Genomic DNA, 144,179 nt, shown 5'->3' with positions numbered 1-144,179 from the left:
GGCATTAATTAAGTCTCTGTGTAACTCTTTTTGTACGAAATTCCCTCCCAGTCTCATCCGGAGACAGCAAGAATAGAATACAAATGCCACGACAATAATGAAGAAGTTAAGGGTCTTGTCCATATAACATAAATTCGTCTCTAATTCAGGAAAAAATCTAAAGAGGTGTCATCATACTAAAAGTGTTCTTTGCCATATTCATGTAACACCAGATCGTTATGCATGAGAGATTTCAGCCAAACCCTTCAATAACGAAATGAAATTATTGGGAATTATTGCTGGGAGTAATTTTAGCTTCGTCATATCATTTACTTCACTATTCACTCTGTTTTAGCCTCTGGTGTGTTCGATAGCTGTAAGAGATCATATAGGAGGCTCCGTCAAGTATACTTGATAAACAGAGAAGATGGAGTTTAGACAGGTATATATTTTCATTTGTTTATTTATTTATTTATTTTTACCCATGGCGCTTTCAGAGTTCCTCCTCTGAGCGGGGTCTTGAATATAATATGAGGCGCTCCGTGGAGAAATTCTCAAGGAGCGTCATGAGTCCAGAATTCCACATTCTGTTCTCTGTTTTTTCAGTTTCGATTTTGGCGCCATCGGAGTTACCCCACAGAGCTCCTCAATTAAAAAAGCATAAACAAAGCAACTCAAGCTCAAGGAAGTTTATGAATACGGCTTCAGTGTTGAGGAAGCTGTGGGTAAGAAAGGGGGGAGGAAGGAAGAAGATTTAGACGGGAGGGAAGTAGAGGGGGAAGGAAAGAAGGGTGAGACAGGAGGGAGGGGGAGGGGAAAGGGTGAGACAGGAGGGAGGGGTAGGGGGAAGGAAAGAAGGGTGATGGAAAGCAGGGTGGGAGGGGAGGGAAGGGAAGGGGGTATTAGAGCCGGGAGGGATACCACTGGCTCTGGAAACGATAAGGGAGCTTTCAGGGGCAGAAAAATATGCAGACGATCTGGGAAATTCTTAGAGGCTCCAACTAAGAGGAAAACCTTGGAAGCTATGTGGCATCAGTTGGATGGAAGATGCAGAATAATTAACTGACAAGGAAGAAAAGGGAGTATAAAGAGCTTTAGAATGGAAAGATTACTGATCACACATACACACACACACACACACACACACACACACACACACACACACACGACTTGAGGGTAGCAGAAAAAAAGGAAATACTGAAGAAGTGAGAGAGAATATGCGTGACCGGATGGACACAAAATCTGGAAGAGCTGGAAGGAGTCGGGATGCTGGAAGTGAGTTTTGGAGAAAGATTGAAAGTTGAAAGGAAACGAATTAAATGAGAGAGAGAGAGAGAGAGAGAGAGAGAGAGAGAGAGAGAGAGAGAGAGAGAGAGAGAGAGAGACTAGCTGGAACAGTGATGTGAGAGACGATGGCTGAGACATGGGAGTGGATAATAAAAAAAAATAAAACAATATATTATACCGGCATATATAAAACTGAGAGGAACGTGGCTGACAGTGCTAATAGATGGAGGGGTGGATAAGAAAAGGGTGTTGTAAGGAGCTGACTATAAGAAGCTGCCTCAGAGAAGATGCATTGAAGAAAGTGCCTCTGAGAAGACGCACTGAAGATGATACTGGAATAAGATGCCGGTAAAAAGATGCCTGGAAGCCTGCAAGACGATGCCTGGAAGACAATGTCTGTAAGAAGATGCGTGGAAAAAAAGCCTGTCAGCGTGTAGTGTAATGCGTATATATGGCGTTCCTTGCCTGGATGACAGACAGCCTGGGTCGACACCCTCACTAACTGCGACCAGAGCCAATTTGTACCCTTCTCTTTCTTCTCCCGTTTCAAGACTCTTTCCTAACATCTCTCCACTTCTCTTGGCTGCCACTCAAACTCTCCATTCTCCTTATTCTTAGCTTGTTCTCTTTCTCCTCTCGATATAATAATGTCCTTACATTTCTCCTTCCATTATTGCTAACTCTGCAGCCCCTTTTTTCTTGCTATTCTTAGTTTCGTCTCTTCCTCCTCTCATCTGTAACTTTGTTCCTACATCCCTTCCTCTCTTTTGGTAATTTCTTTACCGTTCCCCTATTCGTATTCTCGGCTCTCCTTATCACTGACTGCTCTTTCTCTTACTTGTTTCTCCTTTGTGTTCCCATCCTTGTTGGACTCACCTTGTTCCCATTCTCTAGTTCTTCTCGCCTCTTACTTTGTCCTTATGTCTCTCCTTTTTCGCCGCAGTGCAGTATTTCCTTAGTTTTCTGGTATTTTCTGAAACTCTTCCCGATTTCTTCTTTATTCCCCATTCCTTCCTGTACTACACTGTCCCCTTCCCTTCCCTTTACCACCTCTTACTTTTTCCGTCCATCTTCCCCCCTGATCTTCGCCATTTCTGTACCTTTCGTCTTTCTTGGTGATGGGGAGGGACGCCTTCGCGCAGTGGCACAGATATAATATGACGGCTCTGTTGTCCTTTTATACAAACGTTCCTCAGCTCCCTCCCTGTCCCTCCAAAGAGGAATGATGGGCTCTAGAAAAATTCCACTTTCATCCTGCACAGCCTGCAGTCCATCGGGTTCACCTTTATATGAACCTGAGGCCACAGCCACTACTACCCCTCCCTAGATAGATAGATAGATAGATAGACAGATAGATAGATAGATAGATAAAGATAGAGATGGATAGATACAGATAGGTAGATATATAGATAAACAGAGATATATACACGCATACGAGCATATATATATATATATATATATATATATATATATATATATATATATATATATATTGCCAGACGCCTCAATCCCATTCGGGGTGGCCACAAACAAATCGCCTCCACGTCGCCCTGTCCCCCGCCATTTCACTGCCCCGCTCCCAACTCACACCCCTCTCTCTCATATACCTCTCCACCCCATCCCTCCATCTCATCCTCGGCCTCCCCCTCCTTCTTCCCCTCTCCATCTTACTCACATACACTTTCTTCGTCAGTCTTTCATCCTCGATCCTCTCCACATGGTCAAACCACCTCAGTGTATTCCTCCTAAAGCTTCCTAGCACATCAATATCCACACTACAACGCTCCTTTATATCCTCATTTGTCAGTCCATCTCTCCATGTGACTCCACAGGCTCCTCTTAAATAACTCATTTCCACTGCTCTCACTCTTGACTTGTGTCCTTCCAGCAATGTCCGAGCTTCACTTCCATACGTTAGAGTTGGTATCACAATACTGTCATGTAGTAACTTTTTCACTTCCATGCTCACTTCCCTGCTTCTTATCACTGCTTTCAAGGAACCAGCATCCTTTCTTCCCTGCGGCACCCTTTCAAGCACTTCACCCTCCAAACCTCCATCATTACTCATCACACTACCCAAGTACTTAAACGTACTCACATTTTCCAATTCCTCACCATCCAACCTCGCTGTACATTCGCTGACTTCACCTCTCTCAAAGACCATCACTTTACTCTTCCCTACATTCACTTTTAGATTCCGTTTCTTACACACTCTCCCAAACTCATCCACCAAGCCTTGCAGCTCTCCTTCGTCTTCACTCAACAACACAGTGTTATCTGCAAACAACAGTACAGGGAGTTTCCAAACACTATCCTCTCTCACCAAGGCCACTCCAACATCCACTAACCTATCTTGTACCTCTTTTATTACCCCATCCATGTACAGATTGAACAACCATGGAGACATGGCACATCCCTGTTTCAACCCAACCTTCAAAGAGAAAAATTCACTTAGTTCACCATCCACACGCACTGCAGCCTTAGCGCCATCATACATACTCTTCACAGCATTCAACAACTTCCCATCTACTCCATATATTCTTAATACTTTCCACAATCCTTGTCTATCCACCCTGTCATATGCTTTCTCCAAATCCATGAAAGCCGCATACAACTTCTTTCCCTTCTCTAGAAACTTTTCCACTAAAGATCTAAGAATGAATATCTGATCTACACAACCTCTTCCCTTCCTAAATCCTCCCTGTTCTTCTCCAACTAATTCCTTTGATCTTTCTCTAACTCTGTCAAAACGTATCCTACCAAACACTTTTCCTATTATACTAAGAAGACAGATGCCCCTATGATTACCACACACTTCTTTTTCCCCTTTTCCTTTGTACAAGGGAATAATTATACCTGACTTCCAATCCTCCGGGACTCTACCTTCCTCCCAGGTCCATCTGCATTTCCACATCCATTCTACTACTATCTCTCCCCCATACTTCAGCATTTCACCACACACTCCATCAATCCCTGGGGCTTTCCCCAATTTACCTTTCTTCATTGCTTCCACAACTTCTATCCTACTGATTTCTTCCTGTCTTCTCACCTCCCTCCTCCTCCCAGCCATTCCCCAGCCACTTATACTCGCATTACTTCCATCCTCTATGTTCAACAATTTCTTAAAGTGTTCTCTCCATCTGCTTACTTTTTCTCCCTTCTCCACTAGTAATCTACCATTATTATCTTTCACTCCCCTGCTAACTTCACTTCCACCCTGTCTTACTCTCTTCACCTCTTTCCAGAACATTTTCTTACAGTCCCTCCACTTTACAGTCAAGTTCCTTCCAAATTCCTCATCCAGTCTCTTCTTACTCTCTCTTACTAATCTTTTCACCTCTCTTTTTCTTTCTACATATAACTCTCTCTTCCACCTCTCAACTTCTTCCACGCCCCTATTTCTCATCCATTCATTGTATATATATATATATATATATATATATATATATGTGTGTGTGTGTGTGTGTGTGTGTGTGTGTGTGTGTGTGTGTGTGTGTGTGTGTGTTTATCAGTTCATCCATCTTTCTGATTATAAATCCATCTGTGTATGTATGTATGTACGTATGTATGTATGTATGTATGTATGTATGTAAGTATCTGCCTGTCTGTCTGTCTATCTGTTATGTGTTTGTCTGATTTCCTCTTCTTTCTTTTCCCCCTCACCACTGTCGCAGTCTCTCCCTAAAACTCATTTCCCCTCAACTTCCTTCCCCTCCCCGCCACTCTCCCTCAGGGAATACCTTCTCCCTTCTTCCACCGCTATTTTTTTTCACCTACACTTTCCCTCCCACGTCTCCTTCCCTTCATAGCCCTACCATTTTATACCGTCACCCCAAAATATATCCACACACAGGGGTCACCAACCTGTGCCTCTCGGGGTGGCTTTGTTGTAATCCTTGATATTATTGCAGTACAGGAAGTGAGTAGTACCATAAAGCATTGTATATAACACTGATATTCTCTATAAGTATTTCACTAATTTGATATATACCCATTTTAATTTTCCGTTTTGTCTTGGATGTCATAATAGCAGGCAATTGCACTAATGCACCCACCCATCAAGGTGTGGTCCTGCTAATACATTTAATCACCTAATATGACCAACAAATGCAGAAAGGTTGGTGATCCTTATGAGTTTCAACGTGATGCAATAGGACACAACGAACGAAAAAATCAAAACATTGCTCTTTGAGGCTAGTAAGATTATGGTGTTTTGAGCTGTAATGTATACGTGATAACGAGTGCATATAATATTGCAGTATTAGTTACCCTTTCGGTGTAGACAACTTTACCATTAAATTTCATTTGACAGCAGACGATTTTATTCAGGCGATTGAGAGATAATGTATACGAGGATGACAACGTTAATGCTGGAGCCATTAAGTGTCTCATGGTTGACATATTCCAAGAGTTTTATTCCAGCAAACACCAGACGATTTTCTTGACCTGAGAATGGGTTATAGGAGCCGAGAGAATTATCTAAGGCATCTCTCAGCCACACATACCAACCATTCCGAGAGGACCAAAGATTTAGAGCTAAGGATCGCATTACAGAGACTTTGGTGGATTTCCTAACGCGTTTTTTCATAACGATTTATTCTGCACGTCACACCTCAATATCCTTTTCTTTACTGAGGCAAACTGTCGATATTAAAATAATGTAAATCTATCTATCTATCTATATACCTAGGCTGCTTCCCCCAAGGAAAGGAAGGTAGCCGAGACAGGACGACACACACCCCATTTACTCATCCATTCAAACACATTCATTCGCATCTTAGCCCCAAAGAGGAGAACGGACAGATCCTCACCGCACCACACTGCACAAGGGTCAACTGCGCAATGCAATCAGTGACATCCGCAGCAGGGCCCGACAGCAGAACTGGTTTACCCCTGCCACATCATAACAGACTCATCCCCTTACCCGCACCTGACCTGAAATAGCTGATCAGACCAAATGCGGGAGAATATCCCCTCAGGGCTGCGTCATCACTTATTCATTCACAATTTCTCTCCACCCATTTCTGTCACGCACAGCCACTCTTCCTTGCTCAACAGACATCCCTCTCGCATCCAGCGCTCTCTTCACACTGTCCATCCATCCTATTCGTGATCTTCCTCTCAGCCTTACACTCTCACATCAGATCTAGTTATTTTTTTCACCAATCGCTCATTATCCATTCTCTCCATATCCCCAAACCATCGCAACACCCTCTGCTCAACTCTACCAGCCATCTCCCGAACAACTCCAGTTCTCCTTCGCACTTCGTCATTCCGCACTCGATCCATACGCGTCACTCCACACATACTCCTCAGACACCTCATCTCCATTACATTCAAACTTTTCCTCTCTGCTACACCCATATTCCATGTTTCAGCCCCATACAATGCAGTCGGTACCACAACACCCTCATACAGCCCTCTCTTTACATCCATTCTAAGCGAACGACATCTAAACACTTTTTTCATTCCTCCCAGCACCATTCCTACTTCATTTATTCTAAACTTCACTTCTGCATCTATTCTTCCATCCACAGCAACATGTGACCCTAGATATTTAAAACACTCTACCTCCTCAGGCAACTCGCCATTCAAAACTATATTCATCCCCCTACCATCTACCAACCTTGTACACTTCATCACTTTACTCTTATTCTCATTTACTTTCAATTTCCTCCTTTCACACACCCTTCCAAACTCCTCTACCAACTGTCTCAATCTCTCCTCTGAATCAGCCACCAGTGCAGTAACATCTGCAAACAGCAGCTGCTTCAGATTCCACTCTCCACCATCAACATTCACCAGACTCAGACCTCCACCTAAAATTCTTGCATTCACCTCCCTTACAACACCATCCAAGTAAATATTAAACAACCAAGGCGACATCACACATCCCTGTCGCAGCCCCACTCTCACAGGAAACCAATCACTCACAGCATTTCCCACTCTTACACACGCTCTACTATTTACATAAAAACTTTTCACCCCTTTTAATAACCTACCATCAATTCCATACAATCTTAAAACAGTCCACAAAGCCTCCCTATCAATTCTATCATACGCTTTCTCTAAATCCATAAATGCCCAAAACACATCCTTGCCTTTTGCTAAATACTTTTCACACACTTGTCTCACCGCAAACACCAGATCCACGCATCCCCTCCCTCTCCTAAAGCCACACTGCTCACCAATCACTCCCTCTGTACCCTCTCTAACTCTCATAATTAACACTCTACCATTCACCTTACCTACATCACTCAACAGACTTATACCCCTAAAGCTAGTACATTCATACTTATCACCCTTGCCTTTATACAACGGGACCACACAAGCACTTGCCCAGTCAACTGGCACCATACCTTTCACAAAGCACACATTCAACAATCTTACTAACCAGTCAACAATAGTCACTCCACCACCCTTCAGGCATTCCACAGCACACCCATCCATACCTGCAGCTTTCCCTGTTTTCATCTCCTTTACTGTCTTCTGCACTTCCTCCTTCGTGATCAAAGAATCATTCAACTCTCCCAACACATTTATTCCTTGCACCCTTCCATCCGCCACAAGCTCAGCCACCCTTTCCTCCTCTACATTTAACAATCTTTCAAAATACTCTGCCCATCTCTTCCTTACTGCATCCATCTCAATTAACATCCTTCCATCCTCTGCTTTTACTCGTTCTTCCTTCCCAGACTCTCCCTTTCACACCCTTTTCACCTCCTTCCAAAACATTTTCTTATTCTGTTGAAAATTCTCTGTCAGCCGCCTACCCCCACCTCTCATCTGCTGCCACTTTAGCATCACGCACAGCCCTTCTCGCCTTATTCTTCTTTTCCTTATACCTCTCATATGACATCTCATCCTTCCTCTGCAGCCACACTTCATATGGATGTCTCTTCTCAGCCACAGCCATACTTACTTCATCGCACCACCATTCACTTCCTTTTCTTACACCACCACCCACACGTCTCACACCACACACCTCTTCTGCATGCCCCACCACAGCACTCTTAAATAACTGCCATTCCTCTTCCACACTGCCATTTTTCCGATCTTTCACTGTGTTCCACTCATTTTTCAATTTCTCCTGATACTCTATCTTTTTCTCTCTTTTATCCAACTCACTCACTTTCAAAACCTCCCTGCCACACCTAACTCTCCTAGCTCTCACTCATCTCTTACCTACTCTTAACTTTCCCTCCACCAGGTAGTGGTCAGACATACCTCCACCCTCCCCTCTCAGAACTCTCACATCCAACAATCTTCCTATTACATTCCTAGACACAACCACATAGTCCATCAAAACTCTATCAACAAAATAAGTACAGGCGTGATATACAAAGTTCATGGCCAAGGAAGTCCTGTCTCAAAACCCCAGCGCCACCTGCAATACGGCCGTCATTCCATCGTTTCTCGTTGATCTCATACATACCGTATTTTGCCATCTGTACCAGACATAGTGTACTTTTTTATATTATCTGTTTTCACCACCATCATATTGTTAGATTTGTCATTGTGTGTGCGGATGATGTAGTGGTCTTGTATCCTATTATAGTTGATGGATAACCCATCACTGGCTCAACAAAGCCTCATACTCGTATTTACCCCCACCCATATCTTCACTCCTTCCTTTGTCCCCCCCTCCCCCCATTCTTCTTTCCTCACCTCTTCATTCATCTTTCCTCCCTGTCCCTATTGTTCTTTCTAACCCTTCCCATCCTTCTCCTCTCCCATACCCCATTCTTCTTTTTCCCTGTCACCTTCGTATTTTCCTTCTCTTTTCGTCCTTATTGTCTCTCTCCCCCTTCCCCTTACTTTTTTTTCCACTCAGTCCTTCCTTCTTTACTCCTCTTACACCTTCTTTCCTTCCTCTCAGATTCCTTCATATTCCCGTTTAGATTTTAGTAACTTATAATTTAAATAATTTCTTCCAGCCCACTGCCATTTATTTTCCATTAGCCAGTCTCCTCGCTCGGCCTAACCTCCGACCCGTCTTACATACTAAATAATCTCCCTTTTCATCCCGGCGACCTGTCCTCTATAGACCTTGGCACAAATATTAAAGCTACGGTGGGAAATTATTGTGTTTGTGGCCCTCTGGTGGCGGCCGGGATATGGTGGCGCTGTTGTCTTGGCTTTTTGTGAAATCTTCGAGGATTTTCTTTTTTTTTCCTTTTTTTAAATATGACAGCCAACCCAGCGGTGGTCAGGGGAAGGTGTTGTCCTAGAAGCCATGATGTTGTGAGTGGCGGCCCCCTCATGGTGGCGAAGGACGCTTTGTTCTTTAGGGGTTTGGAATATTATGAAGCAAGGAGGGCACTCAGAGTATAACACCGGCGCCCAACCATCCTTCTAAGGCTGAACCTTTAACCCTACCTTGTGACCTTGGCTTTTGACGGATTGATTGCAAAATTGAATTATTTCATCCTTGTCTCAGACCCTCAACCTTTGCACCACAATTCTTCCAAATTTGACCACAAGTGTAAGTTGACCATGCCCTGTGACCTTGACGTTTGATAATAGAATCATTTCGTCCTTGACTGACGCTAATATCTTCCACCAAGGCTGGTTCATCGGATCAATTGTATTAGAGTTAAAGGATCTGACTGTGAACTCGCCCTGTGACGGTTACCTTTGACCGTTTCTTCTTCATATTGAATCCCTCCATCACCTTCTTGCCGTCAACCCTGTCACAAAATTTAGTCCAAACTGGACAAATCTGTTTATTTTGCATTTTACTTTCTTCCACCAAAATATAATAACTTGTTCCTCTGATAGTCAGTGATTATCCCAAATTTTGCATAGTCCTTCCTATAGTTTTTTCCCCATAATCTTGGTAACAGACAAAAGGCCAGACACACAGAAGGACAGACAGACAGTCAAATCAAACCAGGCACATAAACTCCTCGCACCACGCATGCTGGCGTGTTCAGGTTGGGTTTGTGTGCTGTGGCCTCTGGCTGTGGCGGTGTGGTGGTGGTGCGAGGGGATGTGGTCGCCGCTGCCTGTCTCGTAAAATTTAAGAAAATATGGCAGTTCATTTTTGTGTCATTGCCCCGGTGGGGGTGGAGATCTGGCGGTGGTGTCTCACAGAGCTGTCATGGCCTCAAAGGCTGCAGGAAATTATGAAAGAAAATTTAGTACGACAAAATGAAGCTTCAGTGATCAGTATTACATATATATAACCTGTAGTGACATATCTCTACTGTATTTTATCTTTATATATCATACTTTCAACACAGGCAAGGAAGCTCGTTCCCCAGGTCAGTATATTGCCTTTACATCACTCCTTGTACAGTACACTTGTATAGGACCGTCTACACTTAGATGTGTTAGGAATGTATCCTTTATAACTCTTGTCATAAATTTTAGTAAATCTTAATGAAAACTGTCACAGCCCTTTTACTGCGATGATAAATGTTCTAATCCATGCAAACTACTGCCATTGTTTATCATTATTATTATCTGTATGAAGAAATTTTCAAAATATTTATGTGTTAGTAGCCTTTGATAACACCTTCACGAAGATAATTTTTTTTTTATTTTTTATACCCTGGATGATTATAGTGTACTCTGGGAAACTTGTCGTATTAAAGGGGTTACTGCCGTCCACACCAGATCACATATATTTTATTCTGGGCATCAGTACATCGTTACCGTATTCAGAATTACGAAATACACAGTCAAAATTTGAACTCATGATCATATGGCCTTAAGTGCATTCTAGTATCTGTTAGACCACCACCTCCCCCTTTACCTACAATATCACCAAAAAGTTCTCGAATGCTATTAACACTGTGAAGTCTGGCTATCCTGCTGCGTGCTGGCTATTTTTAGCCCTGTGGGTCACCCCAGTGCCTGCTATTTTCCGATTTTTTTTTTTTTTTTTGCTAAAATGATAGTTTTTGATGTGGAAACAACGAGTTTCTCCATTAAAATGCTCACCGAGGCTCGGAAATGAGTTTTATTGAGTCCTGCATACTCGTGTATAGGTAAAGCTGTTCTCTCACATTCACCACGTATGTGAGAGAAAGTCGTTTTCTATGTAAGGTATACTCAGGTATTTATGCTGGAAAGGTATAGCAATGTTCAGTACACTTTTCTGATTACTTATTACTTCACCATCAATCACAATTTGTGTGAATGCACTGTGAGTGCATTATCTTACACTTACTTGAAGATAGGTACAACCTGACATCATTACGTACAGTCCTGACACTTACAAGAAGGTATTTACAACTTGACTTCACTATATAGTCCTTACACTTACAAGAAAAAATTTACAACTTACACATACATGAAAATATTTACAAAATGCCTTCACTATGTACAGCACCGGGTGAGGCACACAGGCAGAGTGAGGCAGAGTGAGCGTGAGCGGGGAAGCATGTGAGTGTATGGCCTTGACAGCCTGAGGGATGGTAGAGGAACAGTTACCTTACATGCCTGCCAATTTTTACCCACGAATCTTGAAATATGCGGTCACAGTGGAGTTTTTTATTTTAAGCGGTTTTAAAATGGCACTGGCACTGGCTGCAGAATTATGTCAGACCGTTTTAAAACGGCACTGGCACGCAGTGGTTTAAACGAACAGATACTCAGAAAACAGCTCTGTCGATTGTCTCATAACACACTGTTCTTTGTTTTCAGCAGTAGGCTAATTATTGGCACTTTAGACGAGTGTGATGAAATACGGTTGGGTCAGTCGCAGTCAGGCACAGTAACCATTGTGAGATGACAAGCCCCGTTCTGCTCAGTCTCTCATCCATCATATCGAGGTCTTCCAGATGTGAGACATTTTACTCAGGCGGGTAGGTGATAGTTTTCTTGTGTATGTAATTCTCATTGTCTGTTAGAATGATGATGATGATGATGACAGTGGACTTTGTAAATCAACTACCCAGTTATTTTTCATATCCTTTTCAGTATATTAGCAGTTTCGCACAGAGGGAGTGAAGTGATAAATAAAACAGAGAATGAGAGAGACAGGAAGTGGCAGGTGTACTGAGGGAGGAGGCTGTGAGGTGAGGACGTTGAAGGCTGGGAATACCAAGCACAGCATCTCCCAGAGGAGCTTAACATTATTTGCTGCATCTCCTGCCTGAATGTAGGACACACACACACACACACACACACACACACACACACACACACACACACACACACACACACACACACACACACACACACACACACACACACACACACACACACACACACACACACAGTTTGTTTTAGAAATGGGAAATCATGTGTTACTAATCTGTTAATTTACTATGATAGAGTTACAGAAACATTACAGAAAAGAGAAGAACGGGTGGACAGTATCTATTTAGATTTGAAGAATGCATTTGACAGAGTACCCCACCAAAGACTTTCATGGAAACTGTACCATCATGGAGGTATCCAAGGTAACCTGTACTGTTGGATGCAGGATTTTCTCAGAAACAGGGAAATAAGAACATTATTAAGGGGAAATTACACATCATGGAGTGACTAGCGGAGTTCCACAAGGCTCAGTGCTGGCACCAAATATGTTTTTAGTATATATAAATGACATAGACACTAACACTGGAAGTGGAAGCTATTTAAATATATTTGCCAATGATGCAAAAATACAAAGGAAAATTACTAACACAAATTCTTGCAAAGAGCTGCAAGAAGAATTAAATAAACTTCATGAATGGAATTTAACCCATACAATCCCGCTGTCGGCACGGTGCCAACAGTACAAAACGTCTCGATTAATCCCAGCGACGTGATTGTGCCGACAGCAAAATTCGAGCGCTGTAGCATGTCTCAAACTGTTTCAGTCTAGCTTATTTTCTTGTTAAGGAGTAGCTTAATGTATTGGTAACACTGTGTCCAAGGAGTTGTAGTACTGAGTTTGGTTCTGTGTGGGTGGGTAACATCAGTGTGCCACTGCCCGTCGTAGCATCAGAATGTCGCGAAAATCACGCCATTTTTCCGCCTCATTGGGCTGGAGGAGGCCGTTGAAATTGTCACATGGACCCTTCTGTCCCTTCATTTTGTGATTCTTCAGAAGAGAAAGACCTGGATGCCTATTCTGGGGAGGAATATGAGCCAGTGGACGACACAGAAAGGGGAATCCCCCATTCTCCTCCCCTCCCCCCATTCTCTCTCATTCTGCCCAGCTGGGTGGGAAAACGTTGCTCACAGCTTGGGAAACTGGGCTAAAAACACGACGGGTGGCCATCCTGCTCTTATTTCTCCTATAAAGAGTTTTTTTTGGCTTTTCCTTGACTTATATGTCCTTTTGGATTGTTTTATGCAATAAAATTTTTGTCCTTTTTTGGTCCAGGATTAGGTGGGTATAAAATTGCAATGATGCATGGGATGGCACGGGTTAACCCACTGCATGCCAGTGCCATTTTGAAATGGTCTGATATAATTCCACGGCCAGTGCCAGTGCCATTTTAAAACGGTTTAAAATTTAAAAAAGTTACTGTGACCGCATTTTTCAAAATTCATGGGTAAAAATTGGCAGGCATGTATGGAAACTGTTCCTCTACCATCCCCCAGGTTGTCAAGGCCATACACTCACTCGCTCCCTCCCTCACACTCGCTCTTCCTCACTCTGCGCGTGTGTGTCACCCAGTGCTGTACATAGTGAAGGCATTTTGTAAATATTTTCATGTAAGTGTAAGTTGTAAATATTTTCTTGTACGTGTAAGGATTTTATAGTGAAGTCAAGTTGTAAATACCTTCTTGTAAATGCCAGGACTGTACTTAATGAAGTCAGGTTGTACCTATCTTCAAGTAAGTGTAAGATAATGCATTCACAGTGAAAAAGACACACAAATTGTGATTAATGCTGGAATAATAAGTAATCAGAAAAATTTACTGAACATTGCTGTACCTTTCCAGCATAAATACCTGAGTATACCTTACACAGAAAACGGCTTTCTCTCATGTACGTGGTGAGCGTGAGAGAGCTGCTTTACCTGTACTCGAGTATGCAGGACTCAATAAATCCCATTTCTGAGCCTCGATGAGCATTTTAATGGCAAAATTCGTTGTTTCCACATCAAAGTCTATCATTTTAGCAAAAAAAAACTAAAAAGTCGAAAAATGGCCGGAAATGGGGCGACCCATAACGCTAAAAATAGCCAGCATGAGGCGGGTTAATGTGGACAAGTGTCATGTAATTAAGTCTGGTAAAAGTGAGAAAAGACCAGATTGGGATTATAAGTTAGGAATATCAACCCTACACATATCAGAAAGGGAGAAGGACATAGGAGTGATTATCAGTAACAGACTATTTTTAGGTGACCACATCAGTGAGAAGGTACATAACATGTACACAATGTTTGCTAATATAAGAATAGCATTCACATAAATATATGAAGACATGCTGAGAAAGATGATAACATCATTCATCAGACCAACCATGGAGTATGCATCAGTAGTCTGGAATCATTATCTCAAAAAACACATAGATAAGATTGAAAAAGTACAAAGGGAAGCTACGAGATGGGTACCAAGCTTAAGGGATCTAAGCCATGAAGAAAGACTAGAAAAACTGAATCTACCAGCACTACAGGAGAGAAGCAAAGAGGAGACATGATTACGCTATATAAATGCATCTCAGGGAAAGAGAAAATAGACATAAATGAAAAATAACCTATCGGGAATCATCAACAAGAGAAAGCTGCAAAACACTACATAAAAAGAGGGGCAATAAAGACGTAAGGAAATTCAGTTTCCCAAATAGAGCAACTGATCAGTGGAAAGCACTACCGAATGAAATAGTGTGTGCTAAAACTATTCACAAATTTAAGGATATGTGTGATAAAAATGGTTTAATACACGGGCCAGTGCGAGCTTGACTCATTCTCGTAAAGATACAATTTGATAAGAACAATTTAGGTAGGTAAGAACACACACACACACACACACACACACACACACACACACACACACACACCTCAGTAATATTCTCTCTCTCTCTCTCTCTCTCAGTTGTTTCCATTTTTTTTTTCTTTCAACTCATTTTTTCCCTCTCACCTTTCAAATCTTCCACGTCTCTTTTTGCCTTTACGACTTTCTCATACTCCTCTCTTTCCTCTGCAGTCTTTCAATTTCTTTGCCCTTACTCAGCTTCTTCTCTTCTCTTTCTCTCAATTTAGTCTCACCCAATTTTTCACATCTTACTTTTCCTCGATTTCTCTTTCTTTCCTTTTCCTATTGTTGCTGTTTTCTATCTTTCATCGGAAATTTCTCCATCGTATTTTCTCTCCTTCCAAATCTTCAGTTTTTTTTTTTTTCTTTTTTTTTTTTTTGTCAGTACCTTTACGTTTTATTGCCTTTCTTCTTCGTCATTTGCTTTACATCTGTTACGTTTCATACTCCTCTTTCCTTTTTCCATTATTGTTTTTCCTCATTACCCTAGTTCTTCACTCCATTTTATCTTTCGTGATACGCATACTTTCCATTTCTTTCTCTCCTTTGTCTTCCTCCTTTACTGTTGTGCTCTTTTCCATTACATCCTTTCCTTTCGTTTCTTCTTCCTCTTTCTCCTCACTTCCCAGCTCTTCCTCTTCTACTTTTTTTTTTTTTCCCCTATCCTCCGTCCTGCACACTCTCTCCCACCCAGAATAGGTACACCGGTAGCTGAATGTGCTATAAGCAAGGCTAACCAAGATTAAGCTGAGAGAGAGGTAGTGCAAGCTGACTAGGGCAGGACAGGCCGAGGAGGGAGGTTATGGTAGTGTCCGCAGGCACTATGTGTAAATGCCAAAATTCAAGGGGTTATTCTGGGGCTAATTTTGAGTAAGGTATACTGTATCATGATGGGTCCAATTCTCAACCGTTACGGAGCCACAGTTACTGGTGACCTCATGGGTGAATTATGAGGGAGACCATTTTCACCCATAAGGTAATCCATAATACTGTACCTCTGTAACGGTTGAAGACTGGACTCTCGTTGATATAGCATTTTTTAAAACACGAAATTAGCATAAGAGTAACTTCCTGTATTTTGGCAGACATCCTGGCACACGGTGGAGAGAAAGAGAGAGAGAGAGAGGGGGGGAGGGAGGGGGAGCACCAGCATGAACATATATATGACGGCAAAATAAGATCTTTATTGACTAATGTTTTGGAATAACCCCATTCGAGCTTCAGAGCCATATCTAAAAAGATGCATAGTAATTATTCCGTCAAGAGCGTGGCTAGTTCACCAAGGACTGCTATTCCAGTGTAAGACAAGTGCATGATTATCAGATTTTGTTCATCATCCATCCTCATTTTTTGTAACCCTTCTTCTCTGGCACGTCCTCCCTGACATGAATGAAGCTGTCTTGTATTATCCGGAGTGAATCTACCCCTGGATCAGGGAATTATGAGGATTTTGTGATGTGAAAAGCATTTATCATGCGTCAGTATTAGCCATATGGGAAATTAGGTCTCAAAGGCCAAATGACCCCTATATACAGTACTGTCAACAGTGCACAATGGTCAGCTGTAGTCACGTGAGGTGAGGTGAGGTGAAGCGAGGTGAAGATAAGAGGAGGGGAAGATAAAGTAGGGATTAGTCTAGTATGCGAAACGCACACTCGCCAGAAATGCCCATAACTCCCTCTCTGCCATTGAAAGGATAGTGGATTGCCACGAAAGGACAACTTCAGCCTGCAGTCCATCGAGTTCAAATTCCAGGTGAATCTGGGGCTACAACTACTGTTATCACTTTAGCACGTTCGCTTGTACCATAGATATATGGGTCGTATTCGACGGGCCATTTCACAATGCCTTCCTTATCCTTAACAAGTTTATCAGCACATTGCACCTCAGTATTCTATTGCAAGTTCCAGATGTAGAGCACAGTTGTATGTAAAAATTAGAATATTATAACATACAAGAGAACGCTAGTGTTATATGCAAAGTAAATCTCGAAAAAAGGGGTGATCTCATGTCTCCCATATCATCCAAAATGTTATTGGTGTTGTGGTCCTGGATTCACCTAAAATGCGAACCCAGTTGACTGCAGGGTGACGTTGTGGTTCTGCAGTCCACCATCCTCTTTCTGGGGGATAGAGAAGTAGGAAGGAACATTTCTTGCTCTCTCTTCCTTTCCTATCCTCTCATAATTTTTCCTCCTCCCCCTCCCCTTCCCACCCGTCCCCGTCACTTCCTCTCTTCCCTTCCTCTCCACTTCTCTCTTCTCCGTTACTTTTCTCTTTCCTCCTCTTTCATAATTTCCCCTCCCCCACTCTATCTCATCCCCCATCTACATCAGTTCCCTTTCTTCTTCCTGTCACTTGTCAGTAAGATTACCAACGTTAGCGTATAGGAGGGCAAGAGACATGACTGAAACCTACAAGATACCACGTGGAGTGTTTGACCTTGAAGTGTACCAGGATATTTTTGTGTTACGAGAGGACCAGTCTTCAAGAGGCCATTATAAGATGATTTTAAGGAAAGAACCAGATTAGACAAAGGGAAATATTAATTTTGCAATTGAATTGTTTTATGTGGTGGATTCAGTTATGCATCTGGAGAGAAATTTAAAAGCTAATTGGAGTGCTCAGGACTAAATTTATTATTGTAAAGCTAAAATACAAGTTAATAAAATTAACTCGACCGCCACCACATATGAAGCTAATGTAATGAAGTTGGACCCACAGGCCTCGTCCAGAAGGTAATCTGTAAGAAAGAATTTTCAAGGATTTGGGGAAACGTTAGTGTGTACCCCAAATCCCGTTCGTGTTGTAGCTTGGTAGTAATACTGTATTTTAGCAGATACAGTATAATTTCAATACTTTTTGACACAGGTAAATTATGCCATCGTGTAATATTTCTCTTGTGTGACCAACTAAGTAACTATTCCACTTTGGAGAGAAAAAAAAAATCAGAACTTCTTACAGGACCCTTACCTAAGACGACATTATGTCGTGATGGGAAGAAGGGTGGCGAAAATGGTAAGTGTGTTGTTAGATGTTTTGCTTAATGTGGAGGGTTATGCTGGCATGAGGGTTGTGTGGCGATGAAGAAAGGAGGAATGAGAGAGAAAGGAGAAGAGAGGTGGGTTGGGATGAAGGTGATGCCAGTGTGGAAGGCGGTGAGGCTAAATTTTCTCTTACTATATTTTTACTATTTTTGTAGTTGTATGTTTTCAGTTTACTAATTTAGTACTATGCAGTGTACCAAAGACCCCTTCACTGCTAATTGGAATGTTTGTCTTTGTTCAGTATTTAAATACTATGGTTTGCTGAACTTAAGTAACATTCATAACATTCAGTAACACTATTATTCCACTTGCATTTCTAACTACATATATATCAAATATTAATAAAGAAATCTCAATTGAACCTTTTTAACACAACCAAATACAAATAGTAATTACAATACAGTAATTAAAAGCATTTTTAGCAAACTGCAAATTTAACATTGCCAAACCATCCATCCATCCATCATCCAATCCTACATTGCCCCATGAGGAGCATAGGAGCCCGGGGCTAAGCAGTTGGTCCCGACATTTAAGATGAGAGTGACCAGCCTCACTCATCCCTGAGTGGCATTACATGAGCAATCAACCCCAACCACCCCTTGGATATAAACCCTCACCGGCTCAATCCAATTGGAGCGCAATAATTGCTCACTAAGCCACCAGGCGCCAAAATTTGGTTATACGGTTATCAACCATTTACTACGCTGGGTGGTAGCCATATAACCAAATTTTGGCGCCTGGTGGTTTAGTGAGTAATTACTGCACTCCAATCGGATTGAGCCGGTGAGGGTTTATATCCAAAGGGGTGGTTGGGGTTGATTGCTCATGTAATGCCACTCTGGGATGAGTGAGGCTGGTCACTCTCATCTTAAATGTCGGGACCAACTGCTTAGCCCCGGGCTCCTACGCTCCTCATGGGGCAATGTAGGATTGGATGATGGATGGATGGTTTGGCAATGTTAAATTTGCAGTTTGCCAAAAATGCTTTTGATTACTGAATTGTAATTACTATCTGTAGGCTATTTGGTTGTGTTAAAAAGGTTCAATTGAGATTTCTTTATCAATATTTGATATATATGTAGTTAGAAATGCAAGTGGAATAATAGTGTTACTGCTCGGTCACGCAAAAATGGCCACCACTGCCACCAAATGTCATAAAAGGACTTTGTAATTACTTGTAGTGGAGTTATATATATTAGACTTGTGGACGAGCGGTTGTAATACCTGAGTAGCTTTGTAAGTAGATAATCTTTCCCATTTGTCATTCAATGACAAGGAGAGGTAAAGAATAGTATGGGACTATTTTTATTTGTCTTGAAAATATTAACAAGTCTCTCACACAGAGCAAAGTATAAAGTAGAGTCCTGCTAGCTATCTCCCTGTCTCGCTCTCTCTCTCTCTCTTCCTCCATGTTGTTAAGCCCTTCTTCCTACGACCTGCCTGTTCTATGGCTAGCCTCCATCTGAGCTCTCTTTCCTAAATTCTGGTGAAACAGGAGTCGTATCACGTGTGTTCCCTGTGGTTGGAAAGTTCTAGAAGCCTGTGTGTGAGTACGTGTGTATGTGTGTGTATGGTCACTAGGCGCTGTCGTGTGTCTATAAAGCATTCCTTGAGTTAAGAGTGTGTAAGCATGTTTAGCATTGCTCGATTCTTGCAGACACAGTACCTTCTCATCATCCGACTTCCTGCTTCTATCTGTCTCTCTATCTATCTATTTATCTATCTATCTATTATGATTTGTAATTATAATATGGAGTCCTAACATTACTGAATGTTATGAATGTTACTTAAGTTCAGCAGTTAAATATTATGGTAAATTTTGTAATTTGCTCATATTAATATATTCAAAATGTTAGTTTTGTTTTTGCATATCTTGAAGGGATTCAGTTAGTATTTTATGATTAATCTCTGAAATCTCCATGGTTGGATCTGCTTGTGTATGTGATAGTAAATTCACAAGTTAGAAGTGCATGTACTGTATAGTGGTGGTTTGAACTATGCTGAATTTCGGTCAATATTCGGAAAACTACATTTCTCGATCCAGGAAATCTAACACAACTGCTTTGTAGACCACGATATTCTGATTCTATTCCACTGTACATTTGTTTTCGGAAATGTATAATTAACGTAAAAATCTTATATAATATTACCTTGGATCTCCTCTTAGTTTCAAACTTTCTCGTTGGTCTTTCTCCCTGTCACGGGAGCCCCCGGACATGACGTCATGCCACTACAGAGAATGCTCGGACGTAACGGCAAATGTAATTAAAATCAGCCAAAATGGGGGCCAATCAAATCATTGATAGTGTTAGATGTTCAAACTTCAAACATCACTTACTTTATCAGTTCCACGATGGCTTCCTCTTGTATGGGCGTGCTGTGACTGAATAGGAGGCCATCACTCGTTTTTTAAAGAATAATCAAGAAAGCGTGAATTTCCTGCACAGTCACGGTGTTCTGCCTTCCCCCCCGAAGTGTAAGAAGTGTGGAAGTGACCAACATTATAAACAGGACCTTCATCGGTGGTACTGTAATAACTTTAACCCGCCCCGTCCCAGCCACTTTTCGACCACTGGTACCCCCCAATCCCGAGCATTTTTCGACCCTTTTTTTTTTTGCTTAAACTTTCGCTTTTGGTCAGAAACAATGGCCGGTGGCAAAGAAAGTGGTCCCCGGGGTCCCTAATTAGCTTAACCAGGTATGCCTTGGTCCCACCTGGCCCCGTGTTCTCCCTAGGTGGTGTGAGCCTCAAACGTTTTCTATGGTATTATAAGTTTGGGAAACCAATGAAAGTAAGTAGAAATGAATTTATTACAAACATAAAAACATGTGATAAAAGAGTATATTGGATTTTATACAAAAATAGAGCAGAAATAAGCATTGTACCATCGTGCGAAACGAGCAAAATCGGCCAACTTGGTCACGATGAATCGCTAACATTCTAAAATCATGATACATATAATTTTTTTTACTTACATAATACTTCTACAATAACATTATACCATTTTACATTTTATTGAACTGTTTTTACGTATTCACAGGCCTTTTGATAACATTTAGCATAATGTTAGCGCTTATTTACGTAATGAGTGAACTCGCTGTGACTGTTGTTTCAACTCGTATTGTGCTTTTTCTACTTACATAATACTTTTCTAATATTATTATACACTTTTCAACTTTATAGAACTGTTTTGAGATTATTTCAGGCCTTACGTAAATATATAGCGTAATAATAGCGCATAATAACACACACGGTGAAGTCGCTATGACAACTAATTCAACTTACAACCTATTTTTGTACTTATATAATAATTCTACACTAACATTGCACATGTAAACACTTGATATAATTGATATCACATCATTTCTGAACGTACGATGGAACTTAGCGTCATATTTGCGCGTACTTACACAGGGAGTGTTATCGCGATATCATTTGTTCCATCTTACACTAGTAATCAACTTATAAAATACCTTACTACTAACATTACATCTTCCACTGTATATAATTCCTATCACATACTTACTGACCAGAATGTGGGTGTAATCGTGACATCAATTATGACAACTTACAGTAATGTTCAACTTATACATTTTATTCATGCTAACATTACACCCGTTTCCACTTTTAGTTCCTTGCTATCACATATTTACTGACCAGACTTACACAGTGGGTGTAGTTTTGATAACAATTCTTTCCACTTACACTAATTCTCATCTTATATATTACTTTTCTGAAAAAATAACACCCGTTTCAACTTTATATTTGACTTAGCACCTACTGACTGGCCTTACCATTATCATGAGTGTCATTTCGCCTTCCCACACAGTTTCAGTAGTGTAGGAAATTATGATATTCCTTGAAACAAGGCTGAAGGCACAACGCAACATTGCACTCGACACACTCGTATCTAGTGTCTTTTCTCTGCGTGGATGGTCTGACTGTCGAGTGCCTACATACATGGCAGCGACGCTGGGGTTTACGACGGTTTGGTTCGGAAGGGATTGCGCTGGGGTAGTGGCGGCCTGCAAGACGTAGGGGAGTCTGAGCAGCACGGGGGGCGCGGGGGCGGCGTGGGGGTCTGTCCTGGGCATGCTGGGCGATTATTTCACGTGCAAGCTCCCTCACAAACCCCTCAAAGGTGTCGGATACTCCGGTGGTCATTGCGTGCAGGTAGTGGGCGTTCAGGACCGTGATGTCGAGCAAGTGGAAAAAGAGTTTCTTGTACCACTTCATCGTGGTCCTGGCACAGTCAACACTTGAAATCATCGAGTCTGACTGATCAACTTGCCTCATGTTCAGATTATAGGCAAGTACAGACTCTGGTTTCCATACGTTGCGCCTCCTCTCGCTACGGTGATCCACGGAGTCTGTGCGGTGCATCAGGGGGTTGTGAACAGTTGATAGGAGGCAAACTTCCCTGTTGTGGTTCCACAGGGTTGCAAGGATGTTATTGGCCTGGAAGAAAACCACCTCATTCTTGTCAAGTTTCCTCCCTATCTTGACCATATGGCGACGGTTTCTCTTGACTGTACCACAGACTCCGGTGTCGTGTTGGTGGAGGAACCTAGCGAGAAGAGGGCTAGTGTACCAGTTGTCCAGGTACAACACATGACCACGATGAAGGTACTCTTCTATCATTGTCTTCACCACGGCCCCAGAGAGTCCTATACTCTGATCTATTATATCTGTCTGTGCGCCCGTGTACAAGACTATGTCTTGCACATAACCAGTCTTACAGTCACACATAACAAAGATCTTGAACCCGAAACGGTGTCTCTTGCTGGGTATGTACTGCCTAAAGGAAATATTGCCTCTCCACAACACAAGACTCTCGTCTATGACGAGGTCTCTGTAGGGATAAAATGAGGAGCGGAACATTTTCCGTAAATGATCAAATACCAGCCTAATTCTCCTCATTTTATCGGTGTTATTTGCATTGGCTGGATCATCTGCATCAAAAAAGTGGAGGCGGCCGAGAATAAACTGAAATCTGTTATGTCCCATCACCTTTCCAAAGAAAGGTGTGAGGATGATTGGGTCCGTTGTCCAGTATGCAGGAATTTGATTTTTCCTCACCACACCCATCAAGATTACCAGGGCAAAAAATAGGAACATCTCTGAAATAGTCACGGGATAGTCATACTGTTCTGCATGCTTGCTTGTGGTTCCTAAGCGTTCACTTTCAAGGTGCTGGGATTGTGAAAAAATATTTGTCTGTTCTACTATGCGCCCAACAAACGCCTCACCAAAGAACAAGTTGAAAAAATCTAACCGTGACGACCCAGCATTTACACCTGGAGCCGTGCAACCTGACCGCCACTCCTCAGTGAAAGGGTGAATGATGGGAGTAAAATTACTCCCATCCTCCCAGTTCCACGTGACACCACCGTCTCCAGCCACGTCACCATCGTCCCCTTCGTCAGGGTGGGGAGGTGAGGGTGGTGGGGGAGGTTGGGGAGGTGGAGAGCGGCGCCTCTCATCACTCGCACTTCTCTTCCCTCTCCCTTTTCCTTTACCCTTTCCCTTCCCTTTCTTTCCTTTCCCCACATCCTGGGGCTGTGGGGAGGAAGTTTGTGAATATTCAGGGGCGAAAGAAGTGCTGGGGAGTGACTCAACCTCCTCTCCCCTAGGCCTACGAGCACCACGTGCTCGTGCTGCCTCCCTCACACCACTTGCCCCTTCACCCCGCACTAACCCCACACCACTCTCACTTTCACCCCGCGCTGCCGCCACAACACTTTCCCTTTCTCCCAGCAATCCCACCACACCACTTGCCACTTCCCCAGACAAAGTACTTTGACCATACCTTAGGTGTCGTCTCTCCCCACCTTCTGATCCACGTGGTGAAATTTTCTCCTTTCCCAACCACACGGCGATATCACGTCCTAGGCCTCCGTCATCCTCATCGTCCTCATCCTCATCCTGATCAGAATCATGATGGAGAGATAGCTGTGCACGTGGTTGGGGTGCAGGCTGGCCTTCCATTGCCTTACGGTATGTCACATACCGCGTTTTTCGGGGCGAAGGGACCTCCTCATCACTGCTACTTATTTCTTCCTCTGGCTGGACGTAATCGCGATCCACCACATCATCATCGAGTGGAGAATCACTGTCTCCAGTGAAGGCTTCCAGGACAGATGCGATTTCCTCATCTGAGAGACCTTTCCGCGCCATGTCTTACCTGGGTCACTGCTGGCAGGTGAGTGACCGAGACAAGGGTGAGCGTGGGTCACGCGGGGTCTAGGACGCTGCCCGCCTGGCAGCAGGTAGGGGAGGCTTGGGTACCAAGGCGAAACGAAAATCTCGGGCGAATTTTGAAAATTGTGGAAATTATGAACCTTGCAATTGCAGGACGTTGAAGTACGTCCCCGGGATTAGCTGTGACAAAACGTGAGGACGTGGAAGTACGTCCCCGGGACGGCGCGGGTTAAGAGTTACGCAAATTCAAAGAAGTGGAGGGCATGTGGGTTTAATGTATCAGATTATTCGGGAACTTTTCTTGAAACCTGCCATTTTCACCCCTGGAAAGTGCTACCGTTCATAAATCACTGGCTTCTAAAAGTTTGGAACCATGATTCGAGAAGGGTGAGAGCCTCCTCCACGGCTTCCTCCTACAGGTTGCCAAACTTTACCCTCCCTTTGACTCCCCAAGGATTGAGGCAAACCCTTCCACCTCATCCTCCTTCAACGACATTTAAGGTAAGGTTAGGTTAGGTTAGGTTTGGTTAATGTTAGGTTAGGTTAATAATATGGAGGGTCTGGGGGCAAGGCCCCCCCATTTAGGGTACACGGTTCAACCCATATCCTCGATTTTGAAACCAAGAATATTTTTTCTGGTCAATTTTAGTGTGATTTGAATGAATTTGACCTACGTTTTTGTCGGAAATCACTCGTTTTGGAGGTAGGCTTAGGTAGGTCTATATCCAAAACGAATGATTTCCGACAAAAAATGAAGGTCAGATTCATTCAGATCACACTAAAATTGACCAGGAAATATATATTTTTATTTCAAAATGGTATAATGTAATTTTCTGAAAATGACCCACAATTTGGATGGGCCATATTTTCTACTTGCTAGATGTTATTATCTCACTTGGGTTACGTTTGATTCATTCATTCATTCACTAATCATCCAATCCTACATTGCCCCATGAGGAGCATAGGAACCCGGGGCTAGGCAAGTTGGTCCTGACGTTTAAGATGAGAGTGACCAGCCTCACTCATCCCTGAGTGGTATTACGTGAGCAATAAACCCCAACCACCCGTTGGATATAAACCCTCACTGGCTCAGTACAATTGGAGCGCCGTAAATGCTCACTGAACCACCAGGTTCTAAAATTTGGTTGTATGATTACCACCCAGCACAGTAATTGGTTTCCTGGTGTACAAGGAAACCATATGGCTTGTCAGCCAAAGGGGAAGAGGAAAGAATGAAGGAATGAGAGACGGATGAGGGAGTGTAAAGTCACCCGTAGGCAGAAGGACGAGGAAAGAAAGAAGAGGATGGAAGGAAATAAGGATGGAGGAGCGGAAAGGGCAGACAACCGAGAGCAGCACTACATCGAGTGAGTGGATGGTGAACGGTTACGTTTGATATGATGTGAAAACATATATATATATATATATATATATATATATATATATATATATATATATATATATATATATATATATTGATTGATTGATTGATTGATTGATATATATATAAATGGAATGTCACAGGCTATTCAAAATATCTAGTGGAACCTCTGGGGTGCTTTCTATGCTGAGAAGGATAACCCTACCCAAACAGTTACCAATATATGGTGAAAAAGAAACCCGCATTGGGGTTATCATATAAAGTTATAATCTTGGAGCTTTGGGGAGTAATTATACATATTAAGCCATTTACCTTCTTCAAACCACGATGGCAGAGCAATTGTTCTTTGCGGAAAACACGATCAGCAGCCATTTTGAGAGCCAGCAAGGAATGGCGTTACCAATATCTCTAAGCTGCCTCTCAAAAGCCGCTAGATTTTAATATAATACACATTCAGCAAATCGGAAGAAAATGATAAAATCTCTACAATATCGATATATAATAATATATAACAATATCTAGCATATAAAATATAAATTCCTTGCCTCAAAATAGCAAAATTTTGCTGAATGGAGATATTGAAAACCGCTATTGTCGTTAAATACAACTACAGTATATCCAAGACTACGACCATTAACAATCATTACCAGCAGTGTTCCGAAATAAAAATTCTCCCACCCTGCTATAGTCTATTTAATTGACCTGTGCACCTGAGATGTATGGGGCAAGTAGGGTGTTTGTTTCGTGGCTGCTGATAGGCCGCTGATGATGTCATTGAAGTAAATGCATTCATGTATTGCTGTGCAACGTGGGGACCACTTAGCTCTATATTGTTTGGAGAGGCTTTCTCATGGGTAGCACCGCGTAATTTGTGTCTGCCGCCAGGGCGGCGCTGGTGTAGCGCCAACCATGTTACACGCCTGATACCCACATTTTTTTGTATTGACCTGCTCAATGGGTTTTTGAAAGCAGCCGATGATTCCACTGTGCAGTTTACCGATGCAAAAAAGGGCACAGGAATTCATGGAAGAGAGATTGCATTAATTTCACAAATAAGAAATATATCTTGTTGCTAATTTTATAATATTACTCCCCGCAGGGGAGGGATGGGAACATTCTTCCCCGGTATCCCTGCATGAATGAGGTGAATAAAAGGGGCTCATTTATCTCCAGTCTTTCTCGCCATGTCTTCTTCTCTCCTGTTCACACTCTTGTAGATATTTCCATGTTTCTTCTGGCCTTTATCAATCTGAACATTCGGTTTCATTGCACGGATAGTCTAAGGACTTCCCACACCATTTCAACACCATTACTTCGACATAAAACAGCTTCAACATCACTATCATTTCAATGTTAACACCACACCATCTTTTCCCTTTCTGCCATTGCCTTTCTCTGCCTTAGTGCCATAAAGGGTAAGTTATGCACTGTAGCAACCTATGGGGTTGTTTCATACCCATTCGCTAAATGTACCTCATAATTTGTTGAACTAGGCAGGGGAAAAAAATAATCCATAAGTGTTTTTGTATTATAAGGTACGTGTGCGGGTGTTTCAATATGGCGGCCAGAGTCACACGCTCGCGGCGGAGATAGCCTCTCCATACCAAGGCCTAAAGAATACAATATTCTTTAGGCCTTGCTCCATACTATAGGGTTCAGTGGTGCGGACGTAGGTATGCGCTGTGGGTGGACATTATAGTGCAACATGCGGACGTAGGTGTACACCATGGGTGGATGCAGTGCAACATGCGGACGTGGATGTATGCCGTGTGTGAATATTTTGCTTCAAACATCACTCATCGTTTTATAAAACTTTATAGTCAAGTATAATTTTCTTTGATAACAGTAAACTTTTAAAGCTAATTTTGACCTCTTTAGCTCCGGAAATTATTCCATATCTAATCTGGCTGCTTGTATTGACGGCAGTTTGAAAATATAAATATAGATGTGTTAAACCAAGGTGAGGTGTAGATTTAAATAATAGGCGAAGTGTTATGAAAGTGGCATAGAGGTATAACATTGTCTTGCTGTCACTGAACTACATGAAATAAGCTGCACGAGGACAAAGAATTGGGCAAGTTGGAGTACAAGGAGTATACCTCTGCCGCATCCTGATCCTGGCATTCTTTCTCTTGCTGACATTATGGTCTTAAACAACGAAAAATTTGGTTATATTCAGGACTTGATTCAGGAATATTTCAGAGACGTTGCCCATATTACTTTCCATGGTAAAGGGGGATGGTCATCCCCTGTCTTTCAGCCAACGAAGCAACACTTGTCAAATTCAGATGATTTATATGGACATTTTTCTTTGGGGTGGGTGGGGAATAAGCATGACCGTCAATAAATGATGAAGTCAATGTATTAAGGTACTATATAGCCTATTAATCATCAGTGTGATAAAACAAGGGTGTTGCCCGGGCAGCATGGCAACACCCTAGGATCCACCTATGATAGTGTACTCCTTCTGGCTTTACTCGCATTGGTCCAGGTCATATTTAAGAGGTCGAGAATCCTCAGTAAACACACATGGGAGTCAAAGTGAATTAGGGTGGAGCGTTTGTTTCAGAGTTGAAGAATTTGTTAAATGATGGACAGTGTGGCTACATCATTTAATGAATTTGGAGCCTTGCATTTCAGAGGCATCTGCCAATGAAAAATTCATAATAGGGATGTTCTTGGACATCCATAAAACCTGTGACATGACGTGGTGACACCGTGTACAGTGTTAATGAAGCCCTAGGCTTGTGGTTTAAGAGGTAATCTGCCTATATTTATTTCTAGTTTTTTGGGAGACAGAACGTTCTGTCAAATTGCCCCGTAACGTACTATCGGATGTTTTCACCCTAGAAGAGGGATGCCTATTTAGCCCTTCCTTATTTAGTGTTATGAATAATGATATTCTGCCATTAGCTATCATCCAGAGGAATTTTAAAAATTCATTTTATGCTGATGATTGTACAGTTTGGCACTCTTCCCGTAATGCATAATTTTCGGCTGGGTGGATTCAAGCAGTCCTGGATTCCATCCACCACTGGGTCTTGCAGTGGGAATCTAAGTTGGGGTAAAGTCATTTTATAATGACAGAAATATATAAATGAGTAGGAGGACAGCTTATCTGTTTTCTTCTTGTATAAAAAGTGTATGGGGGGTGGAGGGGGAGGTACTATCGCATTATCCCCAGACACTGGACGCCCATGGGGGGTGTTAGCTGGAGATGTGAGAGGAAGGACCTGGTGTGGTGACGTCGTAAGCTTCTCCCACGACCCACACGCACCACCACGCCAGCCTGGCACTGAGGCAGTTCATGTCAGGCTGCCGCACGGAGAGGTCGTTCAATAGCGCCTCCGCACCTACCTTGACCCACTCTGCTTACATAACACCAGCACATGATTAGCTGTCGGACTCAGTCACAGTCTAACACATACCCTGATAAGGAGGCAAGAAATATTCTCATTCATATCAGTACCTACACGTTCACACACATATATAGGCTACACAAACACATAGACAACTCTTCACACTCAGAAGTTCATATACAGTAATGATTCATTTCCATACGTACATAAGCACAGTCCCGCAAAAAAACTGTGGCAACCCTCGGGTCTGATAGTAATGGGAATGAAAGAGAGAGAGAGTTACTGTTCACTACACGAAACTGTAGGAGTTTGGCAACCTAAGGACCATCAATCCTTACTTACTGAATGCGATAGTGATGAGTCATTTACTGCCCCACGGAGTACTGAGGACTACACCATACACTTCAGTTCAAAGAGTCTCTTTTATGATGAATAAAATCGCTTGGGGTTTGCAAAAAATATTACGTGAAGGTTAACATGCAACAATTTATAGCTCAGTCCGTCATCATCTCTCCGTATAGCTCAGGTTTCTTTCTCTCAGGACCTGTCATTAAAGATCACACCCTTCCCTTGTTCCCAGAGACTGCCCGTGCACAACAGACTACATAATTTCTTTAAATCTGGTCGGTACAGGGACCTCAAACCCGTGTGTGGAATACTGCTGCCATAAGTGTGGGGCTTACCACATACAGCTCTTCTGAACTGGATGGGGACAAAGGTTTTTCGTTTTATGTTCCCCTTAATCTACTGATTCCCTTCATCGTTTTTCCTCTCTTCAGCAGTGTCACATATCGTTTCCTCATCTCAGTAACATTTGTTCTGCCGGACTTCCTTCTTGTATCCCTTTCTGAGTATGCCAGATGCACAGAATCCATATGGCAACACTTTAATTCACCCATTTTATCTCCAGTTCTCTAATGCAAGAGTAGACTGATTCATTAATTCTTTCATGTATGCAAGTGGGCAGCCCTGGCACTGTCTACCTCGATATGTATTTCCCTCTGTCCATTACATTCAGCCTTTTAAGTTCAATGTGTCGGGGCATTTTTATATTACCGAAGTTTTATTTTGGTTCTCATAGTCATTTTTTTCTCTCTCTTGGGAAGAGCAACTTTTTGCCAGGTTTTCAACCTCTGACTTTATATATATATATATATATATATATATATATATATATATATATATATATATATATATATATATATATATATTGCTTGTAAATTATTTTTCTTACTTTGTTCAAAGCTTAACTAAGAAAATATATGGGATTACTTCACATCACAATATATGAAATGTTACCAAACCATGCAACCGATACCTCAAAAACCTTGAGCTTATCCCCCTTTCCCTCCCCTCCCCATCCAGGGTAGTACACGTGTGTGAACGGACGCGGGAGTGACTGGTTCACCCGTTGATATGGAGACGTCTCTAATCTTGCTGCTTCCACACGATTTTATTGACTTTACGATAGACTTTTCGAACTGGAGGGAGTAAACAGAGCCTTTATCAACCTCATCATTATAAAAGATCTTTCCCAAGTCGAATGAAATCGTACGACAGCAGCAGGACTAAATTAATAATTGTCACCGGATTAAAGAGTTAACCAATACATGACGAACAGCCGTCAGGAAATATGCTGTGACACTGACTTTACAGCAAACCTGAACCACAGTATCTAACATCTGCCCGAGATGCCGAAGGGGAGTCACATACTGTAGGTGACTCCATCTACCGCCAGTAGGTAGACCGGGTGATATACTGGCTGGGCGTTACCACTAGTTAAAGCCGAAAAATGCACGAGCTTCTCGCATAATTGTACTTGAGCCATACATGATAAAACCTTATAAAATATATAACTATATAACTGCTATCAAATCAAGGACAGTTCCATATGTGGTGAAGCGTTTGTGTCATATTATTAGCACTCGAGTTGGTACAGCGTCACCCTGCGAGAGGTGAAGTGATTCTAAGCAACTAAAATGCCTAAGTAATTAACAGTAGGTGTGGGAAGTTCAGCCTCGAAGGGCGACCAGAGCAAGTCGTTAGGCAATGTACCACAATTTGGTTCATCGAACCTGTTTCCCTTCCGTTTAAACTCACTTTACATCCTGTAACAAAAACCAATTAACCGCTTAACCGCGGGGCGTCACTTTCGTGATGCTCGGCCACAATGGATCATACCGCGGGGCGTCACTTTTGTGATTCTGTGTTATTTTGAATTATCTCGGGCTCTCAAGTGGTGGCTTGTATCATCTATTAGTACTGCCAATGTCCAACACTAGTCAGCACTCCAAATCTCATCTGTACTCCCATCCATTGTTGACATTTTAGCGATTTTACCCCCTTCGTGACTCCCCTCCCTACCTGCCCTCCATTACCCTCTCCTCTCACCTCCCACGCAGCGCTGCGCTACGGAAATTTCCCCCTGATTTTTCCACAGATTTCATCCATTGAAATAAGCCCTATGCCCTATATTTATACCAAATAATATATACCAAAAAAAAAAACAGGTAAGTGATAGTGTTATACTCCAGAAATTGGCTAATTATCACCTGACAAAACCTCACATGCATTCATTCGCTACATTACCACAGTAATTTCCCCTTTGATTTATGCCTTGTAATCGATGTCTGTAATAAAAATATATATCAGAAAGGAAGGGAGAATCCTAATTGACATTTACATTCACCTGGAACTACCTATTTCTTTATTTATTGCCGAGATTTTCTACCTATAAAAAATTAGCCTGTAAGTTAGCAGCAGTCAGCCTAAAGTGTCATTGTCAACCCTTCCCTTCTCAGATAAGCTGCGGCATTTAGTTCCTTGTCCTCCGCTGTAGAGAAAACATGTCGCACTCGCGCCCCGCCATTCCTGCCTCTTCTGCGCCCATTGCAAAGGGCCCCGTGACCTCTACTCCAAAGAAAAGTGGTGAGGCAAGCAGGAAAGGCCTCAGTGACTCTGCAGTGGCACGAGAACTTGCAGAATTGTCCATGATAATGATGGACAGTGACTATGACGATTCGGGTGAATCGTGTGATGAGCCGGGTGAGGTTATCGCGCCAGAAACAGCGACAACGAGTGCTTCAATAAGTGAATCAGTGTCTAGCTCCAAGGGAAAGGAGCCTTTAGTGCAGGAAGGACAAGAATTTGGGAAGGGAGTGAAAAGGCAGCGTGTTAGCCCCAGAACAATGCCCCCACGTGACGCAGCCCGCCATGAGTCAAGAGTGCATTCACCTCCCCATTCCCCAAGCCCCGCTTTACTCATCTCGTCATCATCGTCGGCTGAGTTATCTCCGGAGTCTTCGTCGTCGGAGTCACCACCAGCATCAACAGTGAAGGCAGGCCGTAGAGGTAGAGGTAGATCTAAGAGAGTGAAAAGTAGTGTAGCTAGTAGGGTAAGGGCTGCTAGTGCTGTACGGCAACCTAGGGTCAGTGAGAGTGACCTTGACAGAGATAAGCCTCCCTCACAGCCAACCTCCACCACCACCACCACCACCCGCCCTACACCGCCACGACAGGGAATCCTGGATGCCTTCGCGTGGACGGAAGGGTCAGATTTTGTCCCCGAAAATCTTGTTTTCGATGAGAGCTCCTCAGGAGTTCAGCCTGCCTTCACTATGGACGAAAATGCTGAGTGTGTCGACTACCTTTTGGCCTTCCTAGATGACGAAGTCATGCAGCACATATGTGATGAGACCAACAGGTATGAATCACAACGTGCTGCTAGTGGTACAGGTGCAGCCAAGATGCAACAGTGGTCCATGCTGGGAGTGCAGGAGCTGTATGTGTTCTTCGCCCTCATGCTTCTCATGCCACACTCCAAGAAGCATGAGTTGGAAGAATACTGGTCCATGGACCCCTTACTACCCTCACCCACCTTCAATAAGTACATGGCCAGAGATCGCTTCCGGAACATCATGGGAAACCTGCACTTTGCCGACAACGATGTACCTTCCCAAACCGACCCACTCTGGAAGATCCGGGAGATTCTGAGCAGAATGAAGGATAAGTTCATGTCATTCTTCCACCCATTTCAGAAGGTTGTCATTGATGAATCCTTGGTTTTGTTCAGAGGACGTCTTCGGTTTGTTCAGTACATTCCAAGCAAATGCCATCGCTTTGGAATTAAGTTCTTTGTACTGTGTGACTGTAAGACGGGGTACATCCTTGACTTCGTCATATATTCAGCCAGCACTGTCGATCTCGATAAAACACACCCCCTTGGCTTCTCAGGCTGTGAAGTGAAAGTGCTCCTAGAAAAGTATTTTGGTGGGAATCATGTGCTGTATACAGACAACTATTATACAGCACTGAAACTTGCCAAATACCTTTCTGAGCACGGCATTGGCTCCTGCGGCACTGTGAAAAGTAATCGTGCCAACTTCCCCAAATTCCCAGAGGCAGGAACCTCGCAGCGAGGAGACGTGCACCTACGCAAGTGTGAGAAGATGCTGGCAATACGGTGGCATGACAAGAGAGTCGTGCACATGCTCACCACCGTACATAAGGGGGAGATGAGAGACAGTGGGAAGGTCGACTATAGGACAGGCGAACCTGTGATGAAACCTGATGCTGTGTTGGACTATAATATCAACATGCGGCTGGTGGACAAGTCCGACATGATGATTGGTGAGATCGACTGCCTCAGGAAGAATACTAGGTGGTACAGGAAAGTTTTTCTGCATCTCATAGATATGACGATGCTGAACGCCTTCATCCTGTACAAGATGAAGGTAAAGCCACCCAAGTCCTTCTCCCTGAGGTTGTTCGCCAGGCCTTGTGTCCAGCAGCTGCTGGAAAGATATGGTAGGGTGCAAGCAGCAACTCCAAGGCGCCATCCAGTAACACTTCCCGACCGACTTGAGCAGAGGACGTATATGGATCGGCACAGACTTGAGCTAATGCCTACCACAGGGAAAAGGAAGGCTGCAATTCGCAGGTGTCAGGTATGTGCGCATACCACATGCCGCACACCTGAGCATAAACGCACCTCTTGGCAGTGCGCTGAGTGCCAGGTTCCCCTCTGTGTTACCTGCTTCTTCGATTACCACAGCCAGAAGCAGTTCTAACAGTGCAAGTGTGGAAGCAAAATTATTTGGAAATAATGTGTAAATAATGTGTAAATAGCAGGTGAAAGCAATGGATGTTCAGTTCATATGATTGAACAGTGTATTATAGTTTTATCTTACTGAAAGTGACAGTGAATAACATAGTGTAAGTAAAATAGCAGGGTAAATATTGAAAATAGAATAGAAAATGTAAATAGTAATGTAAGTAATTAGTAATATAAGAATATGAGTACAAATAATTTATGTTATAACAGTGAGAGTGAATCCGTGGCTCTCTACGAATTTTACTGACTGAAAAATTGAATGACTTCAGTGACAATAAACTAATACGACTGAAGGAAACTTATGGAGAAAGACTCCAGATATATATAAGTGTGATATAGTAATAGAAATATAAAGTGTGAGGGGTTTTATGAATAATAAATGACAGAGTGCCTAGAGCGAACTAGCGCAAGTGCGACGATCAGACGCGCTCGTAATTTCCATTGCTTTCACAGTGTTTTTTTTTTTTAGTATGGATCCCAAACTACTTGAAAATTGTAGAATAGTGTTTATAGTGTTTGTATCTGGCTGTGGTAATCATATTACGGGTTGTCAGGAAGTGTAAAGTGGAGACTTCGTTACCCTACTTCAGAGGTCTCCACAAGTCCTACGGTAACAGACGAAGGCTCAACAATCATTCCAGGGGAAAGCTGAAGGTATGTGCCATAAGCATATTTAATTTTATTATTCTAGGACTAATAACTGATTTTTGGCAAATATTTTTTGAAAGTCTGTCGGAGCCCAAATAACCCCGCGGGACACACAAGTCATTGGTAAACAAGCCCGCGGTGTAGGGGTTAAACACCTTACTGAAACACTCGAATTATCCAGTCATGACCCTAATTAACTTTCTGTAAGCTCCTTAATTACCCTTTTATAAGCTTTTTAATGTCCTTGGTGTAAACCCTTTAATTCTCCTGCTACATGCCAGCTGTCCAGTGCTGATATACACCCCTCTACACAACACTCTGTCCCAGAGTTATTAAGTCAGCGCTAAGCACAATATCTTGCTGGTAGTCTTCGCCCTCGCCAGGAAGTTTTCTTTTAGACATGATGAATAAATGTTCACTGATGGTGTCTCATGCTTCTTCTTCTTCTTTTTTTTTTTAATACAGAGAAGAAAGACTCAACGGATGGAGGCCTCCAAAAAATAGTAGTTCTTTCCATCATCCGACAGATTTTTTTTTTTTTTTTCCTGAGGGGAGGGGCAAATGCTTCCTCAGTACTAAGTAGATAAGAAGCGGGATTCTCCCCTTTCTAGCTCCGTCCACTATTTGATATACGTTTAAATCACTTAAGGTTTGGTTAGGTTAGGACTGGTTAGGTTAGTTTAAGGTATGTTAACTTCGAACTGGTTAGGTTAGGTTTGTAACTTTAGGATAGAACATTTTAACCCGCCCCGTCCCGACCACTTTTCGACCACTGGTACCCCCCAATCCCGACCATTTTTCGACCTTTTTTTTTTTTGCTTAAACTTTCGCTTTTGGTCAGAAACAATGGTCGGTGGCAAAGAAATTGGTCCCCGGGGTCCCTAATTAGCTTAACCAGGTATGCCTTGGTCCCACCTGGCCCCGTGTTCTCCCTAGGCGGTCTGAGCCTCAAACGTTTTCTATGGTATTATAAGTCTGGGAAACCAATGAAAGTAAGTAGAAATGAATTTATTACAAACATAAAAACATGTGATAAAAGAGTATAATGGATTTTATACAAAAATAGAGCAGAAATAAGCATTGTACCACCGTGCGAAACGAGCAAAATCGGCCAACTTGGTCACGATGAATCGCTAACATTCTAAAATCATGATACATATAATTTTTTTTACTTACATAATACTTCTACAATAACATTATACCATTTTACATTTTACTGAACTGTTTTTACGTATTCACAGGCCTTTTGATAACATTTAGCGTAATGTTAGCGCTTATTTACGTAGTGAGTGAACTCGCTGTGACTGTTGTTTCAACTCGTATTGTGCTTTTTCTACTTACATAATACTTTTCTAATATTATTATACACTTTTCAACTTTATAGAACTGTTTTGAGATTATTTCAGGCCTTACGTAAATATATAGCGTAATAATAGCGCATAATAACACACACGGTGAAGTCGCTATGACAACTATTTTAACTTACAACCTATTTTTGTACTTATATAATAATTCTCCACTAACATTGCACATGTAAACACTTGATATAATTGATATCACATCATTTCTGAACTTACGATGGAACTGAGCATCATATTTGCGTGTACTTACACAGGGAGTGTTATCGCGATATCATTTGTTTCATCTTACACTAGTAATCAACTTATAAAATACCTTACTACTAACATTACAACATCTTCCACTGTATATAATTCCTATCACATACTTACTGACCAGAATGTGGGTGTACTCATGACATCAATTATGACAACTTACAGTAATGTTCAACTTATACGTTTTATTCATGCTAACATTACACCCGTTTCCACTTTATTTCCTTGCTATCACATATTTACTGACCAGATTTACACAGTGGGTGTAGTTTTGATAACAATTCTTTCCACTTACACTAACCACGTCACCATCGTCCCCTTCGTCAGGGTGGGGAGGTGAGGGTGGTGGGGGAGGTTGGAGAGGTGGAGAGCGGCGCCTCTCATCACTCGCACTTCTCTCCCCTCTCCCTTTTCCTTTACCCTTTCCCTTCCCTTTCTTTCCTTTCCCCACATCCTGGGGCTGTGGGGAGGAAGTTTGTGAATATTCAGGGGCAAAAGAAGTGCTGGGGAGTGACTCAACCTCCTCTCCCCTAGGCCTACGAGCACCACGTGCTCGTGCTGCCTCCCTCACACCACTTGCCCCTTCACCCCGCACTACCCCCACACCACTCTCACTTTCACCCCGCGCTGCCACCACAACACTTTCCCTTTCTCCCAGCAATCCCACCACACCACTTGCCACTTCCCCAGACAAAGTACTTTCACCATACCTTATGTGTCGTCTCGCCCCACCTTCTGATCCTCGTGGTGATATTTTCTCTTTTCCCAACCACGCGGCGATATCACGTCCTAGGCCTCCGTCATCCTCATCGTCCTCATCCTCGTCCTTATCAGATTCAGGATGGAGAGATAGCTTTGCACGTGGTTGGGGAGCAGGCTGGCCTTCCCTTGCCTTACGGTATGTCACATACCGCGTTTTTTGGGGCGAAGGGACCTCCTCATCACTGCTACTTATTTCTTCCTCTGGCTGGACGTAATCGCGATCCACCACATCATCATCGAGTGGAGAATCACTGTCTCCAGTGAAGGCTTCCAGGACGGATGCGATTTCCTCGTCTGAGAGACCTTTCCGCGCCATGTCTTACCTGGGTCACTGCTAGCAGGTGAGTGACCGAGACAAGGGCGAGCGCGGGTCACGCGGGGTCTAGGACGCTGCCCGCCTGGCGGCAGGTAGGGGAGGCTTGGGTACCCGGGCGAAACGAAAATCTCGGGCGAATTTTGAAAATTGTGGAAATTATGAACCTTGCAATTGCAGGACGTTGAAGTACGTCCCCGGGATTAGCTGTGACAAAACGTGAGGACGTGGAAGTACGTCCCCGGGACGCCGCGGGTTAACATATGTTGCGGTAATGGAAGGATCTAGTAGCTGAAAAAATCCCCCCTTCCTCTTTTACTAAGTACAGAACGAAGCATTTGCAACAAAAGGTTTTCATGAAGACCTCTAATTTAGTCACATTACGTTATGAATACATTAAGAAATATTGTACCTAAATATGAACCGAAATTCTATATACCAAAGAGTTATCTGGTTTCAAAATCTGTGTCATTCGAGTTGCCTGAATATACCAGGTTAAAAGTCTGGGGGTCATTGACTGAGGGAAATACAAGAAGAGAGTTCATGTGCTATTTGTTGCATACATAAAGAAATGAGAGTATTGGTTGACTATTTCATTTTTGCTGGACAGAAATGGTGGGAGAGTGTTTTGCCAGACAGGTGCTGCACGCCCACCTTAATGGAAGGATTGAAGCAGATTTCCTGAAGATCAGTGACCATTCAAAAAGCGATACTGGGAGAGAGAGAGAGAGAGAGAGAGAGAGAGAGAGGTTGAAGGGAATCAGTAAGAGGGAGTTGATAGCACGAAAAGCCTTTATTTTCACACTATTTAAAGACTGAGCGGTGAGTCTTCCCACACACAAGTACCATCTCACAGGAGCTAATAATACCCTGTACAAAGTCAACACTTGCTGCCACCGAAAGGTTCAGTCAAGGGCAGATGATCTTTGGTGAAGGGGTTAGTGAAAGTTGTACCTAACCTCATCAGTTCGCTCCTAAAGGTAACTAAAATCTCCCAGAAATGGCATAAGAAAAAAAGGGAATGTGAAAGAGAAAAAGATGACTGTGTTGTGCTAATAAATGGCCTATAAATGATAGCCACACACACACACACACACACACACACACACATCTATCTATCTATCTATCTATCTATCTATATATAGATGGATGGATAGATAGATAGATAGATAGATAGATGGTTAGATATATAGATAGAGATAGACAGATAGATAGATAGACACAGACAGATAGATAGATAGATAGATGGTTAGATATATAGATAGACAGAGATAGACAGATAGATAGATAGACACAGACAGATAGATAGATAGATAGATAGACAGAGAGCCAGATAGATAGATAGACAGATTAGTAGACAGCTAGATAGACAGATTGAGAGATATGGATAGATATAGACAGATAAATTGGCGGATACAGTAGACAGATGGATAGATATATAAATAGATAGATACAAATTACATACATTCATACATCTAGATAGATAGATAGATAGATAGACAGACAGATAGACAGGTACTCGTAGATAAACAGATAGATGGATACAGGTATACTGTAGACAGATATACCTACAGAAAATCAGTCCAGCCACCTGAAAAACGTTGGCTTGTGTCATTTGAGAAGAGGACAAAACATTTGCTGAAGACAGTGGTATCGGCAAGGCCTTTGTGGCGGCTGCAGGAATCCCTGTTATAAATGTTCCTTGACGAAAATACTGAAAAATATTAAGATTTTATGGAGAACAATGTTGCTGTTGTACACTTGGTCCAGTACATTATAACATACAAGTGTACGAGTACGTTATTTTATCTTTTCTTTTGCTATCGCTTGGTACTTTTTCCATATGTGAAAAAAGTTACCGTCATTAACCCTCTGACCTCTGGAAGATTCTCACTAGTGTGTAAAACTGGTTTCTTACTACTTTGTAAAATTGGCTTCTTACTACTGTGTAAAATTACTTCTTACAGTACTACAATGTAAAATTACTTCTTACTACTGTGTAAAATTGGCTTCTTACTGCTGAGTAAAAGTACTCCTTACAGTACTACAATGTAAAATTACTTCTTACTATTGTGTAAAACTGGCGTCTTACTACTGAGTAAAACTGGCTTCTTACTACTGTGTAAAACTGGCTTCTTACTACTGTGTAAAACTGGCTTCTTACTACTGTGTAAAACTGGCTTCTTACTGCCGTGTAAAACTGGCTTTCATCTAGTGTGTCGAGCTAACTTCTTAACAGTATGTAAAATCTATTGACATTATCCACAATATAAAAGATAAGTCCACCCCGAGGTTTAACCTCTTCAATCCGGTGAGTTATTTTTCCATTTTATTCTTGCTTCAGTATTTACACACGATTTTCCCCACCTTCATCTGGTAGTGAAGGAGTACATAAAGAGTGTATCTGACCCATCCAGTTCTATATCTAAATAAAATGCCTAAAGCATATATATATATATATATATATATATATATATATATATATATATATATATATATATATAAATATATATATATATATATATATATATATATATATATATATCTATATATATATATCTATATCTATATATATAAATATATCTATATACATATATATATATATATATATATATATATATATATATATATCGTCGTCGTCGTCATCCAGTTCCTGCTGTCATACATGGGGTTTACACGCATCAGATATTATAAATAGAAAACACAAAAGTGTGAAGAGTGTCCTCAGAACGGCAAGGCAAAATGGGACATTTTCATTTATTCATTATTTATTTCCTCGAAGCTCTGGACTATAGAAACACATCTTCCCTCCCACAAATCCATACATTCACACACACACACACACACACACACACACACACACACACACACACACACACACACGCTTAAATAGACTATTTAGATTAAAGAATAGTATGATGAAACTGGAATTACATGCCTCTTTGATGATGCATAAACACTTAACTTTTTCGATTATACCCAGTCGCCTTACTCCCCTTCATTTTAACTCATTTATCCCTTCACACAACCCATTCGTCCGCCCATCAAACAGGTCAAAAAGTCCTGCCTTTGTCTCGTATTATGTATAGTTGTCTAGTCAGTACATCTTTTGCAGCCTCCGTAATCAGTTACCCACTCAAGCACGTCTCGTTTAATAGCTGATGAGTTATCCTGATTATTCATATTTGGTTGAATTCAAAGGATTACTGTATGTAAACAGTTGGTGCGAGGCTGAAAAGGGTTTCTGTGAGACCAATGACGCTCGTGGGAAGAGAAGTGTGGTATCTTTGTGAAACTGGGTCAATATTTATCAAAGAGATCAACCAGTTGGCAGGTTAAACATGTCTGTCAAACATTATTACTATTAGCAGTGTCATTTACGTTTTTATATTTTTTCACGTTAGTATTCACTCTGTCTTGAAATGGGAAGCGTATGGCATGTGTATGAACAAAGACAGGAGTACAAGCAGGCAGTGCAAAAATTAAGCTCAAGATAGTTTGTAGATATGAACCCTGCGTTGAAAAGAAATGCTATTATCACTTCCCACCTTGAATTACATAATATAAAGGGCAATCTCTCCTGACATATATGAAATCAGTCCCCCCCCCTCTCTCTCTCTCTCTCTCTCTCTCTCTCGTGATTTATTTTGCATACTACAATTAGCATTGCCTTATCTTACATCTTTCAATTTCTAAATACTTTGCATCTGTACCCTGCAGTAGAGTACAGAGGTGCAATGTGCTGATGAAAACGAAAGGAAAAATCACCAGTCATTGTGAATACAACTCATTTATCTATGGTATATGCGAACGCTGTAGTAGTAGCCTAATGGTAGTTGTAGCTCCAGGTTCATCTGAAACTTGAACTTGGTGGACTGCAGGCTGGAGTTATCCGTGTTGGCACTTTGGTGTTTTAAATTTGTTTTGGGACTATCGGCCGCGAGAGTACACTGGCGAGGCTTTGCTTGTGCCCAGCCGCTACTGCCACCCTGGCTGGAGGGAAGTCGATCCCTGAGTTTCACATCTGTAACCCGGTGTTAAAATGGTGGTTCAAAACTTTACAGGTGTTAAGGTGCTGGTTCAAAACTTTACAGGTGTTAAGGTGCTGGTTCAAAGCTTTACAGGTGTTAAGGTGGTGATTCAAAGCTTTACAGGTGTTAAGGTGGTGGTTCAAAACTTTACAGGTGTTAAGGTGGTAGTTCAAAGCTTTACAGGTGTTAAGGTGGTGGTTTAAAGTTTTACAGGTGTTAAGGTGGTAATTCAAAGCTTTACAGGTGTTAAGGTGATGGTTTAAAGCTTTACAGGTGTTCAGGTGGTGATTCAAAGCTTTACATGTGTTAAGGTGGTGATTCAAAGCTTTACAGGTGTTAAGGTTGTGGTTCAATGCTTTACAGGTGTTATGGTGGTGGTTCAAAGCTTTATAGGTGTTAAGGTGGTGATTCAAAGCTTTACAGGTGTTAAGGTTGTGGTTCAATGTTTTACAGGTGTTATGGTGGTGGTTCAAAGCTTTACAGGTGTTAAGGTGATGGTTCAAAGCTTTACAGGTGTTAAGGTAATGGTTTAAAGCTCTACAGGTGTTAAGGTGGTGGTTCAAAGCTCTACAGGTGTTAAGATAAGATGGTAGTAAAAGCTTTACAGGTGTTAAGGTGGTGATTCAAAGCTTTACAGGTGTTAAGGCAGTGGTTCAAAGCTTTACAGGTGTTAAGGTAAGATGGTGGTAAAAGCTTTATACAGGTATTCCAGGTGTTGAGGTAAGACGGTGGTAAATGCTTTACAGGTGTTAAGGTGATAGTTTAAAACTTTACATGTGTTAAGGTGGTGGTTAAAGCTTTACAGGTGTTAAGGTGGTGGTTCAAAGCTTTACGTAACTACCAGTGCAATTCCCGATGACACTAGTCCTCAACCAATCTAAAAGAAAAAAAAAATCTATCAACAATTTTTTTGTTTGATGAGCCACCCTGACCACTCTTCCAGCTGGGGACGGGGTGGAAGGTGAGCACACTCTATGGCTCACAAGTGTACATCACGTCACTGCCGATAGGAAATCCACCTTGCTGCCACAGTCTCACTCTCTAACATTGCTCAGCTGGTTTCCCTTACTTATTTTCATCTTGTCAGTAATGCAGTTCTTGTATCGATGTTTCTACTTCTCTTACTTTTGTAGTTAGTTAATACGGCCCTCAAAGGATGGCGCAGGTTATCTGCAATCACGGAGGGAAAGTAAACAATTAGGATGTGATTTTAACAATTTATGTACCGGTACCATAGAACAATCACACACAACCGATGAATAATACTCAATCCCAACTAAAACGCACACATTTACTGTTTCATTTCGAGTGGAAATGTTTACACAGGTATTGTCATTTCATGAGCTTAAAATGTATGTACAAGTACAGTATACAATGAATATATGAACAACAAGCATCAAGTGTAGACAGCACACCAGAAAAACGCACTGGGAAAGTTGCATGAATCCCTGGCTGACATCACTCAACTCTGGTAAGACCCCTGTGCATTCACTGCTATTCCTTATAGCAGTGACTCAGCAGCAAATAACACAGAACTGTACAGTGATACGTGGTTCCGTACAATGGTTCACCTCCTGAACTGAGCTGTTATTTCACTCTTCCGAGAAGCATTAAATAAAGTCTTCAATGAGTGGCCACACTGAGAGATCAAGAAAGAGTGCAAACCCACACTTACCCTATAGAGAAAACCAAAGAACTGTAAGCGTCTTCCACTGAGCGTTTCGTTTATAAAACATGATGCACTCTTTATTTTCTCACCTTTGTAACACACACAAGTCCACACTCACAGTGAAGTACAGTAGGCTGTATGAATAATGTGCAGCACAGTGTGCTTAATAAACTTTAGCTAGATGAGTGAGCTCCCAGGGCCCCTCCTCTGTGTAGCACCATTAAGTTGCCCTTGGCCTCTGCTGAAACAATGGTCTCCCCCACTTTCAGCAGAGACTGGAAACTCGTGTGTCCTGACCATGGTCGTCACTGGGTTGGAACACCAGCTACATTTACCCTCCAGTTATGCACTATAAGTGAGGAATTAACACACCTGATGTTCACTCACTTCTCCCTTTTTCTTCTGGACACCTTTAACCCTTTGAATCCGGTGACGTCTTTTTAGATACATTCTTGCTGCATCCTGACGATCTTATTCAGTCTGGGTGAGCTGCCTGATTGCAAAGGGGTGTATCTGAGACCACCAGTTACAAGTCTCTCCGAGGTCGATTAAAATCTTCAGGCAGCAAAATGAATAGCGTAAAATGAAAATGGCGTCATGGGACTGAAAGTGTTAGTACGGTACTTTGTATTAAAAATTGAATTAAATAAAAACATTACATATGCAAGAATTCCCTGAATCTCACTTAGGGATATCTGCTAAACAGCGGGGGGGGGGGGGGACGCTTGCCCATCTCCACTTTTCAGCTGATAATGGCGACCATGGTAAGGACTGTTTTGTAAACCACACACACACACACACACACACACACACACACACACACACACACACACACACACACACACACACACACACGCAGTCAGGCTCCTAAGGCCTATATCAGCAGAATATGATGGCCTGATGTTAGATGGAACAGAATAATTGAGTTGTCCCGACCATGTGAGGACTTAAGGACCCAGTAATAACACTCTAAAGTTGCTGTGACCCACGCTAAACTGATTAAAATCGTTTGTCATCAGCAGGAATAAATAATGAAGTTGTGCCTGGGAACTTCTTAAGAATATGACCCATGATAATCGTATATACAGTTATGGACATAGAGACTGATACACTTCACTAAGAACCACACAGCGCACAATGACTTGCCAGACCTGATGATGTGATCTTTGGAGCTCATCATCCTTTTCAAAATATTATACAAAGTGTCATAACTGTTCGACAAAAGAAGCTGGAGTTCTACAACTGTCCTCCAACGTACAAACTGAGTCAGTATTTCTCTTACCCACCGTCACGAATACTGAAACCGTTCTCAGCCCACCAGAATATTCAGGTTAAGTTTAGGGAGGTCATTAGGTTTAGAAGGTCTTGTGTAAAAAAAAAAAAAATAAAAATCTACCGCATTCTGACAGCGTGTGCCAGACCCTTTCTGCCCAAGGACGTCTTTGGTTTACGCAACTGAGGAGACCTCCCTCGTAGTGAAGAGGTTCACGAAATCTATATTTAGTTCGTACATTATATGCAATACTTACAGCTGGAGGGGTCTCTTAAAAGAATAGAGAAACAATCTAGAAATAGCAAGAAAAAAAAAGGGGGGGGGGTGCGATACCGGATCCGAAGAACTAACAATGCTTTTCAGTCAGATATTGACCTTACCACCAAGAGAACATCATATTTATATTATTCTTGCTGTCACTGGACCGTTATTTCAGCTTTGAAAGATTTCCTAACAGTAATGAGGTTACCGAAAGCTTTATATAACCTCTAGAGTTCGAATACTCTTTCCTGAACTGAATGAAATCGATTGATATTCCATGGCAAGAACAAGAGGTTACGAGTAAATGCGATTCTGAAACTATATATCACTGCTTCAGCTGTCTTCATGTCATACAATACAGTATTGTATGTTTACACTGATGCTATTGATGTGTATATATTATGCAAAATTTAGTGCTCCTAGTCCTTAACAAACTTCCCGATTCAAGAACATATGGCGACCTACTGTTTGTTTTGTAGTAAACTGACTTGCAGTTGCTTGCAGTTTTGGGTCGCATTATAATTATTGGTTAGTTTTGACATCCAGTGTCACTGCATTGTGATGGTACAGTCTTTTCACACAGCATCCCATTTTCATTGAGTAATATTGTACTTTAGCCTACTGCCAAGGAATCAATTCTCTACACGAAAACGTTAGCTTAGTTACCGCCTGCTGAGATAATTGTCCAGTATTACCATCGACATGTAAACAGTCTTGCTGTGTGTGTGTGTGTGTGTGTGTGTGTGTGTGTGTGTGTGTGTGTGTGTGTGTGTGTGTGTGTGTGTGTGTGTGTGTACATAGATATATACGGTACATAATGGCGATAGTCACAATAACCATAGCTAAAGCAGAGGTGCTAGAAAAGCCTCCTAAGCCCACGAGATGTCCCTTGAAAACAGACGCCACCTTAACCCTGTCAGTACAACGACATTCTTCTTCAGTCTACACTTGCTACCTTCATTTTATTGAAGACCTTTCATACTGAAGGTGTTAGTGAATTCTACGTCTAACCTCTCTAGTATGAAAAATATTTTCAGTGCTTAATGAAGTTATATAGCAGGTTACTATATATATATATATATATATATATATATATATATATATATATATATATATATATATATATATATACACAAGACCTGAACATTTGCCTTTCCCTATATCCTGGACTTTATACCTGCATTATCCTTGTCTGATTCTCAATCCTTCAACCAAGTTTAGTCCAGATCTGATTAAAACTGTTCGATTTGTCTTTGTCATGTTACCATGAACGTTGACCTATTTTTATCAAAATCCACTATCGTCATCCTTATTTGACCTTCAAGCTTTCCACATAGTCTGGTTTGATTAGATTTAAAACGAACTTATAGGGTCGATCCTACGTCAGTGACCTTAGACTGATTGCCAACTACATCGAACAACTTCATCCTTGCCTTACCCTCAACACTTCCACCAGGTTTTGTATAAATTGGATCAAAATTACGTTGATCATGCCGTGTAAACTTGATCTCCGACCATCTGGTCTCAAAAGCAACAAGTCAACCCCTACCGTATGAAAACCGTCAATACTTCCACCAACTTTCGTGCAGTTTGAATTATTTTGCTCTCTCTCTCTCTCTCTCTCTCTCTCTCTCTCTCTCTCTCTCTCTCTCTCTCTCTCTCTCTCTCTCTCTCTCTCTCTCTCTCTCTCTCTCTCTCTCTCTCTCTCTCTCTCTCTCTCTCACACACACACACACACACACAAACACGATACCTCTACTACACTTCCGTGGATGTGGGTGTAATGGCGTCCTCGGTTAAAAGGGTTAAGTACACACACCTAATTCTCCATGACAATGGTCCGTATGTTTACTAATAAATCATGCTACTATTTGTGTTACTGTTACTATCCCTCAGTGCCGTTGTTGTTACCCTTGGAGATGTAATGTGTTGTGTTACCTTTAGTGTAACGATTATGTTAATTTTTGAACTGCCTTAATGTTGTTATTGTTCTCCCTTTACGGATGCAAGTTCGTGATACCTTTAACTTTACGGTTACAGTTCCTTTAGAGTTGCAAAATCATGTCACCTGTAGTGCTACAGGCTAATTACGTTCCCTCTTGCTACTTTTAGAGCTACTGTTTTGTTCCCCTAGAACTGCAATAATCAGTGCTTCATTAGTGCTGTAGTTAGTTGACAGCAGTGGTTCTCTGCAGGTTTCTGTTCACTACCCTTTTATTGAATACGGTACTGCAAGTCATCGCTACTCGCACATTTTCCTAGTTTCAAATTATGTCATCCGATGGGCGGTAAATACAACAGTTGTCTTACGATAAACCGATGACAGCTGTTCAAAAAATAATATTAAAGTAGCACGCTAAACATCTATGTCCTATTTTTATTATTTATTGTATGAGTACGACATATGTACGAAATTTACCATCAGAATGCACTGACGATTACATTTGCCATCACTAATGAATACAGTCATACATCAATAACCACGTACCGTCAAAGAAACTATTCCTGTAACACACCCCGCGTCTTACATTCTGCATCTCATAACAAAGAATTTTCGTAAGATACAAGGCGTCAGTGACAGACATGGTGCAGTACAAACTTTGTGAACCACCAGGTAGGCTCACTGTTTGCTAACAGATGATGTGTGTGTGTGTGTGTGTGATAAAATCCACACCAATATGAACATACTCTTTAAAATTTATACGGAATATATACTGAATGACCCACAAACAGAAAAACCAGCTTCTTTTTCCAACTGTAAGGCAGATGGTGAATAATTGTCAGTTATTAGGTATAACGAGATAGCGAGGACAGGCAAGAAAGACAATTGTCATTTTTTGTTTCAATTGTCCAGAGAGCGAGCTAGACTTGACAGTCGTACTGTATATACTGGTATATATATATATATATATATATATATATATATATATGCTCGTGGGCTCTTCGGGCCCCTAGCACTTGCTCCTGCGGAGGGCTTTCTCGATGCTATAATAAATTTTAGTTATAGTTAGGGGTTAAGAATTCTACGGAGATCCTGTGCCGGGCGCCTGGAGCGTAGTTTTTTGGTCAAAATGTGATCGCTCAGTAAATATAGTAAAAGTTTTTCAATCGTGATGGGACCAAGTTTTTTCAAACCAGCAAATATTTTGCGATTTCCGTGTCAATTTTGGTGCGATTTGAATGTGTAATTTCGGCTGCCCAAAATACACACACACACACACACACACACACACACACACACATAGCTAGTGCTATACTGTAGTATATTATATATATATATATATATATATATATATATATATATATATAAAAGAGAGGAGAGAGAGAGAGAGAGAGAGAGAGAGAGAGAGAGAGAGAGAGAGGATCAAACGCATTGCCAATCCGCTGCTGAGATAGACATGACTAAAACCATTACCGACCAGCTGCTGAGACGTTAAATACTATCACGTAACTGTGCACAATGGTCCAGTGCAGAACTAGACTTTCTGAATGGGAGAATTGTAGCTAGAAATAAGTTCCCCATGCTGACTAAGTACGAATAGGAAAGGGTTGTCTATGGGAAGCCTAATGCATGTAAAAGTCGAAGGGTTGCATTTGAATACTGTGTGTTTCATACTCTGCAGTATATACTGTATGTCACTGGGAGAAACGACAGGGTGCAAACATATGTCAACACATGAAAGAACATGCCACCGCCACCCATTGTATGTGTCTGCCAAGACCTGGATTTCAAGCCCCATATGTGCGACACACATTGATCGCGAGACGAACACGTTACCAATGTGCTCGTCGCTCCATAACTGGCAAATTGCTAGTGAATTTATTTGCTTCGTGTCGCTTTCTGAGACCGAACTTTAGCAATGACCCTACGTGCCATCGATAGGCACTGACCTTCGTTGAACTCATTCACCATTTTTTGATGACCAACATCAACAAAGTATGATGGAGTGCCTGTCCTTGGTTAGAGTCGGAGAGATTACCAGGTTCAGAAAATATCAGCACTGGTATTTGCTGATGATACTGTTTTGTGAAGTGAAAATGAGTGGGAGATGCAAAGCTTTGTGAATAATTTTGGTAGAGTGTGTAAGAAACGAAATATGAAAGTGAATATGGCAAAGTGAAAGTTATGGTCACTGAAAGGAATGAATTCATAGGGTACATCGTATGGCAGAATGATCAGGATATGGAGAATGTAAATCTCCTCAAATATGTAGGAAGTGTATTGAGGAAGGAGGAGGCGGGGGAGTTTAGACGATGTAGGGCAAGAAGGGGTATAACCGTTAAGTAAGGTTGTAGGAGCACCTTGGGCAGTGATAAGGAATACGGAAGTGATCATGTTGGCAAAGAAGTCGTTGCACAACAGTACTGTTAGCCCCACTCTAACCTAGGACGCTAAAAATCGCTGTCGTGTTCCTGTGGATGTGCTACAAAGTGCTGCAGATACCCAGAGTTGATTTGGCCATGTGGAATGGAATGGAGAAAGACTTTTTAGGAACGTGTATGCGAGATAAGATGGAGGCGGAGTGAGAGAGGGGAAGACCAGGGATGATGTGGAGGGACAGAATGGAGATGTATGTGAAACATAGCATGTGAACCGGAGGGTTTGGAAGCTTAATGACGGAGGACGAGACGAGGCATTTTGCCTGATGCAACCCGATTAATGTGTCCGATTCTAGACATATAATACAATGTATCTACAACACCTGCTGGTAAACACCTAATTCCAGAGTTCATCCTGCGTGGTCTGGGCATAAACGCCTCCACACCTGTCCATTAAAACTTACTTCCAGCCTCCCGTGAGTTTAAATCGACCAGCCTACCTGATGTACACTCCACTTCTTACATTCACAACTGAAAAACTACGATAAAGAAAAAGTGCCTGCATTTTCTTCGCCACCTTTAATTATACGCTAACAGATCAGGACACAGAGGATGAATTAATCCCGAGTGCGGAGTTCTAGCTGACTAAGACTAGAATATGATGCTAGCCACAAGTGCGTGCTATGAAAAAGGATGTTGAGCTGCCGCACTGTCATTTTTTGCCACTGAGCTACGCCAAATAAGCTGCAAAATCTGAAAATCTGGGCCAGGTTAAAGTGGAAGAACTGTAAGCATCACAAATATTTGTTAGTAATGTGTACAGGTAATACAGAGAAATGTAGGCCTATGACGTCAGGCACTTGATACATAAATAACATAAGGCCTAAATTACATCATCAAATCGACAAAAATACATAAATAACCTGCAAAGAACCTATTTCCATGCACTTCAGTAACACACCATATTAAAACACACCTCCTCACGCCTTACCTTCACCACCGCACCAACACACTCGTCTGTCTACGTTGTATCAACTTGGCCCAGTACATTCCAACCTCAGCCTCTTTACTGACGCACACAAACGTAAACTGACGCCAAGCAACGATAGCAATGGCAAATAATAAAACAGGAAGACGATACAACACAAGCGGACACAGTAACCACTTAGGCAGTACCACGTGCACTGAGCATCGAGGTTCTCCACACCAGAGCATGTCGAGTTGACACATCGCAATTTTTTGGCTTTTGAATAATCATTATTATTTAATCATTATTCCTCTGTTCAAAGGAAAAGGGGAAAGAGAAGTATGTGGTAATCATTGAGGCATTAGTCTCCTTAGTGAATTAGGAAAAGTATATGGTAGGATACTTATTGACAGAGTTAGGGAAATAACAGGAACTAGTTCAGCGTTTCTTATCCTGGGGTGCTAGCACCCCCAGGGGTGCTGAAATCAATTTTAGGGGGTGCTGGAAAATGTTGCATCATTTTTTTTTCCTTATTGGTTTTGCTGTGTATTGGCATCCTTGATTTTTTTTTGGGGGGGAAAGTATAAAACAAACTTTTAGGCAGTAGCTTACTGCACTTTACTTTCACCCTGCAGTAATGTAGCAACTGTAGTCCCAGTAAATAGATGCAAAGGGGTGCTGGCTGGACTAAGACCTTATTACCGGGGGTGCTGAAGCCGGAATAGGTTAAGAAACACTGAAATACAGTAGTTGGAGAAGATCATGGAGGTTTTAGGAAGGGAAGAGGTTGTGTAGATCAGATATTCATGTTTAGATCTTTAGTGGAAACGTTTCTGGAGAAGGAAAGAAGTTGTATGCGGCCTTCATGGATTTGGAGATGGCATATGACAGGGTGGATAGACAAGGATTGTGGAAAGTATTAAGAATATGTGGAGTAGATAATGAAGTTGTTGAATGCCGTGAAGAGTATGTATGAGGGTGCTAAGGCTGCATCAGTGAGTGTGGAAAGAAAACTGAGTGAATTTTTCTACATGAAGGTTGGACTGAAACAGGGACGTGTCATGTCTCCATGGTTGTTCAGTCTGTATATGGATGGGGTTATAAAGGAAACACAAGGTAGGACAGTGGATGTTGGAGCGGCCCTAGTGAGAGAGGGCACTGTTTGGAAACTCCCTCTACTGTACTGTTGTCTGCAGATGGCACTGTGTTGTTAAGTGAAGACGAAGGGGAGCTGCAAGGCTTGGTAGGTGAGTCTGGGAGAGTGTGTACGAAAAGGAATCTAAAGATGACTGTAGAGAAAAGTAAAGTTGTGGTCTTCGAGAGAAGTAAAGTCAGTGAATGTACAGTGAGGCTGGATGAGGAGGAAATGGAAAATGTGAGTGCATTTAAGTACTTACGTAGTGTGATGAGTAAGGATGGAAGTTTAAAGCGTGAAGTGCGTCAAAGGGTACAACAAGGAAGAAATGTTGCTAGTTCCTTGAAAACAGTGATAAGAAACAGGGAATGAGTATGGTTGTGAAAATGTTACTATGTGACAGTACTGTGATACCAATTCTAACGTATGAAAGTGAAGCTTGGACCTTGTTGGAAGGACAGAAGTCAAGAGTGAGAGCAGTGGAAATGAGTTATTAGAGAGGAGCATGTGGAGTCACATGGAGAGACACACGGACAAATGAGGAAGTGAAGGAGCGGTGTGGTGTGGATGTGGATGTGATAGGAAGCGTTAGGAGAAACACAGTGAGATTGTTTGGCCATGTGGAGTGGCTGGAGAGTGAGAGACTGGCAAGGAGAATGTGTGTGAGTGAGGTGGAGGAGGGGAGAGGAAGGAGAAGGCCGAGGATGAGATAGTAGGATGAGTGGAGAGGTATATGAGAGAGGGGCATGTGAGCTGGGAGCAGGGCAGTGAAATAGCGGGGGACAGGGTGACATGGAGGCGATTTGTTTTTGGCCACCCCTAACGGAATTCAGGCGTCTGGCAATAGATAGACAGAGAGAAAATCATGTCGCCCATATTGGGAATTCTCTTTCCCATTTCAAATTACATATAATACTACTGGAAATATTAATTTCGCAATATCACAAAAATCACTTAGGATAAATTACGATAAATAAAAAATAAAGACTACAACTGACGACTGACTAGCTGGAGTTTGTGGAGGCTGACTGGCGCAACAACAGAATCCTTCAGAGATGTGACCGATCGCAACCTTGGCGTTAGACATACAACGTACCTAAAATAAACGTTCTCCTGTGCAAGATCAGTAAATTTATGGCAAGTGATGGTAAAATGAGTTGGAAGTTATGGAAGGTGAACGATTAATGCTGATGTGAGCCACTTAGCTTGTAGGACTACATAATAGATAAATAGATAGATAGAAGCAGGGAGTCAGATGATGAGAAGGTGTTGTGTCTGCGAGAATTGAGCAGTGCTAAACATACTTACACACTCTTAACACTGAGGAAAGCTGACGACAGCGGCCAGTAAGGAGATGATGCAGTTAGCTGTCAGCAGTCCTCTCGTGAACAAAGATCTGGTAACCATGCACACACATATACACACATACTCACACACAGGCTCCTTAAGCTTTCCATCCACGAGGAACACACGTGACACACCTCTGCTACACCAGATTTTAGGAAAGAGAGAGTAGAAGGAGACAAGCGACCCTAGAGACAGGTCACGGAAGAAGGGCTTAGCGATTTGAGAGAGAGAGACAGATAGCGAGACAGGGAGGTAGCTACCCGGGACTTATATTCGTTACCTCTCCTGCCTCTACAAGCAAATACAAAGTCGCTGCTTTATGATACAAAGTCTTTATGACATTTGGTAGCAGCGAACGTATATGAACCTCGTCTACGAATCAACATTAAATTCCTACAAAATATCAAGATTGATAACAACCAAAAACATCAGCTCCTGACAGTATTCTCTCCATCCAGCCCCCTCCGTCTCCCAGATCATTACGCTGATGCAGAGGTCAAGAGATCACTCGACGCCTTGCAAGTAGCTTAACGACAAACCAGCAAATCTGCGGACATCGTCTCCGAATTAAAAGCAAATTTCTACAAAAGCAACCGAGACTACAAGATTAGCTTCAGTTCTACATTGAATCCTACAAAATACAGCCTACAGTGCAAATAGTCTACAAGTCTACGACGAATCAGCGAACTACAGCCATCTACAATCAACTACAATTAACAACTCTACGTCGTCTGTATAATCTTCTACACGCACCTACAAGTAGCGGCAGTCTTCATCCCACAACGAGTAAATCACTAGAGAAAAGGACCGAGAAAACATCGACATAGAAAAACGGAACAAACAAACGAAGAGTGAGACACGACTCATAACTCATCTTACTCACTCATCTACACTCAAGTTACTCATCGCTACTCATTCACTCACCACAGCTACCAGTGTGGGAAGCCGACGTCACCATGTGCTGAGACGACAGCACGCCAATCAACCCGCGAAGGACAACGCTATCACCACGTGCAGCACCACTCACACCATTTCCCACCACGGTAAAAATTAGTGAGTTACATAGTTACTTCATTTATACAATACACAGTGATAGACAATAAGCTTCTGCACAAACATATAAAACGTACTGTATAGTTACAGCTTAAATACACATACTTACTTCAGTTATCTGCATAACTCAAACACTAAATAATCACCAACAATAAATATTCTACACTGTCTATATTCATTCATTTATTATAACATTTATTTACTACCAACGAGTGTTACCATTTATACCTACATAAAATACGTGTTTCATATATACAACTATACATTAGTACATCTACAAGCGATAAAGAAAATATACCATCACAGTTACTCAGTGAGCGATTAAAAGAACTGTATTAAACATTTATTAATTAAAGCTACCTAGTGGAAACAGATAAATTAACTTACGAAAAAAAAAAAAATGGCCAACACAAATGCCGTTAGCAAGAGTGAACATCTTCAACACAGTCGTGAAGACAATGATTTCCACACAGTGCTGACACACATATTACCCACGATAGGTACAGGTGAACAACAAGTCAGTGTGTATAGTTAATACTGTATATAGTGTATATATATATTTTTTATATAAAATAACAAAATATGGGACTATATAATATCATTTTATAATATCTGTGCAATATAAACTAAACTTTGAAAAAGTATCCCAAGGAAATTAGCCAGTAATTATGTAACCATGAACAACATGGAAAAAGCGTACACAAGCAAAGAGAAACAAACTATAGAAAATCAATACATACAAAAAAAAAAAAAAAGAAAAGAAAAGTAAGAAAGAAAAAAGAGAAACAGAGTAAGATCACATAACAAACAAATGAAAATAAGTGTAAATGTTACTATATATGCCAAAATACCACATAAACTACAAACAAAAAAGCAAATTGTGTCTCCACAAACAAGTGGCATGACACATCATCACTATCATCGACCGCAGCATATGTTAGGACTGCAGTTATTACAATTATGTTACACTAACTACAATTATGTACCTACAAACGATATGTAACAATTATGTAACGACAAACGATTGCATTATGTTACACTAACTACAATTATGTACCTACAAACGATATGTAACAATTATGTAACGACAAACGATTGCATTATGTTACACTAACTACAATTATGTACCTACAAACGATATGTAACAATTATGTAACGACAAACGATTGCATTATGTTACACTTTGCCAATTATGTAACAGTTGCATTAACAAGATGTAACTTTTATGTAACTTTAACTACAATTATGTACCTACAAACGATATGTAACAATTATGTAACGACGAAACAGTTGCATTAACAAGATGTAACTTTTATGTAACTTTAACTACAATTATAAGGCCAAGACACTTATGTAAGAGTTGCATTAACAAAATGTAACTACAATTATAAGGCCAACACAATTATGCATTAACACAATATTTTGTAACAATTCATAAAATGTTACAATTATGTAGTACCACAATGTTAGTACAATATTATAAGTCATACAATTATAGCACAATTCAGTATTACCAGTATCATCATACAAGTTAGGTGAAATATTAGACATTACTAAAGTGATAACTCAAATATGTAATGTATAACCTAGCAGTATTACCATTGCACAATTATATGCGTACGTCTGTTGTACATGCACGTCATACAAAGTGTTATACAACAACCATTGCATTTATTCAAATATGTATACAACTTATTTAAAATGTAATATTACTGAATAATCACTATTTACTATGAATAATATATGTATACAATATTCATACAATTATGTTACTTTACAATATTATGTATTTCACTTAATTAGCTTATAAGTTCATTATAATGTGTATGTAGTATGTATTAATATGTTATAACTATTAAATGTCGATGGTACGCCATTTTCGCGCGGCCGAGCAAATGTAGGACTACATAATAGATAAATAGATAGATAGAAGCAGGGAGTCAGATGATGAGAAGGTGTTGTGTCTGCGAGAATCGAGCAGTGCTAAATAGATAGATAGAAGCAGGGAGTCAGATGATGAGAAGGTGTTGTGTCTGCGAGAATCGAGCAGTGCTAAACATGCTTACACACTCTTAACACTGAGGAAAGCTGACGACAGCGGCCAGTAAGGAGATGATGCAGTTAGCTGTCAACAGTCCTCTCGTGAACAAAGATCTGGTAACCATGCACACACATATACACACATACTCACACACAGGCTCCTTAAGCTTTCCATCCACAAGGAACACACGTGACACACCCCTGCTACACCAGATTTTAGGAAAGAGAGAGTAGAAGGAGACAAGCGACCCTAGAGAGAGGTCGAGACGGAGATTAGCCTTAGAACAGAGAGAGAGAGACAGATAGCGAGACAGGGAGGTAGCTACCCGGGACTTATATTCGTTCCGTGTGAGAGACTTGTTAATATTTCCAAGACAAATAAAAATAGTCCCATACTATTCTTTACCTCTCCTGTCACTACATGACATTTGGTGGGGAAGCTACTACAAGATATAAAAGCCGCTCGACCACAAGTCTAAAATATACTTCTCTACAAGTAACTACAAAGTCTTTATGACAAGCTCTCAGTTCACTGTATTCACTCAGATGCCAACATGTAGCAAAAATACCCCCGCTAATACCAATACACCAGTCCTGTATGAGACCGCCCTAGCATGTATTCAATATGGACGGTGGGTGCTAGCGCCGAAGTGGTGACATGTGGAGGTGTAGGAGGACTACTGGGCCTTGGGATAGGCTACTGCCCCCGAGATATAGGCCTTGAAGCCTTTGCCTAGAGTCGGACACATAAAAAAAAAAAAAAAAAAAAAAACATCATTAATATGCGTTCCTGTCTGAACAGTTAAGTCAAAACGGCTTACCTATAGGGAGTATTTGGTTATGTTGTGAACCAATTTACTAACAATGGAGTATGATGAATTAGAAAAGCTCCAAGAATTGGCTGGTTGATGTCGGTGTGCGTTGGCCAACTGGGTTTTCATTCTCCGGTACCATTGTCACACCCTCCATCATCACCACACCAGCATCATAAGCACAGTATGCCATCACCACCACTGTTGCAGGTAGCGAATCATCTCATAACACCACAGCACCAAGAAGACACTATCATCTCCAAACTACCATCAAGCCACTGCACCACCACCGTCACCCCATTATACCAACAAACGGTGATGGCTCGTACCGTCTTTCGTCGGTGCTTGGGGAGGAGCCTGTTGTATAGGAGGGGGAACCCTCAACACTGCGGAGGCAGCTGGACTGCTTCATAAGATTTAGTATTTGGTGTTGTTTTGTTTTTAGTGCTTAATGCTTCTTTTTCGGGTGTCTTTTGTAATTAAGCGAATTTGGGTGTGTTGTGGTGTTGATATTTTTCCTTCATTTAGAATTCTTGTTTTTTAATTTGTCTTTTGCCTTGATATCCGGCGGTATATGACCCTAGCAGTAGCGCCGCCAGCTTTATATTTCTTTTAACCCATTAGCTCCAGGGTTCCTGTGTCAGGGACTGTGCTGAAAGGGTACTAAGGGTACTGCCCTCCTCTTATCGGCTCATAGTCGCGAAGCTCATAAGTCCCTACCCCGTGGCTACCATTACTGACTTGAAAATGCCCAGTTCCGTCCTATATTGAGGACACTGGGTGCAAATGGGTTCGGTAAGCAATCACCACCACTAAACCACCACATCACCACCACCACCATGAAACCACATCGTCACCAACACTAAACCACCAATCAGTATAATCACAGTGACTCAGAACGTCTGTGGGATTCACTAATTGTGGATAATACTTTTCCACTGAATAAAGCATCTGTTAATTTAGAGGATAATGATTTCCTGACCCGGATACGTAGTTAGAATCGCCATTGGTGATGCAGCAGACATGCATTCAACCTCCTGGTGTCTCGCACCATATGACCCAGTTGTTATGACGCCAAGTTATTAAAATGACTTAATTCCTGGAGTCTCTCTCTCTCTCTCTCTCTCTCTCTCTCTCTCTCTCTCTCTCTCTCTCTCTCTCTCTCATGGACACATGACATTTGTCGCCAAACATCGAAACTAATACAATTGTTTCACACTGCAAGTTTGTTTTACCTCCATAATCAATGACGCCCTAAACTTTACCAAAAACTTTCACTATGGGATGCAGACTGTACGACACATAGAGTGTAACGAATACTTATATATATATATATATATATATATATATATATATATATATATATATATATATATATATATATATATATATATATATATATATATATATATATATATTCTTATTACATTTCTTATGGAAAACCCACGGAAGACTAAAACTTTTTGAGTACTGAAAAGATAAACCTGATGTAGCAAACATTAGCATTTAGATGACTAGCATTAAGCCACGAAATAGCGTGTGCTGACTTGCAAACTGTTTTAATATCTGAAACATTATGCAATGTTCTGTTATGAAGTTCCAAGCAATAAAATATCGGTGTTATCAAGAAAATTCGTGAATAAAAAATATGAAGTTTTTCAAATTCAGTCATCTTACCCACAGAAGAATCCCAGAATACCCACCTGAGAGTACCTGCCCGTAGCTTGACACATATTAATTCAGAGCACAGATTTCTTGCTGCCTTTACACCTGCGAGTAGCGTACATTATCCTTACAGATGCAGTTTTATGCTTGCTTAGTCTCTTCGCTCCAATGATGTATTTTTCAGTTTATTCTTGCTGCCCACATTAGAATTTATACAACCTGAGAAGGATCTTTAGTAGTGCTGGACTTTCTTTAGGTTATACCTTACCCCTTCTGTTTGAAAAGCCTCATTTAGGCCAAATGCAATACTTTGACAGCAGCACGAATAAAAATACAAATTACGTCATTGTGTTCAAGAGGTTAAGTTCTGTGGCCGTGTTCCCTTGAAAGCTGCAAGTTTCCTTTAGTTTTCCAGTCAGCTCCGTTACACGTACATATTATTCTTTTTATTACTGCCAGATTTTTTTTTTTTTTTATTAAGTAAAGCCGCGTTGAGGTGAAGGAAACAAAGTCTCCATTAACTCCTTGAATACGGTGACGTCTTAAAAAAAAAAAAAAATGTGTTTTGTTTTACGGTCGTATATATTCAGTAGAGGATACCATGTCTTCAGTGGTGTGGTTATGATGCTTTCAATGATGCGGCTACGATGCCTCAGTGTTATATTGTTTGGTATCTGTTATTGCCGTGTTCTTCACACCAACACCCCGGAGACGTCTCACCTATGCTGAATAACACTGCTAGGCGTTAGCCAGAATTATAGCCCACATGGAAGACGTATCAGGGGCAGGCTGAATGAGTACTTCCTTCACAATGATTACCTCTTATTTTATTTTTACTCTATACTGATAGTTTTATTCAGCTGGCGACAGACTTATCAAACTGCCGGGGTTAGATATGGCCATCATTAATCCTCCACTATGACAGAAATTTCGGAGACTTGCACAGAGTCACGGGGGGGAGGGGGAGGATTCACCCCCTCAAAACCTACCTTTACTATTATGAGATGGTAATAGAATGTACATCACACTAATCATTTATATGTCTTTACTTACCTTGTACAAAGGTCATCCTGGAGCTTATTGCATGTTCAGCACTTCCTGCTAACTTAGCTGTTCAAGCAAGCCGACTTGATAGGCCTATCATTATATAATTACAATGAAAATTAAATAATTGCATAAAAATCATCACAGATAACTTTACTGAATATTTTTATGCGACCTGCAGCAAGTGAAACATGCGAATATACCGTAAGTAGATACAACATAATGCTTAATGTTACTAAACACATTTTTTTTTTTTACAAACTAGCTTTAAAACTACAAAAAGAAAAACTTCCCATTTACAAGAAACCTCACTGATGTAATATTATTTTACGTATTCCTCACGTATTTGGTCTGTTATTGTCCCTCACGGTAAACCAGTTACACAACACAGCAATGTAGCGGAAGTAGCAGTCAAATTCTACCATAGCCATTGGTTGGCTGATGCGTGTTGGTAACTCCTGGAAACATAAATGGTTTGTAATGCCTGGAAACATAACAGGGACTGTAATGCCTGAAGTGGAAGTCGGCTGGTTGCAAAATCTGACTCAAAACCCTCACCTGTCCATGTACAGGAACAATCATTACATCTCTGGGACTTACAACCGTACATGTACGCGAGCCGGTGAGTAGGGGTTAGCCTTTTCAGTAACCGAGTTTTTTTTTTTTTTTTTCTAAGATGAGTAATATTTGGATGAGCATGATTATATCAATAAAAGATGCCAGTGTAACTGAAATGATAATTTCATTTTTTTTTTTTTCACTTAGTGATCTGAATGTTGAAAACAGTTATCATTCAGGTCGCTAAACCCCTTGAGCCCAAGGGCGTCATTATTATTCTGGTCTTTGTATTTAATGTTGATTTTACCCAACTTAGGCTTTTTGAATTGAGAAGTCTACACACAGCCCTCAGTAACCTCCCTTTAGGGAGATCTCTCAACCTGAACAAAACCACCTGGCAGCAGCAAAAACGAGCATTGGTAAGGACCTCTAAGAGGAATGGAAAAGTCTGTCACACTAAAATTACTAAATCAAACTCTAAACTACAACCACTACAATCGGGAAAAAATTAAATTATTTATATTCATTCTGCAAAATACTGTAATGTACTGTACTAATATTATCCCACTCATCCGTCTGTCTCGTGGTATGCAAAATATAGGTTAATTTTATATAGAATAGTCTCTTCTGAAGCTCAGTTTCACACACACACACACACACACACACCTCTTGGAAAATATAGCTTTATTAGATTCTTATTCCCATAAACTGTCATAAAATTTATGTTTCCTTAAAACTACACATGCCTAACCTGCTGGTGCTACTGTATATACATGACTGACTATACAGTACAGTATATATACACTGTATGTTTAGTGTGGACTGGGACAATGTGCTCACTAACCTAAGGATTCACACAAACATACAAGACACTAACTACGTGGTTGGACGCAATTATTCAAGAAGGACAGTGATTATCTTGAGTCACTGGAGGAACAGCAGTGTATTAAAAAAAATAAAATAGCTGGCGTAGTATGTTCTGGATGAAAAGCATGACAGAATGTACTGTAGAGCTGTTGGAAAGAGTAAGTGTTGAATCTATGAGGTTTAGATTAGAGAACGATACGAGAAGCTTCGAATATGAAGGTCTTTTATATAAGCAGACGGTCGTCAACAATATGAGAGGCAGAAGTTTTTTTATTTTTTATTTTTTTATAAATAACAGAACGGAGGAAGGAAAAACAAATGGGTAAAAAAAAAATAATCCATACACCAGATTACTGGTGTCCTCTGTTCATAAAATATCTGTAACAGTTAGACTTGAACAGTTGTGGGTTGAAATTTGGAGGAAAACAACTCTGGGGAAGCGAGTTCCAGAGAGATGCAGTTCGGGGAATGAAAAAATTCTGATAGGCAGAAGTTCTGCAATATGGTTGAGTGACATTCCAGTCATGAGCGCTACCAGATGCCCGTGTAGCACGAGGGAAGGCATGGAGAGGTGGCAACATGGACGCAACTTCGTCTGAGCATTTGCCAAAAAAATATCTGTAAAATAATGCAAGGGAGGCAACATTCCTTCTTACTTGCAGGGGAGGTAGTTTATATGTAATGGCAGGGTTGTTAATGATTCTAACGGCTTTATTCTGAATTTTGTCTAGTTGTCTTAATCCAACCTCTCCACAACCATTCCACAAGGGTGAGCAATATTCAAGCTGAGAGCGCACATGACTCATAAATTATAGCTAACTGCTCATTGGCGAAGAAGTTACGGACTCTGTACAATAATCCAAGCTTCTCTGAGGCGGCTTTAGCAAGTGATCTGACATGAGAGGTCCAGCTGAGGGCACTGTTAAGTGAGACACCAAGAATTTCAATACTTTTGGAGATGGGAATATTAGTAGCATTGAAGGTAATGTACGAATCTGGCAATATCTGTCTATTAGTAAACTGTATATATTTAGTTTTACTAGCATTAAAAGAGACAAGGTTGTTTTGTCCCCATTCACTGATTGTAGATAGATCTTGATTTATGGAGATGGCTGTACTGAGCTGAGAGGTAGAAATATTAGACTTTGTAAATGGATGTCTGAGTGTGAATGAACTATGCAGTGTTGAGTCATCTGCATATGAGTGAATGGGATTGTGAGTGACAGATAAGAGATCATTAATATGAACCAGAAATAGGGTTGGCGCCAGAGCTGATCCCTGCAGCACGCCGGCGTTAATTGAGTGGAAATTCGAATATACATCATCTACTTTTACTCATATTTTCCTGTCACTAAGATAAGAAGAAATCAAAGGAACAAAAGACGTTAGTCCATAGCAAGGGAGCTTGGACAGCAGGGAACGGTGCCATACTCTGTTGAAAGCTTTAGAGATATCAAGAGCTACTGCATGAGTTTCTCCAAAAAGATCAATTGATTGATGGATGGTATGAGTTAAGAGATTGAGTATGTCAATGGTGGATCTTTCGTGGCGAAAACCGTATTGTCTATCACTAATTAAGTTACTGGATTCAAGATGTTTAACAATATGCTTATTAATTAAAGTTTCAAATACCTTACCAAGAGAAGATGTGACAGCTATTGGTCCGTAATTGGAGGGGTCAGACGAACTTCCTTTCTTCGGAACTGGGTGGATATTGGCTTCTTTCCATGAATTTGGGAATAAAGAAGTTATGCATAGTCTGAATGATTTAGCTAGGACAGAGGCAAGTTCAGGGGAACACTTTTTCAAAACAATTGGCGGAATTCCATCTAGGCCTGGAGCTTTGTTGGTGGGTAAATTGTCTAGGATGAATTTTACGTATTTGTCTGTATTTTAAGTGGGGCAATTTCGGGAGAATCAAGTTCCAGTACTGAGACATTCTGGCTGGTATCATCTATGGTAGAGTTTCTTGCAAAGGTACTAGCAAAGATATCTGCTTTCCCACGTGGGTCATTTATAATATTGCCATCTGAAGATTTTAGTGTGGGAATGGAAGATGACTTGTTAAAGTTATTATTGAAAGAATTAAGAGTTGACCAGAATATTCTATTGTCATTAGGGTTGTTAAGTAGTTTTGATGCTTGCTTTTGAAGAAAGTTTGATTTAGATAGATTTAATACAGCTTTTGAATGATTTCTAGCAATTTTAAATTGGGAGAGTGATTCAGATGTTTTTGATTTTAAGTAAGAGTTATATGCTAATGACTTTTGGGCTGTTGCTCTGGCACAATTGCCATCAAACCATTTTGGAGAGTTTGATCTTTTAGTGAATTGTTGACTTGGTATGAATGAATCCATACCAGCTAGTATTAAGTCGCAAATGTGGGACTGGGTAGAATTGGGATCACTAGAGAAGAAAGACTGCCATGGAACATCAGCAAGATAATTTCTAAATCCATCCCAGTCTGCCCTGTCAAAGTGCCATCGGGTCACCCTGACAGGTTCAGAATGGGGAGGTGTAGGAGGGTTAACTAATGAGGCTTTGATGAGATTGTGGTCAGAGGATCCAAGTGGTGACAGTACCTCTATCCTGTATTGATCTGGATTATTTGTCAAGAATAAATCCAAGAGATGGGCATTATGGTCAGGATTATCAGGTATTCTGGTTGGTTGCTTTACCAACTGGGTGAGATTAAACGATTCCGCAAACAGCTCGCATTCTAGACCAGCGTCGTCAGTCCGGGCAGAATGCAATAACCATTCAACATTGTGTATGTTAAAATCACCCAAAATGGTAATTTCATTGCCAAGGGCAAGGTCAAGGTTACTCAACTGAGTGGATATGGAATCAAATACACTGGGTTCCGAAGAAGCATTGGGGAAACGATAAACTACACAGATATATTTGATAATGTTTTGGCAATTTAATTTATATAATGAGTAATCAAAACTGGATGAAGTGAAGTTTAAAATAGTGTCAACTGCATATTGGGATTTGATATAACAGCAGGTGCCGCCCTTGTTTCGAAAGTTTGTAAGGAGATGGTAACCGGGAAAACAAAATGGAGATATATCGGTAGAGGGTGAGATTTGTGGTTCTGTGAGGAAAAGGGCCAAAGGGGAGATGGACTGAAGGAAAAAATGAACTGAGTTTAAATTTGTGGTAAGGCCGTGGATGTTGGTAAAGAATAAGGCCGCACCGTCACCTCTTCGCCGACGAGCATTCCCGGAAATAGCAACAGTCGCTGCTGGCACAGTCGCTTGATGGCGACCGGGAGGACCCTGTGCCTCCAGCCCTACCCTGCCGGTGGTGGCAATCCAAGGTACCACCTCATTTGATAGTAAGATTGCAGCGGCCATTACTAAAGATGTGAATAGAAGGTGTGATATGTTATGCGCATTAAGTGTGGTGTAGACAGTTGAAGGTAGAGGTATTATGAGAGCATGCTGGCCTACTTTCTGTGTAAATGAATGCACTGAAAATGTTCAGAAAAGGGAGATGGTCAGGATCAAGTCCTGAGGGCTGGTGAAACGGGAGCTCCAGCTCTCCCTATCACCAGCTTGCCATCAACCTCGGGAGTACTGCCCTGTTCGACTGGTGCTACAGTCTACTCCTCCTGAAGTGACTGAAGACCTCACACGTACAAAAGATAACAAACACGAGAAGCAGACTGTAACCCTGACTAAAGGCCAACTACATAGCGGACACAGTCTCGAGATCAGTGTGTCTGCTGGTGCCTTCTGGTGAATATGATGAGTAGATGCTCCTGGTGACTACCCGGTTAAGCAGGGTCCGGGGCGGGGGGAGGGTTGCGGCGGGACAGCAGCAGCAGCAGCAGCTACAGCAGCGGCGGGGGGAGGAGGAGCGGCACGATGGACCCAGCATACGCTTCATGGACCGACGGAAGTTCTTGGACATGAAGCAGTAGATGATGGGGTTGATGCAACAATGTAGGAACGGTAGCAGGCTGAACACGATGTTGAAACTGTACACAGTCTGTCAAGGAGATGTTCACAGGATCAAATGTACAGAAAGAATGAAAACAGATGTCTTAGGAGCCTACAAAAGATATTGCTCTGGTAATACTCTATGGTGTAGGTCTGTCAGACACATCAGTGACAATGGTTACGTGCTAAGCTTAGAATCTCGATATATCCTCTCTGTCTTTGATTTTAAGGAAACTCTACTTCTCTAAACCTGATTAATGCTCTTAAAATGAATGGCATTCAGCTGGCATAAACTGCTCAGATATTTCTGAGTCCATGAGCTTAATATAACTGATTTTCTTTTTTACTGTGTCCGACTCTGGACAAAGGCTTCAAGGCCTATCCTCAAGGTCCAGTAGTCCTCCTACACACCTCTACGTGTGACCACTTCGGCGCTAACACCTCTGTCATAATGAATACATGCTAGGGCTGTCTCATACAGGACTGGTGTACTGATATTTGCAGTGGTATTTTTATATGTTGGCGGGTCTTCTGGTGGACCAGTAAAGTCTGCTTTTATGAAATTCAAATCCTTAAACTGTTCCCTACCCCAGCCGGGCCTCCTCCTCCCCCAAAAGAGGAATACCACAAAATACTTTTGTACATTAAAACAAGAAAATCATAAACTATGTGGTAACGTGGTATAGATATTAAGAGCTGACCTCAGTAAATTGTCGGAGGCCGAGGTTAATGCAGATGCTCATGACGATAGTTGGTCCCCAGCACAGGAGGAACAGCACCACCACCACTATCAGCATCTTGATTACCTGACAATGTAAATACAAACTAGCATATAAACAGTTGGTCCCCAGCACAGGAGAAACAGCACCACCACCACTATCAGCACCTTGATTACCTGACAGTGTAAATACAAACTAGCATATAAACAGCTGGTCCCCAGCACAGGAGGAACAGCACCACCACCACTATCAGCATCTTGATTACCTGACAATGAAAATACAAACTAGCATATAAACAGTTGGTCCCCAGCACAGGAGAAACAGCACCACCACTACTATCAGCATCTTGATTACCTGACAATGTAAATACAAACTAGCATATAAACAGTTGATCCCCAGCACAGGAGGAACAGCACCACCACCACTGTCAGCATCTTAATTACCTGATAATGTAAATATAGACCAGCATATAACTTGTTGGTGCCCAGCACAGGGGGAAAAAACTACCCCAATCAGCAACTCGACTGCCTGAACAATAATGATTCTTTACACAAAGCCCAGTGACAATGACCATATATCACAGCATACAAAAAGAACAAGGACAACATGTCTTTTTATCCAATTCTGAATATAGGTTTGGTGGCCGTTTCTTGGAATCCAGCAGTCCTCCTACAGGCTATATACTTTCACATTTTCTTTAATGTGTTCATTTTAGGGCACTGGCCTAAGAGCCCTGTCCCTAAGTCCTCGAAGTCCTCCTACATGCCACAAAACATTACATGTCACCATTTCAGCACTGATACCCACAGACGATTATTATGCATCCTACAGGTATGTCATGCAGTAATGATGTACTGGAATTAACGGGTGTGTTTTTATGACATGTCAGTGGGTCTTGTGGAAGGTCAGGTAAGTATATTTTAAAGAAATTCAGTTCAGCTGACAGTTTCCTGGCCAAACCTGGAATCAAACTCATTTCAAAGAACAGACGATCTCTCCAGCCAGTCCTCCCAGTCACTCATGCCCCCTCCCCCACTTGTTTCCTGACCTTCTTGACATCCTCAGTCTTCTCTCTGATCTTTTAGACGGTGCTACCGCCAGTCACTCCTGCTCGCCCACCACACACCAGTCACCCATCATTCAATCTTGTTCACCGTTAGTTACCCATCATTCATCCCTGTTCACCGCTAATCACCCATCACTCATCTCTGTTCACAGCCAATCACCCATCACTCACCCCTGCTCACACACCAATCACCCATCACTCACCCCTGTTACACATCACTCACTAGTCATCCACCCTGACCTCTGCTCACCCACCAGTCACCCACCCTGACCCCTGCTCACCCACCAGTCACTCACCCTGACCTCTGCTTACCCATCAGTCATCCACCCTGAACCCTGCTCACCCACCTGCTTCCTGGCCTTCTTGACATCCTCGCCCTTCTCCCTGATCTTCTTATGGATGGCACGGCCGCCTGGGGAAGGTGTACGTGAGCGGGTGGAGTTGTAGGGCACGTAGAGGGAGGCGGAGCTGTTGTAGGCTGAGTCTCCGCCCGCATGCCCATTCCTCGCCCCGGCACGCCCACATCCCCCGCCCATCACCTCCTTGCCGCCCCTCACTCGCAGGTAGTGGCTCTGCGCACGGCTCCCCCTCGCTGCTGCTGAGTGTGTGAGAGTGTGTGTGTGAGGGTGTGTGGCTCTGTGTGCACGGCTCCTCCTCGCTGCTGCTGAGTGTGTGAGAGGGTGTGTGTGAGGGTGTGTGGCTCTGTGTGCACGGCTCCCCCTCGCTGCTGCTGAGTGTGTGAGAGGGTGTGTGTGAGGGTGTGTGGCTCTGTGTGCACGGCTCCTCCTCGCTGCTGCTACTGTAAGTGTGTGAGAGGGTGTGTGTGAGGGTGTGTGGCTCTGTGTGCATGGTTCCATCTCGCTGCTGCTGAGTGTGTGAGAGGGTGTATGTGAGGGTGTGTGGCTCTCTGCAGTGCTCCCCCCTCGCTGCTGCTAAGTGTGTGAGAGGGTGTGTGTGAGGGTGTGTGGCTCTGTGTCACTTCTCCTAACTACCGTTGAATGTGGGATATAAGGATAGTGTGTGTGTGTGTGTGTGTGTGTGTGTGTGTGTGCGAGAGAGAGAGAGAGAGAAAGAGAGAGAGAGAGAGAGAGAGAGAGAGAGAGAGAGAGAGAGAGAGAGAGAGAGAGAGAGAGAGCATGTGCGTGTGGAGGTGTAAGTGTGGGGAATGTGTACTTGTGTGTGGGAGTTTAGGGTGTGTGATGTGAATATGATGGTGAGGATAAGTAAAGTGAGAGTGAGGAGAATGGGTGGGTGGATGCGTGCCACAAGTAATAGCTGTTAGTGTGAAGTGAATGAGAGTAGACACCAGATGACAGAACAATAACACTGTATGAAGTGCTCTAAATAATAAGTATTTTAAACTGGTCGATTTTGTAATTTATAACCTACATCATAAAAGAGGAGACAGAATTAATACATGACAATTGACCTACGCACCACACCACACCTAAATATTTACGAAAAGGGAATCCCAAGTTACGACGAAAAACAACAGTTCATCCATCATGTAATCTTGTATTGTCCCACAAGAAGCATAAGGACCCGGGGCTGGACTATACTAAGACCTGACGTTTAAGGCTTTATTAAAGCAATACACCCCCGCCATACCTTGGATGTAAATCCTAACCGGCCATATCCAGCTGAAGTGTCTAACCCACTGGACAATCAGTTATTTATCTGGTCATATGGCTACCGCTCAGCGTAGCGAATGGTTTCCCGGGATACAGGAAACCATTTGGCTGTAAGGTCACCAGAAGGTAACTCGGAATTAGTGAGTGGATGGTGAACGCCTTTACCTAACACAAAAAAATAAAAGCTAAATACACTCAGTAACTACTGGCCTGTTTGTTGGTACTGGCTGTGGCATGACACTTTTGAACCTTAAACCTGCTTACTATGATTGCGTCTTTTTGTCGTATATTTTTGCTACCTCATGAAATTTTTATAAAACTTAGGATCTTTAACAGCTAAGGGATAAATGAAAGCCATAACTAACGCCTCCAGTGTGATAAGTCTGTTGTAAGCTGAACAAAATCGTTTGGTGGTAGCACGAACAAACGATACATAACGCTCTCTGGCTCAAGGAACTGGTGTCTGAAAGTGAGAGAGAGAGTAAAAGAGAGGAAAGTGGAAAGGAAGCGTGGGAGGGAGGCACCGGTGCTGATCCAATTACCTCCAATAATACTCACCCTTCCATATACCCTCACCAAGCACTGCCTCCCCTCCAATCACAATCTTTCTTGTGCCAAATAATACCCATCTCTCCATACATCCACACCAAGCATAACCTGACCTCCACGTTATCCTTCTATTACCCTCAATAACACACACCTCTACACACACCCACAACAACCACAGCCTCCTCTCCACCTAGAGTTCTCACACTCACCGTACTTTCTCCTATTGGACTTTACATAGAAATTTTGCATTCTCAATATTTTTCATGTGAAGAGAGAGCTAAGGCCTTCAAGGTAACAGTAACATAAACATGATCCTTATATATTTTGCTCGCAGAGTAGGAGATATGAGTAACACAAACCCAATAAAGAAATCATATACTCAAGCCCACAAATAAGAAAATATGACATAAAAAAAATAACTTCACATAATCAAAGAAAAGAAATATAAAATTAAAAAAAGAGAACCTTCAGGCTCACATAATATATTCGGCTTTGTGTTACTCGCTTTAATCAAATAGGATGGAGGTGGGGACAATGAGAGAGAGGGTGGAGTGGGAAAGACTCTCTTGATTAAAAGTCACGGGAATGGTGACTCCTCTCTCTCTCTCTCTCTCTCTCTCTCTCTCTCTCTCTCTCTCTCTCTCTCTCTCTCTCTCTTCTCTCTCTCTCAACAAGTAAGTAAAAAATAAACAAAAAATATAGATAGAGAGACAGATATACGTAGGTAGATAGATGGAAAAACAGATATGTATTTAATATGTATATACAATATTTACACTTATCTATCACCTCACTTCACTTACACCTTTCCTAACTCCTATGGTACACATTACCTTCCCTCACATACCTTAACCTACATCTTACCCACAGTACACATTACCTGCCCTCACATTACTTGCCCTACATCTTACCCACAGTACACATCACCCTCCCTCATATACCTTGCCCTACATCTTACTTACAGTACACATCACCCTCCCTCATATACAGTAATTTGCCATACACCTTACCCACAGTACACATCACCATCCCTCACATAACATGCCCTACATCTTACCCACAGTACACATCACACTCCCTCATATAAATTGCTATACACCTTACCCACAGTACACATCACCGTCCCTCATATACCTTGGTCTATATCTTATCACCAGTACACTTCACCCTCCCTGATATACAGTACCTTGCCCTACATCCTTCCCCCAGTACACATCACCCTCCCTCATATACCTTGGTCTACACCATACCCACTGTACATGTCACCCTCCCTTATATACCTTGCCCTACATCCTACCCCCAGTACACATCACCCTCCCTCATATACCTTGCCCTACATCATACCCCCAGTACACATCACCCTCCCTCATATACCTTGCCCTACATCTTACCCATAGTACACATCACCCTCTCTCATATATCTTGCCTTACATCTTACCCATAGTACACATCACCCTCCCTTATATACCTTGGCCTACATCTTACCCCCTGGTGGCGTTGGTCAGGGCCTTGATGTTCTTGGTGGACCACCAGAGTTCCCTGATGACCGCAGTGTAGAATAGGATCATGAGGAAGGCGGGGATGACGAAGAGGACGAGCAGCTGGTAGGTGAGGAAGGTGAGGGAGTCCATGGGTAGGCAGTAGTAGGCACTGATCACCACAGACGCCTCCTGGTTCGTGTACGTCACTGTCTCCATTTTCTGAACAACAGAAATACTCATTGGTATGCAGGGCAAAAAGAGGGCAGGTCGTAGGAAAATTAGTAAGTAGGAGGAGGGATAAGGGATATGCAAGAGGGAATGGTACTGTACGGCAAGAAGGATGACGAGGCGGGAAAGGAGAGCAGGGTGAAAAGAATACTTTGAGAGGTAGGCTAAGAACAAAGGAGGGTTTGGCGAGTTTGAGGGAGTCAAAACTTTAGGACGCAGCCTTGTTACTCTACCGTGACTGCATGTGTCCTATGATGATGATGAATATGATGATGATGATGATGATTGAGTATGATGATGATGATGATTGAGTATGATGATGATGATGATTGATTATGATGATGATCAGTTCAAGGTCCTTTCCATGATGATGATGATGATGATGGTGATGATGATTCTGTCGGCCAACGTGTTTTTTTTTTCTTCTTCAGTTTCCATCTTCCAGCCTGGACTGTAGCTGTATCTGGTCCCTCCGGTGGTGGGAAAGGTGTAGTGTTGGAGTTTCACGCATCAGAACGAATCTGTTTTGTGTGTGTGTGTGTGTGTGTGTGTGTGTGTGTGTGTGTGTGTGTGTGTGTGTGTGTGTGTGTGTGTGTCTTGAGGTTGCATGTGCTTGTGTCTCTCAAGCGTCACCCAGACTGCATGTTAAGCGTAAACGTGGTTAAACTTTAAAGCTATGAAGTATAAAATTTTAGCTGGTATTCTCCATCATACACCTGCCTGCCTTCATTCATATCATGTTCAGCTCAGACCTGACGTGCTCTGCTTTGCCCAACACTCTCCTGCCCTTTCGTGACTCTTCTTGCCTGCCTCACTTTACCTTGTCTTGATCTCAGGCTTTGGCTAACATTACTCGTACTTTCCTCTTTCTAACAATATCCTTGGTTCTCCCGCCCTGTTCTTTCCTAACGTGCCATGACTGGTCTAAACTACTTTTCTCTCACTTGACCTCCTCATAAATTCCATTATATACTCCCCCAAGGACTCTAATTGATCTCTGCTCTGCCTTTCCCTAATGCACCCTATGAACAAATAGACTCATAATGACGACTGACGCTGTTGCTTTCCTTTGTACTCCTTTGTTCTACCGAAGTTTGAGCATAGTAGCTCTTCCCGTGCTTACGATATTCTCCGTCTGTGGTACGTTGTCAGTTTCTGTTCCATTATTACTATTACTACACGATTTTACTCAGCTTACAAGAGAGATTTCGAAGTGGAAAGGATATCCCCAAATTTGGAAGTAATTGACTGCAGGAAGAAAGAATAAATCCTCGAAAGACGTCATCTTACTAAAAATGTTGTAAAGTCTAGACCACACTGCTATCCCACAGCCTGCTATCCACTACCTCATCTTGCCCTTCCATAAGTTATCTCCCTCTGTTCAAACCCAACTTTCATTTCCCAGTATTCCCTCCCTAACTAAACCACAACATGGTCTACACTACCTTGCCGTGCCCTATCCTGCTTTGTCCTCCCCTGTCCTGTCCAACCCTGCCTTGTCCTGCTCTGCCTCGCCTGCACAGCGTCTACCTCTGTGTTAATCCTGGTTATCCTTGTTTATGGCGGGTTCAGGCACCTAATCTGGGTACATATTTTGTGGGGGGGTAGGATTAGCAAGAAGGAGGGGAGGAAGAGGGGGAAGAGGAGGAGGAAGAGCCAGGGAACAAGAAGATGAAGGAAAAAGAAAACAAAAGAGAGGAAGACACGGAAGGAACACAACAAACAGGGAGACTCGGGAAGATGAAGATGACGCGGAAAACGAAGGACACAAATAATGAACAAGGAAGAGGAAGAGGAAAGGGCACAAAGTGAGGACGAGAAGGAAGAGTATGAGGCAGATCAAATAAATGATAAAGAAAAACAAGGAAGGATACTGATAAAGAGAAACGATAGAGGAGACATAAGAACTAAAAAGGAAGAAATAAATCCAGAAAACAGAAACTGTAACAAACGAACAATAAAAATTTGAAGGAAAAGAAGCAAATGGTCAAAGATGAAAAATCAAAGAGCAAATGAAATACAGAGGCGGGTGGGAGGGAATGATAGACAGGAGCGAGCGAGCAAGCGAGAGAGAGAGAGAGAGAGAGAGAGAGAGAGAGTCTAAGCATTATCAATAAAAAAGGTAAAAAATGAGCAAGAAGGTTCATACACAATTAAGGAACCGGAGACACATAAAGAAAACAATGTAAAAATTAATACTGTAAAGCTTTCCAGTATCACCAATCATTATACTGCCTCCCTTACCACACATATCCTGCCCTCCGGCACACATCACTCTCTCTCTCTCTCTCTCTCTCTCTCTCTCTCTCTCTCTCTCTCTCTCTCTCTCTCTCTCTCTCTCTCTCTCTCTCTCCAGTTTCTTAATCCCATGCTTTTGCCTTTCCTCACATTCTAATATTTTCATAACACCCTCCAGGCCTGCTTTTCTCAGATTCTCACTTCCTGCTTTCCATCTCTGTCTGTCTTTCTGTGTGTGTGTGTATGTGTGTGTGTGTGTGTGTGTGTGTGTGTGTGTGTGTGTGTGTGTGTGTGTGTGTGTGTGTGTGTAAATCAGCAAGCTTCATTTTATCACAAATGTTTTTTTCGTCCATATTTTGTTACAGCCTTTGACGCCATAATAGCTGTGTGGGAGACAACTTCACTAAACCTTTTCCACCACCGGGGCCAACGACACGAAAATGATAATTTGTTATATATTTTCTTAAAGTTTACGACACATGCACCGGCGACCACACTCCATCACACCACCTCCACCACCATCAAAGTCTACTACATATCATATCCCAACCTCGTTACACAGTGTTTTACCCATGGCCTAGGAGGCAACACCAGCTTCACTTGACCACGGCTAGCGAGCCACGATTTCCAAAACCCCGACCTGATTCATATTTTCAACAGTGACAAAGGCAACGCTTCCTTCACCTGGCCACAAACAAAACTCTAATCTAGTTTCAAAATTTTTTCAGCAGTGGTCTGAAGTCCAGTAGCCTACATACCTCCTTCATTTGGTCACCACCAACACCACCGCCATTACTCTCTCTCTCTCTCTCTCTCTCTCTCTCTCTCTCTCTCTCTCACACACACACACACACACACACACACACACACACACACACACACACACACAAATAGACTGGTTTCAAAAAACATTTTCAGCCTATCAGGGACAACTTCTCTTTCATCGAAGCTCACAAAATCCTGATCTAATATTGCAATATTATTTTCAACCGTGGCCTTGAAGACAACACTTCCCCATGACCACCGCTACGAGACGCCATCGTAAAAACTTGAAAATTCCATCGACTTTTCATAATATTTACAAAACTGAAGCCAAGACAACAGCGCCATCTTGTCCCAGCCGCCACCAGGGGGCCACAGACACGATAATTTCCCACCCTAGTTTTCATAATATTTGTGCCAAGAGCTAAAGCGGAAAGGTCACTGAGACCAAAATGAAGGGAGATTAGTTAATATGTAAGATGGGTCGCAGTTTAGGTCGAGCGAGGAGACTGGCTAATGGAAAATAAATGGCAGTGGGTTGGAAGAGGTATTAATATTTGATGTGAAGAGGAAGAGATGGAAGGCAACATAAACAGTAGGAGAGAAGGGGGAGGGAGAGGTAAAAAGAATGGGATAGGGAAGGAAAGAAAAGGGTGGTGGAGGAAAGAATGAAGGGGACGAGGAGAGAGAGGAAGAGGAAAGACTGAAGGGAAGGAGAGAAAACAGGAAGTGGAGGAGGAATAGCTGAAAACTTTGTAGGTCTTGCAGTCTCCCGGAGCTTGGCGGTGGGTGTTGTAAAAAAGAGAATGGGAATGTAGAGTATTGCGTACCCCTTCGAGGACGACAGCTCACTCCTACGCTGGATAAAACCGTCGGAAGGTTACTAGGTTAACATTAAAAGATGGTAAAACAAAGAGAGAGAGAGAGAGAGAGAGAGAGAGAGAGAGAGAGAGAGAGAGAGAGAGAGAGAGTTAGTTTAGCATATGTAAAAATGAAAATTACAGAGTAAACCAAATGGGAAGGGAATAAGTCAGGACAATGAAAAGGATGGGAGGAAATGAAAAGAAGCTACTGATAAGGGGAAAGGACAAGTACGAGAGTACGAGATGTAAGGAAAAAGTGTGATGGTGAAGGGGAAGGAGAAGGGTACAAATTGGCTCTGGGTGGCAATTACAGAGGGTGTCGTCCCAGGCTGTCTGTCACCCAGGCACGGAACACCACTCGCATTACATCACAATCTGACACGCAGCTTCTTGCCGGCATCTTACCTGCATCTTCTTCCAGACATCTTCTTACTTGCATCTTCTTACTGGCATCTTCTTACCGGCACTTTCTTTCCGGCATCTTCCATACAACTTACAGGCAACTTTTAACCAGCATCTTATTTGGGGATCATTCCAGCAACTTCTTATCGGCATCTTCTTTCCATGACCCTCTTTAAGGCAACTTTCCCCAGACTTCTTTCCCAGACTCTCTTACAACACTTTCTCCTCTTCCAGCTTCTCCCACCTCCATCTTCCACCATTCTCTCCTCTATGACTCACTCGTGCAATATCCTCTTTCCCTTCCCAAAACAACTTCTAATTGTACACCCCTCAAAGTCCCCCTTTTTTTCTGGCACTCACATCCAGGCTCTTCACTTCCAACCCTCTCCTCTAAAACCCCTTCAATTACTCAGTCTTTTAGCAATCTTCCAGGAACTTGTCTTGCACCAGTCGCTTTTATGTCCTTTTCAGGTTCATAGAATTCTTCCAGCTTTCTTCTCACGACACATTCCAGCACTCCCTTCTTAGGCGTTTTCTCAAAATACCCTCATCCAGTATTCCAATATAAATGTCTTTTTATCTAAGAACACTTTTTTACGCTTGTCTCTCATAAAAACACCTGATAGAGCTTTCCCTCTCCCTCATTACCCCACTTCTCTCTCTCTCTCTCTCTCTCTCTCTCTCTCTCTCTCTCTCTCTCTCTCTCTCTCTCTCTCTCTCTCTCTCTCTCTCTCTCTCTCTCTCTCTCTCTCTCACCTCAACATCTAGCCCTGCTGCATTTCTCCCTTCCCCTTCCTCATCCTCTCCCTCGCTCACCTTATTTTGCTATACACACATTCCCATGTACAGCAACATCTCTATTCATATCTGCAGGGAGTTTACGTCGGTCGGAACTATTTACTTTTCCCAGTAAACAATACTACTGCCATTGGTGGATGTGGAATTTTCCTCCCTCCCAGGTTCCTCTCCGTTTCATTTTTACATACATCACAAAATACAAGTTTTATGAAGATAATGTTGTTTACTGTACTGTCCATTATTTTCTGTCACATCTCCACGTGTTCCTCTCACAAGTCTCTTCCAGGAGTCTCTTTCGTAGCATTTTCTTAAAGGATCCTCTTCCTTGGTACTGTTCCAGGTCCCTCCAGCTCACAGTACCCTCTTCCAGGTTCTCTCTTGCAACACTTTCCCTTCAAACAACACTTCTTACATTACCGTTTCTTCCAAATCTTTTACTTAAAATGCTTTTTACTTTTAAACACGGCATCAGTTTCCTGCACCCTTTTATAAATTTATTTTTTATATAGTGCTTGCTTTATGGCCACATTTCTTAACATCCTCTTGCAGCGTTTCCCAGCACCCTTCTAGGTGTCGCTATCACAACACTAATTTCTGGTGATTTTTCTTCAGCATTTTTCCTCCTGGTGCCTCTCTTACAAGTACCTCGTGCATGACCCCGCCCCACAGTACAGTTCCTGGTCCGTAATTCACATGTCTTTTCTTGGTTGTCTTTTACACCAAGTTTCACAATAGTTTTCAAGGCTTTCCCTCTTCCAGTCCACCGTCTCCCACAGTACCGTCTTTTAGGTTCACTTCGTACAATATCCTCTTATCCTTAACAACACAGTCTTCTTGCATATTTTCCCACATCGTCCCGGACAAAACCTGATCCCTTTCGGCTGAGTTGGTTGTTAGATTTAGTTTTATTAAATGATTGAATTTACTAACAACCAAGGAGACTCATTCTTGCCTCATTACCAAGGTCCATATAATTTCCTGCAACCACAGCTTAGTATATAAGTTGTGGGACTGGCTCAGTTTCATCAGATAAGGACATATCAGGTCCCTTCTATGTATAACTCTCATATGTGTAAATGTCTTTGTTGGACCTTCACGTACATCCATCCCTTTCAGCGTTGTTCCCTCAGTACCCTCTAGCATTCTGTTCCTGATTTTCTTTGAGATTACATTCCAGTATATTTTTTCTGCACATTCTCTCAGGTAACATTTCTGCAAACCCATCTTCGAGATCACATTGCAGTACCCTCTTCCTGCATATTCTTCCAGGTTACGTTTTTGCAAACCCATCTTACACACTACTGTACTTAACTTCCTGGTTCCCTCTCGTAACAATATCTTCCAATGACGTCATCACGCTATCCGTCTCCAGGTTCCTCTTCCACCACACTCTTCCAAACTTCCCTTTCTCAACAAGCTCAGACAAGTCCCTCTCTGCCAGAGTAATATTCCAGTTAAAATTCATCTAACACTAACTTCCTCGTAAAGCAGCCCAATTTATTTCCTTTACATCTTCCCATTATGGTATCAATTTTATTTGTCTCCCTTTTACTTTTATCTTGTACTGTATATGCTTTCAGAATTCCCCCCCCCCCTTTTATATTTACTTTCAAACAGGCTATGCTCTATGTCGCCATCTTCCGGAACATTCACAACAGTGCTGTCATCACTCTCCCGGGATGACTTTTTTTTTTTTTACTTATCATTAATAACAACGCCCTCATCTCTGGTTTATATGTCTCTCCAAATAACTTTACCACTCTCTGTGCCCTCAGTACTATCTTCCAGTCTATCTATTGCTTACTTCTATACTCTGTCCACTTTTCTTTGGCCTAATACTGTCACCTTTCCATCATGAGGCTGTAACAAGAAGTATTATACTGTACTGTGCTTCCAACGGAGGTGCCATGGAAGGGATGTACAGCCGTAGTTTTATTTTCCCTAACAGTTACTTGAAGTTTTCTGCAAAAGAAGAAGCCAAACTGTGGTGGGCAGACTACAATGTAGTACACTCCTCTGGCCACACCTTCCAAAGTATCGTAACAAACGCCTTTAGTAGCCTTTCCTTTGTATCTTTATATTTTATCATCCATCACTGCGACTCAACCGGCGTCATTCAGGTCTCTTATAGTGCACCTTTACTTCCTTTCTCTCTCTCTCTCTCTCTCTCTCTCTCTCTCTCTCTCTCTCTCTCTCTCTCTCTCTCTCTCTCTCTCTCTTTTACGGGGCTCTTTCTGTTTTCTAAGTACGTTTCTCCCCTTCAGCTTTTGAATCTAAAACTCTCTTCCAGCGTCCCCATCCTCTCCAGCTCATCCAGATATATATATTCATCTGGTCTTGCATATTTCGTCTCACTTAATATTTTTACTGTTGCCTTCAAGTATTGATTTTATTTTTTAGCTATCGTTTAATTTCCTCAAGTTTTTCGTACCCACTTTCTTTCTATTTTCTCCTGATCCAGACTTTGGCAGCAAATTTTTCTTCCTCACACAAATGTTTCCGGTTAAAACCCAAGACTCTCCTCTTGGCAGGATCGTCTAACCTTTTCTCAGACCACCTGCATAATTTTCTGCCTCCTTGAAAGTTCTCTTCTCGTTTTCAGATCCAGTGGTATCCCTCGCGGCTCCAACCTCCTCCAGTACTCTTCTGCTCCCTCGTTCTTCATTCTTATCCTCTGCTCCTTCAAGATGGATTTTACTGCGAAAAGAACCGTAACCCATTCACTGCCATAACGTCTTTAAGGTCTACATCCTGTTTTTGCTATCTCCAAATTTTTTTTTTTTTTTTTTTTTTTTTTTTTAAGACTGACAAAACCTTTAACTGTTTCTGGTACGGTGTCGCCTGTTTTTATTTTATTCTGGCTTTCTCCAGACAAGTTAATGATAAACAGACAAGACCCACAACTTCTTCAGTACTGGTATACATTTTGTACCTAATACTTATGCTTTCCAGATAATATTATATAATTCGGAGGGAGTTTTCGAAAAAGGAAGGATATTATATACCATCTATTACCCACTGACAACGATGAGGGTTGTCCGAGGCTAAATAAAATCGTCAGGTGGAAAACGGAATAAAGCAACAATGTAATGAAGTAATAAAGATATAAAGGAATAAAGTCATAAATATGGTAACAAAGTAATAAAGAAATAAAGGACTAAAGTAATAAAGAAATATAATTAAAAGTAATAAAGAAATTTTAAGGAATAAAATAATAAAGAAATAAAGGAATAAAGTAGTAAAGGAATGGCGTCGTTGTACTGAATGTTAACCCTATAAATAACAACATAAATCAACACTAGCTTATTCTTCTAACCACGGGATCATTAATTCAGCTTAGGAGTGGTCTATCGTCATCTAGGCGTTAAAATTATTAGAAACTTAGAACTTCCTCCCTCACCCCCCTAGGCTATGTCCTTCCTACAAATTCTAAGCTGCTGGCATTACTACTATCCCATTAAGCCGTTCCAGCCGCTACCCAAGATCCGCCACAAAATCTTTCATGGTAGCCTATCAGTGCGGCTCGTGATGCCTTACTGCGGCTCATTCCAAGACCAATTAAAGTAACCTTGTGATACTGAATACAGTTTAAGAGTAGCTGAGATAAAAGTAAGATGTGATGGTAAAACAAAAAAAAAAAATAAACGAAAAGCGAGAGAGAAATTATTATGAACAAGAGTCTCTCTCTCTCTCTCTCTCTCTCTCTCTCTCTCTCATACACACACACACACACACACACACACACACACACACACACACACACACAGTCAAGCAGCGTAGCATTCCAGACAACAGGACCACAGCTCCCGAGCATTTTCCATTGTTGATCTATTTCTGCTCCACTAATACTGAATTTGAGCCAGCGCATTCTCTTAAACAATATTACGTCCTCCCACACTAAATCTACATATACACCATACAGTATATACTATAGCCAAGCAAAAAAAAGTAAAAATATCATACTCTCATAGAGGTCCGTGCAAGCCATATTGGAATCCATAGGAGGCTACCGCAGTTCAAAATATTAGTCTCGTTACTACGATGACGTATTTTTCACTTTACTCAGGCTGTCACCAGTCAGCTTAATTCAGCGTGGAAGCGCCACCTAATATGAATATAATCGCTCGGAGACAGCAAGACTGAAATTATGTATTCAGGCTGAAGGTGTCAAAGGGGAGGTTGACAGGCCTGCGTCCCGGGTGGCAATACAATATCAATATAAAGAGGAAAACAACTCACTGTCTTGGAGTATCCTTGGCAGAACATGATTATTATCCCCATCAGAGGCTCCTTCCCAGACACGACCAAATATCCTGGACCGTTGTCTGACTCACTCAGCAAGTCACTGGTGCTGGGAAGGCACGCTTTCACTCCCCGGCACCCGTGTAAGTGGCCTGCTCTGCAGCCTGCCAATACAAACGCTCCTCATTTTACTCCCTGGCACCGATATAAGTGGCCTGCTCTGCAGCCTGCCAATACAGACGCTCCTCATTTCACTCCCTGGCACCGATATAAGTGGCCGGCTCTGCGCCTGCCCGTACAAACGCTCCTCATTTCACTCCCTGGGACCAATATAAGTGGCAGGCTCTGCTGCCTGCCTGTACAAACGCTTATCATTTCACTCCCTGTACCATGAAAGGACGATGGAAGACTGCAGGAGAAGGGCAGCTTCAGTCTGGAGGCCACTCTGTTCACATTTCACATAACCCCAGGATGTCAGCTACTACTGGAGCTGCCCATTCTCTACGATGTTGTATTTGCTATTCTCGTTGTCTCCAGACTAGTATCTCACTCTTGGAATTATTTCCCTCAAACTGTGTGGATTAGATATATCCCTCATTAAGTACTTTAATATCAGCAGGATCTCCTAAGCTGAACAAAAACCGTCTAACAACAAGGAGAAGCACTTTGAGAGTACTACACCCGTGCTAACCAACTGGTTTGGGGGCAGAAAATTCGGCATTACCGAGTGACCTTGAATGGTAACAATGTCTGTTCCTTTATGTTATCATTTTATTCTTATTTATTCTTACTTTGTTCATAATTAGGAAATAAAATGTCATGCATGCTACTATGTAGAATTTGATTTCAGTTTAATAACATTGTTTATTTGCATAATTCTTCCATGTCTTCTGTTTTACTGCAGTAATTCTGAGTATATGTTTACATATCATAATGCTAGACAACTTTAAGGACTTTTTGTTGTTCATTATAACTGGTGACCCAGGAGTGATCTGCCTACACCATTATGCCTGCTGACAATGTAGGCAGGAACAGACCCCAGTAGTGAATGCCGTTGCGGTAAGGCTGTCGATCTTCTCTTCCAAGAAGCCCATCTCCTGGTTCCCGCGGGCACCGTTGCGGTAAAGCTGTCGCCCTTCTTTTCCAGGAGCCTATCCTCTGGTTCCTGCAGGCGAAGGTTCAGTTCCATCAGTGGAAAGTCACCGACCCCCACACAAAGGCAGACTACGTGCTGGATGCCATTCCAGGAGACCTGTTTCCCCACATCTCGGCATGGCTGGATGAAAAGGACAATGATGTCAAATATGAGGATCTCAAGAATTACCTCCTGCAAGAATTTACACTGTCAGCAACTGGGCCCAACTTCTTCTCAGTACGCCACAACTACCCCTGGGGTACATTACAGCACATGAGGCATGGAATGAGATGCAAGCTCTTGCTAGACTGCCTGAAATAGACCCTACAACCAAGCAACCACTCCTTGTAGACCCACTTCGTGAGCTATGGCTGTGATGTCTTCCTCCTTCTGTGAGGGCTGCCCTACATGATGCTGACGAAAGCCCCATGGATGCCCTCATAAAGAAGGTAGATGAGCTTATTAAATGCTGCCAAGGCTTCCTGTATCTCTGACACCATCTGTTTTGCCCCATCCGAGGAGCTTCCCAGACACCAACACCACTAAAACCTTCACACACGTCAGGCTACCCATCAACCAGATCTGTAACCGCACACCTGGAACTCGCGGTCAATTCCTGCCTTTCAGACTGTGCTACTATCACAACAAGTTTGGAGCGACTGCACGCAGTTCCATACCTGGAGGCCAGTGGCCAAAAAACGTGTAACTGGGCTGCTGCTAACTGCATCAGTGGCCTCTCAATACCCCAAACTTCCGAACACTCACGCATTCAGTACACCGTGATCAGGATTCTACATGAGATACCTTATCTGGCTACAAGTTCCTGATTGACACAGGTGCCTTCTGTTCCTTATTTCCTGCTACAGTGAAGGATAGGAACCACCACAGGAAGCCACCAACCAACATCAAACTCGTTGCTGCCAATGGAACCAACATTCCAACCTATGGTACTCGAACCTTCATCATCAAAGCAGCCGGAGACAGCTTTTCCTGGGAGTTCATCATCGCTGACATCAAGATGCCTCTCCTCCTGGGTCATCACGGCTTACTTGTTCATGTCGCCAACTGTAGACTGCTGGATGTAGTCACCTTCTGGACGGCACCTCTTGGTTCTCACCAACACTACACCGGAGTTTGCTCCATGAGAACTGATTGCCCCTACGACATCCTCTACCAAGAGTTCCCTAATATTTTCTGACCAGAGCTACGTCAGCAGCCTGATAAGCCTGCCAAACATGGCATTTTTCATTACATCAAGACAATAGGTCCTCCTGTGCAACCCAAATTCAGATGCATATCTCCTGAGAAACTTGAGGCAGCTAAACTAGCATTCGCTGACATGGAACATATGGGTCTCTGCCAGAAAGCATCGAGCTCATGGGCATCACCTCTCCATCTTGTTAAAAAACCTGATGGAACCTGGCGGCCTTGCAGTGACTACAGACGCCTTAACCTTGTCACTGAACCTGACCGCTACCCTCTACCTAACATAGCAGACCTCACCTCCAACCTATATGGGACCAAGATTTTTTCAAAGCTTGACCTCCTGAAAGGGTATTTCCGAGTCCCCGTACACCCCGAAGATGTACCCAAGACAATGATCATCACACCATTCGGGACCTATACCTTCAACTATTCCACCGTTGGTCTCTGGAATTCAGGTGCCACTTTTCAATGCCTAATGGATGGTATCCTTGGTAACCTCCCCTACTGAGCCTGCTAAGTGGATGAGATCCTAGTTTTCTCCAAGAACACCAGAGAGCATCTTCAGCACCTTCGGATAGTGCTATGAACACTTAGGGATAATGGTCTAATTGTGCGTCTCGACAAGTGCCTGTTTGGTGCCATGTTTGTGGAGTTCCTTGGACATAAAATATCACCAGCTGCTGTCTACCCCTGCTCAAGCAAGATGGAAGCAGTGGCAAACTTCCCATCCCCCACCACCATCAAGGGCCTCCAAGAATTCATCGGCATGGTAAACTATTACCACCGTTTCCTCCCAAGGATTGCTCATACCATGGAACCTCTCTACAATGCTCTTGCTGGGAAACAGAAGAAACTGCAATGGAGACCGAAGCAGAAGAAAGCCTTTGAGGATACGAAGACCGCCCTAGCATCAGCTACAACACTTTCATTCCCATGCCCTAGCATTCCATTCACCTTCACCACGGATGAGCCAGTCGCTGTAGAGGCTGTTATTGAGAAAACAGTTAATGGTACACCCCATCCACTGGGATTCTTCAGCAGAAGACTATGGGAAGCGGAAACCAAATACAGTAATCTCTCCACTATCCGATGTAATACAACCAAAGGCATGTATGGAAAGTGGGTCCGTCCGGATAGTGGGCCCCTGCCTCCTGGACTGGTACTTATGGATGCTTATGGAAGCCACCTAAATAACTCCCCACCAGACATGCATAGCACCTATTTAAGACCCTATTAATGCCAATAATGGAAAGGAACCAGAGAATAAGGAATTAGAAGTGAGTATGGAAAATATTTAGCAGTGCACAGGGTACTTACAGCACATCTGTGTCCTCCTCCTCTGAGGCTCTGGCAGTGGTGAAAATGCTCTTGAAGCACGTACAGTAATCCAGTGTTGTGCTACACTGAATTCTTTCCACTGTGAATTATAATTGTTTAACACTGCACATTCTGTTCATAATTTCCCCACGCCAGTTTCAACCGCCAGTTTCAACTTCCACTTTGCACTCCACACTTAATCCTTTGCAATCCAAATTCTAATTTCTTAACACTGTAAATTCCCATGTGGTCTGGTGGTGAGGTATTGCAGTTTATTTACTCACAAAAACGAGCACATGCGGCATCCATTGCAACGAACTTCTACTCACAATGGTGGTTAGGCAGTAACTGGTGAGAGGTGAGGGAGGAAGGGGTGAAGGGATAAACACAGCTCTTCAGTGCCATGCACCAATTTCAAATTATAGGTGGGAAAAAATTTGGATTTGAGGGGTATTTTTTTCTTTTTTTGGCCATTTTTGGGTTCCGAAGGTCCAGGCCCACAATGTCCGGTACGTGGGGAATCCGGATAGTGGGCGTCCGGATGGTATAGGGATTACTGTACAGCACCTTCGACTGTGAACTGCTTGCTATCTACCTAGCAGTTCGCCTCTTGAAATACCTTCTGGAGGGCACACCATTCACCATTAGTACAGATCATTGCCCGCTAGTACACGCTTTTTCCAAGCCCAGTGATGCATGCTCTGCCAACCAACAACGACATCTCTCCAGCATCACTGAGCTCGGATGCACCATTGAGTATATGCCAGGGGAAATGAACCCGGTAGCCAATGCCCTCTTGAGGGTGGAGATCAATGCCGTCCACCTTGGAATCAATTATGATGACATAACTACAGCTTAAGAGGAAGACCCCGAGACTACTGCCTACCGTACTGCCATCACCAATCTACGATGGAAGGACATCTTTTTTGGCGACAGTGGCTGTACCATCCTCTGTGATGTCAGCTTGGGCCGCCCTTGTCCTCTCATCCCAAAGCCTTTCACTGAAAAATTTTTGACCTCATCCACGGTTTGTCGCACCCATCAAGATGCTTGACTGCAAAGCTAATGAAGCAAAGATATGTCTGGCACGGCATGAATAAGGACGACAGCCAGTGGGCTCGATGCTGCTTTGCCTGCCAGACCAGCAAGACAGGATGGCACACGGAGTCAAGGACAGGAGAGTTTCCCCAACCTAAGTGCCGTTTTGGACACCTGCATGTAATCAGATGGCACCCAGTACCTCTTCACCACTACTCAGCACTCCACATGCTGGCCTGAAACTATCCCTATGAGGCAAGCCAAGGCCCAAGATTGTGCAGAGGCTCTCCTGCACATTTGGATCAGCCGCTTTGGTGTTCCAGATGATACCTTTGACCGGGGCCCCGCCTTCATATCCCAGCTATGGACCGAGCTAATGGGAACAAACATCCATCACATTACTGCTCTCAACCCGGCTGCCAATGGTATGGTTGAATGAACCCATCGCACCCTGAAGGCTGCGCTGATGGCACAATGTGTTGGACCTGAGTGGAGGGCTCAGCTCCCTGGGTACTACTTGGCATGCAAACATCAAAAGAGGGACTTAACGTTTCCTCTGCTGAAATGGTGTTTGGAGAGACTCTTGCTGTCTCTGGCGAATTTTTTCCCGCCACCCACACTCCCTTAAATGATGCCTACCTCGCCAGATTACGTCACATCATTGGCAGACACATGCCTTACACTTAGACATACAAGGATTTGCCTCCTCAACTCCTTCCCAAGTTGCGCCACTCCTATAAGTATGTCTTTGTAAGGAACAATGCCCACAAATCACCCCTCACCTGCCCTTACCAGGGGCCGTCTGCGGTCTTAGAATGCAACACCAAGGCATACCGACTCAGCATGGCCGGGCACAGTGACTGTGTCTCGATTGACTGCTTAATACCCTCATACCTCGACGACAATGATAACCCTGCTCAGCCCTCCTCATCTACTGAACTCGTGCCTCCTCTCACCTCGTCTCGATCTGGACGCCCCATACGCCTACCCTGCAGGCTCAACCTCTAACAAGCCAAGGTCTTTATAACAGGGGAGCCTTTGTAACAATGTCTGTTCCTTTATTTTACTATTTTATTTATTCCTACTTTGTACATAATTAGGAAATAAAAAAGACGCCATGCACGCTACTAGGTAGAATTTGATTTCGTTTAATAACATTGTTTATTTGCATAATTCTTCCTTGTCTTCTGTTTTACTGCAGTGATTCTGAATATATGTTTACATGTCCAGTAAATATCATACAACTCAAAAAATTTACAGAATTTTTACCAAAGAATCTTATAATCAAATTACCCCAGTGGACACACCTCGTGAGATTCCACATTCTGCAGTCATGGATAATTGACGAAATCTCATGTACACCGTATTCACCAGATTTCTACATCTTTTCCACGTGGAAACACTTGAGAAGATCTCGTGTACAACTGGATGAAGAATTCATGTGAATTCTCTCAGAATAGTATGAGATATATGTGGTGGTAGAAATCACATGAAATAGATTAGTTCCGACTGTGATTTTGTAACATTAGAGCAGTGTGAGTTTATGCCTTTTTTTGGTATATATGAAAGTAGTTATGTAGCCTGGCTATCAGCACTTTATAATATTTATTGATTGGAAATTAAGATATATATATATATATATATATATATATATATATTTACAGTGGGCTCGCACAGTGCGCGTCACTGCAGTGCGCGATTCGCCTTGTGCACGAGTGACTAAAAATCATAACCAAAAACCCTTTAATGCGCGAGTTTACCACACAGAACGCGAGGCAGAGGCAAGGAGTGGCTCAAAAATGCCATTTTCTACTAGTGCACGACCACCCCTCACAGAGCGCGTCACGTGTCGCCATGTTGATGCGCAGAAATTCCCGGGCATTCTACTGTGCAGCTTGGGGTACAAGGGAGCGGGCGCGCCATAACAGTCCCGGCTCGTGCACTGTGCGGATCCGCTCTCTACAGCTAACCTGTCGTGTACAACGTGTGGTGTTTTTTGTGGTGCCTGTATTTTGCTGCACCATGGCTCCAACCCCAAGAGTAAAGAAACTTCTGACGCATGCCACCAAGTTAAAGATAATTAAGATGAAGGAGGAGGGTCAAGGAAACACGGCTATCGGGAGAACCCTGGGACTGGCTGAATCTACAGTGAGAACTGTGTGGAAGAACCGTGAAGCCATAAAGGCTGTAGTGAAGACGTACGGTGCCTCTGACCTAGACGGCCATTCGCGGGTGGGAAATCATGCTATGATATTAATGGAGTGCAATCTTGCCACCTTCATAATGTGGAAAGAAAAGGAAGGTGTTCCACTCAATGGAAGATTTATTCGGAACCAAGCCCAGCTCTTTTACAAGGCTGCATCTCTAAGGTTAAAAGTGGAAAAACCGTTCAGGGCATCGGTTGGATGGCTGGACCGTTTTCTCAAGCACAAGGAACTCTGTTACGTGAAATTGTCTGGTGAACGTGCCTCTGCCGATGAGCTGGCCGCGAGAGACTATCCTGCAATATTTAAAACGATTATTGAAGAGGGACAGTACACGAAGGACCAGATCTACAACATCGATGAAACGTCCGTATATTACAAGGCCATGCAAAAATCAACTTACATTGCTAAAAGACAGAAACAAGCCCCTGGTCGCAAGCTCCAGAAGTGTAAGATGACGGTAATGTTCGCTGTAAACCTGTCTGGGAGCCACAAGATGAGGCCAGCTGTACACACAGCTTCACATCCAAGGTGGTACAAAAACCTCACGAACATGGATGCAAGTGGCGTGTATTGGTATAAGTCCGTAAATGGTTGGATGACCGGGAACATTATGGCAGACTGGTTAACGAGGCGGTGTGTCCCTGATGCGAGAGCCAAGTGTCGGGAACTGGGCATTCCATTTAAGATGCTCCTTGTGCTTGATAACGCACCAAGTCATCCTCCATACCTGGAAGATCTTCACAAGGATTGTCGTGTTGTGATTCTGCCGCCCCGCACAACGTCACTAATGCAGCCACTCGATCAAGAACTAATCGCCACAGTGAAGCATTTCTACCATAAGGAAGTGTACGACTACCTAAGCAGGAAGACCGACACACAAGAGGAGCTTCATGTCCTACAAGAAGATCACGACGCAGACCTTGATGAGGCATCTGCTCCCGTTCCATCTCCACCAGCACATCTATCCCGACCTACCACAGATGGCATGACTGTTGAGGCATTTTGGCGTAACTTTACTGTGAAGGATGCAGTTGAATTTCTCCTTCAAGCCTGGCACCAGATTACACCTGCAACGGTGAACCATGCGTGGCGAATGCTCGTGCCTCACCTGTGCATCACCCAGGAGACGGCCATTCAACCACTGGCCGATGCTGAGGCAGCAACATTGACAGCAGCACAAGCTGTACCAGGTTTCGAGGACGTTACATTGGTGGACATACAAGAAGTGCACACTGCTACTGAGGAACAGCCTCCCGAGGAAGTGTTGCAACGGATAGACAAGGCTGACGCAGAGCCCGACGCCAGACAGAGTCAAGTTGAGCAGCCTAGTGTGATGGAAAGCAAGACTGAGCTGTGTATGTCAAACATCAGCAAGATCCTTGCTGCCGTGGATAAGCTTAAGGAAGAGGTGAAGGCACAGGAAGTGAGCAACCTAAGAACGGAGGAACTTCTTGTTGGTATCGACAAACTCTTCCATTTCTACACAGACAGGCACAGGGAAGAAATAAACAGGAGAAGACAGACGCTCATAACAAGCTACACACAGCGGGCTCAAGTTGGTGAAATAGCGGAACCATCGACATTGTCTGCTCCTGATCCTGCTGAGGATGAAGAGGATGCAATGTCAGAAGTGTCAGCATTGGACTTTGAAGGGTTTATGGCCGAAGTGAGTGACTTGGATGCTCCTGGGGAAAGTGATCAAGAGGAGTCTGCGGAGGGAAGTGTTGGTGCGGTGGGAGGTGCGGTGGGGAGTGCGGCGCTGTAAGTGTTGCCGCGCCTCGGGACCCCTGTTATTTAAGGTCATCAGGCCTGTTGTCTACTGTTGTTAAGGTGACTACCCATATTTTTGTTATTGTAGCTATAGCTGTAGTACAATGTCTGAAACATATGACCTTTATTATGTCTCTAAGGGCCAAAAAATGTCCAGGTATGAGGGGGTACCGCCCATATGTAATTATTCTCATAAGATTATGTATTCCTAGTACGCGAATTCCCAGTGCGCGAGCTCGTGCACCACCCAATCTCTCGCACACTATGCGAGCCCAATGTATATGTATTTATATATATATATATATATATATATATATATATATATATATATATATATATGAGGATATTCCTAACATTGTCGTTTCTATTGCTCTTTGGGAATATCCTTGAGGGACAGAACACATCATCTTTGGTGAGAGAGCAGACTAAATGAGTAAAAGACATTAAAGAAGTACTAAAAAGACAGAAATAGAGTTGGGCAGGTCATGCTGCTGCTGATGACGATATATATATCATCATCAGCCATTTAGTGTCCTGAACAAAGGCCTCCCCAAACCTTCTCCATGAATTCCGTATTTGAGAGAGAGACAGACAGACAGACAGACAGACAGACAGAAGTGGTTGTGGATAATTCGTTCCCCAAAATGATCATCTCTCTTAAGCGATATAAATGATGGTACAGTGGATATTCATGATATTCAAGGTAATACTTTTTATGTGCATATTAAACATTTTCTTTATTATTATTATTATTATTTTTTTGTTGAATGCGAAATAATATTAGATCACCAATATCGACGTAAGCAACACGCCTCAAACACAGTGTTTCCATGCTCATACAATCTAGCTATACTTTCTCGCTAGATATAGAGGAACTGACTTTGATCATGTATAAATATTTAATTTTTACATCCAATGACGTTCAATAAATGTTATAGTTATCTGAGCCATTTAAAATGATATTTTAATATCTGCAGCATTATTCTAGCTATTTTGCCATTCCATCTTGTTACCTATAGCGAAGTTGTATTTTCAATGGTAACCTTGCACAAACATTCAAATCCCGCATTTACCATACGTACAAAGGCACAAACTTTGAGGGAAGGTAAGACTTTTGCAGTCCTCTATCAATTTTCAGTATCAAAAGTTAATCATATATAAGCTTTAGGTATAAAGACCGTAGAAGAAATTAGCCTTAAATAAACTGGTCAACCACACAGGCTTGGTCTAAATAGCCTAGCCTATCCGTATGATGTATAGGGCCTAGGCAAGCCTATAGGCTAGATATTAATTGTCAGGTGCCTGCATAGTGCTGATTTAGGTAGTACTACGTTTTCGTTTAGTCACACCCTAGGGAAATTCCAGCCTTATCAATTATGTTTACTCCTCAAATTAGGGGGGGGGGGTTTCATAAATGACATTTTCCTCGCAAATGTGTCCTTTAGATGTTTTTGTTCGTGCGGTAACAACTCACTGTATTGTCACGGCTTGGGGAGGGCGACCTTAGCCCCTCCCAGCCCTCAAAATTATGAGCTTTCACAGTTAATGTAGGTTAGATTGAGGATTAAATTTGGTTGGATTAGGTCTGATTTGGTAGGTTAGGTTAGTTTAGGTTAAGAAGCACTTCATTCGATATTAATTCCTTTTCTTTTTTTTGTATATGACTTCAACCACATACAAGGATTACGCCAGGTTAGGTTAGGTAAGATGCTTTCACAGTTAATGTAAGTTAGGTTGGGGGTCAAATTTTGTTGAATTAGGTCTGATTTGGTAGGTTAGATTAGTTTAATTAACCTGATAGCTGCTACGTACATCATATGAAGAATAGCGTGCTACTGCAACGTACATCATATGATCAAGCTCTTTTTATTTTAAAAAGGCATGCTACATTTTCCACCCAAATGTCCACAAATAGTGTACCACGGCCAAACTAAAGTAAATAATGAACTCATAATTGGTTTCCTATTTTTTTTCCATGCACGCTTTCATTTACAAGTGCAAAAATTATTTTTGAAAAAAAGAAAAAAAAAATTTGTGCATGGGGGGATCGACCACAAAACCTAATGCCGCAGTTAACAGATTAAAAAGCACTTCGTTCAGTTTTATTTCCCTTTTTTAAATTTCATATATGACTTCGTGCATAGGGATTAGGCCAGGTTAAGTTAAGTTAGGTTAGATTTGGTTAATACTAAAAGGTAAATAATATGTTAGATTTTACAGTTTTCATCTCGTATTTGACTTCAACCCATTAATGGGAGTTAGGACGGTTGGGTAAGTATGTGATCATTTGCAGCTGAAAGTATTGTCAGTTAAAATCAAAATATGAGTAAATCCTCTCCCCAGAGAAATAATTAAATTTGTATATATATACATAGTTAGTACAGTTTAAGGATATTGTTTTGAATTTGACTTCACCCAATTACAAGCCTTAGGATTCATTTAGTTGTTCCCTAAATCATGCAAAAAAGGGTTATTTCTTACCTATATTGAAAAAAAAAAAAAAAATAGAGTGGGCTCGCACAGTACAAGAGTGGATGGGTGGTCCTGGTCCTCACGTACTTTGAAATAGTGCACTGTGAATACATAATCTTATGGGAAAAATTACATATGGGCAGTACCCCCATATACCTTGACATTTATTGACTCTTAGAGACAACAATAGAGGTAAAATTTTTCAGACATACTGTATACTGCAGATATAGCTATGATAAAAAAAATATGGTCAGTCACTTTAACAACAGTAGACATCAGGCCTGATGGACGTAAATAACAGGGGTTCTGAGGCGCGGCAACACATTTAGAGTGCCCCCGCTGCATCACCAACTGCACTGCGCGTGTTTAACAGTTGCCAGTGTTGTATTATTCCAGGCTTTGATGAAGAAATTTACGGCCTGTCGAATGTTACACTTCTTCCAGACCGCAGTAAGTCTTTATGGTGGTGGTTGCAGGTATGCCAGGTGAAGCAGGTAGGACTTCCGAGCTGGAGGCGGCTGGTGAGTCGGGGGGGGGGGGCAGTGGAGGTGAGAGGACGGTGGCGGGCGAGTCAGGGGAGGTGGTGAGGGGAGGATCCTCCATCTCGCTACTGCTCACATTTTCGGCAATTTCCTTCATCTCTCCTTGTTTGTCTGCTTCATTCCTTAACTTGTTATGGACTTATTTGCTGTATAACAACTTAGCATTCGCGAAATAACTGTCATTCAAGCGAATCCAAACATTATTAAAGAAACTGGGTTCTATTTTATCTTAATGTTATTGCCGAAAACGTTATTGTTGAAGTCGTTATTGCCAAGATCTTACTGTAGAATCCTCTTGAGCACATTCCCCAAGAGCCTGTAAGTTGCGATGGACACGTGCGGGGAGGGGGGTCGCTTAGTCAGGGAAAATAGCAGTTTTGGGCCACTCCTTGCCTCTACCTCGCGTATTGTGGGCTAAACTCGTGCAGTGAAGGTTTTTTGGTTATTATTTTTGGTCACTTACATACTATGTGATTTGCGTACTGTGAACTCACGTACTGTCCGAGCCCACTGTACTATGACTGAACAAAAGAAAAAATTCCCTGATTTACTGTACTTATTGTTGTCTTGAAACTAATATCTATGTTTTATTCTTTCAGATAATCTAACACTGTAATTCTCCTACATGTATAGAACCGCACATACCACGCAGCCAGCACTCTCCTTAAGTGGATGGTGGACAGCTTCTCCATTTGTCACACAGAACCTACACTGTACATTATTTTTCTTCGTGGTAGCATCTAAGTAGTTTTTTGTTTTTCACAGTGCTCCCAGAGTTTCTGATTAATTGTTTATAATCTTTATATTTTCTTTTGTACCCTAAGAGAAGCAATGCATCTGGCTACTGAAACGAACACTCTGCTGAATGTGCTGATGGTTGTTGGTTGTTTCCTATCCTTACCGTCCTATCTGATCCCCTGTTAACCTTTAGTATACCGTTAAGTTCCCCTATGGCATTTTATTTTTCCCTAATTAGTTGCCTTAATTAATTCATCTGATTAATTACTTTCTTTTTGTCACATAGAGCTCTTCTGCAGAAGGTGGAATCCAAAGCTTTTCACCTCATCAACTCTTTAAGATAGCAATGTGAATGATTTTTCTGTAATACACAATATATAAAGTAAACAACTACTCTGTGTATTATTTTTAAACATACCTATATTCATTAGTGTCCAATCTTGTGCAGACCATTAATGTATTGCACCATATAGTCAAACCAAGTTTCGTGGGTTCTGTTCACTATACCTTAACTATAATGATGTAGTTACAGTACTGTGTGCAGTATATGAATCTTGCAGGACATTTATATAGTATGTACATTATTGAAAATTAACCCGTTGATAATAATGATGCATCTTGACAGTTTATTTTATCAATCATTAGACAAGTTTATACAACTTAAAATAGGAAGGCTCTCTAGCCCCTAAAGCGCGGCCATGGACAGCCGACCCTCCCCGGGTGGCGGGGTTGGATCGCGGTCTGAGTACCTGAAGGAAAATATTAGCCCAAAATCAGAGATTAACCCTAGAACATTATACTTGGTATGGCAGATAGTACTTACATTCAGCTTTCTCCAGAGACAGGTGTTGAGCCTTCGTGGACTACCCAAGAACTTGTGGAGACTTGCAAAGTTGGGTAACAAAATCTTCACTTTCACACCTCCAGCAACCCGGTTTCCCCTCTACCACAGCCTCATTCTGTCACAGTAAACTTTATACTACAACGTACAGGTAGTTTGGAATCCGTATTTGTACAACAAGCACTGAAAATAAGGCTAAAATCAACGAAGCATACGGCCGACATGCAGCACTGCGGCGGTCTTCCCGTCACTCAACAAACATTTCCATTTTCACAGCTAATAACACGTATACTACATTATTTTCAATCATATTACTTCCCAAAAGATCACCGCGGCTTGCTTTTTATTCTGCCTTACGCCCGTCACTTTATTCTTGTTCCTGTCGGCCGCTCGCACTGACTCAGAAGAGCTAGAACTCGCCATAATGTCACTTTGAAAGCCTGTGGTAAACTGACGCTAAACAGGGGCAAACCACGCGAAAAAAAGCTAGTGTGATAACTGGGGAAACAAGCGTTTCCTATTAGCATAAACTGCTTGTGAGAGGAGAGCTCAGATTTACAGTTCTGAGCAGTCAGAGCGCTGCCATATATCACAGCCAGGCTGGCCGGGCCGTGGTGGGGGGGGAGGGGGGGAAAAACGCGATACTTGGCAACAACGGAGGTCAGTAGTACAAAGGTAAAGTATGCTAATTGTAGCTAAAGGGTGGTGGTACTGATAGACAATACCAGTTGGAACATCCTTGCCCGCGTTCATTCAAAATTAACTTGAATCGCAAATGCGACGATCCGCTGTTATGTCCTTTTTGGCGAGCGTCGCAAACACGACGATCCGTGCTTCAGGGGCTAGAAATCAAATGGGTAAAAATAATTTACATTCAATCCCTAGATCCCACAAGTTCTTCCCAAGCTGAATAAATTATAGTCGGTATGAGTTAATCGACTTATAGGCTAACAGTGCTCTGATGATTGATGAATCTGACAATTTATTGTGGCTAAATTATTACTTTTATTCAGCATAGGAAGAATTTGCTGGAGTTAGGGAGTGAATGTATATTTTTTTATGCATTTGGTTTCTAGACAGCTTTCCTAATTTGCATGCATGTGATTTATTCCACCAGATATTACTGTGTATTACTCATGAATTTCAACATGTCTATTACACGTGCTTAAATTCTCGTGAAACGAACTATCAAAAAAGACCAGAGATCCACATCTTTTAGACGTCTCCAGTCCACATCTTTTCCACGTGAAAAATGTGACATTTGCCCACTGGGACTTCGTCCTTGTGTGACCCTTAACACGTTCACCAAATTTAGTTTAAATCGGATTAAAACTGTATGAACTGACCTTGACATGTGACCTTGATCTTTGACCTTTCCCTGTGGCTTTGGTCTTTAACTGATTGTTCTTAAAATCGAATCTCTTTATCCTCGACTAACCTTGATGCCTTCCACAGAGTTTGGTCAAATCTGAAAAAGAAACCGTTTAATCTGACTTTGCCGTGGGACATCGTCCTATTGTTCTCAAAAACAGTAAGTCAACCTTTTTGGTAATCGTCAGTCCTTTCATCAAGTCTGGGTCAAAACATAAAACCTTACTTCTTTTTACGCACTGATACACGGTTCAATATTTGCCCCTGAACCGTGGCCTTGACCTTTGGCTGGTTGTTCACAAAGTCGATGCCCTTACCTTACTCTCCATCCTTCCTCGAAGATCGGTCTATAAAGGATAAAAATGATTTTAGCTGACCTTGCTAGGTCATGCGCTGCTCTACTCCCGTGACCTTGACCTTAGATCTATTGTTCTCAAAGACAATATATAGGTCAACCCCTTGGCTGCCAATCTCCCCACTAAGTTTGGTTAAAATCGGATAAAAACTGTTTGACTGGTTTTCTCTCTCTCTCTCTCTCTCTCTCTCTCTCTCTCTCTCTCTCTCTCTCACACACACACACACACACACACACACACACACACACACACACACACACACACACACTTTCTCTCTTCGACCGAGCGGGTATAATAACATAATTAATATGCCTTTGAAGTGAAGAAGTTAGCTTTTGCAACAATGATTACCTTCCCTTACACTTTTTCACTTTTCAAAACGACATTCTTCTCCTTATAGCTTCGTTTTTCCTTCATGTTTTCTTCCTTTGGGGCTACTGACAGCAACCTCTTTTTCTGTATCCTCCTTCCTGTTATAAAATCACTCCCGAGAAAATGGCTGTTTTTTGCGCCATGATCTCACTTGTTATCGTGTTGCCCAACATGATGTTTCTAAATCATCTCCACCTTGGGTACAGGTTTCTTGCTAATAACTAATTAACTTTGTAGTGATTTTCTCTCCTATTTTTACTGACGATCAAAATTCTTCGAAATTTTTTGCTCCACACTGGAAAACATACTGCTTTCTCCATTCTTAGCAGTCATCACAAAGGAAACTAGCATTTATCACCACCTCTGGCATTTGTCTCCACTCGCTGATCCACCTTGTTAACTCTCCAATGGTCGGAATAACTTTAGTAATGTAAATCGGGTAACGTCACACATGTTTTATTAGTAATCACAGAAACTTATGTGATAGTGCTATTACCAGTAACCACCCTTTATTCCACTACATTCTCCGAATACATTTTTATATCAGTAACCGGTTTTTTCTCTGCAATAATTGTGTGTGTGTGTGTGTGTGTGTGTGTGTGTGTGTGTGTGTGTGTGACCACTTACGACGATGCATTGCTTCCGCCAATTCTATTAATCTACTGGAAAGCACATTATTAATCTCAGTCTTTCAAGAACACAATTATCAGGTCAAGAGCAGTCGTCCTGAATCTAATCTTTTCACTGCCTACGACCCTCCAGACTTTTACATGTACACTGCTAAGGCGTCTCGAATTCAGAGGATCTTGAAAATAGGTCTCTTTTGCTTAGACCGTGAAAGGCTCGAATTTGGCTGCCTTCCTTTCTGGATTCTCCTATCTTGATAAAAGTACACACACACACACACACACACACACACACACACACACAGAAAGAGAGAGAGAGAGAGAGAGAGAGAGAGAGAGAGAGAGAGAGAGAGAGAGAGTGAGAGTCAAGTAAAGAAAGGAACAAGAAATGAACAAGCAAAATAAGTGACAAAACCACAGCATATATGAGAAGTGTGACTGAAATATAAATAAAACACTGCAAATACTGAAGCAAAACGGGAATCGGTGAATACGTCGATTTTTAATTCATTCATATTATTTCTACACGATTCTGTTCAGGTTGAGACTTTTCAACCAGGAGGTGCTTGATATAGTCCCTTTTATAATGCGTAAAAAAGTTTTGTATCGGCGAGACTAAAACAAGAAAAATGCGATGATAGAGAAAGGAATAAAGGAGAGAAGAAAACAGAATATAACAGCAACAGAGATAAAGGAAGTGGCATTGAAGAGCCAGTGATTAGACAAGAGCTGGAGTTACGAGGAAAGAACTTATGTTATTTTCAATTACACCGGCTGAAAGAAAGGAAAATTAATACTGGAGAGTGATCGGTGCCAACACGAAATTCTCTTTCTTTTTTCAAAGATACCTGGGAAAACGTGATATAACGCATATATAGCTAAAAGGAAAGAAAACTTGTATATTTAAGTGTTCAGAGAATTCTCATAAATACAACAGACACACACACACACACACACACACACACATGACTTTTAAGTGAGACACCAAAACCTTCATCATGAATGTAAGGAACACGAAAAATATTAAAATCACTCAATATCATATGAAAATAATACTGAAAATAACATGTCAGTACAGTTGTAATCAAAGTGATTATACAGATTTACTATTTCACACTAATGAAAACTAAGCAGGTTGCCAAATCTTACAGGACATAAAAATAATATTAATAAACCAGGATTTGAGAATGGACTCTGTGTAGTAAAAATGGTGTGTGTGTGTGTGTGTGTGTGTGTGTGTGTGTGTGTGTGTGTGTGTGTCCCATGATCTATCTCATTTCATTTCCTGTTTCATAGTTTTTCTGCCAAGACTCTTTTTCTCCCCTCTCTGCCTCGGAATTGACCATTACGGAAAGGACAGACTTTGGGAGACCTCTGAGGAAGCAAAAGAGATAAAGAGAGGAGCTGGAGAAAAATAAAGGGAAAAAAGATTGAGACTTCCGATGATTCTTGAAGAGAATACTCTCTCTCTCTCTCTCTCTCTCTCTCTCTCTCTCTCTCTCTCTCTCTCTCTCTCTCTCTCTCTCTCAACAATTTATATAAATGGTTTGTTCGGTTCACTCTATAGTTTAGCTCATCGAACAACCAACATTACCTTGAAAAGCTGTACCTTATCATTCACAGTCTAACTACCATGCCTCCTAAACCTATGAATATTTCACTGTCTATAAATTTGTAGGATCATACATAACTACCTGTTACTGAACTCTTCCCAATTAACAACAGTGTCTTAAATTTTTCCTTGGCTTACTGGCCAATATATGAAAAACAGACTATAGTACTGGCGGTGAGTTTGCATATATGTATGTAACACAAGTTCCAAACCCAGACAAACTTTCTTAATGATACCTGCACCTTCTTTCACTGAGGATTCAATAACACATTCCAAAAAATCGTCCCCATTAATGTCCAGTGAGGGAGTGTTTGGGGTACTTTTGTGCTTCTGCAATGGTTTTGTTGATGAAATGGGGGGTCTAGGCACACAGCTTTTGCATGTATAAGTGTGAGCATATGTTTGTGAGAAAGATCAGGGTAATGTCCTCTGGTGGGGTGCTTTGGCCCCTTTTGTGTTCCTGTGACGGCCGCTTTCGTCATTCTGTCACGGCAAAGTTGTAGCTGGCAAGTGTGACTCCGCAACGTCCCAGCACAATAAGCACCTTCGTTTGCGACGAAAACTAATCATACTCTGAAGATCGTATTGTGAAAGGCTTTCCTCCCCAGTACGTCTTCGTTATGTATGATACACACATAGTGTTGCTCAACACCTACGATGAAATCAACTGGAAAGACTAAGAAGCTGAGGAGCTTTCTTAACCAACAAAAATAGGGCCCAACACCTAGTATGATTACTATACGGAAACCAGACATTACCTACCGTCCCTCAATATGTTCTACCATGACGCAGCCTGCCTCCCATGGCCCGTCTGACCTTCCCTGACCCCATGTGGCCAACCATGATCCAGTCTAACTCTCCAATTTCATGCCGCAACCTGACGTACTCTACCATAACCTTACACACTCTCACCTATCATGATTCAGCCTGACATACAGTACCATTACCCAGTCGAACCTACTATGACCCCAGTTGACCTACGATGACCCCAGATGACCTGCTGTGATCGCAGTTAACTTACCATGACCCTGATGACGGGCGAGGCCAGCAGCAGTGAGGTGACCCACACGAACAGCATGGAGCGGCGACAGTTGCTCATGGTACACAGGGACCGGGACCGCACAGGGAACACTATCACGATGAACCTGCAGGGGAAGGAGGTGAGATCAGAGGGACGACACTGGCAGGGTGAGATTATGGTGCGGTGAGGGTATGATGTTTGTGAGATTATGGTGGGGTGAGAGTATTGTGTTTCTGAGATTAGTAGGAGTGAGATTAGGATGGGTGAGATTAGTAGATGCAGTAGGGTTGAAGATTAATAGGGATGAGATAAGTATTGGTAAAATTAGGAGGAATCAGTCTGGTAGGCTAGTGATGAGATTAATTGGGTGACATTAGGATCGATGCAATGAGAAGGGTTGAAAGTAGTAGAAGGGAGATTAGTAGGGGTAAGATTAGAAGGTGTGAGGTTGGTAGGGGTGAGATTATTAGGGACGGGGTTAAGAAGTGTGAGGTGAGAATGTGGGGAAAGATGATCACGATGAAATTGAAGGTAATGATGATGAATGAGAATTACCTGCCACGCCAATACCTGAAGAGAAGGGGGGTTAGCTAACTCAAAATTAAAATACAAATTACACAAATGTGTTATTTTATTGCCGTGACATCAGATCAAAACTGCATGTCCGCCAATACAATAAAATGTGCATATATGTAAAACAGATTAAATGTAGGAGGGAAAACAAAATAAGAATTTGAGAGAGCGAAAGTTTGTTTAAGTGGGAAATATTAATGAATGAGGGTGAAAGTGAGTGTGAAGGTGGACGAATTAGTGAGGATGAAGGAATGAGAGTGAGATTAGTTTGACAGTGCGTGAAAATGACAATATGGGAGTAAGTTTGAAAGAAAGCAAGAGAGTATGAAATGGAGAGTTGGAGAGTAGGGAGTGAGTGGGTTATAACTACCAATGAAGAGGTGTGATCAAGAAATGATTTTTCTCTCCCTTTTTCTTTCCAATACCTACTTTTTTTTTTCTATTTCTTTTCATGGCAGTGGAAAGGATATGATATTCGGAAAACAAACAATTAGTATTATTAACATTATTCCATTCGACTTGTATCATACTTGCATTCAATATCTAATCTTTTATTACCTTATTAGGAGCGTTGGGGCCCGGGGCTAGGCTAGACAATCCGGATATTTAAGGCTAGGGGGACCAGCCTCGCCGTTCCCTGAGTGGCATTATGTGAGCAATAAAACCCAACCACCCCTGCATGAACCATTATGGGTCAACCTGAATGTAATATATTTTTCTTCCAGGTAACAAATGGAAGTATGGTTAACAAATGTATATGACGCAGACACGCTGAAGGAAAACAAATATTCCCAGTCCTTCTCTCGTTTTCTCTACGATTTTCCATCTGGCAAGCGGCACGTGAATCGTGTTTTTAATGCCAGTAATGGCTGTCTTGTGCTACTCGTTTCAACACAGCAATACCTTCAAGTAAACCACAGAAGACAACAGCCCCTCCTCACACACACACACACACACACACACACACACACACACACACACACACACACACGCACGCACGCACACACACGCGCGCGCGCGCACGATCATATCTAGTTCTCATTCCAGCTGTCTTCTGAGGAACACTAATATATACGAAAATCTAATGATCAAAGTATTGTCGCTGTTAACAGGATCCAGCGTGAAATGAACACAAAGAGGCATAAAACACCTCATTATCTTAGCCGTATAGTGAGCCTTTCAGTGATGGGTCGCTTATTGTCTCTTTCCAGTGATCTAATTAACCCATTCACTATGATGACCTAATTATCTTCTTAATCCGACCACAAACAGAAGATTCTATTCAACTTAGGGAGAATCTCTGAATCTTTAGCCAAACAGTTATTGGAAACTATATATATAAACCATCCAGTACGAAACGTCTCTCCTGAGCTGAATAAAACACTCTGGAGGCTCCAAGAATATAATAAAAAGTCACCGTAGAGAAGGGATATTCAGCCAAAAGACGTCATTTAAATATCCTTCCTGCTGCTACAAGACGAGTCCACGTATAACAAAGACCTAATGTACTGAAAGGGTCACTGATGGCTCTGTTTACTTCTACAGTCATAAAAGCTTCATCTGAGTTGAATAGAAGCGTCAGGTGGCAGCAAAAATATAAATCACGTCACCGTAGTGAAGGGGTCACGCTCTGTTGTCCGAGGATCTCATTTTATTTTTCTTATTCCAACTAAACAATTAAATTAAGTTTGGAATAGACTTTCATAACTGGATGGGTTAGAAAAATATTCATTTCCTAGTATCTTCCCAAAGCTTAACCCTTTCACAAGGGTCTTATTTTCTTTTCTTGCTCCCAAAAGACAATTGAATTAAGCTTGGAATAGACTTTTCTAACTGTGTGGGTTAGAAAAAATATCCACTTCACAATATCCTCCTAAAACTTAACCCTTTCACTCCGCTGACGGCTTTCTTGCCTGCAGTTGGTAAAGATTGAAAGGCCTCTCGTGATGTAGTGCTTATAATTTTTTTCCAGTAACTTCTGCTTTGGGTTTCCCTAATATAAACAGAGTGAATAGCTTATTGAACGCTATATTTAACCCTTCTAACTCGAATAAAATCATCTGGAGGCAGCAAGAAATATATAAAAGACGTCATCGTAGTGAAGTGACTAAGAAAGGAAATTAGTCTTGAATCAGTATTAACCCTGTTTCCTCCGAGGACGTCATTTTCATTTCATTCTTGTTATCTCCAGACAGTGTTATCAAGTTATAAGACACCGTTTGGACAAGAGACGGTGTACATTTTGTAGCCTTTAGTAACACCCCTCGCTAATTAACCCTCATGACCTGAACAGACTCATCAGGAACCAACAAAAATATGTTACAAAGGACGTTTTCGTAGTACAGGAATTAAGAACTCAGAATACTGTTGAATTATTAATTCCTTCAGTCCAATAATGTATTTTTAGCTTATTGTTGCTACCTTCAGACGATTTTACCCAGCACAGGGAGAGACATCAGGCTGTGAAGGGGTTTGTGGAGACTTTCTGCTGTAATCCCTTCACTACAAATGATCAACAACATCGTCTGGAGATACCATTAACAAAATTAATAATAAATTACCGAGGTGAAAGGGTTAATCACAACTAAAGCAGGAAAACAGGACCTAATAAAGCCTATTATTGCAAGGATCATGCGAGGAGTTAATGGCACACCTGAGCTGTCTTGTGCAGGTGTTTGGGTGAGGTGAGGAGGCAGGTGACTGGAGGTGTGGAGGAGTGAGGAGAAAAAAGGGGAGGGAGGGGGTGGGGGAATAAGAGGATGTGGAGGGGGGAGAATGGAGAGAAGAGTGAAGAATGAATGAGATGGAGGGAAATGAAAAAGGATGGAAGGAAGGAAGGAAGGATGGAAGAGAGAGAGAGAGAGAGAGAGAGAGTTCAGGGTGTGTGTGAGGGAGAAAGTGTCACAAGCAATACAGGAGCATATTGGCAAAGTTGGCACAATATTCCCGGCAAGGACGCCAATATGCCCCTGTGTCCACATATGAATAATTTCAGGCTGGGCTTTGATCATGGAAAAAAACTGGTATGAAAAGTATGTCTGGCAGGGAAAACTTAGGCCAGGAATGAAAGGGAGGAAAGAGAGTGGGCACAAGAGTCTTTCTCTGTTTTGGTCGACACTGTTCTTATTTATTTTTTCTCATTTCTTTTTCATGTAACTCTCATATCTTCCTGCATCCACTTTCAACTGTTTTGTCTACACTTTTCTCGTCTCTTTTCTACCACTCTTCCAACTACCATTATTTCTTTTACCACACATTTCACATACCTATTATTTGCTCTTGTTTCCTACTGCTCATGTTTTAATAATTCTCGTTTTTCCTTTCCATCTTCCACGTTACTGTCTCATACATTCTGTCCGGTGGCTGCAGTCTCGTTCTCCCTCAAAACTTTTGCCCCCTTTTATAACTTATTTGCTTTCCTTTGCGTATCCACAGCAAATTTCTTGATATTATGTTCCATCTTATACTAACACACACATGACAGAAAAACAAATTTATAAAGTCAAAGACAGATACAATGACAAGGAAAATAATACACTAACGACAAACACAGAGAAACAATGACAATGACACACAGATAAACAAAGACACACACACACACACACAAAAAAAAAAAAACGGACAGATATAAAGACTGATATACAGACAGTTAAAGACAAACAAAAATGAAGATGCAGTGATAGATAATTAAGGACAGCAAAAAATACTGAAAGAAAGATAAACAAAGACAGAGACAAGCAATAAAACAGACAGATGGAAAGATAAACACAGACTGATGAAGGGAAAGACAGGCAGACAGAAAAAAGAAACAGACAAAACGAAAATGGATTGAAAGACACAGATAGACCGAAAGACAAGAATCATACACACAGGCAGACACATAATGAAAGAGAGAGAGAGAGAGAGAGAGAGAGAGAGAGAGAGAGAGAGAGAGAGAGAGAGAGAGTCTAGTAAACACCTTGAAGAATATTTACTTTTTTTTCTTGTTAGCGGTCTAGATCAATTCTAATAGTCCTGGTAAGGAAGCCAAAGAGGAAGCCTTCTTACACACAAAATCTTTCTCTCTCTCACTCTCTCTCTCTCTCTCTCTCTCTCTTTCAAACCCCACCGCGAGGGTGAAGCCCGAGTCTTATTAGTGATTTGATATTCAGAAACTTAAAGGAACTGATTGAATTTCTCGTTATTAAAAATCCGTTATCAAGAACCTCTTATTATCGGTAACGTACACTTTCCGTTTGGGTCTCAGTTTCATGTATTCAGTGAAAGACCTATCGTAGTGAAGGCGTTAAGTTCTCATCTCTTGTCCTCTCTACTGTTTTCATTATCAAAATTCCAATGTGCCACTTCCCTTAGTTTCCCTTCATTTCCCAGGTTCTTCTTTCATTCCCTACAGTCTTTCATTCTACTGACTTATTGCTTCTTACTTTTCCATCCCTCTTCTTCCTCTTAACGTTTTTCCTTTTCTTGTTTTGACTTTCTTGTACTTCTCCAACGTCCTTCTACTCCCTTATACTTTCGTGTAATTCCACTCCCTTACTTCCTCTTACATATTTAACTTTCTGTTTCTTCATCAGTTACTCTCTACTTCGTACTTCAACTTCCTTCTCAGTTTCATTTCTCCTATTTCTTTGCTTCCTCTTACTTTTTCTTTCTCTTTCTTCCTCAACTTTCTGTTTTTCTTACTTTTGCCACGTCTTCCTCCGTTCTATTTTCCATGCTCTTTACTTCATTAATATCTCTTATTTCTGAAATATCCTTTACTCTCCCTAAATCCACTGCCTCACTCTACATTATCTTCTCCACACTCCCTGACTTTCATTTTCTTTCAGTTTTTCACTTCCTGCATAACATCCTGTTTTTCAAACTTCCTCTTCCTCATTCTTATTTCTCGAGAGTCACACCTCTTCCTCTTTTTCTTCTCTTACTCCCCCCTTTCTCTTCATTTTTCCTTTTCCTCTTCTTTCTTCTCCATCTCTCTACTTCCTCCTTCTCTTCTTTCCTCTTCCTCTCTCTCAACTTGTTTACACTTCCATCGACTCTTTCCTTCTATTTTTGCTTCTTTTTCTTCTTTCTTCTGTTCCCTCATCTCTTTCCTCTTCTTGCTTTCACTTTCTCTTCTTTCTCTCTCTGTCACATTTTCTTTCCACCTCCTTCTCCTGTCTCCCTCTCTCCTATCCTCTTTCCTTCCTTCCTCCCTTCCTTCCTCCCTCCCCTTACCGCCTTAGATGATAACTTTCATTTTGACAAGGAACGAGGGAGGGCAGGGAGAGAAAGGAGGAGGGGAGGGAGCAGGAGGAGAGGGAGGAAGGGAACAGGAGAGGAGGGAAGGACGAAGAAGGAGAGGGAGGAGAAAGGGAGGGAGGGGAAGAGGGGAAGGGGAGGTGGATGAGGGGTATGGGGAACGATGTGAAGATGAAGGAGTTGTGGAGGAAAAAAAAATGAAGAGGGATGATCTGTCAGACGAAGGTGAGAGAGAGAGAGAGAGAGAGAGAGAGAGAGAGAGGATGAAAAAGAGAATAAGTGCGGGACCTGAAGCGGTGGGAAGAGGGATGGAGTGGAAAAATAGGAAGAAGACGATAGAAAAATGATAACGAACTAAGTGCTAAGGAAAAATGAACTATGTGAAAAAAAAAAAAAAAACGAAGAAATGAAATGAATGAAGCAAGAAAAATACAAACTGAACTGGAGTGGATTAAGAAAAAATAAATACGTTGGATAAAAAAAAAATATATATGTATTCTGTGTGTTCCACTGGAAGAATTCCTCCCACGCCTGGAAAGCTGTATACTGGTGAGATACAACCGTTTGGGCCTGACTTGCACCCTGTTAAGATACGTATTGTGATAAAAGTATATGCGTGTGTAGTGTATATGGCGGGGTGAGTAGGACACAGCGGGACGGCATGGTAGGGAGGGGTGGGGAGGGTCAGGGGAGATGTGGGGAGGACTAAGGGTGATGTGGGGAGGGTCAAGGAATATGTGGGGAGGGTCGAGGGAGATGTGGGGAGGGTCGATGGAGGGTGGCAATCAGAGGCGTTAGGAGAAAGGAAAAGTGGGGGAGGGGGGCAGAAGAGAGGAAAGAGAGATCAGGGAGAAATAATGTCAAGCGTTCATTGGAAAATCTTTAGTTTATGAAATAAAAGGGAATGGAAAAATGATATATGTGTGTACTGTATACCTACTGTATATATCTCTTATCTATCTATCTATCTACCTACCTACCTATCAGTGTCTGTCTGTAGACATATAGATGTACCTGTAAATACATAATTCGAGAAAGCTTCTGCGAGAACCGATTGTGTGTTCTGGTAACCATGGCAACACAACGCTCACTTCACCACCCAGGGAATTTTTCTCTGATTACCCGGGGGTAAGGAAATAATAGATTCCCACATTTCTGAGAAATCCAAAATGATTGTTGGTTTGTTGAGATTATTGAATGAGGTGATTAAACTCCCAGGCTTGCTATTGCCACCTAAATTATTATAACATGAATGAATCGAAAGAGGATTAACAAAAACTAACGTTGTTTTGTTGTGTAGCATATCAACGACAGTAGATAACAGAGAAATGTTAGAATTTTAATTATAGAAATGAAAGACGTCTCAAAAAAAAAAAAAAAAAAAAAAAAGGAATAACTGACAGAGAGCAGAAAGCAGAAAAAAATGATGCTACGGTACATTTGTGAAGGAAACTAACGGCCGTAGTATTGAAACTGAGGGCACCCCGCTAGAAGTGGAAGCTCACACCTTCAACTAAAGTGGTAATCTTGAAAGTATGAGAGCACACCCCTTCGTGTGGGTACGCACCGCAAACAGTTGGTAGCCTTGCTTAACTTAAAAATTTAAAATCTAATTAAAAGAAAAACATGTATGACAATTTCTAAAATTCACTTACAGTATAATCTCGTATTGTTAGCAGTTCTTACCTCTTTTATGATTAAAGACTAGCATTTGTTCTTGAATATTCTGTTTAAGAGTATGCATACAGTATATTATCCACCCACGGTGTATATGTACATCTGCAAGTTGCACTACATCCACCTACGGTGTACACCTACGTCCACATGTTGCACTACATATTCCCAGTCCAGCTCTTGCCCCAGGCAGTCATCCTTATGTTTGATCGGCGAGCGACTTCCACTGCTCATGCCTTCGACCTGTCGAGGGGGGCATCTAGCAGTATTTTAGCGCCGCCAGGAGCCACGACGATCACTGGCTCGGTGGTTTGGTTCAACGTGAAATCTGGGTACGGGATCATGTCTTGGAGAAACTTCGTAGCTTCTTGTCGTGTGTATTGTAGATCAGTTATACATATATTAGATTCGTGGACGAGCGGTTTTTATACGTGAGTAGTTTTGTAAGCAGATAATATTCGTTCCTTTTGTCATGCGATGACAGGAGAGGTAAAGATTAGTATGGGACTATTTTTATTTGTCTTGGAAATATTAACAAAGTCTCTCACACACGAGTGAAGTATAATGTAGAGTCCCGCTTGCTACCTCCCTGTCTCGCTGTCTCTCTCTCTGCCACCCTCTCGACCCTGTTGCTAGTCTCCTTCTCTCTCACTTTCTCTGTACAACCTTTCGCTACGATCGCCAGCCCCCTTTTGATCTCTGATTCCTACATTCTAAATAGCAGGGGTCGTGTCACGTGGGCTATACTGTTGTGAAGCCTCTAGAACACTGTACAGTGTGTCTGTGTGTATGTACAGCTTCTGGTGCACGTCAAGGATTCCTTCATTTATGGGTTGCAAGCTAAGTTCCTTTTGATTGATTCTCGCTGACACACATCCTATCTCACACCCTGGCATGGTGCGTCTATCCATCTATCTATCTATCTATCTATGAGTTGTGTTATTATAATATGGAGTCCTGACATCGCTCGCTCACGCAAGCTGGCGGTCCTCCAGCAACAATCATCGTTGACATATGCTAATCTATTAATACATAATATTGATTATAATATTGTATAGATATAATGTTCGTGTTATTATTGCAATGATCCAGTAATATTACATTTTAAACAAGTTGTATACATAATTGATCAAATGCAATATAGTTAAATTGGTTATTGTATGACATATTGTAAGATGTGTATGTATAACAGACATACACATATAATTGTGCAATGGTAATACTCCTAGGTCATTACATTACATATGGAGTTATCCCTTTAGTAATGTCTAATATTTCACCTAACTTGTGTGAAGATTCTCGTAATACAGAATTGTAGTAACATTGTATGAATTGTTACACAATGATTGTATTGTACCTGATTGTATTGTAATTGTTACATATCGTTTGTAGTTACATAACTGTAGCAAGTGTAACATAATTCTAATAACACTGCAGTAATAATGTAGTAACATTGTAGTAATACATAACTGTAACATTGTATGAATTGTTACATCATTGTATTTTTTACATAATAATTGCATTGTACATAATTGTACTGTAATTGTTACATCTCGTTTGTAGTTACATAACTGTAGCAAGTGTAACATCATTCTAGTAACACCGCAGTAATATTGTATTAACATTGTAGTAATACATAATTGTAACATCGTATAAATTGTTACATAATTGTATTGTTACATAATAATTGCATTGTACATAACTGTCTTGTAATTGTTACATATCGGTTGTAGTTACATAATTGTAACAACTGTAACATAATGCAATCGTTTGTCGTTACTTAATTGTAGTAATTGCGGTAATATTGTAGTGACTGCAGTAATATTGTAGTAACATTGCAGTAATACATAATTGTAACATTGAATTGTTACATAATTGTATTGTTAAGTAATAATTGTATTGTACATAATTGTTACATATCGTTTGTAGTTACATAATTGTAACAACTGTAACATAATGCAACCGTTTGTCATAACATAACTGTAGAAATTACAGTAATATTGTAGTAACTGCAGTCCTGACATCACAAATCCGGTCATGCTGCGGTCGATGATAATGATGATGTGCCATGCCACTGGCTCGTGGAGAACAATTTGCTTTTTGTTTCACTTATACGAGTTTATGTGATATTTTAGCATTTGTAGTAACACACCTATTTTCATTTGTTTGTTATGCGATTTTTTTTTTTTTATTGATTTTTTATAGTTTGTTTATCCTTGTCTACGCTTTTCCGGTGTTGTCGGAGGTTGCATAATTGCTGGCTGATTCCCTTGGGACCCTTTTTTAAGGTTTAGTTTATATTGCACAGTTATTACTGAAAATGATATTATATAGCCCCATATTTGGTTATTTTATACAATATATATATATATATATATATATATATATATATATATATATATATATATATATATATATATATATATATATATATATATATACACTGACTTGTTCACTTGTAACTATCGTGGGCAATTTATGTGTCAGCACTGTGTGGAAATCTTTGTCATCACGATTGTGTGGAAGATGTTGTTCATTCTTGCTAACGTCATTTGTGTTGGCCAGTTTTCTTTTCTTATCCTGGTTTTCCTTGTAACTTAATTTGTCTGTTTCCACTAGGCAGCTTTAATTAATAAATGTTTAATACAGTTCTTTTCACAGAGCAACTGTGATAGTATATTTTCTTAATTACTTTGTAGATGTAGTAATGTATAGCTGTATGTATGAAACACGTATTATATGTAGGTATAAATGGTAACACTCATTGATAGTAAATAAATGCTATAGTAAATGAATGAATATATACAGTGTAGAATATTTATTGTTGATGCAAGTATTTAATGATTGAATTATGAAGATCACTGAAGTAGGTATATGTATTTAAGTTGTAACTGTATAGCACGTTTTATATGTCTGTGCAGAAGTTTCTTGTCTACCACTGTGATCACAGTGACGTCGATTTCCCACCCTCTGGTAGCTGTGGTGAGTAAATGAGTAGCGACGAGTAACTTGAGTGAAGATGAGTGAGTAACATGAGTTGTGAATATGGACTTGGTATTTGTTGTCGTCGTTTTGACCTCGCACTCCTGCGTCAGCGGTGGAGGTTTGGGGCGGTTGGAGAGAAAGTTGGGGATCTAGTGCTTGTTGCTTTGTTCTTGCTTTTCGTTTACTTGTTTTGTTTTTTATTCTTCTTGCTGCTGCTTGAAGTTGCGTGAAGAAAATTACAGAACTATCTTGTAGACTTGTTATTTGTAGTTAATCGTAGAGCTTGTTGATCCTCACTCATAACTTGTCGCTGCTACTGTATGCTCGTAGACTTGTAGACTCGTAAACTCGTAGACTCGTTCTTCTTATTGTATACTCGCTTGTGGTTACTTGATCATAGAATTGTAGTTTCTTGATAATGAAGAATCAACTGTAGAACTGGAGCTGATCTTGGTTACAGTTTCACCTGATCTTGGTTACAGTTTCACCTGCTTCTGTAGAAATGATCACAATCTTTCTTGTGCCAAATAATACCCATCTCTCCATACATCCACACCAAGCACAACCTTACCTCCATGTTAACCTTCTCTTACTTCAGTAACACCACCTCTACACACACCCACACCAACCTTAGCCTTCTCTCCAACCTACAGCTCTCACACTCACCGTACTTTCTCCCATTGGACTTTACATCGAGGTTTCCAATTTTACTTTTTTTCTGAGTAGAGAGCTAAAACCTTCAAGATAACAGTAACATAACTTAAACATGATTCTTACATTTATTGCTCGGAGAGTAGATGTGAGTAACACAAATCTAATAAAAATATCATAGTCTTAAGTCCAGAGTTAATATAACATAAAGAAAATAACAAGTTCACATAATCAAAGAAAAGAAATATAAAATTATAGAAAGGGAACCTTCAGGCTCACAAAATATATTCGGCTTTGTGTTACTCGTCTTAATCATAGAGGATGGTGGTGGGGACAATGGAAGACAAGCGAGGGTGGAGTGGGAAAGACTTTCCCTTGATTAAAAGTCACAGGAATGGTGACTCTCTCTCTCTCTCTCTCTCTCTCTCTCTCTCTCTCTCTCTCTCTCTCCAATAAACTAATAAAAAATAAACACATATAGATAAACAGATATATGAAGATAGATATATAGAGAAATAAATATGTATTTAATATGAATATATAATTTTTACACTAATCTATCACCTTACTTCACTTTCACCCTTCCTAACTCCTAAGGTACACACCACCATCCATCATATACCTTGGCCTACATCCTACCCACAGTACACATTACCTGCCCTCATATCACTTCCCCTACATCTTACCCTAGTACACAACACCCTTCCTCACATACCTTGACCAACATCTTACCCACAGTACACATTATCTGCTCTCATATCACTTCCCCTACATATTACCCTAGTACACATCACTCTTCCTCACATACCTTGACCTACATGTTACCCACAAAACATATCACCCTCCCTCATATACCTTGCCCTACATCTTAGCCATAGTACACATCACCCTCTCTCATATACCCGGGCCTACATCTTACCCCCTGGTGGCGTTGGTCAGGGCCTTAATGTTCTTGGTGGACCACCATAGTTCCCTGATGACCGCAGTGTAGAAGAGGATCATGAGGAAGGCGGGGATGACGAAGAGGACGAGCAGCTGGTATGTGAGGAAGGTGAGGGAGTCCATGGGTAGGCAGTAGTAGGCACTGATCACCACAGACGCCTCCTGGTTCGTGTACGTCACTGTCTCCATTTTCTGAACAACGGAAACACGAATTGGTATGGAGGGCAAGAAGAGGGCAGATCGTAGGAAAACTGGTAAGAAGGAGGAGGGATAAGGTGATAAGTAAGACGAAATGGTACTGTACGGCGAGGGGGATGACGAGGCGGAAAAGGAGACCAGGATGAAAAGAATACTTTGAGAGGGAGGCTAAGGGGAAAGGAGGGTTTGGCGGGTTTGAGAGAGTTAAGACCTCAGGACGCAGCCTTGTTACCCTACCGCATGTGTCCCATGATGACGATGATGATGATGATGATGATGATGATTTCACGTTCCTTCCCATCTACCAATGGAAAATATGGTGATGATGATGATGATGATGATGATGATGACTGATTATGATGATGATGATGATCAGTTCAAGGACCTTTCCATCTACTAATGGAAAGTATGATGATGATGATGATGATAATTCTGTCGGCCAACGTGTTTCTTTCTTCTTTCGTTTCCATCTTCCAGCCTGAACTGTAACTGTACAGCATCTGGCCCTCTGGCGGTGGGAAAGGTGTGGTGTTGGAGTCTCACGCGTCAGTTATAATGGTAGGCGTGACTCAGTCCCAGCACTAATAGAACGAACCTGTTGTGTGTGTGTGTGTGTGTGTGTGTGTGTGTTTGTGTGTGTGTGTCTTGAGGTTGCGTGTGCTTGTCTCTCTCGTGCCTCACCCAGACTGCAAGTTAAGAGCAAACGTGATTAAACTTGTAAAGCTATGGAGTATAACATTTTAGCTGGTATTCTCCATCCTACATGACCTGCCTTCACTCATACCACGTCCGGCTCAGACCTGACGTGCTCTGCTTTGCCCAACACTCTCCTGCCCTCCCATGGCTCACCTCCCCTGCCTCACTTTACCATGTCTTGATTTCAGGCTTTGACTAACATTACCCTTCACTTTTCAACAATTTCCTTGATTCTCCCGCCCTCTTCTTTCCTACTGTGCTATGCTTAGGTCTAAACTACTTTTCTCTTCCTTGACCTCCTCATAAATTCCCTTATATACTCTCCCAGGGACTCTAATGATCTTTTTTTCTGTCTTTCCTAATGTACCCTATTAACAGACTCAAAATGATGAATATTGTTTTTGTTGCTTTCCTTTGTACGCCTTTGTTCTCCTCCCGAAGTTTGAGCATGGTAACTCCTCCCATGCTTACGATATTCTCCGTCAGTAGTATGATGTCAGTGTTTCTTCTATTCTTACCATCGCTACACGATTTTACTCAGCTTACAAGAGACATTTTGAAGTGGAAAGGGTCCTCCCAATTTTGAATATAATCGACTGTAGGTAGCAAGCATGAATCCTCCAAAGACGTCATTTTACAGAAAATGTGACAGTCTAGACCACACTGCCATCCCACAGCCTGCTATGCATTACTTTGTCTTTGCCCATCCCTAACTTATTCCACCCTGTCCAAACCCACCTTCCATTTCCCAGTTTTCCCTCCCTAGGTAAACCTTAACATAGTCTACACTACACTACCCTGCCCTGCCTTGTCCTGCCTTCTCCTGCCATACCCTGCCTTGTCCTGTCCTGACCCGCCTGCACAACGTCGGCCTCTGTGCTAATCCTGGTTATTCTTGTTTGTGACGGGTTCAGACATCTATTCTGGGTACATATTTTGTGTGGGGAGGATGGGCAAAAGGGAGGAGAGGAAGAGGAAGAGCCGGGGAACATGACGATGGAGGAAGAAGGAAGCAAAAAAAGAGGATGATATTTAGAGAACACAGAAAAAAAAAAAAATAGGAGGCCCAGGCGGACGATGGAGAAGAAGCGGAAAACGAAGGAAATAAAAATAATGGACAAGGAAGAGGATGAGGAACGGTCACAAACTGGGGACGAGAAGGAACAACATGAGGCAGAGCAAATAAATGATAAAGAGAAACAAGGGAGATAAAACATAAAAACAACAGAGAGGACATAAGAACTAAAAAGGAAGAAGAAATAAATCCACAAAACGAGAACGGCAACAAATGAACCTTAAAAATTCGGAGGCGGTGGCTGAATCGGTAGAGAGGCGGTCTGCAGTCCTAATGGACCCAGGATCGAATCCCGGTTGGGGCAGGGAACAGTTTAAGGATTTGAATTTCCTAAAAAGCAGACTTTCCTGATCTACCAGATGACCCGCCGACATGTCGTAAAAGTACCCCCGCTAATACCAGTACACCAGTCCTGTATGAAACAGCCCTAGCATGTATTCAATATGGACGGTGGGTGTTAGCGCCGAAGTGGTGACATGTGGAGGTGTAGGAGGACTACTGGGCCTTGAGATAGGTGACTGCCCCCAAGAAATAGGCTCTGAGCCTTTGCCTAGAGTCGGACACGTAAAAAAAAAAAAAAAAATGGTCAAAGTTGGAAAAACAAAGAGCAAACGAGGAAAAGACAGGAGTGAAAGGGAAGAAGCTGAGAGAGAGAGAGAGACAGAGACAGAGACAGACAGACAGACAGACAGACAAACAGACAGAGAGGAGCATTAGTCATTATAAAAAAAGAGAAAAATAAGGGTAAGGAAGGTAATGCCCAATCAACAAACCAGAGAAATTAAAAGAAAATAATAAGTAATACTACAAAACCTTCCCGCACCACCATTACCATATTGCCTCCCTTACCACACCTATCCTTCCTTCCTGCACACACTGCTCTCCACACATGGCTGTGTGTGTGTGTGTGTGTGTGTGTGTGTGTGTGTGTGTGTGTGTGTGTGTGTGTGTATTCCATTCACGCAAGAGGAACTGGAAGAAAGTTAAGCTCCTCTGAGAGATGCTGTATTTGGTATTCCCAGCCTTCATCGTCCTCGCCTCCTCCCTCAACACACCAGCCACTTTCTCTTTCCCTCTTTTTCCTGTCACTTCTCACTCTCCTGGCAAACTATGAGACACTGGGATGGATGTGAAAAAGAGTGGGATGACTGCTTTCAGAAAGTCCGTTATCATCATTATCATCATCATCATCATCAAATTCTGTCAACACAAGTCTAAACGGGGCATGTGGAATCCAGAAACATAAAGAAAAATTCAAACGCAGAACTATCAGCAGAGTACTCGTGAGTATTTGGTTCAGTCCTGTTCACTAATCATACGAACCTTTAATTTCATCAACAATGCACATACTCGCCAGAAAATTCTCGAAGGCCTGGACACGACATATGTGGAATGGTCAGAATGGAGCTTATCATTTCGAAGTGGTTAGTGTGCCTGAACGAGTGAACTGAATATAAGCCAGTGCACTTGCATATATGGCCGAAAAACTGATGCGGTAACAGAGACTAATGTGTTACAGTACATCGATGAGTTGTGTTCCGAGTCTTGTTCATTTTACGAAACAGTAAAGTGGTGATGGCACTCGGGAAATTTTTGGTGAGAGTGTACGTGGTGGCTGAATGGATACCAGTCAACTGATTTAAAAGCCGTCCTGGTACGGAAGGGAGTAATCCTGTTACAACGAGAGGCTTCCCCTGAAGTATAATCATCTGATGATATATAAAGTTAAACAGAAACTAATATCTTCGTAAAGCTTGAATAGATATTACTGTTTACTCTTTCATTTACGTGAATTACTTCGGTCTCTTCTTTCATTCTTCCAAACATTTTTCTGCATGTTGCAGTTCCACTTCACCAATTCGCTTCAGACTTGGCACAATTATTCCTTAGGCAAATACCCCTAGACATTTTATTTAAATTTATGCCATTTAAAGAGATTTTTGTGGCCAAATGTGAAACCAAACACAAAACTCTGGTTATCCTATGTTTTTATATGTTCATTTATCATCCTGGCACAATGCAAAGACATGTACTAGAGTTGTATGGACAAAATCCTGCATGCTATTGGGAATGGTGGCACTTTCGTATTTGGGGAATTCTTCCTAAGGCTGAAAAAAACAACCTGATGACGGATTGCACGGTAAATATATATATATATATATATATATATATATATATATATATATATATATATATATATATATATATATATATATATATATATATATATATATATATATATAACTCAGTGAAGAGGTGATAACAGATTTTGCTGCGATTTACTAAAATTATTAGACCAGTAATAAAGGGCATATTCTCAGCACATTCATGCTTAGAGAGTTCGGTATTTAGACTGTTCGGTATAAGTGTTTAAGTAGTGGTGCACTGGTAGTCTACTGATCATCAGGAAAGGGGTATCAACGTCAATATCAGTTACATGAAAAAGAACACGATGGAGTTTTGTGTGTCTGTGTATGTGTGTGTGTGTGTGTGTGTGTGTATATATATATATATATATATATATATATATATATATATATATATATATATAATGAGTAAAGCTTCATTTTACTGCAACACAATTTCGATCATATTTTGTTACAGCCTTTGATGCTGTGTAGGAGACAACTTCCTTAAATCTCGTTCACCACTGGGACCAGCGACACGAAAATGATAATTTGTGACTGCTTCTTAAAGCTTACGACACAGGCACAAGCGACTACGCTCCTATGCACCACCACCATCAACGTCAACCACACATTAAATCCGAAAATAGTTACATATTTTTACCCATGACCTCGAAAACAACAGCACCCTCATCTGACCACCGCTGGGGGGCCACGACTTTCAAAACCCCAACCCCAACCTGTTTCCATATTTTCAATACTGGCCTTACAGACAACACCTACACTTGACCACGCACAAAGATCTAGCCTGAAAATATTTCATGCTGTGTCCTCATGACAGTACATATATTATTATCTCCTTCATTTAACCACCACGACAACCACCAACACCATCATCACCACCACAATCATCACCATCACCACCCACAAAAGCCCAGTTTGGTTTCATAATATTTTCAACATGTCGAGGACAACTTCTCTTTTATCTGACACGCACAAAACCCTGATCAACAATTGCAATATTATTTTCAACCTTGGCCTCGAAGACAACATTTCCCCATGACCACCGCCAGGAGAGGCCGTCGAAAACTTGAAATTCTTCAGAGTTTTCATAATATTTACAAAAACTGATGCCAAGACAACAGCGCCATCTTATCCCGACCGCCACCAGAGGGCCACAAACACCATAATTTCCCACCGCAGTTTTCATAATATTTGTGCCAAGGTCTAAAGAGGAAATGTGCCGGGATCAAAATGAAGGGAGATTATTTAGTATGCAAGACGGGTCGGAGCTTAGGCCGAGCGTGGACACTGGCTAATGGAAAATAAATGGCAGTGGGTTGGAAGAAATTATAGTTTGAAGTGAGCTGGGGGGGGGGAAGAGGAACATAAAGGAGTGGGAATGAAGGAGATGGAATGAAGAAAAGGGTAGGGGAAGGAAAGAAGACATGGTAGTGGAGGAAAGAAAGGAGTATTAGAAGAAATAAAGAAATGGAAGGGGGGGGGGGAAGGAAGGTAGAGAAAACAAAAAGGAAAGGGGGAAAGGACTGAAAAATTTGTAGGCCTTGCAATTCCCTGGGACTTGGCTGTGGGTGTTGTAAATGAGGAGGAAGCCAGTGCAGAGTATTACGTAACCCTTGGAGGACGATGGCTCATTCCTAAGCTGGATAAAACCGTCGGAAGGTTACTAGGTTAACATTAGACCATGGTAAAAGTGAGAGAGAGAGAAAGAGAGAGAGAGAGTGAGAGAGAGAGAGAGAGAGAGAGAGAGAGAGAGAGAGAGAGAGAGAGAGAGAGAGAGAGAGAGAAGCAAAAGAGGTGTGGAAATGTAAGGGAAAAGTGTGATGGTGAAGGAGAAGAAGGGTACAAATTGGCTCTGGGTGGCAATTATCGAGGGTGTCGACCCAGGCTGTCCGTCACCCAGGCACGGAACACCACACGCATTACACCACACTGACACGCAGCTTCTTACCGGCATCAAATTACCGGCATCTTCCCTGCATCTTCTTCTAGACATCTTCTTACAGACATCTTCATAATGGCATCTTCTTACCTGCATCTTCTTACTGGCATCTTCTTCCCTGCATCTTCATACAGGTATCTTGTTACTTCCGTCTTCTTACCGGCATCTTCTTACTGGCAGCTTACCTGCGTCTTCTTTCATTTTTTTACCAGCATCTTACCGACATCTTCTTATAGGTATCTTCTTACCGGCAGCTTCTTACAGGCATCTTCTTACAGACGTCTTCTTACAGGCATCTTCTTACAGACGTCTTCTTACAGGCATCTTGTTACAGAAGTCTTCTTACAGGCATCTTGTTACAGGGATCTTTTTACCGACATTTTCTTACCCTCATCTTCTTCCAGACGTCTTCGTTCCTGCATCTTCTTACAGGCATCTTCTTTCAGACATCTTACCAGCAACTTTTTACCGGCATCATCTTACCGGCATCTTCTTGCCGGCAGCTTCTTATCGGCATCTTCTTTCCATGACCCTCTTCTTCTTCTTCCAGATCCTTTTCCCAGATTTCTTACATTTTTTTTTCCTTTCCTCTTCCAGCTTCTCCCATCTCTTCTTCCACCATCCTCTCCTCTACTGTATGACCCACTCGTACAATATTCTCTTTCCATTCCCACAACAATTTATGCTTGTTCGCCCCTCAAAGTCAACCTTTTCTTCTGGCACTCACTTCAAATCTCTTCACTTCCAACCCTCTCCTCTAAAACCCCTTCAATTACCCAGTCTTATAGCAGTCTTCCTGGAACCTATCTTACACCAGTCGCCTTTATGTACTTCTTTTCAGGTTCACAGAATTCTTCCGGATTTCTTCTCACGACGCATTCCAGCATTCCCTTCTTGGGTGTTTTTTTTCTCTCTCTCTCTCTCTCTCTCTCTCTCTCTCTCTCTCTCTCTCTCTCTCTCTCTCTCTCTCTATTATCTAAGAACACTCATTTTTAAGCCAGTTGCTCATAAAAATTTCTGATAGAGATTTCCCTCTCCCTCATTACCCCACTTCTCCTCTCTCTCTCTCTCTCTCTCTCTCTCTCTCTCTCTCTCTCTCTCTCTCTCTCTCTCCTCATCTAGCCCTGCTGCTTCTCTCCCTTCCCCCTCCTCATCCACTCCCTCGCTCACCTCATCTTGCTATATACGCACACACATGTAGAGTAACATCTCTATTCATATCTGCAGGGAGTTTTGTCGGCCGGAACTATTTACTTTCCCAGTAAACAACACTGCCATTGGTGGATGTGGAAATTTCCTATTTTCCTGGTTCCTCACCTTTTTGTTTTTACCTACATCACAAAATACAAGTTATATGAAGACAACGTTGCTTACTGTACAGTTTATTATTTTCCTTCACACCTCCACGTGTTCCTCTCACAAACATCCCTTCCAGGAGTTTCTCAAACAACACTTTCTTAAAGGATCCTCTCTTAGTACTGCTCCAGATCCCTCCAGCTCACAGTACCCTCTTTCAGACTCTCTCTTGCAACACTTTCTCTTCAAACAACACTAACTGCCTCTTCCAAGTCTTTTACTTAAAATATACTTTTCACTTTTAAACACGGCATCAGTTTCCAGCACTCTTTTATAAATTACTTTCTTATACAATACTTGCTTCATGGTCGCGTTTCTTAACACCCTCTTGTAGCTTTTCCCTGCACTCTTCAACGTGTCCCTCTCACAACACTCATTTTTAGCATATTTGCTTGAGTATTTTTCCTCCTCGTGCCTCTCTCACAATAATACCTCTTGCATGATCCCGCCCTACAGTACAGTTCCTGGTCCGCAATTCACATGATTTTCTTGTTTGTCTTTTACACCAAATTTCACAACTGTTTTCAAGGTTATCCCTCTTCCAATCCACCATCTCTTGCAGTACAGCCTTTTAGGTTCACCTCCTACAATATTCTCTTATCCATATCAACATCGACTTTTGCATATTCTCCCAGATCGTCCCGGCCAAACCTGGTGGTTAGCTTAAGTTATAATAAATGATAGAATTTACTAACAACCAAGGGTACTCATTCCTGCCTCATTACTAAGGTACATACAATTTCATGCAACCACAACTCAGTTGTGGGACTGACTCAGTTCCATTAAGACAAACCAGGTCCCTTCTATGTATCCCTCTCATACTCATATATGTAAATGCTCTTCTTGGACCTTCATATAAATGCAGCGCTGTTCCCGCAGTACCTTCCAGAATTCTGTTCCTAATTTTCTTTGAGATCACATTCCAGTACCTTTATCCTGCATATTCTCTCAGGTAACATTTCTGCAAACCCATCTTTTAGATCACATTCCAGTGTCCTCTTTCTGCATATTCTTCCAGGATTCATTTTTGCAAATCCATCTTACACGCTGCTGTCCTTCACTCCCTGGTCCTCTCGTAACAATATCTTCCAATGACGTCATCAAGCCATCCGTCTCCAGGTTCCTCTTCCACCACACTGTTCCAAAATTCCCTTTCTCAACAAGCCCAGGCAAGTCCCTCTCTGCCAGAGTAATTATCCAGTTAAATTTCATTTAACACTAACATCCTCGTAAAGCAGCCCAATTTATTTCCTTTACGTCTTTCCATTATGGTACCTCTTTTATTCGTCTCCCTTTTATCTTGTACTGTATATGCTTACAGGAGTCCACCTTCCCCCCCCCTTTTTTTTTTCACTTTCAAATAGGCTATGATCTATGTCGCCATCTTCCGGAACATCCACAACAGTGCTGTCATCACTCTCCCAGGATGACTTTATTTACTTAGCATTAAAAACAACACCCTCACCTCTGGTTGATATGTCTCTCCAAATAACTTCGTCACTCTCTGTGCCCTCAATACTGTCTTCCAGTCTATCTGTTGCTTGCCTCTATACACTGTCCACCTTTACGTGGCCTAATACTGTCACCTTTCCAACAAGAGACTGTAACAAGAATTACTATACTGTGCTTGCAAAGGTGAGGTGCCATGGAATGGATGTGCAGCTGCCGTTTTATTTTCTCTAGCAGCTGCTTGAAGTTTGCTGCAAAGGAAGAAAATCTCCGCCAAACTGTGGTGGGCAGACTACAATATAGTACACTCCTCCGGCCATACCTTCCATCCTATCTTAACAAACGCCATTAGCGGCCTTTCATTTGTATCTTTATATTTTATCATCCATCACTACGACTCAACCGCCGTCTTTCTGGTCTCTTATAGCGCACCTTTACTTTTTTTCTTTTTTTTTACCAGGCTCTCTCTCCTTCCCAAGAAAGTTTCCCCCTTTCAGCTTCTGACTGTTCTCTAAAACTCGCTTCCAGCGTCCCCATCCCCTCCAGCTCTTCCAGTTATTTTCATCTGGTCTGGCGTACTCCGTCTCATTTAATATTTTTTACTATCGTCTTCAAGTATTGATTTTATTTTTTTGCTATCGTTTAATTCTCTCAAGTTTTTCATACCCACTTTTTCTTCTATTTCCTCCTGATCCAGACTTTGGCAGCAAATTTTTCTTCCTCACACAAATGTTTCCGGTTAAAACCCAAGACTCTCCTCTTGGCAGGATCGTCTAACCTTTTCTCAGACCACCTGCATAATTTTCTGCCTACTTGAAAGTTCTCTTAATCGTTTTCAGATCCAGTGGTATCTCTCGCGGCTCCAACCTCCTCCAGTACTCTTCTGCTCCCTCGTCCTTCATTCTTATCCTCTGCTCCTTCAAGATGGATTTTACTGCGAAAAGAACCGTAACCCATTCACTGCCATAACGTCTTTAAGGTCTACATCCTGTTTTTGCTATCTCCAGATTGTTTTTTTTTTTGTTTTTTTTTTTTTTTTTTAAGACTGACAAAACCTTTAACTGTTTCTGGTACGGTGTCGCCTGTTTTTATTTTATTCTGGCTTTCTCTAGACAAGTTAATGATAAACAGACAAGACCCACAACTTCTTCAGTTCTGGTATGCCGTTTGTATCTAATACTTATTCTTTCCAGACAAATGTATATAATTCGGAGGGAGTTTTCCGAAAAGGGAGGATTATATATACCACCCATTACCCACTGACAACGATGAGGGAAATCCGAGGCTAAATAAACGTGTCAGGCGGAAAAAAGAATAAAGCAATAAAGTAATAAAGTAATAGAAAATAGAGATATAAAGTAATAAATATAGTAACAAAGTAATAAAGAAATATAGTAACAAAGTAATAAAAAAAATAAAGGAATAAAGTAATAAAAGGCGTCATTGTACTGAAAGTTAACCCTATAAATACCGAAATAAATCATAAGTAGCTTATTCTTCTGACCAGGGGATAATTAATTCAGCTTAGGAATGGTCTATCGTCACCTAGGCGTTAAAATTGTTAGGAACTTAGAACTCCCTCCCTCACTCTCCTAGGCTATGTCTACAGCTAAGCTGCTGCATTACTGCTGTACTATCCCATTAAGTCTTTCCAGCCGCTACCCAAGATCCGCCACAAAATTTTTCATCGTATCAGTGCGGCTCGTGAAGCTTTACTGCGGCTCATTCCAAGGCCGATTAAAGTAACCTCGTGATACTGAATACAGTTTAAGAGAAACTGAGAAAAAAGTAAGACGTGATGGTAACACAACAATATAAAAGCAAAGTGAGAGAGAAATTAAAATTATGAACAAGAGACTCTCTCTCTCTCTCTCTCTCTCTCTCTCTCTCTCTCTCTCTCTCTCTCTCTCTCTCTCTCTCTCTCTCTCTCTCTCACACACACACACACACACACACACACACACACACAGTCAAGTAGTGCAGTATTCCAGCCAACAGGACCATAGTACTGGGCCATTTTTTATTGTTGATCTATTTCTCTTCCACTGATACTGAGTTTGGAGCAGCTTATTCTCTTAAACAATGTTCTACGTCCTCCCACACTAAACCTACATATATAACACACATTATATACTCTATCCAAGTAAAAAAAAAAAAAAAACTCATGTACTCTCATACAGCTTCGTACGAGCCATATTGGAATCCATAGTCGGCTACCGCAGTTCAAAAAATTAGCCTTGTTACTACGACGACCTACTTTTCATTTTACTCAGACTGTCAGCAGTCGGTTTAATTCATCCTGGGAGCGCAGCCTAATGTGAATACAGTCGTTCGGAGACAGCAAGACTGAAATGACGTACTCAGGCTGAAGGTGTCAAAGAGTACGTGACAGGCCTGCTTCCCGGGTGGCAATACAACATGGAAATAGAAAGAAAAGCAACTACTGTAGCTGTCTTGGAGTATCCTTGGCAGGATATGATTATTATCCCCATCAGAGGCTCCTTCCCAGACTCGACCAAATATCCTGGACCGTTGTCTGACTCACTCATCGATTCACTGGTGCTGGAGAGGCACGCCTTCACTCCCTGGCACTAGTATAACTGTCCGGCCCGGCTACCTGCCTGTACAAACGCTCCTCATTTCACTCCCTGGCACAGTATAAGTGGCCGGCTCTGCAGGCTGCCTGTACAAACGCTCCTCATTTCACTCCCTGTACCCTGAAAGGACGATGGTAGACTGCAGGAGAAGGGCAACTTCAGTCTGGAGTTCACTGTGTTCACATTTCACATGACCCCGGGGTGTCAGCTACTACTGGAGCTGCCCATTCTCTACGATGTTGTATTTACTATTCTCGTTGTCTCCAGACGATTTTCTCACTCTTGGAATTGGTCTCTCAATCTGTGTGGATTAGATATATCCCTCATTAAGTACTTTAATATAAGCGGGATCTAAGCTGAACAAAAGCCATCTAACAACAAGAAGGAGCACTCAGAGTACTACACCCGAACTGGTCTTTGGGCCGAAAATTTGGCCTTTCCCTGTGACCTTGAACTTCGACCAACAAATCTCATTATCAGATTACTTCGTCTTTGTGTGACCCTTAACACGTCCACCAAGTTTTGTCTAAATCTGAACAAACCGTTTGAGCTGACCTTGACATGCGATATTGATCAACGACCTTTCCCTGCGACCTTGACCTTTAAGTGATTGTTCTTAAACTCGAATCTCTTTATCCTCGACTAACCTTGATGCCTTCCACAGAGTTTGGTCAAATCTGAAAAAGAAACATTTTAATCTGACCTTGCCGTGGGACACCGTCCTATTGTTCTCAAAAACAATAAGTCAACCTCTTTGGTAATCGTCAGTCCTTCCATCAAGTCTGGGTCAAAACATAAAAACTTGCTCTTTTTCCGCACTGACAAACGGTTCAATATTTGCCCCTGAACCTTGGCCTTGACCTTTGGCTGATTGTTCTGAAAGTCGATGCCCTTACCTTACTCTCCACCCTTCCCCGAAGATCGGTCTATAAAGGATAAAAACGATTTTAGCTGACCTTGCTAGGTCATGCTCTGACCTACTACCGTGACCTTGACCTTTGACCAATTGTTCTCAAAGACATAATATCGGTCAACTCCTAGGCTGCCAATCTCCACTCTAAGTTTGGTTAAAATCGGATAAAAACTGTTTGACTTGTTCACAGACAGACAGACAGACAAACGGGTACACACACACACACACACACACACACACACACACACACACACACACACACACACACACATTAAAAAGAAAAACACCCTTTCTCTCTTCGACAGAGCGGGTGTAATAACACGAATAACTAATATGCCTTAGAAGTGAAGAAGTTAGTTTTTGCAGCAATGATTACCTTTCCTTGCATTTTTTTTCTTTTCAAAACAACATTCTTCTCCTTACAGCTTCGTTCTTCCTTCATATTCTCTTCCTCTTGGGCTACTGACAGCAGCCCCTTTTTCTGTATCCTCCTTCTTGTTATAAACTCACTCCCGAGAAAATTACTGTTTTTTGCGCCATGATCTCACTTGTTACCGTGTTGCCCAACTTGATGTTCCTAAATCATCTCCACCTTGGGTACAGGTTTCTTGTCAATAACTAATTATGTTTGTAGTGATTTTTTCTCCTATTTTTACTGACGATCAAATTCTTTGACAGTTTTAGTTCCAGACTGGAAAACATACTGCTTTCTCCTTCCTTAGCAGGTATCACAAAGGAAATTCTAATGTTTATCACCACCTCTGGCATTAGTCTCCACTCGCTGATCTACCTTATTAACCTTCTAATGGTAGAGATAATTTTAGTATTGTAATTAGGGTAACGTCACACATGTTTTATTCAGCTGGGAGTAGGTCACAGAAACTTATGTGATAATGGTGTTACCAGTAACCCCCCTTTTTTCCAATGCATTCCCTGAATACATTATTATGAGTATATCAGTAACCTGTTTTTTCGTTGCAATAATTGTGTGTGTGTGTGTGTGTGTGTGTGTGTGTGTGTGTGTGTGTGTGTGTGTGTGTGTGTGTTCTTACCTAATTGTTCTTACCTAATTGTATCTTTACAGGAATGAGTCAAGCTCGTACTGTCCCGTGTCTTAAACCATATTTATCGTACATATCCTTAAATTTGTGAATTGTTTTGGCACACACTATTTCATTCGGTAGTGCATTCCATTGATCAATTGCTCTGTTTGGGACACTGAATTTCCTTACGTCTTTATCACCTCTCTTCTTATGCAGTTTTTTGCAGTGTCCTCTTGCTGATGCTTCTCCATATGTTAAGTAATCATTTATATCTATTTTCTCCTTTCCTGATATGCATTTATATAGCATTATCATGTCACCTCTTTTCCTTCTCTCCCGTAGTGTTGGTAGATTCAGTTTATTTAGTCTTTCTTCGTAGCTTAGGTCCCTTAAGCTTGGTATCCATCTTGTAGCGGCCCTTTGAACTTTTTCAATCTTGTCTATGTGCTTTTTGAGATGAGGACTCCAGACTACTGATGCATATTCCAGGGTTGGTCTAATGAATGATGTTATTATCCTTCTTAGCATGTCTTCATTTATGTATGTGGATGCTATTCTCATATTTGCAAGCAGTGTATACATGTTCCGTACCTTCTCGCTGATGTGGTCAGCCGGAGATAGTCTGTTATTGATAATCACACCTAGGTCTTTCCCTCTTTCTGATGTGTATAGGGTTTTATTTCCTAACTTATAATCTCAATCAGGTCTTTTTCCACTTTTACCAAACTTGATTACATGACACTTGTCCACATTGAATTCCATTTGCCATGTACTACTCCATTCATGAAGTTTATTTAATTCTTCTTGTAGCTCTTTACAAGAGTCTGTGTTAGTAATTCTCCTTTGTATTTTTGCATCATCTGCAAACATATTCAGATAGCTCTCATTTCCAGTGTTACTGTTTATATCATTTATATACACTAAAAACATGATTGGTGCCAGCACTGAACCCTGTGGTACTCCACTGGTCACTTCTTTCCATGATGAGTAGTTTCCTCTTGGTACTGTCCTCATTTCTCTTTTTATGAGAAAGTCTTGCATCCAACAAAACAGTTTGCCTCGAATTCCTCCTTGATGGTACGGTTTCCATAAAAGTCTTTGGTGTGGTACTGTGTCAAAAGCTTTCTTGAAATCTAAATAGATATGTCCACCCATCCTTCCCTTTCCTGTATTGTGTTTGTTACTCTGTCATAGTAGCTCAACAGATTAGTAACACATGGTTTTCCATTTCTGAAACCAAACTGTCTTTCTGTTATCATACTGTGTTCTTCTAGATGATTTACCCAAGCTTTTCTTATAAGTTTTTCTAATACCTTGCTTTTTTTTTTTTTTTATAAATAACAGAACAAAGGAAGGAAAAACAAATGGGTAAAAAAAAATAATCCATACACCAGATTACTGGTGTCCTCTGTTCATAAAATATCTGTAACAATTAGACTTGAACAGTTGTGGGTTGAAATTTGGAGGAAAACAACTCTGGGGAAGCGAGTTCCAGAGAGATGCAGTTCGGGGAATGAAAGAATTCTGATAGACAGAAGTTCTGCAATATGGTTGAGTGACATTCCAGTCATGAGCGCTACCAGATGCCCGTGTAGCACGAGGGAAGGCATAGAGAGGTGGCACCATGGACGCAACTTCGTCTGAGCATTTGCCAAAAAAATATCTGTAAAATAATGCAAGGGAGGCAACATTCCTTCTTACTTGCAGGGGAGGTAGTTTATATGTAATGGCAGGGTTGTTAATGATTCTAACAGCTTTATTCTGAATTTTGTCTAGTTGTCTTAATGCAACCTCTCCACAACCATTCCACAAGGGTGAGCAATATTCAAGCTGAGAGCGCACATGACTCTTATAAATTATAGCTAACTGCTCATCAGTGAAGAAGTTACGGACTCTGTACAATAATCCAAGTTTCTTTGAGGCGGTTTTAGCAAGTGATCTGACATGAGAGGTCCAGTTCAAGGCACTGTTAAGTGAGACACCAAGAATTTCAATACTTTTGGAGATGGGAATATTAGTAGCACTGAAGGTAATGTACGAATCTGGCAATATCTGTCTATTAGTAAACTGTATATATTTAGTTTTACTAGCATTAAAAGAGACAAGGTTGTTTTGTCCCCATTCACTGATTGTAGATAGATCTTGATTTATGGAGATGGCTGTACTGAGTTGAGAGGTAGAAATATTAGACTTTGTAAATGGATGTCTGAGTGTGAATGAACTATGTAGTGTTGAGTCATCTGCATATGAGTGAATGGAATTGTGAGTGACAGATAAGAGATCATTAATATGAACCAGAAATAGGGTTGGCGCCAGAACTGATCCCTGCGGCATGCCTTCGTTAATTGAGTGGAAATTCGAATATACATCATCTACTTTTACTCTTATTTTCCTGTCACTAAGATAAGAAGAAATCAAAGGAACAAAAGACGTTAGTCCATAGCAAGGGAGTTTGGACAGCAGGGAACGGTGCCATACTCTGTCGAAAGCTTTAGAGATATCAGGAGCTACTGCATGAGTTTCTCCAAAAAGATCAATTGATTGATGGATGGTATGAGTTAAGAGATTGAGTATGTCAATGGTGGATCTTTCGTGGCGAAAACCGTATTGTCTATCACTAATTAAGTTGTTGGATTCAAGATGTTTAACAATATGCTTATTAATTAAAGTTTCAAATACCTTACCAAGAGAAGATGTGACAGCTATTGGTCTGTAATTGGAGGGGTCAGACGAACTTCCTTTCTTCGGAACTGGGTGGATATTGGCTTCTTTCCATGAATTTGGGAATAAGGAAGTACGTATGCATAGTCTGAATAATTTAGCTAGGACAACACTGGTCAGTGATACTGGTCGGTAGTTGAGTTGATTTTGTCTATTTCCTTTCTTGAATAAGGGGACAATATTTGTTTTTTTCCAAATATCAGGTAGTTTACCTTGACTCAAGGATTTCTTGAAAATTAAAAATAATGGTTTACATAACTCCTTTGCACATTCTCGTAATACCCAACATGAAATTTCATCAGGACCACTTGCTTTTCCTCTGTCTAATCTACTTAACTCCTCCTGTATTACTTTTTCTGCTATTTGTATATCTGGTAGTATGTGTGGACATGCGTGTTCCACATAGTCCCTCTCAAAATTTTTTTCTTCTGTAAAAGCTAATTGGAAATTCTTATTTAGTGCTTCACAAATATCTTTCTCTTGTGTATAAGTGATTCCCTCGTCCGTAATGGATTGTATTATATCTTTTACTTTAGTTTTGCTTCTGATATAGCTGTAAAACAGCTTTGGTTGATCACTACTTTTATTTATTATATCCTCCTCAAACTGTTTTTGGGCTTCCCTCCTTATTCTTGTATAGTCGTTTCTTGCCTGTTTGTAATTATTATACGCCCTTTCACTATTGTGTCTTCTGTATCTATTCCACAACAAATCTCTTCTTTCTTTTGATTTTTTACATTCTGTATTGAACCATTTCTGTATTTTCTTATCTGCTTCTTTGTGCTGTGGGATGTACTTCTGGACTCCTATTTCATAAAATTCACAAAAATTTTTATATACAGCATTTAAATCTTGTCCTCTAAGCTCATTTTCCCAATCAACTTCTAAGAAATACTTCTTTAGGTCTTGATAATTTCCCTTTTTATAGTTTAGGCTCTTTTTGTAACTATCATTGCTGTTTACTATGTCATATGCTATCCTGAAGTTATAATTTAGTACTGCATGATCGCTTTTGCCGAGTGGAGGGTGATATATTAAACTGTCAATATCATTTTCTTGCCTTGTAAATATTAGATCTAGCACTGAAGGTACATCAAGTCCTCTTTTTCTGGTGGTTTCCCTCACATGTTGCGTTAAGAAAAACTCTTGTACGAGATCCAGGAGCTTTTGATCCCAACAGCTTTCTTGGCTATTTATATCTAGAGTATTCCAATTTATATTTGTATTGAAGTCCCCAGTTAGTATAATTCTTTCCGATTTCTCTTCCATTTTATGTAGCGATGATCTTACACTCTGAATAGTACTCTCTGCCAGGTCCTCATATTCGTCTCTTTCCCATATGTTTGATCTGGGTGGCATGTACAAATTGGCTACAATTACTTTACCTTCAGATGTGTCGATCTCTACTGCAATCAGTTCTACTTGTGATGGTATATCTAGTTTTATTTCCTTGACTTTTAGATTTTTCTTAGTTAATATTATAATTCCTCCTCCTTTTTTTAAATATCTGTCTCTTCTCCATATATTGTATTCCTCTAAGTTTAGTATGTCATTTGATATCCTTGGTATTAATTTTGTTTCAGTTAGGCATATTATTTGTGGTTCATTTTCTCTGACATAATCATTCATCTCTAGTAATTTAGATACCATTCCATCCACATTTGAGTACATCAACTTTATCATCTTGTTTATATACTTGTCATGACATGGTTCTACTACCTTCCTCCTTTTTCTTCCATCCTGTTTGTGTACCACTTTCGTACCTGCAATCCTATTACTTTGTAAAAAAATTTCTTCTTCTCCTCTTCTGATCTTCCCTCATTTTTTGTTTTTGCTTCCTCCCTTTTCTCTTTCAGTAATTCCAGTTCCTCTTGTGTTAGGCATCTTTTTATCCATATATTTTTGAACTCCTCTTTTTCCTTAAGATTCTTTGCATTTTTTAGTATCTCTTCCTCAGTGTTTACACTCTGGAAAGTCACATTTAGAGGTCTTGTCTTGCTTTTCTCGTATTTCCCTAACCTTTTGTGTTCCTCTATGTCTTTACTACAGATTTCCTCTGATACTTCTTTCAGTAAGCTCATTACATTTGCCATCTCCTTTTTGTCTCTTGTGATCTTGTTTTTAACTTCATCCTCTTCTATACCAGCGATTACTATTGATTTGTTTATCTCTACTGAATCTCTGACTAACTTTGGATTGTTTTGGATTATTCTTTTCACCTCCTTTTTAATGCTTTTTTCCTCCACCCTTGTTTCTAAGTCTTTCTTTACTTTCACCATTTCAGCATACGTGGTTTCTACATCATTTTTGTAGCTTTGCACAGCTTCATTTACTTGTGTTATCTTCTCCTCAATATCACTGCTCTGGTCAATAAGACTGCTAACTTGCCTAATTGTCTCTGTGTCATTTTTGAACTCTTCCATAACACTCTCGTGATTGACTACTGTACTTGCCATTTCACTCATTTTCTTCATAAGTGTACTCAGTTCCACGGTTAGTTCACTGATGGTTGTGTCTTTCTTATTGTGTGTGTGTGTGTGTGTGTGTGTGTGTGTGTGTGTGTGTGTTCCATGGTCTATCTCATTTCATTTCCTATTCCACAAAGTTTTTCTGGCCAGACTCTTTTTCGCCCTTCTCTGCCTCGGAATTGACCATTACGGAGAGGAAAGACTTTGGGAAACCTCTGAGGAAGCACAAGAGATTAAAGTAATAGAGCAGCTGGAGAAAAATAAGGTGAAAAAAGATTGAGACTGTTTCGATGATTCTTGAAGGGAATATTCTCTCTCTCTCTCTCTCTCTCTCTCTCTCTCTCTCTCTCTCTCTCTCTCTCTCTCTCAACAATGTACACTCGGCAAGATTTCCGACTGGACCACTTGGTTGCGGGATTTGGCTAACGTGGCACAGCGCGTCCCAGTGTGTGTGTGTGTGTGTGTGTGTGTGTGTGTGTGTGCCCGACAATTTTTCGAATCGCTAAGCTTCATCCTCCGAATTATATTATGTAGCCATTGTATTATGCTATGATATAGGCTATTAAATATTATGTGACTGGGATAAGGGGCTGTGCACTATAATGATTATAGTTTGAGTTATATAAAATAATTCTCTTGCCTTGTAACGTGAACCACGATACAGGTTGAGTTGTGGTTCAGAAACAGAGGGCAAGTTCACCCAGAAATTGCGCGATGTAGGGGGAAGGGGGAAGTAGTGAGTGATCGGCCAACAGTTATAATATATTTTTAGTCATTACAGTATAGTTATTAAGGTGCCAATGGTATCCTGTATCCTAAATAATAATAAACCTATTTATTTTTATTGCCTTTATATAGACCCGATTACACAATAGGACACCCCCTGCCTTGTTATATGCAGTCTGTTCCACCTCCTTGACTCTCTCTCTCTCTCTCTCTGGGGGCGCAGTAGCGCGCTGAGCTTGTGATCGGGAGGTCGCAAGTTCGAGCCTCGCCCGGGCTACCGTTGCCGGGAGGGGTAGCTCCCTCCTGTAACCCCAGCGGGGCTATATGGCCTTAGTTGCCTAGCTCGGGGAATTCATTTCTCCACTTCTCTCTCTCTCTCTCTCTCTCTCTCTCTCTCTCTCTCTCTCTCTAAAACTCCTCAGCTGGCTATTAGTACACACACACACACACACACACACACACACATTATCAGTTTGTGCTAATGAGTAATGACGTTGCATTTAGTATGTTTACATAAAATTTAATACTGTGTCAAAATACAAGTGCAGTACATGACCACCTTACATTACGGATTACGTTAACCAGTAATCAACACTTATTTGCATAGTTTATGTTTCACTAATAGTCATGGGGTAGCCATACCCACAGTGATATATTCGTTAATGCTAAAAGTAATCATGTGTTCATTGGCGGATACCAGTTAGAGGGGAGGTGGCCGCTGACACCTCCAATCCTCATACTTACGGCGGTGAGTTGTAGTGTCACTACAGAGGTTCCTGTTCCTCCAGCTAGGCTATGTCAATAATTAAAGTCAACATACTGATGAACAGCCATTTCATATGAAAATTACAAACATCCTATATGGAACTCTCAAAATACATTTATGAAGCATATTGTGGGAGCTTTCCAGCTCTCACGCACGAGTCACAGTCTTGGTCCTTAGTTTCGGTATTGCCATCCTGACAGTGTGCAATGTTGATGAACATGCTATTAATGTTAGTTCTATATGCATATTTACTTGTGGAACAACAGAATTCAAAGCTGGATTTCATTCAGTACACAGAATGCCAAATACAGTATGTGTGTGTGTGCGTTTGCGTGTGGGACAATACGTGTGGTGGGGGTGGGGGGAGTATAGTGACTATGAAATGTGTGTCATAATGGTAATATGGGTGTGTGCATACATGGCTAAGGAAGTCCAAAACTCATATGTAATCTTTGCCTTTAACACTTGAAGACACACACCTCAGTATTTATTTAGGTTCTGTTGATAAGTTTGTAGCATGTTACATTATAATATGATTACATTTCGGGGATGAAACTTGAAACACCATATAAAGACAAACACTGAAATATTAAAAAATAAAATGCATTATGTGTGTCAAAATGCATGAATAATAATATTTCAGGAAGAAATATTACTGTATTATAACATCTATTTCAATACGTTGTAAGTGCAGCTTTTCTTAAGCTTAGATTATCGGATTTCCTTTGATCAGTATGTTACGTTATGCTGTAGCTTTAAGTAATATGTTATGTATTGTATTAAAAACTATGTCATGGTGGACGTTCACTTGAAACTACATCGAACAGGCAGCAAGTGCAGTTGTTAGTAGTTTATCGGTATTTGTTATTGATCACACATTGACCAACTTATTCCTGAGTAATTTTTTAAAATCTTTATCATGACTGGAAAACAGCACCTTAGGCATGTCAACAGGTGCCAAGATGTCAAGCGAGTTGGCAAAATGTCTAGAGAGTTGTGATTGTGCCAATCAAGAAAGCATCATAATTTAACGGAAAAAAACTGCTATTGAAACAGGGAAGTTGCGTTAAGAAATGCACATAATCGTCACTAATTCCTGTATAAGTGCCCCGTAATAAAAACACGTCAGTGAGCAAATTATATAAGGTAGTGTCGTACCAGTTATATTGTCAGGTAAGTTATATTAAGTTATTAAAGATACTTTTAGATTGTTATACTGCATGGAATAATATCCATTATAATCAGAGGATAATAAAAAAAAAATACATAAGATTTGTATGGAACTCATTCATTGGCAGGAAGTAACCCACCCTCCTTCTCGTTCACCTCTCATAGTCTGTTTGCATAGAGGCGACATGGTTCCGTATGAGTTGTTTCTGGCTTCTGAATTGTTCCTACGAGGCATGGATGTGGGCCAGTAGTTCATCTGGTGTCCATTCACTCCTAGGCTTCCAACAGTTAACCATATTCCCCCATACATTTTCGATGGGGTTCATGTCTGCTTCCTTACTGAGCCAGTCAAGCAGCTGCGAGTCCTCTAGACCTCCAAACCATTCTGAGACTCTTCTTGCCGTGTGGATGGGGCAGCGGTCCTAAACTAAATTTACAGGGCCGGAAGGAAGCGGAGAGTTCCGCTCATGAACTGAGGGGAGTAAAAATCCTACAAAATTTCAATGTATTTTTTTTGCAGTAAAGCTCCCTTCTATCCTGGTGACGTCACCCATGCCGTGGATGCACACCCATCCCCAGACATTGACGGTGACGTGTCCACTTCTGGCCTCCTCGTAGATGTTTCTACGGTTGTAACTGCAAGTGAATAGAATACTTATACATCGCTCATATAGTTTCATCTCTAATATCTTTGACGCTTCAGGAAAAGCCACCGTTTTTCATGTTACAGTAAATTATCCACTATTTGATTGGTTTATTTTATGGGGATTGTAAGTCTTAATAAACAGTGGTGCAAGTGTTGGTAATATGCGTTCATCTAGACATATTATTATTATGAATATCAATTGATCCCTAAATGTTTCTTTTTTTAATATTAAAATTATTTAGTGACACAGTATAAAAATATGTTTGCTATACATATCGTCAATAATTTTATACATGTGCATTACAGTACTGTCGCCTCTAGAAATCTTTTCTCTATCATTAAATTTTATGAATACAAAATATCCAATAACAGTCGTATGGAGAAGTGTCAGGCATACGATCAACGTATATCTATAATCTGGCCTTTATCTCCCTACTGTTCTTCCACACTCTCCAGTTTTTCCTCAACCTGTCTGTTTACCATAATTCTTACAATTCACTACCATGTGTATATATATATATATATATATATATATATTTATATATATATATATATATATATATATATATATATATATTTATATATATTCTGTGTGTGTGTGTGTGTGTGTGTGTGTGTGTGTGTGTGTGTGTATGTCTGTGTGTGTGTGTGTGTTATGTAGGTTCTAACTTTAACACTCACATATTAATCAAGAAAGTTCATACTGGCTAGGTTATAATCAGTAAATCCACGGGGGCTATGGTATCATTTACTCATATCTGTTCGAAGTGGCCCAGCATTAAAATAAATAACACAAAGATTCTGGGTGTGGTCACTGGGGAGGGTCATGCAGCCGTCATATATTATTATCAGTGATCATTTTCAAACTACTATGCGACATAGGGAATTGGTTTTACACTTGACTATGCTCAGATTATAAGGAATTACATTAGCCAGTAAAGGACAATTTGATTTATAACCACACCAAAAAATACGTGAGCTTCTCAAACTATTAACCCCTTAACCTCGGGGCGTCACTTTCGTGACGCTCGGGCACAATGGATCATACCGCAGGGCGTCACTTTTGTGATTCTGTGTTATTTTGAATTATCCCGGGCTTTCAAGTGGTGGCTTGTATCATCTATCAGTACTGCCAATGTCCAACACTAGTCAGCACTCCAAATCTCATCTGTACTCCCATCCATTGTTGACATTTTAGCGATTTTCCCCCCTTCCTGACTCCCCTCCCTACCTGCCCTCCATTACCCTGTCCTCTCACCTCCCAGGCCGCGCTGCACTAAGCAAATCTCCCCCGGATTTTTCCACAGATTTCATCCATTGAAATAAACCCTATGCCCTATACTTATACAAAATAATATATACCAAAAAAAAAATACGGTAAGTGATAGTGTTATACACCAGGAATTGGCTAATTATCACCTGACAACACCTCACGTGCATTCATTCGCTACATTTCCACGGTAATTTCCCCTTTGAATTATGCCTTGTAGTCTATGTCTGTAATAAAAATATATATACATTCACCTGGAACTACCTATTTCTTTATGTATTGCCGAGATTTTCTACCAATAATTTATTAGCATGTAAGTTAGCAGCTGTCAGCCTCAGTGTTATTGTCAACCCTTGCCTTCTCAGATAAGCCACAGCATTTAGTTCCTTGTCCTCCGCTGTGGTCAAACCATGTCGCACTTGCGCCCCGCCATTTCTGCTGCTTCTGCGCCCATTGCAAAGGGCCCCGTGACCTCTACACCCATAAAAAGTCGTGAGGGAAGCAGGAAAGGACTTAGTGACTCTGCAGTGGCACGTGAACTAGCAGAATTGTCCATGGTGATGATGGATAGTGATTTTGACGATTCGGGTGAATCGTGTGATGAGCCGGGTGAGGTAATCGTGCCAGAAAGTGCTAGTACGAGTGCTTCAGTGTCGGAAGTTATCCCTAGCTCCAAGGGAAAGGAGCTGTTAGTGCAGGAAGGGAAGGAATTTGGGAAGGGAGTGAAAAGGCGGCGTGTTAGCCCCAGAACAATGGCCCCACATGACCCAGCCCGCCATGAGTCCCGAGTTGATTCACCTCCCCGTTCCCCAAACCCCACTTCATTCATTTCTTCCTCTTCGTCTGCTGAGTTATCTCTGGAGTCTTCGTCGTCGGAGTCACCACCAGCATCAACAGTGAAGGCAGGCTGTAGAGGAAGAGGTAAATCCCTGACCCATAAAAGTAGAGTTGCTAGTAGAGTAAGGGCTGCTAGTGCTGTACAGCAACCCAGGGTCAGTGCGAGTGACCTTGAACGGGGTAAATCTGCCTCACAGCCACCCACCACCACCCACCCTACACCGCCACGACAGGGAATCCTGGACGCCTTCGCGTGGACGGAAGGGTCCGATTTTGTGCCAGAACATTTAGTTTTTGATGAGAGCTCCTCAGGAGTACAGCCTGCCTTCACTCTTGACGATAATGCTGAGTGTGTGGACTACCTTTTGGCCTTCCTAGATGACGAAGTCATGCAGCACATATGTGATGAGACCAACAGGTATGAATCACAACGTGCTGCAAGTGGTACACGTGCAGCCAAGATGCAACAGTGGTCCATGCTGGGAGTGCAGGAGCTGTATGTGTTCTTTGCCCTCATGCTTCTCATGCCACACTCCAAGAAGCATGAGTTGGAAGAATACTGGTCCATGGACCCCTTACTACCCTTACCCACCTTCAATAAGTACATGGCCAGAGATCACTTCCGGAACATCATGGGAAACCTGCACTTTGCCGACAACGATGTACCTTCCCAAACCGACCCACTCTGGAAGATCCGGGAGATTCTGAACAAAATGAAGGATAAGTTTATGTCATTCTTCCACCCCTTTCAGAAGGTTGTCATTGATGAATCCATGGTTTTGTTCAGAGGAGGTCTTCGGTTTGTACAGTACATTCCAAGCAAACGCCATCGCTTTGGAATTAAGTTCTTTGTACTGTGCGACTGTAAAACGGGGTACATCCTTGACTTCGTCATTTATTCAGCCAGCACTGTCAATGTGGATAAAACACATCCCCTTGGCTTCTCAGGCTGTGTAGTGAAAGTGCTCCTAGAAAAGTATTTTGGTGGGAATCGTGTGCTGTATACAGACAACTATTATACAGCACCGAAACTTGTCAAATACCTTTCAGAGCACGGCATTGGCTCCTGCGGTACTGTCAAAAGTAATCGTGCCCACTTCCCTAAATTCACAGAGGCAGGAACCTCGCAGCAAGGAGACGTGCACCTATGCAAGTCTGAGAAAATGCTGGCAATATGGTGGCATGAGAAGAGGGTCGTGCACATGCTCATAACCGTACATAAGGGGGAAATGACAGACAGTGGGAAGGTCGACCGTAGGACAGGCGAACCTGTGATGAAACCTGATGCTGTGTTGGACTACAATATCAATATGCGGCTGGTGGACAAGTCCGACATGATGATTGGTGAGATCGACTGCCTCAGGAAGAATACTAGCTGATACAGGAAAGTTTTTCTTCATCTCATAGATATGACGATGCTGAACGCCTTCATCCCGTACAAGATGAAGGTCAAGCCACCCAAGTCCTTCTCCCTGAGGTTGTTCGCCAGGACTTGTGTCCAGCAGCTGTTTGAAAGATATGGTAGGGTGACAGCAGCAACTCCAAGGCGCCATCCAGTAACACTTCCTGACCGACTTGAGCAGAGGGCGTATATGGATCGGCACAGACTGGAGCTAATGCCTGCCACAGGTAAAAGGAAAGCTGCAATCCGTAGGTGTCAGGTGTGTGCACATACCACCAGCCGCACACTTGAGCACAAACGCACCTCTTGCCAGTGCGCTGAGTGCCAGGTTCCCCTCTGTGTTACCTGCTTCTTTGATTACCACAGCCAGAAGCAGTTCTAACAGTGCAAGTGGGAAAGGAGAGTAATGTGTAAATAATGTGTAAATAGCAAGTGAAAGCAATGGATGTTCAGTACATATGATTGAACAGTGTATTATAGTTTTATCTTACTGAAAGTGACAGTGACTAACATAGTGTAAATGAAATAGAAGGGTAAATATTGAAAATACAATAGATGTAAATAGTAATGTAAGTAATTAGTAATATAAGAATATGAGTACAAATACTTTATGTTATAACAGTGAAAGTGAATCCGTGGCTCTCTACGTATTTTACTAAATGAAAAATTGAATGACTTCAGTGACAATAAACTAATACTACTGAAGGAAACTTATGGAGAAAAACTCCAGATATATATAAGTGCGATATAGTAATAGAAATATAAAGTGTGATGGGGTTTTATGAATAATAAATGACAGAGTACCAAGAGCGAACTAGCGCAAGTGCGACGGTCAGATGCGCTCTTAATTTTCATTGCTTTCACAGTGTTTTTTTTTTTTTTTTGAGTATGGATCCCAAACAACTTGAAAATCATAGAGTAGTGTTTATAGTGTTAATATCTGGCTGTGGTAATCATATTACGGGTTGTCGGGAAGTGTAAAGTGGAGACTTCGTTACCCAACTTCAGAGGTCTCCACAAGTCCTACGGTAACGACGAAGGCTCAACAAACATTCCAGGAGAAAGGTGAAGGTATGTGCCATAAGCATATGTAATTTTAATAGTCTAGGACTAATAACTGATTTTTGGCAAATATTTTTTGAGAGTCTGTCGGAGCCCGAATAACCCCACGGGACACGCAAAACATTGGTAAACATGCTCGAGGTGTAGGGGTTAAACACTTAACTTCGTGCCTTTTCGAAGTAGTTTACGTGAAAGTCAACTGTGTGAGCCTTCCTGACATAGTTATTACAATATATAAAGGTTATATTGCATAAATCTATGCTATAGTACTGTATAACTTAATAAACTGATCGCTGGGAATCTGGTAAGCTGCCATTAAAAACAGATGCTCCTACAGTGTAATTTTGTATTGAACATTAAAGTAACATTATTTTCTCCTGAAAGAAATAGTTATTCATGTAATATGGATTCCATGTTACTGTATTATAATACTTTAGTGTTTGTCTTTATATGGTGTTTCAGATTTCACCCCCGAAATGTAATCATAAAATTATAATAATGTAACATGCTACAAACTTATCAACAGAACCTAAATATATACTGAGGTATGTGTCATCAAGTTTTAAAGGCAAAGATTACATATGAGTCTTGGACTTCCTTAGCCATGTATGCACACACCCATATTACCATTATGACACACATTTCATAGTCACTATACTCCCCCCACCCCCACCACACGTATTGTCCCACACCCACACGCACACACACACATACTGTATTTGGCATTCTGTGTACTGAATGAAATCCTGCTTTGAATTCTGTTGTTCCATAAGTAAACAAGCATATAGAACTAACATTAATAGCATGTTCATCAACATTGCACACTGTCAGGATGGCAATACCGAAACTAAGGACCAAGACTGTGACTCGTGCGTGAGAGCTGGAAAGCTCCCACAATATGCTTCATAAATGTATTTTGAGAGTTCCATATAGGATGTTTGTAATTTTCATAAGAAATGGCTGTTCATCAGTATGTTAACTTTAATTATTGACATAGCCTAGCTGGAGGAACAGGAACCTCTGTAGTGACACTACAACTCACCGCCGTAAGTATGAGGATTGGAGGTGTCAGCGGCCACCTCCCCTCTAACTGGTATCCGCCAATGAACACATGATTACTTTTAGCATTAACGAATATATCATTGTGGGTATGGCTACCCCATGACTATTAGTGAAACATAAACTATGCAAATAAGTGTTGATTACTGGTTAACGTAATCCGTAATGTAAGGTGGTCATGTACTGCACTTGTATATTGACACAGTATTAAATTTTATGTAAACATACTAAATGCAACGTCATTACTCATTAGCACAAACTGATAATGTGTGTGTGTGTGTGTGTGTGTGTGTGTGTGTGTGTGTGTGTGTGTGTGTGTGTGTACTAACAGCCAGCTGAGGAGTTTTAGAGAGAGAAAGAGAGAGAGTCAAGGAGGTGGAACAGACTGCATATAACAAGGCAGGGGGTGTCCTATTGTGTAATCGAGTCTATATAAAGGGAATAAAAATAAATAGGTTTATTATTATTTAGGATACAGGATACCATTGACACCTTAATAACTATACTGTAATGACTAAAAATATATTATAACTGTTGGCCGATCACTCACTACTTCCCCCTTCCCCCTACATCGCGCAATTTCTGGGTGAACTTGCCCTCTGTTTCTGAACCACAACTCAACCTGTATCGTGGTTCACGTTACAAGGCAAGAGAATTATTTTATATAACTCAAACTATAATCATTATAGTGCACAGCCCCTTATCCCAGTCACATAATATTTAACAGCCTATATCATAGCATAATACAATGGCCACATAATATAATTCGGAGGATGAAGCTTAGCGATTCGAAAAATTGTCGGGCACACACACACACACACACACACACACACACACACACACACACACACACACACACACACTTGGCGCGCTGTTGCCACGTTAGCCAAATCCCGCAACCAAGTGGTCCAGTCCGAAATCCTGCCAAGTGTACATAAACGGTTTGTTTGGTTCAGTCTCTATAGAATAGCTCATCGAACAACCAACATTACCTAGAAAAGCTGTACCTTATCATTCACAATCTAACTAACATGCCTCTTAAGCCTATCAAGATTTCACCGTCTATAAATTTGTGGGATCAAACATAACTACTTGTAACTGAACTCTTCCCAATTAACAACAGTTTCTTTAATTTTTCCTTGGCTTACGGTCTAATATATGTAAAATAGACTATAGTACTGGCGGTGACTTTGCATATACTGTATGTATGTAACACAAGTTCCAAACCTATACAAACTTTCTTAATGAAACCTGCATCCTCTTTCACTGAGGATTCAATAACACATTCCAAAAAAAAATCCCCATTAATGTCCAGTGAGGGAGTGTTTTGGGTACTTTTATGCTTCTGCAATGGTTTTGTTGATGAAATGGGTGGTCAAGGCACGCAGAGTTTTTGCGTGCATAAGTGTGAGCATATGTTTGTGAGAAAGATCAGGGAAATGTCCTTTGGTGGGGTGCTTTGGCCGCTTATGTGTTCCTGTGACGGCCGCTTTCGTGATCCTGTGACGGCAAAGCTGTTGCTGGCAAATGTGACCCCGCAACGTCCCAGCACAATAAGCACCTTCGTTTGTGACGAGAACTAATCATACTCTGAAGATCGTATTGTGAAAGGCTTTGAAGACTCCCCAGCACGTCTTCGTTATGTTTGATACACACATAGTGTTGCTCAACACCTACGATGAAATCAGCTGGAAAGACTAACAAGCTGAGGAACTTTCTCAACCAACAAAAACAGGGCCCAACACCTAGTATGATTACTATATGGAAACCAGGCATTACCTACCATCCCTCAATATGTTCTACCATGACGCAGCCTGCCTCCCATGGCCCTTCTGACCTTCCCTGACCCCTTGTGGCCAACCATGATCCAGAGTGACTCTCCAATTTCATGCCGCAACCTGAAGTACTCTACCATAACCTTACACAGTCTATCATAACTCACTCTCACCTATCATGATTCAGCCTGACATACAGCACCATTACACAGTCGAACCTACTATGACCCCAGTTGACCTACGATGACCCCAGATGACCTGCTGTGATCACAGTTAACCTACCATGACCCTGATGACGGGGAGGCCAGTAGCAGTGAGGTGACCCACACGAACAGCATGGAGCGGCGACAGTTGCTCATGGTACACAAGGACCGGGACCGCACAGGGAACACGATCACAATGAACCTGCAGGGGAAGGAGGTGAGATCAGAGGGACGACACTGGTAGGGTGAGATTATGGTGGGGTGAGGGTATGGTGTTTGTAAGATTATGGTGGGGTGAGGGTATGGTGTTTGTGAGATTAATAGGGGTGAGATTAGGATGGGTGAGATTAGTAGATGCAGTAGGGTTGAAAATTAGAGGGCATGAGATAAATAGGGGTAAAATAAGGAGGAATCAGTCTGGTAGGCTAGTGATGAGATTTACTGGGTGACATTAGGATCGATGCAATGAGAAGGGTTGAAAGTATAGAAGTGAGATTAGTAGGGGTAAGATTAGGAGGCGTGAGGTTGGTAGGGGTGAGATTATTAGGGACGGGGTTAAGAAGTGTGAGGTGAGAATGTGGGGAAAGATGATCACGATGAAACTAAAGGTATTGATGATGAATGAGAATTACCTGCCACGCCAATACCTGAAGAGATAGGGTGAAGAGGGATTAGCTAACTCAAAATTAAAATACAACTTGCATGAATGTGTTATTTTATTGCCGTGACATCAGAGTAAAACTGCATGTCCGCCAATATTATAAAATGAGCATATAATTATGTGAAACAGATTAAATGTAGGAAGGAATACAAAATGAGAATTTAAGAGAGCGAAAGTTTGTTTAAGTGTGAAATATAAATGAATGAAGTTGAAAGTGAGTGTGAAAGTGGACGAATTAGTGAGGATGAATGAAGATGAGATTAGTTTGACAGTGGGTGGAAATGACAATGTGGGAGTAAGTTTGAAAGAAAGCAAGAGAGTATGAAATGGAGAGTTAGAGAGTAGGGAGTGAGTGGGTTATAACTACCACTGAAGAGGTGTGATCAAGAAATGGATTTTCTCTCCCTTTTGTCTTTCCAATACCTACCTTTTTTTTTTTTCCTATTTCTTTTCATGGCAGTGGAAAGGATATGATATTCGGAAAACAAACAATTAGTATTATTAACATTATTCCATTCAACTTGTATCATACTTTCATTCAATATCTAATCTTTTTTTTTCTTATTAGGAACGTTGGGGCCCGGGGCTAGGCTAGACAATCCGGATATTTAAGGCCAGGGGGACCAGCCTCGACGTTCCATGAGTGGCATTATGTGAGCAATAAACCCCAACCACCCCTGTATGAACCATTATGGGTCAACCTGAATGTAAAATATTTTTCTTCCAGGCAACAAATGGAAGTATGGTTAACAAATGTATATGACGCAGACACGCTGAAGGAAAACAAATATACTCTGTCCTTCTCTCGTATTTCTCTACGATTTTCCATCTGGCAAGCGGCACGTGAATCGCGCTTTTAATACCCGTAATGGCTGTCTTGTGCTACTCTTTTCAACACAGCAATACCTTCAAGTAAACCACAGATGATAACAGCCCCCCCTCCCCCTCACACACACACACACACACACACACACACACATACAAGATCATATCCAGTTCTCATTCCAGCTGTCTTTTAAGGAACTCTAATCTATAAGAAAATCTAATGAACAAAGTATCGTCGCTGTTAATAGAATCCAGCGTGAAATGAACACAAAGAAACATAAAACACCTCATTAGCTTAGCCGTATGATGAGTCTTTCAGTGATGGGTCGCTTATTGTCTCTCCAGTGATCTAATTACCTTCTTCACCATGATGGCGTAAATATCTTCTTAATCCAAGCAACAACATGATTCTATTCAACTTAGGGAGAATCTCAGAATCTTTAGCTGCCAAGCGGTTAACAGAAACTATATATATAAACCCTCCAGTTCGAAAAGTCTCTCCTGAGCTGAATGAAACACTCTGGAGGCTACAAGAATATAATAAAGTCATCGTAGAGAAGGGATATTCAGACAAAAGACGTCGCTTAAATACCTTTCCTGCTGCTACAAGTCCTCGTATAACAAAGGCCTAATGTACTGAAAGGGTCACTGATGGCTCTGTTTACTTCTACAGTCATAAAAGCTTCATCTGAGTTGAATAGATGCGTCAAAGTGGCAGGAAAAATATAAAACACGTCACCGCAGTGAAAAGGGGTCACGCTCTGTTGTCCGAGGATCTCATTTGATTTTTCTTGTTCCAACTAAACAATTAAAATAAGTCTGGAATAGACTTTCATAACTGGATGGGTTAGAAAAATATCCACTTCCTAGTATCTTCCCAAAGCTTAACCCTTTCACAAGGGTCTTATTTTCTTTTCTTGCTCCCAAAAGACAATTGAATTAAGCTTGGAATAGACTTTTCTAACTGTGTGGGTTAGAAAAAATATCCACTTCACAATATCCTCCAAAAACTTAACCCTTTCACTCCGCTGACGGCTTTCTTGCCTGCAGTTGGTAAAGATTGAAAGGCCTCTCTTGATGTAGTGCTTATAATTTTTTTCCAGTAACTTCTGCTTTGGGTTTCCCTAATATAACTGAGTGAATGGCTTATTCAACGCTGTATTTAATCCTTCTAACTGGAATAAAATCATCTGGAGGCAGCAAGAAAAATATAAAAGACGTCATCGTAGTGAAGTGACTAAGAAAGGAAATTAGTCTTGAATCAGTCAGTATTAACCCTGTTTCCTCCGAGGACGTCATTTTCATTTCATTCTTGTTATCTCCAGACAGTGTTATCAAGTTATAAGACACCGTTTGGAGAAGAGACGCTGTACAATTTATAGCCTTTAATAACACCCCTCGCTAATTAACCCTGATGACCTGAACAGACTCATCAGGAACCAACAAAAATATGTTACAAAGGACGTTTTCGTAGTACAGGAATTAAGAACTCAGAATACTGTTGAATTATTAATTCCTTCAGTCCAATAATGTATTATTAGCTTATTGTTGCTACCTTCAGACGATTTTACCCAGCACAGGGAGAGACATCAGGCTGTGAAGGGGTTTGTGGAGACTTTCTGCTGTAATCCCTTCACTACAAATGATCAACAACATCGTCTGGAGATACCATTAACAAAATTAATAATAAATTACCGAGGTGAAAGGGTTAATCACAACTAAAGCAGGAAAACAGGACCAAATAAAGCCTATTATTGCAAGGATCATGCGAGGAGTTAATGGCACACCTGAGCTGTCTTGTGCAGGTGTTTGGGTGAGGTGAGGAGGCAGGTGACTGTAGGTGTGGAGAAGTGAGGAGAAAAATGGGGAGGGAGGGGGTGGGGGAATAACAGGATGTGGAGGGGGGAGAATGGAGAGAAGAGTGAAGAATGAATGAGATGGAGGGAAATGAAAAAGGATGGAAGGAAGGAAGGAAGGATGGAAAAGAGAGAGAGAGAGAGAGAGAGAGAGAGAGAGAGAGAGAGAGAGAGTTCAGGGTGTGTGTGAGGGAGAAATTGTCACAAGCAATACAGGAGCATATTGGCAAAGTTGGCACAATATTCCCGGCAAGGACGCCAATATGCCCCTGTGTCCACATATGAATAAGTTCAGGCTGGGCTTTGATCATGGAAAAAAACTGGTATGAAAAGTATGTCTGGCAGGGAAAACTTAGGCCAGGAATGAAAGGGAGGAAAGAGAGTGGGCACAAGAGTCTTTCTCTGTTTTGGTCGACACTGTTCTTATTTATTTTTTCTCATTTCTTTTTCATGTAACTCTCATATCTTCCTGCATCCACTTTCAACTGTTTTGTCTACACTTTTCTCGTCTCTTTTCTACCACTCTTCCAACTACCATTATTTCTTTTACCACACATTTCACATACCTATTTTTTGCTCTTCTTGTTTCCTACTGCTCATGTTTTAATAATTCTCGTTTTTCCTTTCCATCTTCCATGTTATTGTCTCTTACATTCTGTCCCAGTGGCTGCAGTCTCGTTCTACGTCACAAAACTTTTGTCTCCTTTTGTAACCTATTTGCTTTCCTTTACGTATTCACAGCAGACTTCTTGATATTGGTTACCATCTTTTACTAATACATAGACAGACATTAAAAAAGAAAAATATTAGAGCGAAGACAGTTGGAAAGACAAGGGCAAAAACGCAATGAAAGACAAACACAGTGAGACAGAAACAAAGACAATGAAACACATATAAACAAATATACCCACACAAAATGGGACAGACAGATATAAAGACTGACATACAGACAGATAAGGACACACAAACAAAAATAAAGATACAGAGATAGATTATTAATGAAACGGTAAAAATTTCTGACAGAAAGAT

At 41.5% G+C, this 144,179-nt stretch overlaps 1 protein-coding gene and 1 pseudogene across 1 annotated transcript; one reads left to right on the top strand and one right to left on the bottom strand.

Annotated features, from left to right (window-relative positions):
- Window positions 1-64,364: 64,364 nt before the first annotated feature.
- LOC145404384 (cholecystokinin receptor type A-like) lies at window positions 64,365-139,745 on the bottom strand. Its single transcript, XM_080275906.1, has 7 exons — window positions 139,668-139,745; window positions 110,265-110,479; window positions 98,222-98,345; window positions 70,069-70,283; window positions 66,751-66,991; window positions 65,320-65,424; window positions 64,365-64,667 (listed from the first exon to the last, which is right to left on the bottom strand). Exons 1-7 carry the CDS (start codon window positions 139,743-139,745, stop codon window positions 64,365-64,367), a joined length of 1,281 nt encoding a protein of 426 aa, XP_080132032.1.
- LOC145404336 (uncharacterized) lies at window positions 76,008-81,438 on the top strand (annotated as a pseudogene).
- Window positions 139,746-144,179: the final 4,434 nt, after the last annotated feature.

Source organism: Coenobita brevimanus, chromosome 63, assembly GCF_032717465.1.
Source record: "Coenobita brevimanus isolate Jiangsu-jjx chromosome 63, ASM3271746v2, whole genome shotgun sequence".
Taxonomy (NCBI): Eukaryota; Metazoa; Arthropoda; class Malacostraca; order Decapoda; family Coenobitidae; genus Coenobita; species Coenobita brevimanus.
The sequence above is the reverse complement of the archived record's forward strand: the minus strand, read 5'-3'. Positions and strand labels throughout refer to the sequence as shown.

Bases quoted from the DNA above. Each gene is read 5' to 3' on its own strand.
- LOC145404384 (XM_080275906.1), bottom strand. From the start codon at position 139,745: ATGGTAGAGTACTTCAGGTTGCGGCATGAAATTGGAGAGTCACTCTGG. The intron at 110,480-139,667 runs GTCAGAAGGGCC...TCCGTTGTTCAG, and splicing joins GCCACAAGGGGTCAGGGAAG to AAAATGGAGACAGTGACGTA. The intron at 66,992-70,068 runs GTAAGATGTAGG...AGCAGCAGCGAG, and splicing joins CTGACCAACGCCACCAGGGG to GGGGAGCCGTGCGCAGAGCC.